This window comes from Phocoena phocoena, chromosome 6 (assembly GCF_963924675.1).
Source record: "Phocoena phocoena chromosome 6, mPhoPho1.1, whole genome shotgun sequence".
NCBI classification, from domain to species: domain Eukaryota; kingdom Metazoa; phylum Chordata; class Mammalia; order Artiodactyla; family Phocoenidae; genus Phocoena; species Phocoena phocoena.
This window is the reverse complement of record NC_089224.1, coordinates 1,813,434-1,935,329: the sequence shown is the minus strand read 5'-3', so window position 1 is coordinate 1,935,329 and position 121,896 is coordinate 1,813,434. Positions and strand designations below refer to the sequence as shown.

General features: G+C 40.3%; 1 protein-coding gene across 1 annotated transcript; it reads right to left on the bottom strand.

The window, feature by feature from the left end:
* Window positions 1-3,163: 3,163 nt before the first annotated feature.
* ANXA10 (annexin A10) lies at window positions 3,164-69,294 on the bottom strand. Its single transcript, XM_065879422.1, has 12 exons — window positions 69,119-69,294; window positions 41,706-41,787; window positions 35,369-35,463; window positions 19,326-19,439; window positions 17,610-17,700; window positions 16,276-16,355; window positions 9,384-9,437; window positions 9,203-9,296; window positions 8,262-8,357; window positions 7,689-7,747; window positions 5,473-5,595; window positions 3,164-3,504 (listed from the first exon to the last, which is right to left on the bottom strand). Exons 1-12 carry the CDS (start codon window positions 69,134-69,136, stop codon window positions 3,436-3,438), a joined length of 975 nt encoding a protein of 324 aa, XP_065735494.1. The 5' UTR covers window positions 69,137-69,294; the 3' UTR covers window positions 3,164-3,435.
* Window positions 69,295-121,896: the final 52,602 nt, after the last annotated feature.

Sequence of the window (121,896 nt, the reverse complement as noted above, 5' to 3'; positions counted from 1 at the left end):
GAGCTCTCTGAAACGCTGTCTCCCGGGCTCTAGTCCTCATTTTGCCCCAGATAAAACTTAACTCACAACTCTCACGCTGTGCATTTTTTTCAGTCGACGGTCTCGACTGTCGTCTTTCACCCTCGGCAGCTGCCTCGCTATCTCCCTCCCTGACTGAGCTCTGAGCTCGGCCAAACAAAGACAAGCCCCTCACCTCAGTCCTTCCTGCAGCTCCCAGACAGGTTAGGACAGACAGATGAACAAGGCCGGCCCTGCTCCCTGGGGAATCGGGGAGTGGGAAACAAGGCTGATGCTAAGCTGGAAGGAGGGTGGGGAAAGGGTGAATAAAAATGTCTCGGCGCTTTCCTACTTTTCTAACCTGTTCTTGACTCTGAGTTAAACCTGGGCTTATTTTCCACCCTTCTGGCAGCTTTTGCTTGAGTTTTTGATGTTTCTGTGCAGGGATGGGCCCTCCTTCTGCCTGCTCTGCCGTCTTTGGTGACATCACTCACATTTGGCACTGTTTTAACATGTAAAATAACAACTTTGGTCATAATAATGGGCTACTCTGTAAGAGCACTAAAAGTCATGCTTCTTTAGCCAAACGATTAGCCTCTTTACTAGTTTGGTCACTTTAGGGCTACACGGAACAGAGTAAGGCTCTGGATGCAAAGCACAGGGGTATGTCCTGAGGTATCTCCACGTCTGGCTTTATTTTGTCTCTGGAAGGGCCAGCAATTCAGTGGTAATTTATCTTTTCCTTGGCTGTAGATTGAGAACCCATCAAAACAAAATGTATTCCTGTAATGTTACTCTCTTTTTTTCTATAGGTTAAACATGGGCAGTGCGTTTAAGTTAATCACAGATTTTGTGCCTGTCGCTCAGACCATCAGGTAGAGTAAACGCCCCTGCGTGTGAGTTTCCTATAAGCGGCTGAACATCTTTAAGTACGGAGACCATGATAATAACTGAAACGCTTCATCTCGTACAGGATCTCACTAAGTGAATTATGCGATGACAAAGATGACAACGTTGTGTTGGCATTTAAACAGCTAAGTGAAGCATTCGACAGAAAACTTGGGGGAAAAGTACGACCCTGACCGTGTCCAATTTTCCTGAGTCCTGTGCGCCTAGGAGACAGAGATAGCCAGAATGCCACCCTTTGTGTTTCAGGACATGGGTCACTTGCCCCTTCCTGCATGACTAAGAGGAGGCTTGCAAACAACCCCTTGTTCCCTGTGACCATCCTCAACACACCCTCCAAATTCTCATGCTTTGTCTCATAAAGGATTAGCTGAACTGCTTTCTCCTGCTGACCAACTGGGCAAAATACCTGCTGACTTGACCACATATTAGTCAGGCTTCTCCCGTCTGCCCCACAAGTCCCTGAACTTTAATCCACCCTTAGGCTCCTCCTGAAAGCTGCCCGGAGGGGTCCCCAGATCACCTGTCCCTGCCCCAACCCCAGGTCACTGTGAGGTCAACTGTGCAATCACACCACACACACCCCCATTCCCCCCTCACCTGATCATTTCCAGCCTTGTTTACTAATCCCTATAAATTGAAGATCTTTTTCTGCTGACCTTTGAGACCCCTGCACGTCCCACAGTCACAGTGTTTTCCCTTTGCAGTAGGCTGTTCCACTTACTGCAATGGTCTTTTCCAATAATTCTCTTCTTACCTAAGTCCAGATTTGTTGTTTTTTTTTTTACATCTTTTTTTTTTTTTTTTTGCAGTACGCGGGCCTCTCACTGTTGTGGCCTCTCCCATTGCGGAGCACAGGCTCCGGACGCGCAGGCTCAGCGGCCATGGCTCACGGGCCCAGCCGCTTCGCGGCATGTGGGATCTTCCCGGAATAGGGCACGAACCCGTGTCCCCTGCACCGGCAGGCGGACTCTCAACCACTGTGCCACCAAGGAAGCCCCCAGATTTGTTTTTGATTCGATTTTCTCGCTGCGCTAAAGACGTAAAAGATATTGCTTAACTAAAGTATAGATTTCACAATTTATTCAACAGCGTATATAAAGATATCTTAGGGTGGAAAGTTTTTTGTTAGATTTCTAAGTTCTCATCAGGAATTCTAACATTTTTCTTCTTAGAGTTTTAGCTTGTGTAATAGCTATGCTAAATGTCTCAAACAATTACTACTTTGGCTTGAAATGCTAGTGATTTTTTTAAAGGCAGAAATAAAACCCCAGTTAAAATTATACAGCATCATACACTGTACTACTTTCAAGAGTACAGCAGTGAGCTGAACTCTTGAAAGTAGTTTCAGATATCTAATTATTACATGTTTCTAAATGTCCTGCACTCTTCCCCCAGGCAGACCCCAGGTTCTGAGCACATTTTCCATGTCCCTGGGACCAGTGGGGACACATCTACAGAGACTAGGCTGTGAGCCATTGAGAGCTCTCCACGTGGAATAAAGCACATCCGCCAGCGTCACCAGTACGTCTAGATTTATTGCCTGCGAGTCCACATTAGCCTTGCTCGCCTTCCTTAACCGCTGCTTTCTGTGACCTCATTTGTGTGTCCCCCCTGCGTATCCTGGGAGCTTATCCCTTGGGCTCACCCATCTCTGTCCCTGCTTTTGCTCTTGGCTAGACTGTAGCGTCAAACTAGGTTCTCCTCCAAATCTGACTCGGTGAGTACTTTTTCTTTGCTGCTCCTAATTTAGCACATCTTCAGACACAGAAGGGAACAGCCTTGACTAATGGCACAAATCGTAGAGTTACTTCCCAGATAGGCTTTGATGCTGATGTTAAGGAGTGAAGACAGACAAGCAGCAAGGACTCTGCTGACGTTGCCTGGGCAAGTGGCTGGCTAGGCACTAACGCCAAGAACAGCAATAGCTAGAGATGTTGCCTTTACCTGAGTGGCTGTCAAATACACAGCACTCACGCACACGCGTGTGCACACACATGCCTATTTTTCCATCTAAGTCTCTTACACAGCTAAGCTTGACAAGTATATATCTGGCGGTATTCTGCTGTTTTATACCTTTATTTTCGTTTAAAGGGGACTGAGATGTTCACTTTGGCTTTACTGCGTTTGTCCAGAGTCTCGAGTGGGGAAGGGGATGGCCATGCACCCCGTCTCCCTCATCTCTCACAGCATGCTGGGACAGCTGTAAGCAGACCCACTCCTTGTAGGGAATTGACGGTTCACATGAAATAACATATGTCAATGCAATAATATCTTTTATTATTCTGTTACACGCAGTCTAACGAATCCCTGATTTAGATATGTGCAAATCCAATCTCATACACTTTTGTCAATAGGTTTTTCTTGAATAACCTGTTGATAATCATTATTCTTGGAATAATTTTAAAGAGGGAAAAGAAAATATGATTCTATCGTTTTGTAATAATGCTACTAACAATGCATATTAATCACAGAATCTAGATTTTGACGTGTCTCTGAAGATGAGTGCCTCCTCCAAATCCTTCTTTTCATTTAGTAATCGTCAGCATCACCGGCACAGATGGCAAGCAGAGCCTTCTCGTAATGCCCTGAAGCGAAATGCTGAAAGGAAGAAAATGTAATGTATTTGAAATACAATGTCATAGTATTTCTAAAAAGAAGCATAATTCCTCTGAACTATAGAATGAAAGACCATGGGCCGTTAGCATCACAAGAATTATTTATTTTTTTCATCTAAGTATTTAATATGCCCTGAGAACTGTTCCCTGGAAGTTACTGAAAAATAATACCGTGGGTGTAGTCAATAGAACGAAGTTTATATAAAGTTGATGGAACCCTAATGTGTTTTTATAAGAAGAATAACTTCCAGTAGAATCAAATCTTCTCCTCCGCTTGAAAGAGGTGTCCTCATTTATTGTTGTAAATCAGTGTAGAGTCTGGAGGGCAGATTGGGCAGTATGCCTCAGATGGCTTAAAAATGTTTATACTCATTAATGCAGAAATTCTACTTCAAGAAATCTGTCCTAAGGAAATAATGATCAATTATTGATGAGCCCAAGATTTATGCTCCAAAATATACACCGTAATATTATGTATAATAGTGAAAAAGTAAAAAGCAATAAATAATAATGTGGGGCAGTTTATGTACTTTAGAACTTTTACAGTGGGATCCATGATTTAATAAAAATATTACTTTAAGTAGTAAAACAGTTTTTAAAAGAAAACATGTACAAAAAAATTTTGTTATTGGTTATCTGTGGTGGAGAATTAGGGCCATTTTAATCCTTTTATCATGCTTCCGTAGTTTCTAAGTTTTCAAAAAAAAGATAGTAATAAATAAAAGGAATTATAAAACTTATCTTTGTTAAAAGTCAACTCTCACATCCATGTTCTCTTACACAAAGTTGTGTAATTATAATTCACTGCCTTAAATGCACATAGTAAAGTTGCATTAATCATATGTGAATATTAGTAGATTTTGAGGTGGCTGTCGTTAATTGCTGTCTAGGTATTAGAACTAGTTTATTCATTTAGAAAATGAGTTATGACACGCATTTCTCAATGAGAAATGTTTAGCACCACTAAAAGTTTAAGGTTTTGAAGGTGGCTGTAAGGAGAGTTTTATCAAAGACGAAGGAGGAAGATGTCTCCTAAATGCTCCCTTAACCCTTCCTCTTGGAAACCACTTCAGCTCCCTGAGGGCCTACAGGGTCTTCTGGGTTGTGTGATCTCTTCCTCCTTGGGTTGTCAAGTTTCTTCCGTATCTTTCAATAAACTAAAAAGCTATTTTATGCAATTGAAAATTTCAATGGAAACAACGTGGACAAGGTAACAGGACTTGCAAAATATACATTAAGATACATTCTAGGGCCCTGTGCTTGGGTTAATGCTCTGAGGGTGCCATCTTGAAGTTCTTTATACTTTTTTGAACAAGGGGTCAAATGTTTTCATTTTCCATGGGGTGCCCCAAATTCCGTAGATGGTCCTACATACTCTGATAATTCTTTGCTAGGTTTTATCAAAATGCAGGCTCAGGCTTAGGTGGGTGTATCAGAATGAAGAAACCACCGGCCTGTTGACTTCTGAGTCATCGCTTCTAGGCATGAGCTTCAAGGGCTCATGGGATGGCAGTGTGCAGAATTTTGCACCCGTGTGATGGGATCTGACTGGCTGCCCCCTCCTATGACGACACAGGAGAGCTGATCTCAGAAAGCTCTTCACAATTAATGGGCTCTTCTTGCGAAACGTTTTCTTGCTGGTGCTAATCATGCTTGGCCATTTAGCTTGTAGAGCCTCATCACGTGATCGTGGGATGAATAGTTTGCATGACAGACCAATGACTTTTGCTTAAAACACATCAAAGAGGAATAAGTTTTGTCACCGAGGTGAAGGGATTTTTCCTCACCTGTTGTGGTGCACTAAGGCTGCCTGACCTACTAATGTAGATGATCCCAGCCAGAAGAGTTAACTTTCTAGATTCCACCGTGAGGTTACTTAAATCACAGCCCTTGTTTCAGTTTCGAAAAGGATCGAATATGGCTGCAAATAAGTCACGCGGAGGAGACTTACTTTGATGTCATGGAAGAGGGACTTCCCGTATCTCTCTTTGTATCGTTTCCTTATGGTCATCAGGTCTATTTCACTTCTGGCAATAAGAATCCTGATCACGGTTTTATTATGGAAACCAAAGTCCTAAAAGACACAGCCAAGGGGAGAAAAACAATAAGGAAACAGCACCTTAAAGTCAGTCTCCCTAAAATCGACTCATCCTCTTTCCTGTGGCCGTGGGGTCCTGGTCCTGTGTCCCTCAAGCCCTGGCATCCCCACCCACGGGCATCGACTCAGACTCCGCCTCCCCTCTGTGACCCGCTCCCGCCTCCCCCGGCCCCCTCACACTGTACACACACAGTCAAGTGGTCCATCTACTCTGCTTCTTAAATGCCCTCTAATCTCTATTTTCAGGGTCACAGCCTTGATGCTGGCCCTCATCACTTCACCTGATTCTGCAGTAATCCCCCCTTTTATTTAAAAAACCATTTTTTTATTGGAGTGTAGTTGATTTACAATGTTGTGTTAGCTTTTGCTGTACAGCGAAGTGATTCAGTTATACATGTACATATATATATACATCCACTCTTTTAGATTCTTTTCCCATGTAGCCCGTTACAGAGTGTTGAATAGAGTCCCCTGAGCTATATAGTAGGGCCTTATTAGTTATCCATTTTACGTGTGTTTATGTGTGTACATGTCAGTCCCAATCTCCTAATTTATCCCTCTCCCGTTTCCCCCTGGGACCATAAGTTTGTTTTCTACTTCTGAGACTCTATAATTCTCCCTTTCAAACCTGGTCAACCTCCCCACTGTCTCCTGAACACCGCATCTGAAGATGCAAATCTGATCGTGTGCTCTTTCTAGGTAAAAATTCTTCCTGGGTTGGGAGGTGGGTCCCAACTCTGTTAGATGAACGTCAGCGTTTCTAAGACGGCAATTATGTTTTTATTTTATCGTCTGCTTATTGTGGAAAACTGTAAAAGTAAGAATTCCAGGTACTCAAAATATTTGCTGATTTAACCTCCAATACTGAACAATACACAGCCATCCCTTTCTGTGTACTAGGTCCGGAACGAATACCGCTTCACAAAGCAATTTCAACTTGTCTGTTCAAGTGGAGTACTGGTGACATCCAGTGGCCAGGAATCAGCAGCTAATTTTTGATGTCTGAATGTTTTGGGTATAGACCGACTAACAAACTTTTCCATAATTTGAAGTGATAAACATGAATGATCCAACCAACTGCCCATATTTAAGTTGTGTATCATTTGCTTAGAATACACAGGAGAAAAACAGAGATTTTCTTTGGTGAGAGCTGGTGAAAACAGCTTTTGAACAATACTTGGCACTGGCAGGAGGCCCTTGTATATGAACACTGATTACTGGAATATACACTCCTCTGCTGTACCTGCAAACCGTGCGTGAGTACACATACCTTCCTTTTTGCATTGACACACACAGCGAGGGTAGAGTTTTTATTTATTATTAGGATAATTGGCCCTCACTTTGGGCGTAATTGGAACCAGAGTAATGTGATTATTTTCCCAAGGTCATTCACAAGTGAAGCTTTACTCTTTTTGTTGGAGAAGGAAACGGTTGATGTCATCCGATATCCTTGCCCAATACACTTTTTTAAATATATAGTTAATCCACCTTTATTCTTGGAAATAGAATCAAAAGGAAGCAGAGGACTGTGAGCTCTGATCCTGATCCTGTGTTCTGAGGATGCGTGGGTTCTTTTACCTAATAAAAAATACTTGCACATCGATAAAAATAAATTAAAAAAATATTCTTGATGACTCACATATTATCCAAGCTTGCTGGCTACCTCTAAGAAGCTGGTCTATGACAATTGCTTGGAGGATAAAGCACTCCCGTGAAATTATTGTACCACTGAATTGTTTTTAATGATTTTCTTGGAGTTTTCAGGGCTGTGACATGTATAGTGATTTGTATGAGACCTTTTCATTTTCTCAATATTTTCGTGTGCATTGTGGATGAGATACGCATTGTCTCGTGCAGATAAGTGTTTGTTTCTTTGAAAATGAATGCACCAAAGATGTGCAGTTGTATAATATATTTCTTCACTGGAGCATATTTTCTTTCAAATTAATATATTTGCATACAAATTCAAATATGGGAATCAGTATTTAAATAATTGAAGTAAAACTCGTCCTTCGAGAAAGTAGACATGATTTCTGGAGAAATTTTAAAACTACGTGGCTCATACTTACATGGATCGCACTGTATAATCTGTAAGCGAAATAGCCTGGTTTGTCTCGAACACAGAGAACTAGGAAAAATCAGAGAGAAAAGAAGAAAGTTTGGGAGTGACAGTACATGTTCTCTTCAGAATTTGGGAAACGATGAGAATGCTTTTTTTTTTTTTCCAGTTACAGTCCTGGAAGACTGATACTTCGTGAGTTCTCTGTGGGATCCCTCATTGTACATTGTATTAAAATGTCAACATTTAGAATAGCGGTAAAACCATAACCTTCTTTACAAGGGAAAGGAAGTTAGTATGTACAAGATGAATTTAAAGGTGTGAGGTCCCAGTTACCTGAGAATTCAAGGTTTCCTAGTGTGAAAGTTGACAGCTGTTAGGAAGGGTGTGGGTTCGTGAAAGTTATCAGCTTGACAGTTTAGTGCATTGTATCGGTAGCCGATGCACGTTTCCTGTACAGAGTTAACATTCTGTCTAAATAATTAAATTCAGGGGAAAGTGGCTCAATCAACGGCTTGCTCACGCCTCTTTAATTCTATCAGAGCTAATCAGCATTCACTGTGCCAAACACATTATTACTCACCAATTGCAACTAGCAGCTCTTGAAAGGATCCATCATAACATCCGTTAATGGCGTCTACTATGTCTTGCCCAGAAATAGTTTGAAATTCCTGGAAAACTTCAACACACGATATAATTCAAAGGAGATTTTATGAATATTATAAATTTAAAATGCAAACAGTGAAGGTAAATAAAGTATAGGGGTGGGTGTTGGGTTGCAGTAGGCCATCTTTTAAAATTTTTTAATCGACTTTTGTGTGTTATATATAGTAGGAAAAAAACCAAAAAAGTATTTTAAAAAATAAGGGAGACAGGAAGGTACAGCAGTTTGGGGAAAGTTGAACAAAGTAGGACCAGTAAGGCAGCTTCACATAAATCACGACTTCAGTAATAATGGCCTTGGTTCATTACGGACTGTGTTCACCATCTTCTTTTTTTTTTTTGCGGTACGCGGGCCTCTCACTGCTGTGGCCTCTCCCGTCGCGGAGCACAGGCTCCGGACGCGCAGGCCCAGCGGCCATGGCTCACGGGCCCAGCCGCTCCGCGGCATGCGGGATCTTCCTGGACCGGGGCACGAAGCCGTATCCCCTGTATCGGCAGGCAGACTCCCACCCACTGCGCCACCAGGGAAGCCCTCACCATATTCTTTTTAAGACAACATATGATGCACCTAACAGGAGATAGGTAATATAGGTAAGTTCTCCATCAGAAATAGAGGTGGTTTTAAAAAGTTTAGTATTGAAAGGCTATGTGATTCAATTATTGGCAAAATAAAATTCTAGGGGAACTTCATCCTTAGCAATGTTATTAGATGAGGCACGTCTGTATAAACATAACCCCAAAGAGGTACCTTTGAGGTAACTGGCTTTCCTCTCTTTATATGTAACACCCCCCTTTCCCAATTACCTACTTGCTTTTTATTCTATAATCAGGGGATAGCTGTAAAGAACAGAGGGCAGTTACCCAGCCATAGCTGCTGGTAGCTCTTGTTACACAGGATCATTTGCAAAAGCGTTTTGTGCTCCCCTGTCCTCTTCTGGCAGGCCTCCCACAGCACCTGAAACATCACAGGCCTCCAGGTAGCACCGCGGCCCCAGGCTGGCGTGCCCAAGGTCCCGCGGTTGCCCCAGGGCTGGCCCGTTACCATGGCATCCTGGGCAGCCGTGGCAGGGTCCGTGTACCCTTCTTCCCTGGTTCCCTGTGAAGTAAGCACAGGTTTCCCTCTGTAAGTGCTCTGAATTGACAACTTAGTAGGGTTACCGGGACACAAATCTTTGAGCCACCAAATACAATGGAGACCCCTAAGAAAGTTCTATCATTAGTCGGAGTTAGTCTACGTTTCTTGGTTACTTTATGCAATGCAGGTCTTTTTAAAACTGTGGGCACTTTTCATTTTTTCTTTGTAGCCGAGGTAATCTTTCAAAGGAGTTGACAAGTTTTTTCGCTTTTCCAATTCCCTGAGCGGTATCTCCGCCGCCCACCCCTTCAAACAGCGCCCACTGCCTGGCCGGCTGGTAGAGACGGGATTTTAACATCGTCAGAAGGAAAAGGCAGAGAGAAAGCGTGAGTTAATGCTCGGTCTCTGACTTGTAACATCTCATGTTGGCAACAGTAAAATAACCATGAAATCCAGAATGTGTGCAGTGAGAGTATTTTGTAAATTTGTTTCACTCCAGCCTCTTTATCATATGAAGAAAGAACAGACACGGCCAAGCTGCCCTAAGAGAAGTCCTTTCAAACAGGAGGGAAGGAGAGCTCACTAATGCAGGACCCTCTGGTCCCTGAGGGTTATGAGGACCAGAGGGCAGAAAGAGGTAGAGACACGTGATGAGACAGTTTATTTAACCTTTCCTTTCCTTTGGGTCCAGATCTGGAGGAAATGCTTTTTTTGTCTTTTTTGACCTTGCTGGAAGAACACAGAGGTCACTGTCTTCTGCCTCTGTTGTCTTTTCAGACTCTGGAAATGAACTCGGTGACAGCAAGATAGGGCAGCCGAGGCCCTGAGGACACCTTCCTGAATTCATCTCAGTCCCGAAGCAGCACGAATGGGCCCCAGATCTCTCATCTGCTCCCGATGGAGGAACTTGCCTGCTGGCTGACGAGCCAGAAGCGGAGCCTGACAGGTGGAGTGGTTTATGGCCGCAGCAGGGCAGACCCTTCCAGCAGGCCAGGGCTGTGAGACAGACCGCGCTGGCTGGAGCCCTGTGGGGAACATAGCCGGGCACTAGTGGGAGTCTTAGGCTCCAGAGGGAGCAAGGGTGAGGCCAAACCATCATGAAGGTTACTTGGTTCTGATCAAACTGAGACAGAAAAAGCGACATAAGTTAACCAGCTTAACTGGTCAAGTCTCGTCTTCCCAGTGGGATTTGCCCTGACCAAGCTGTGCAACGTCATAACCTACCCGCCATCCCCTCCCCTGCCCTGCCATATCCTTCATCGCCTAACATGCTGTGAAATGCACCAATTGATTAGATTTCTCCTTAGCTGTCTGCATCCCCCGACTAGAATGCAAGCTTCTTAAGACTGGGGTCTTTGACTCTTTGGATAATTCCCAATTGTCCTTGGCACGTTGTAGGCTTTTGAGAAATATTCACTGAGTCAATACTAAACGAAGGAAGGGAAGTTAAAGAAATACCTTTTAGATGGCAGAATTTAAACACCAGTTAGTAGAAACGGGAAGATTTTCTGGATCATTGAAGTGTTTTTTGTGATTGCCAGTCAAACGATGTAACCTACGCATGCAACCTACGCATGCAAAGTTTGTGAGAAATATTTAAGAAATTTCTGCAGTTCTGAAATTTTTTGTGAGAGTTTTGATTTTTGGACATTTAACTTGAAATGGTGCCCATCTGTTTACTTCTTTGTGCAGTTAATTGCCAAAAGCCCTTTAAGCAGACTGGTAGATTAAAAAAAAGTGTATCAGTTTAATGTGTGATTTCGCTTTTCCCAGCACGTGGATTTTGTCGTATAAAAAGCCTAAGACAGTAGACTGGTAGGTGATGTAAATGCCAGAGAAATGGCATAAATGAGAATTGGGGTTAAGGGCAAAATAAAAATGTGAAAGGAAGAAATTAAAGGAATTAAAATCTGGCTGGAAGTATTTGGAGCAAAGTGGCTACAGATGATCCCCAGAGGCCTCAGGGCGTGAGTCTGAGGTAGCATCACCGGGAGACTCCTGACAGCCGAGATGAGGACAGTTTCCATTTTTTCTGTCTGTGGAAACATTTATCATCTGCAGGGTGATTTGCACACATGGATTAATTGATCTCTAAGTGACTAACTTTTCATTATTTGACAGATAATTAGATCTCCTGTAAATCTGGTTTAATAAAAGCACAGGAAGTGCTGAGTCAGTTCAGTGATTGGCATTAGTTTTCAAGAAGAACGTGTGCTGGTTGAGTGGTTTTCTTATTAGAAATAGCCCTGTTGGAAAATTCTTTATAGATTAAAAGCTCTTTTTTCCCCAGCAAATATGACCGTAATTTAAACACTTCACATTTCATGAATACCTTAAAGCTTCCAATTCCCTCAGTCCCTATTAATTCACAAAAAAAGATGTGTATCTGAATGTTCATGATGTCAAAAAGATGAAAGCCATGGGCGGTGTTCCCCTTGATTCTGGAAGTGAAGCTGCAGAGGGAGGGAGGAGGAAATGATTGTAATTGCTGAAGAATTTTAGAATATGGGTACTGGGAGGGAATGGAGCAGAATGGGTTCACTTCCTTTAATTTACAGGGTAAATATCTGGAATCTCAAGAAAGCAAAATGATAAACCCAAGGACACACAGCTGACTTAGAGCCAAGAGCAAAAGATACATAGATATATATACCTGGTTTTTTTACACAGAGTATCTGTCTGTTTATCTATTATCTATCCGTCATCTATCTACCTGTCTACCTATCTGCATCTCTATCTATCTGTCTATCTATGTATCTATATGTATCTGTCATCTCTCTATGTATATATGTATGTATGTATCTATCATCTACCATCTGTCAAACATCTATCTATAGAGAGAGATAGGGGCAGAGAGAATAAGGATCCCAACTAGAGGGTAGAAGGAACTTGGTCATGTGACAGTGCCAGTTATTTGGCTGGAACTCATCACCTCTTTTTGTAAGATGTCTAGACAGAGTCTCTGAAACGGTGTACACCGCAGATAGTGGTCAGAAGTGATGGACTTCTTCAGTTCTCTAGTTAACGTTACATCGTTTTCACTCTTGGAAATTTACTGATCCAAAGCCTAAACCAGGAGGTCCAAAATGAAGAGCCATTAATGTAGAAGTCAGAAGTCTGTGGTCAGACTTCAAAATATTTAAACATCTATGAGAAATTATACATTTTACTAAGCATTACATGGGACTCCTGATCTTGAAATATAAGTTTTTTACTTCCATTTTCTATTATGAGTTAAGTGTTTTCTTTGAAATATGTATTATCTTATACTTATGTATTATCTTATACTTAGAAATACATAATATTTAAGTAAACCTCATTAATTCCCCTTGGCTTCCTATAAAATCTAGGTATTGCTTCACCGTCAATTTTTATATTCTATGTTGAAAGGACAATTTTACTGCCCTGAAGAGCTGTTTCAAGATTAAACACACACACTTAAGTTCCGACTCTAGAAATTGAACTTAAGAAGTAATACTTTATCCTGTAAAGTCATAATCCAAATTAGGTGAAACCCAGTGATAAAATAAATTGTGTATTATTTTTAAATATGTGTGTCTATACAAATAATATTATATATACAAATACACATCCTCACATTTATACTCTATCAAAAATAAAGCATTATTGTTTAATTTCAGGAAAAAGGACCTGCAGTTGTGCATAAGATAGATAGCTCTATTACATCAAGGGAAAATATCGTTCACTGATTTTTTTTCCCCTGGTGATTTATTTTCTCTCAAGTTTAGTTTTCAGAACTGTGTGTTTTTCCCTGAAATATAAGAGCTTTCCTTTATAAAAACACACTGCGATCCTGATTCTTGGCTGTCAGTTCCTTTTAGGGGGTTTGTAGCATAACCTTTGACGAGGTGCAGAGATTCTCAGAGGTTATTTGAATACTTGACCATTGGAATTTTACCAGATGGAAATAGAACTGGAGTACAAATAGATGGGGTTGGAGGTGGGAGCAATCCCATTTAACAGTGGAGGTGGAGGTATGGTGTCTTGGGGCTGTTTTCATGTTAGTCTCTCACTCAGCAGACGTGAAACATCAGGTCAGCCACGGAGCCCATCTGAGTTCCCAGGGACGGGGTGCAGCCATTCGGCTCCCCTGGGGAGCTGACTCTGAGATGGAGACCAGCAGGTACCTTGTTATATTTTTTTGCCTTTTTAAAAAAACAATTATTGAAGTATAGTTGATTTACAATGTTGGGTTAGTTTCAGGTGTATAGCAAAGCGATTCAGTTGTACACGTACACATATTGAAAAGATACCTGCACCCCTGTGTTCATAGCAGCACTGTTTACAATAGCCAGGACATGGAAGCAACCTAAATGTCCATCAGCAGATGAATGGATAAAGATGTGGTCCATATATACAATGGAATACTCCTCAGCCATAAAAAAGAATGAAATAATGCCATTTGCAGCAACATGGGTGGACCTAGAGATGATCCTACTGGGTGAAGTAAGTCAGACAGAGAAAGACAAATACCATATAGCACTTATATGTAGAATCTAAAACATGATACAAATGATCTTATTTACGAAATGAAACAGATTCTTGTTATTATGGGATGTGCTGGGGATCAACCATGGATGGGAGAGAAAAGAAGCCAAATTTGGAAGGAGAGGCTGGGCTGTGATACAGGCCTAGTGGAATGCAACATAGTCCTAATGAAATATATTTTTTGTCTTCCTAGAAAGCTTATATATTTCTTTAATAAATTGACATAAATTTCTTTTCGGATACTAAGAAAATAAAAACGTGTTTGCTATTAAGATGCAACTCATGGATTTATAATAGGGCTTCTGGTTTTATTAGGGGCAGTACCAATGCCAACACAAATTTCCGACTGGAAACTGTTGTTTTAATTTACATTACGGAGCATCAGTCCTAGAAAACCAAAAGATGAAGACCCTTCTAAATTGAGAGAATGTTTTAATTAATCTTACGACGTTGAAAAGTTAGAAAATATTCAACTGACGTTGCCAAGTGAGATTATTTTTAATATTAATAATGATTATTAAAAACTTTTTTCCTATAATGACTCAACTTCTGTCACAAATTTAAATAAGCTTATTTCTACAACACCTTACACAGAAGTCTCAAGTTGGACGATATCTGTTCTCTATTGATGTTCTCATCCCAGAGATTAGAATCTTCAGAATAGGACTTGAGGAATTGATACAGGCGGTTTTATGAACTCTGTGGCCATGCCATGCACGTGCAAATTAAACCACAGCAAACCAAATTAAACAAGAAAGCAAATTCTTGATTTTGTTTCTACAAATAGAATTTTTACTTTAATTGAAAGGTCAATAGATTTGCTCAGTACTATGCCATTTTTTTCAGTTGAACAATTTTGAAGAAATCCAACCAGCCCTAGTCACCAATCTCTCCTCCGTCTGGGGCAGCTAATACTTGCTTCCTCTGGAATCTTTCCTTTTGGATTTCTTTATTCCTAATTCAGAACTGACAATAACTTGGGCTCAAAAAAAAAGAGTAAAAAAAATTTTTAATCCTTGTTGCCTGGCAATGAATGGAATTGTTAGTTTGTGTTCTAATCTGGCTGATATATTTATTCATTCTTAAATTATAGAGACTATTGTACAGTATAAAGTTTTTAATCACAATAAACACACATTAAAGAAACCACACCTCCTGTGTTTTATTGGATGTGTTAATCCACCCCGAAGGAGGAAGATAGCAAAACTGCCCAATCAGAAAAGAAGGAAAATGAAATAGTCACTTAAATTTGCACACTGCCATTGATATTTTAAAGGAAAAAAAATCATTATCAATAGTCATTTTCTCATTTTAACTATCTTCTGTATATAGAGTAGTTCTAGACAGGGTAGAAAGAATTCTTAATTTTTATCTTTCTTGTGTAAAGTAATACAATACTTTAACTTGAGAAATAAAGTTGTTCATTTTTGTAAAAAAAACTTTGTAGCGTTAAAAAAAAAGAACTCTCTCTAGGTAAAAGTTTGAACCTGCAATTTCAGAAAGAAAAATTAGCATATGGCTGTGGGTCTATTTTCTGGAGTGGTTGGGAGCTTTTCTGTATTTTTTTCCTGATGTGATGTTCCCTTGTTTTCTTTCATTCTGTAGGTTCTATAACCTGCCCTGGAACATTGAGTTCCATCCACTGCTCTCCCTGCTAGAAGATGGCTAGTCAACAATCTGAGTGATAACACAGAGGAACCGAAATAGCTTTTCTTGCCTAAATCCAAGCCCCTTGTTTCCTGCTGAATCCTCTCCCGTTTCCTGCATCACTTCATCAGGTACTGAGGGTGTGTCTGATTGATTTGGTCAACACAAGCTGAAGGAGAAGATGGAATTACAGAAATAAAGAGATGGTAAGAAGGGAAAACTAGTTTTTATTTTCAGTAATCCAGATTCTCCTCATTTAAAGTCATGCGTGAGGCTCCTGGATCCCTATGTATATTGTACTCGCATCTGGTGATTCTAACTATTCACCTATTGGTGCGGTCCTGGGTCCCTGGGGCCTTAGGCAATGTTCTCATTCTGCTGATTGTAACCGTAGAATTTTAAATCTCTTAACACCCTTGTAATATATAATTATTGATGCATTTATTGATAATTATAATCATTTTACTTACAGCAGATTGTTTTGAGAACAGAGATGGTGTCTTCTTCATATTTGTTTGTTTCTAGATCCAACCCAAGTTTCTATCACAGTGCCTTGAATTTAGCTGGCATTCAGTAGTTGTTATTGTACAGAATTCACTGTTAGACTGGGGTAAACTGGAGTTTTCTGTCCTATTTTTTTGAAAACGAAACATACCTGTTTTTTTAAATAGTGCAAAATGGTGTGAATTTTGGAGTTTCATACCTGGACCAAGTTCACCAGCGTATCTCTGAAGTGTCCCGAGGTCTCTGAGTAAATGTCCTCCTGCAGGTCGCGGCTGTATTCTGGGTACGAGAACGCCCGTGTTGGAGGGTTGGTTTATGACAGAACCACGTATCGCTGTGCTTGCCTAGGTCAGCGCTACCTCCCCCGTATGAGTGGAAAGTGAGGAGACATCTAATCTGCTGACATTTCTTTGTCTTTTACCACATTCTACTCACATGAAGCCAATAAACAGTCCACCCAAGTAATTTGACAGCAATGGTAACATAGGCCCAGGTCGGTTTTCTTAAAAAAAAAAAAAAAAGTACTATGTCTATTCCAAAACTGAGAAACAACATTGAGAATCATTTTTGCATTCTGCAGTCTTTTTTTTTTTTTTTTTTTTTTTTTTTTTTGCGATACGCGGGCCTCTCATTGCCTGGGTCCCTCCCGTTGCAGAGCACAGGCTCCGGATGCGCAGGCTCAGCGGCCATGGCTCACGGGCCCAGCCGCTCCGCGGCACGTGGGATCCTCCCGGACCGGGTCACGAACCCGTGTCCCCTGCATCGGCAGGCGGACTCTCAACCACTGCGCCACCAGGGTAGCCCACATTCTACAATCTTTAAAGTTCAGAATCCTGCCTTCTCTTTCCTCAGCCCACTGCCCAGCCCAGCTCTCCCCAAGTCTTTGTCCTGTCTTAATATTTTCAGTGAAGGGTCTTACTTCACTCCCCTTGGGAAAGTCTTGTTTTTGTTTGAATGCAATAGAGCTGATTGTCTGGAACATTTTCTTGACAGTTCAATGTCACATAATACATGATGCAATGGAACTTAAGGCATTAAGCCTTTTTAAAAATGAAAAGAGTTAACCTTTCCACTTTTAACATGCGTAAAAACCTGATTCTGAGGTGGATCGCAGTGATTATGAGGTTTATGTAAATTGAAGTAGTTGCCCATATTTGTAGAATTCGCTGAGAGATCATCGCGCTTTGCTTTGTTCTGTCTTTGTACCTGGTCCCTCCTAGGTAAGAGATACGACGCTCCCTGAGCCACCGTGCCAAGTACTTGCTGTCCTAATGTAAACACCCACCTCATAGAAACTAGTAATTATTTTCCTGGAAAGTCCACTTAACTTGATTGTCTAGGGAATTGTTTCATTTTTAGTACCCTAATCATCGATCCTACCTAGTGAATTAATTAGTCTTGAGTGAGTGGTATTTCACACGAGTGTCTTAGAAAATTCTTTAAAATACATAAACTGGAATATTTTACATGTTATTTGCAAAATATAAAGTTTATATGAGGATAAAACATATGTACAAATGGGTATTTCCTTACGCAAATAGTAGGCTTCTCGCATCTGGAAAATTTCTCCGTTTGTTCTTGAAGCTAATATATCAATGAGGCAATTCTCATCAGTGCCTGCTCCCTAGAAGGACAGAGCGAGAGAAATATAAAGGCATCTGTGCTGGAAATAACAGTGCACTCTGCAGTAAAGGGATACAGCCTCCCTGGTGTTCTGAGAGGTGGCAGAGGGCAAGGAAGTATTTTTGGGTTAAAGACAGGCCCAGTTCAGTCTGCCTCTGCTACTTACTAGCTGTTTGGTCCCAAGAAGATAATATTATCTGAAACTCTGTTCCTTCATAGAGTAAAACAGCATGGGCATTTCTGAATAATGTGGGAAAATATGTTTAAACAATGCTCAGGACACTGATTTTTTTCCTGCTAGAATATCAATTCTTGGGCAAGCTCGAATTTGATCCTGGGTCTCTAATTTTGCACAGATGTTTTAGAGACGTCTCCCTGCCTCTCCCAGGATGTGGACTTCTGCACCGTTTGCCTAAACATTTGGACTGGCTACTTTCTGTAGTCTCTTTCAGCCATAGGCATAAACTCTTCTCTGATGGTGATTTTAAAGACAACACATCTTTTTCAGAAAGCTTCAGAAATCCTTTCCATCCTGTGAGACATTGATACAATGTAACAGTGTCATCTAAACAGTAACATAGGACTTACTTCACATCATTTTGCAAGAGGTAGGGATTGACATTATGCAACACTCAATACTCTGTAATAGGCTATATGGGAAACGAGTCTAAAAAAACGAATAAAAGTGGAGTGGATGTATGCACACGTATAACTGGTTCACTTTGCTGTACGCCTGAAACTAACACAACAGTTTAAATCAACTATACTCCAATAAAATTTTTTTAAATAGTAAAAACAAAAATCAGTACTTTTGAGATTCATATCTACTCACTGAATTTTAACTGAGTAAATTCCACATATGGAATTGTAAAAAAAAATTAGTTGAAATTCATATTTTACATAAGGCTTATTCTGATCTACAAATATGATGGCCAAGATCCAGATTCCTTAATATTTTTTCCGTTTCCCTTTTGGAGTCACACATTGTTCCCAGACCAGGGTAATCAGGTCATTGGCAGGCATTGTATTGGAATGATTGCAGCAGCTCTGCAGGTGTTTCATATCAGCATTTGGAAAGATGTGAAAAGCCGTTTGGCCTCCATCCCTAGCCAGCAAACCTCTAACAAATCTATAGTTAATTTCTTTCCTGTAAGAAAGAATTGTTCTAATCCTTCAGAAGTAACATTTTGCTACATTTGAGCAATAGTTTTTGTAAAGGATTATTTTAGGGTCACAAAAATAAAGATGTCATCTACATTTTGTCTCTGACTCAGTATTACTGCTGACTCATTACTTGATGAGCCCAGTTTATACCACAGTGTAAAGAGATTCACATGAATTATAATATTTCCTCTTAATGTATGAAGATACACTTCCAAACAGCCCCGGAAGCTTTCCTTTCGGCAGATTGGCACAGAGCGGCGTTGGTGGGTCTGGGTTTGCACAGCAGGAGAATCGACTGATCCCGCCGCTGGGCTCTGGAGGTCCCCCCTTTCCTGACAACCCCCCCCCAGCATTTCTTTTGTTTCTTCTTTGTGCAGAAGTTCCCTCCCCTCCCTGATCACACATAGCAGCATCATAGGGCAGGTCCCGCACTATGGAAATATTTTCTCATCCGACCTCTACCTTCATGGCGTGCCAGAGCTCGTGGGCATCGTAGGAGGGCGGTGGGTACATGAGGCCCACCATGACTTCCTTGAAGTGATTGGAAAGCTTCTCCTTCAGGTCACTGACCAGGTCCTGTGGAGGGAAAAACAAATACCTTCATTATATCGCTTACCAATTTTATGAGAGAAATGGGATAATTGCAGAAAGTCTTCTAGTACGATTTCCTTTTCCACGTCACTTCACATAATAACTAGTCTGGTTTTAGTTCACACGTGTGTACGTGGATTACACGAGATCGTGGACTTGAGGGTTTGAAAATGACTGATGTGAAGACATCTCTGCATGAAACATCATCTGTATGGATGTTCTAGTCACGTAAACACAGAGGGATACTCCTTTCCAATTCCCAACCCGACCCCTCTTCTCATCTCATTATGAAAATAAATGAAATTTGAAACCTGAAAGCATGTTACTTGGGAGTGCTTAGTTTTCTTGTGTGGAGTTAATGAAAGAAAGTCCTTAAAGAATATATGTATTTTATTTTATCATTATAGCAATGTCTTTTAGCAAAGAGTTTCTGGTTATACTATTGCCAAAAAGCTTGTATAAATGAATTAAGTAGTCTTAGAACTTTCTTCAAAGAGTCACATGAATATACTTACTGAAAATATTGAAAATTAAATGCTTAAAAGGAAAAATAAGTGTGCTGGATTTTTGGCCTTGATATACAGGTACAAGAGCACGAAATTGATCGTTTTAATGTGACTTTCCTTTTACTCATGTAGAATGGATTGTTTAAAAGCCTGTATGTTCAATTTATTTTTTGTAGGGTTACAAAGATATCTGAAAGATATTTAAAATTTACCATTTCTTGCTAAAATGTATAGTGTATATTCAGTTTTATGTTGAAATACACAATATTTTAGTTCTGACTTGGTTCAGTAATGATTCAATAAGGCATAATAAGCTTTGTTACAATAAAAACGAAATAGTCATAATTTTCATTTTATTTAGTATAATCTGGAAGCACGTTTCCTATACTGTGGGTTTTCTTTTTTAACAAATAAAAGCATCAGCCACAAGGTGGTAATTGGTAACAGAGAGAATCTATTGAATTTGCGCCCAGGTCAGTGCAATTTGTTTAATGAGCAGTTAATAGGGGTCTGGAGTTGTGGCAGTTGCTTGGAGTAGATAGATATAAGACTTACAAGATCGCTTCCTCATGGAGCTGGTAGTCTAGTTAATTCCCTCGTTGTTCACCATCGACTGTTTCTAATCCCTTTACCAAATAGTCCTATAGTGCTATTAGGAGACAGGTGATAGCAATGTATAAAGCTGACGTGAACATCTGAGCTCGTGAAGGCTTTGTTCTCATGCTTCCATGAGCTCAATACATCTTTTTTGAAGGAAAGATGGCAGTGTATTCAATGAGTGTTTATTTCTACTCTTTCCCAGACATGGTGGTAGGAGCTGGAGAAAAATAACACAGGGTCTCTGTTTTCAAGAGGACCAACATCCCATAAACCCAGACATAGCGTAAGTAAAAATGTGAGCTAATGCTTTTGAAGACTCTGATCTTCATTTTTCACTTTATAAGATCCTAAAGCAGTAGTTCAAGAGAGTTCTAAGAATTCAGATAAGATATCAGAATGGCCTTACAGGATCGGAGGACACAAGACACAGTTACACAAGGAAGGACAAGTGGCATGGAGATAGGAGTTCAGATGCCATTTGTGATGGTTAATTTTATGTCAGCTTGGATGGGCCACAGCATCCGGATATTTGGTCAAACGTTCTTCTAGATGTTTCTGTGAAGGTATTTCAAAAAACTGTTTTTTAAAATTAAAGTATAGCTGATTTACAATGTTGTGTTTGTTACTGCAGTACAGCAAAAGTGACTCAGTTATACATGTATATGCATTCTTTTTTCCTATTTTTTTCCATTATGGTTTATCCCAGGATATTGAATATAGTTCCCTGTGCTCTACAGTAGGACCTTGTTGTTTATCCATCATATATATAATAGTTTGCATCTGCTAACCCCAAACTGCCAACCCATGCCTCCCCCACCCCCCTCCCACTTGGCAACCACAAGTCTGTTCTCTATGCCTGTGAGTCTGTTTCTGTTTAATAGATAATGTCATTTGTGTTGTATTTTAGATTCCACATATAAATGATATCATATGGTGTTTGTCTTTCTGACTTACTTCACTTAGTATGACAATCTCTATCATATCATGTTGCTGCAAATGGCATGATTTTCATTCTTTTTTTACGGCTGAGCGGTATTCCATCGTATATATGGACCACATCCTGTGAAGGTATTTTTTAGATGATTAACATTTACATCAGTGGACTTTGAGTAAAGCAGATTACTCTCCACAATGTGGGTGGGTCTCATTCAGTCAGTTGAAGACTTTATAAGAAAAGATTGATTTTCCTTCAAGAATTCTACCAGCAGACGGCCTTTGGAACTGAGCGGCTACCCTCTCTGAGGCTCTAGCCTACCATAGTCTCTGCTGGCCTGCTGTGTGTATTTGGGCTTGCAGGCCTCTGTAATCACGTGAGCTAATTCCTCGAAATCTCTCTCTCTCTACACATCTGTTGACATCGTTCCCAACAGTGAGGACCTTGCATAGTTGGAACAGCGTGTGGTGGAGATGTTTCCTTCAATATGGCGCATAATGTGCCTCTCACAGGTGTTTATCCTCCCACTACAACAAAATTAACTTCAAACTAACAATAAAAATATAGCTGGAGAATCTCAAATGTTTGGAAAATTTTAAATGCACTTTCGTGTGATCCAAATCTCAAAGAATATATCACAAGGGAGTTAGAAAATACTTTTAATTTAATGAAGGTGAAAATGCAACATGTCAGAATTTGTGAGATGTGGTGAAGATAGTAATTGAAGATACACTTTTAGCTTTAAATATTTATGTTAGAAGAGAAACATACAGTCAATGAGCTAATCTTCCACCTCAAAAGATCTAGAAAAAGGAAGAGTAAATTAAGTCCAGGATAAGAAGGAAGGAAATAAGAATAAGATCAGCAATCAATGAAACTGAAAATTAATAAATACTAGAAACTGTGAATGAAATCAAAATGTAATTTTCTGAAAAGATGAGTAATGTTAATAAAATTCTAAATAGACAAGAAAAAAGAACAGAAATATTGGCAAAGTAAGAGTGACATGTACAAATACTACAGACATTAAAGGAAAAAAGCAAGTTATGAACTTATTTATAACACTATATATGTAAGTGAAATATAGCTGATTTACAATGTTGTGTTAATTTCAAGTGTATAGCAAAGTGATTCAGTTATACATACATATATATTTTAATTTTTTCCAGATTCTTTTCCCATATAGGTTATTACAAAATATTGAGTAGCGTTCCCTCTGCTATACAGTAGGTCCTTATTGTTTATCTATTCTATATATAGTAGTGTGTGTCTGTTAATCCCATACTCCTAATTTATCCCTCCCTCTCCAACCTTGGCAATCACAAGTCTCTTCTCTGTGCTGTCAGTCTGTTTCTGTTTTGTAAATAAGTTCATTTGTGTCATATTTTAGATTCCACATATAAGTGATATCATATGATATTTGTCTTTCTGTTTTACTTCAGTTAGTGTAATTATTTCTAGGTCCATCCATGTCACTGCAAATGGCATTATTTCATTCGTTTTCATGGCTGAGTAATATTCCATTGTATATATGTACCACATCTTCTTTATCCATTCATCTGTCGATGGATGTTTAGGTTACTTCCATGTTTTGGCTATTGTAAATAGTGCTGCAGTGAACATTGGGGTGCATGTATCCTTTTGAATTATGCCATCATCAAAAAGTCTACAAATAATAACTGCTGGAGAGGCTGCTCACCACCTATAGGTTATGTCTATTGCCTTGCTGGTGCATCCCTAGAAGCTGCCTGTGGCTGCATCACAGAAACAGCCAAGCAGAAGCTAAGGCTTGACTTGCTGGAGAGGGTGTGGAGAAAAGGGAACCCTCCTACACTGTCGGTGGGAATGTAAACTGGTGCAGCCACTATGGAGAACAGTATGGAGGTTCCTTAAAAAACAAAAATAGAGTTACCGTATGACCCAGCAAACCAATTCCTCAGCATATATCTGCAGAAAACCATAATTCAAAGATACACCACTATATTTTAAAATTTAGTTGAAATGGTTCGATTCCTTGACAGACACAAATTACCAGAATAAACTCAAGGAGAGTTTGAAACTCAGTCGAAATTTCCTTATATTTATTTTGAAAAACTGGATTCACAATTAACCCACACTCTTCATCTCTAGACCCAGGTGAAATCACTTGATACAATCTATGAAACATTTAAGGTGGAAGTAAAATCAACTCTACACAAAATCTTGTAGAAAGCAGCAGATGAAAGAATACTTCTCAATTTATTTTATGTGACTAGTGCTGTCCTAATACCAAAAAAAAACCCCAAAACAAAAAATTAAATCCAGCGCAGTGCCTTAAAGGTTTAAATGCAAACAGACCAATGGAATAGACTTTTATGTAGAGAGTAAAGGGTCCTGGCAGCTGATGGAAAGATAGAAACGTTAGAATTATCATCACTTTTGCGAGCCTTCCTCTGACCCTCGGGGAAGCTGGTTATTTCTTTGCCACCGCTGCTCCACCCTCGCACTTATTACACTAGATTTAATGACCATATTATATGCATTTATGTCCCCCCAACGTCTATCAGACACGGACTTTCTCACAAATGTCCCCAAATCCATCATCTCGCTCTGGCACAGTGCTGAGTACTCAGATGTGCAGAGTACGTGGTATATAATGCATAAATGAACATGTGAACGAGTGCGAGAATAAAGGAATAAATGTGGGAGGAGAAAGCCCTGAATTTACTGATTAAATGTAAAAGATAAAGGCAATGGCCTGGGCACTGCAAAATCTTCCATTTGATCTTCAGTCACTTTTTGGGTCCGTATCCCTCCCAAACATTCATAACAGCATCTTCCCTTACTTCACCTGTGATCGCCTTGGGCGCTGACCCTGAACACCGGTGCGGTTTCCACTGCTGATAGGGATCAGCGCGGCCGCTAGATGGCGCGGGGGAGCTTTGCTTTGGAGCGTAGGTGTGCGTGCGTGCGTCTGTGCGTGCGCGTATGCGTGTGCGTGCGTGCGTGTGTACATGGCTCTAGCCAACTGATTTCATAAGGTAGCTCGAGGAAGTCTGAGAATTTGGGTGGAACAGGCAGTGCCAGGCGTCTTCCCAACCCGTCGCGCCCAGGCCTGGGGGTGGCGTGTGGTTCCGGTCCTGGCGAGCATCAGCTGTGAGGTGACAGGTAGGTGCCCTTACTTCTGTGTCTGCTTCCCGTCTGTACAGTGAGAATTCTAACAGCGCCCACCTCATAGCATTGGCCTTAACAGAATATATTTAACTCAGGTGGAATTCTTAAATTATTTTCTGGGAGGTATGAGGCACTCAAAATATCTCCCCCCCGTCCCCAAATATTAGGTAATTTGCTGCAGATTAAAAATGGCTGATACTAGCTGTTTCCTCTCTCCTCTCTTTCTGTCTCTCTGCACCCCAGAAGTTTGCGTGTTACACTGCATTTCTCACACGTTACCAACATCCATTGTCAGTAAATTCTATGGTCTCTAACTTACAACCAGAAACTGACGATTTTGTCCCACTTTTACCGCCATAACCCTGGCTTCGGCACCGTCGTGGCTCCTTACGTCATTGCAGCAGCCTCCGAGTGAGTCCCCTTCTGCCCTTACACCTGTCCTCCCCAAACACACCTGACAGGTGCTCCTGGAAAAATGCCGATCAGTTAGTCACTCCTCTGCAGAAACACCCTTTGCCACTCCCAACTCCAGGATGAGTTACAGCTACTTTTGTGCGGCTGAGCTCGGGATAAGCAAACATGCAGGTGTTTTATGCGATGGTCACCAAGGCACACGATGTCCCCTTGGCCAATCTGTGCCCTCACCTCCTGCCCGTCCTCTCCCTGCTCCCGACCCCCCTCCACCCCCTGGGCTTCCGGAGGCTCCTGGCACAGCAGACCTGCTCCCTCAGGGCCATTGCTTTCTCCTCCCTGTAGCTTGAATGTTCCTTCTCTAGGCCAGCACGTGGCTCGCCCCTTGGACTTCTTCACAGAGCCTGCCGTCGTCAGGCTATTTACAATTACAGTAAGTCCTCTACATACGAACGTTCACGGCGTGAACTTTCAGAGATGCGAATGTGCACAGAGAAAGGACAAAGAGAGAGAAGAAGAAGTAACTGAAGAACCGAAGAGAATTCACGACGCAGGAAACGGCAAGGGGATTTTCTCTATCTGAGGAGGCACTGTTAGTTTCTGAGGCACAGAACCCGAACGTAGAACGGTACACGAAGGTTGCAGCAGCCGTTCAGAATGCAATCCAGTGCTACCGTGTCATCTATGACGAGAAAAAAAGAGCTACTACCCAGACATCACTGGATCGTTCTTTCAAGAGAGTAGATAGAAGTGAATCCAGCAAGGAACCGGAACCTGTGCCATCAGCGTCAGGCGTGAGTGAAACTGCAGCTTGCCCTCCGTCCCCTATTTCTGACGATCCATCAGCTCTGCCATCTCCCACCGCCTCTCCCTCCTCCAGTCAGTAACTCTTCTTGCCTGTTCCCTCGATACCAGCCCCTGGATGCCAGCTGTTGTACTGGACTACTGTACTTTACGAGGGACTGTACTGTAAGATTAAAAAGCTTTTCTCTATTTTTTGTGTTTCTTTGTTTTTTATGTATTCTTTGTGTGAAGAGTATTATAAACCTATGACAGTACATACTATACAGCCGACTGTGTCAGTGGGGTTCCTAGGCTAACTTTGCTGGACTTACGAACAAATCGGACTTGCGAATGCGCTCTGGGAACGGAACTCGTTCGCACGTGGGGGACTTTTACTGGCCACTTGGTCCGCCCGCACTCCCTGTCCTTCTCACCAGGCTTCATCTTTTCTCCAGAGCACTAGTCCCTTCTAACAGGACCCGTTTCACTAATTTTTATCTCTCTCACCAGGTAAAGACCCTGGCAGGGCTTTTGGTCTGTTTTATTCATGGCAGTTTCCCCAAGCCATAGCACGGTGCCAGCTACACAGCATTGGTATAAAATAATGAACGAACGGGTCCACTCGTATTTCCTCAGTTGTTTGTTTGGAGGCATTGGCTGCTCAAGGGAAAACAAGCAATGGTCCCCATCTGCACGCACTTTGATTTCATGGAGGGGCTGGAACTCAGGAATTACAGTGACCTTGCACTGCAAATGGGCAAAGAGTGCTACAGTGTTTTTTCAGGGCATCACAAGAACATATCACTTTCATTTGCGAAGATACATATTGAATAATATGTTGAAGTAGCTTAACTTTGCAAGTTCAAAGAGGAGCCTTCAAACCCATTCTCTAGTTAGAGTCTTAAATTCTCTCCGGGAGGGATAGAAATAGCTTTGCCAATGCAACCTTTGGGGTGTGCCTTTCCTCAGGCCGACTGCCTCTGCTTTCTTGTTTGCCCTAAAGGGACGCTATGGACCTCACAGCTTGGCCCTGCGTTAGGCTAATGAGTACATGCTGTTCAAGCTGGGCTGCTCTGAGCTCCTGGGGGCTGCAGGTGGGCCACCCACAGCAATTACGACAGCTCCATTTAAACAAAGTAACATGGCGGTTCCTTTTCCTTTCTTCTTTTTACCTTTATCTAATTGTGTGCACTCAGGGGCAAGACATAGAAGGATGGCTAGCACTCTGTTTGTCTGAATATGCTCAGGGGAATCGTTTTATATGCTTTTAACTTGTATGCCTTTTCTGTTATCATAAAAAAAATACTTGTTGTTGAAACACTCTGTGATGTAGGTCTGTACAAAGTGTAACTTAGAAGTTGTCTTCATTCTACCCCCACTGCTATTCATTGTGTAAATACTTGGGCAATTTTATATTATAAAAACGCTTGTGCAAGCTGCTTTGTCACTGTGCGGTGATAAGTAAATTTTTTAAAAATTTATTTATTTATATTGAAGTATAGTTGATTTATTATATTGTGTTAGTTTCAAGTATACAGCAAAGTGATTCAGTTATAGGTTACTACAGGATGTTGAATATAGTTCCCTGTGCTATACAGTAAACCCTTGTTGTTTATTTTATATATTCAGCGTGTATCTGTTAATCCCAAACTCCTAATTTATCCCTTTCCCCCACTCCCTTTCCCCTTTGGTAACCATAAGTTTGTTTTCTATTCTGTGAGTCTGTTTCTGTTTTTTATATAGATTCATTTGTATTATTTTTTAGATTCCACATGTAAGTGATATCATGTGACATTTGTCTTTCTCTGTCTGACTTAACTTCACTTAGTATGGTCACCTCTAGGTCCATCCATGTTGCTGCAAATGACATTATTTCATTTTTTTTTATGGCTGAGTAATATTCCATTGTATATATGTACCACATCTTCTTTATCCATTCCCCGGTTATTGGAAATTTAGGTTATTTCCATGTCCTGGCTATTGTAAACAGTGCTGCAGTGAACATTGGGGTGCATGTATCTTTTCAAATTAAAGTTTTCATGTTTTCCAGATATATGCCCAGGAATGGGATTGCAGGATTATATGGTAACTCTATTTTTAGTTTTTTGAGGAACCTCCATACTGTTTTCCATACTGGCTGCAACAATTTACATTCCCTTTTCTCCACACTCTCTCCAACATTTGTTATTTGTAAATTTTTATTGATGGCTATTCTGACTGGTGTGCGGTGATACCTCATTGTGGTTTTTATTTGCATTTCTCTAATAATTAGTGATGTTGAACATCTTTTCATATACATAGCAGCCATTTGTATGTCTTCTTTTGAGAAATGTTTATTTAGGTATTCTGTCTATTTTCTGATTGGGTTGGTTTTTTTGGTTTTTTTTTTTTTGATATTGAGCTCTATGAGCTGTTTGTATATTTTGGAAATTAAACCCTTGTCTGTTGCATCATTTGCAAATATCTTCTCCCAGTCCATAGGTTGTCTTTTTGTTTTCTTTGTGATTTCCTTTGCTGCTCAAAAGCTTTTAAGTTTGATTAGGTCCCATTTGTTTATTTTTGCTTTTATTTCTTTGCCTTGGGAGATTGATCTAAGAAAATATTGCTAGGATTTATGTCAGAGAATATTGTGCCTATGTTCTCTTCTAGGAGTTTTATGGTACCATGTCTTATATATAAGCTTTACGCCATTTGGAGTTTATTTTTATGTATGGTGTGAGGGAGGGTTCTAACTTCATTGATTTACATGTGGCTGTCCAGCTTTCCCAGCACCACTTGTTAAAGAGACTGTCTTTTCTCCACTGTGTATTCTTGCCTCCTTTGTTGAAGATTAATTGACTGTATGTGTGTGGATTTATATTGGGGCTCTCTCTTCTGTTCCATTGATTCATATATCTGTTTATGTGCCAATATCACACTGTCTTGATTACTGTAGCTTTGTAGTATTGTCCAAAGTCTGGGAGGCTTATGCCTCCAGTTTTTTTCTTTTTTCTCAGGATTGCTTTGGCAATTCTGGGTCTTCCGTGGTTCCATATAAATTTTAAGATTATTTGTTCTAATTCTGTGGAAAATGTCGTGGGTAATTTGATAGGGATCACATTAAATGATAGGGGAGTATGGCCATTTTTTTTTTTTTTTTTTTTTTTTGCGGTAGTCGGGTCTCTCACTGCTGCAGCCTCTCCCGTTGCGGAGCACAGGCTCCAGACGCACAAGCTCAGCGGCCATGGCTCACAGGCCCAGCTGCTCCGCGGCATGTGGGATCCTCCCGGACCGGGGCACGAACCCACGTCCCCTGCATTGGCAGGCAGACCCCCAACCACTGCGCCACCAGGGAAGCCCGAGTATGGCCATTTTAACAATATAAATTCTTCCAAGATCATGGGTTATCTTTCCATTTCTTTGAATCATCTTCAGTTTTCTTTATCAACATTTTATAGTTCTCAACATACAGGTCTTTCACCTCCTTGGTTAGGTTTATGCCTAGGTGTCTTCTTTATTTTGAAGCAATTTTAAATGGGATTGATTTTTTAATTTTCTCTTTCTGATATTTCATTGTTAGTGTAAAGAAATACAGCAGATTTCTGTACATTAATTTTGTATCCTGCCACTTTGCTGAATAGTTTTTGTGCGGGGTCTTTACAGTTTTCTGTATATAGTATCATGTCATGTGCATATAATGACAATTTTACCTCTTCCCTTTGAATTTGGATACTTTTTATTTCTTTTTCTTGTCTGATTGCTGTGGCTAGGACTTCCAATATTATGTTGAATAGAAGTGGTGAGAGTGGGCAGCTTTGTCTTGCTTCAGAATTTAGTGGGAAGGGTTTCAGCTTTTCACCACTGATTATTATGTTGGTTGTGGGTTTGTCATAAATGGCTTTTATCATCTTGAGACATGTTCCCTCTATACCCATTTTGGTGAGATGAGAGTTTTTATCACAAATGGATGTTTAATTTTATCAAATGCTTTTTCTGTGTCTATTGAGACTTTGTCCTTTCTTTTCTTAACATAGTGCATCACATTGATAGATTTGTATGTGTAGAACCATTGTTGTGACCTTGGAATAAGTCCTACTTGTAATATGCTGTTGGATCCAGTTTGCTGATATTTTTGAGGAATTTTTCATCTATATTCATCAAAGATATTGGCCTGTAATTCTATTTTTTTGTAGTGACTTTGTCTGGTTTTGGTATCAGGGTGATGGTGGCTTCATAGAATGACTTTGGGAGTGTTCCCTCCTCTTCAGTCTTTTGGAAGAGTTTGAGAAGGATGGGTATAAGTTCTTTGTATGTTTGGTAGAATTCCCCAGAGAAGCCATCCAGTCCTGGACTTTTGTTTGCAGGGAGTTTTGTTTTGTTTGTTTGTTTTTAATTGCAGGTTCTATTTCACTTCTAGTATCAGTCTGTTCAAATTATCTGGTTTTTATTGGCTCAATTTTGGCAGGTTGTATATTTTTAGAAACTTGCCTATTTCTTCTAGATTGTCCAATGTGCTGGTATATAACTGTCAAAGTATTTTCTTACAATTTTTTTTTGGTATTTCTGCGGTATCAGTTGATGTTTTTCCTCTTTCATTTCTTTCTTTTTTTTTTTTTTTGGTGGTACGCAGGCCTCTCACTGTTGTGGCCTCTCCCGTTGCAGAGCACAGGCTCCAGACGCACAGGCTCGGTGGCCATGGCTCATGGGCCTAGTCGCTCCACGGCATGTGGGATCTTCCCAGACCGGGGCACGAACCCATGTTCCCTGCGTCAGCAGGCGGACTCTCAACAACTGCGCCACCAGGGAAGCCCTCTCCTCTTTCATTTCTTATTTTGTTTATTTGGGTTCTCTCTCTTTTCTTCTTGGTGAGCCTGACTAGAGGTTTGTTGATTTTTTTTTTATCCTTTCATAAAACCAGTTCTTGGTTTTACTGATTTTTTTCTATTGATTATCTCTATTTATTTCCTCTCTGATCTTTAATATTTCATTCCTTTTGCTAACTTTGGGTTTTGTTTTTTCTTCTTTTTCTAGTTCTTTTAGGTGGTAGGTTAAGTTGTTAATTTAAGATTTTTCTTGTTTCTTGAGGAAGGCCTATATCACTGTGAACTTCTCTCTTGTAACTGCCTTTGCTGCATCCCATAGGTTTTGTAAGGCTGTGTTTTCATTGCCATTTGTCTCGAGGTATTTTCTGATTTCCTCTTTGATTTCATCATTGACCCATTGGTTTTTCAGTAGTATGTTGTTTCGTCTCCATGTGATAATTTCCCCATTCTTTCTGTGGTTGATTTCTAGTTTTATGCCGTTGTGGTCAGAAAAGAGGCTTGAAATAATTTCTCTCCTCTTAAATTTCTTGAGGCTTGTTTTGTTCCTAGTATGTGATGTATACTAGAGAATGTGTATTCTGGCATTTTTTTGGATGTAGTGTCCTGTAGATGTCAATTAAGTTAAACTGTTCCATTGTGTCATTTAGGGTCTCTGTTGCTTTACTGATTTTCTGTCTGGAAGATCTGTCCATTGATGTCAGTGGAGTGTTAAAGTCTCCTACTATATTGTATTTTTGTCAGTTTCTCCCTTCATATCTGTTAGCATTTGTTTTATGTATTTAGGTTCTCCTATATTGGGTGCATATATGTTAATGAGTGGAATATCCTTTTGTATTGATTCTCTTATCGTTATATAGTGTCCTTCGTTGTCTTTCTTTATGGCCTTTGTTTTGAAGTGTATTTTGTCTGACGTGAGTATAGCTACCGCTGCTTTCTTGTCATTTCCATTTGCATGAAATATCTTTTCCGTCCCCTCACTTGTAATCTGTGTGACTTGTGCCCTAAAGTGAGTCCTTGTAGGCAGCATATTGTAGGTTCTTGTTTTTATCCAATCTGCTACTCTGTGTCTTTTTAACAGAGCATTTAGTCTATAGACATTTAAAGTAATTTTTGATAAGTATGTATTTATTGCCATTTCAAACCTTGTTTTCCAGTTGATTTTGTATTTCTCTTTTGTTCCTTTCTTCTTTTTGTTTTTTCTTTTGCGATTTGATGATTTTCTTTTGTATTATGCTTGAGCTCCTTTTTTGTGTGTGAATCTCTTGTATGTTTTTTATTTGTAATTACCCTGATTTTCAAGTACGTTAACCCTTAACCATCTAATTGCTTTAGACCGATAGTCATATAAGCTCAAACACATTCTAAAAGGTCTACATTTTCTTACTCGCCTTCCCACATTTTGTAATTTTGACATCCTATTTTTATCTTCATGTTTATTCTTTTGCTGTTAATTGTAGTTACAATCACTTGTACAAAAATTTTTGATTGTTTTTAATCTATGTATTGGCCAACTCAAGTGATTTTCAGTCCTTTTATATATTTGCCTTTCCTGTTATGTTTTTCCTTTTCTTATAGATTGTTGTTTCTTTTCTCTTTTGAGAAAACCTTGCAATATTTCTTTTAGGATAGATTGAACATTGCTATATTCTTGTAGCTTTTTCTTGTCTGAGAAATTCTTTATCTCTCTTTCTGTTCTAAATGATAATGATGCTGGGTAGAGTATCCAAGTTTGCAGATTTTTCCCTTTCAGGACTTCGAATATATATTGCCACTCCCTCTGGCCTGCAAAGTTTCTGCAGAGAAATCAGCTGATAGCCTTATGGGAGTTCCCTTTGTTTTTCTTTTGCTGCCTTTAGAATCCTCTCTTTGTCTTTCCCTTTTGCCATTTCAATTATGATATTCCTTGGTGTGAGTCTTTTTGCATTCATCTTGTTTGGGACCCTCTGTGCTTCCTGTTCCTGGATAGCTATTTCCTTCTTTAGGTTTGGGAAGTTTTTAGCCATAATTTCTTCAAATACATTTTCAATCCCCTTTCTTCTTTTTTCTCCTTCTGGGATCCCTATTTAGCATAGGTTGGTACACTTTATATTTTCCCATAGGTCTCGTATGTTGCTTTTTTTTTAATTTGTCTTTTTGTCTGCCATTCTGATTGGGTGATCTCCATTATTCTATCTTCCAGATCACTTATTTGTTCTTCTGCATTATTTAGTCCGCTATTTTTTTGCTCAGTTTTTGTCTCAGCAACTGAGCTGTCTAATTTTGACTGGCTCCCCTGTATAGTTTCTAGTTGCTCGTTACAGTGATCTGCGTTTCTATCGAAATTTTTCTTAATTCCTTTAGCATTTGTATTACCTCCTTTTTGAACTTGGGAGCTGTTAGACAGGAGTCAAGTATATAATAATAGGTATTTATGGAACATGCCTAGAATTGTACCTTACTCAGTAGCTAAGAAAATAATTCCCTCTAATCTTGATTATTCACATTAATAAAAATATAAGAATATCAATGATTAACATACAAGAAATCTATAAACTCTCCTGCAGAAAGGGAAAGCTAGCAGAAGACACACCTTGTCCAGGTGGAAGAAATCAATCTGAACGTGAGCCCTGGGGGAGGTCAAGGAGCCCTCACCAAGGTCAGGCAGGGTGACCCGGGGCAGCCAGAGCGGGGAATGAGGGAGAAGGGAAATGTAGGCAATTTGTGAATGTTCTTTTTAGCTATTGGATTCTAAAGTGATGTTTTTCTTTTTCTCCTTTGTTTTTAGAGGCAGAGTGGAATTCTATAAATGCAGTGCCTGTTCTGTGTCAGACCCAGGCAGGACTCTGGAGGGAAGGATGGCGGCCAGTAACCCGGTCCCTGATTTCCAGGAGGTGATGGTCGAGGGGTCAGGAGGTAAGTAAACCCGAACCCCTGGCGGGGAGGAGGACAGCATGACCACCTGACCTGGGCGCCTGCAGGAGAGGATGGGGCAGCAGCTGGAGAGATGTGGTGCAATGGTGTCAGGTGTCAGGGATGCGTGTCTAGGGTGGCCTGGCTGTGCAGGTCTGGGCCCTGGAGTACACGGAGGACCAGGCGGGCCGGGCAGCCCACTGTCAGTTCGCAGACCGCAGGGCCTGCCTTTAATGCGGTGGATGAAGCAGGAGGTGGTGAGCCGGCCTGAGGTGCGGAGCAGAGAGGGGCTGGGGGACTCGGTGAGCCTGTGGGCAGGTGGGTTGAATTCGGTGCCCAGATGGGTATTTGTGAGGGGAATTGAGATTAACGCTCAGGGATTAAAGCAAGAAAGTGGAGTTTTAGATTTGGACTCTTTCTGGCTTCAATTTGGGGAGTACGCAGGGGAAGGGCTGGGGGGCAGCAGCTCTGGGGGTGAGGGGCATTTCCACATCCATCTGGGTACCACATGGTGAGGGCCCAGATCAGGACAGTGTGAGCCAGGGACACGGGACAGGAAAAGTGACTCTGAGACCCGGTAACTGATGTCTGACGGGGCATTTCAGAGCAGAGAGGCCCCTATCCGCTCGTCTAAGGGTCCCTAAGTTCCCCGATGCCCAGGGACCTCAGCACAGGGGATCTGACCACTCTGAGACCTTGGGCGTGTGGTGAGTGCTTTACCCTGGAGGATCCGTTGTTTGATGAGTTGTAAGCACCTCATTTCTGAATTATTTTAATCTGTTTTAGGGTAATTTTGTAGAGAGTGATAAAGTAATGCTGTTCCCTAAGTTAACCTGATCTATGAAAAGCACAGATGTATGCAAAGTTTTGGGTTAACTATTTACTGCAAGATGACCTCTCTTATGGCGGTGTGCATATTAAAACAATATTGGATTACTAATGCTGCAACTTGTATAGCTTTTACGTTCTCTTTCGAAAGAGAACTAGCCCTGGGGTCATAGGAACATAAGAAAAGTAACAATTCTACCTGGAAAAAAGCAAAACTGGTTTCCCACTACGGCTTAATTCAGCCAATTTCATGAGTAGTGGTGGCTTTTTGGACTCGTCGTCCATTCTAAAGCAGAGGTATACCTTTGTTTTGCGTACTGTAGTTGTTGAGGCTGAGGTTTGGGGATTAAGTTTTTAAGGACTAACGTTACAGAGAAAGATTTATGATGGTGTTTCTTCGCTCATGCTCAGTTGACAAAGGAATTGCTATTCCAGGTCCTTTTGGCCTGGAGAGTTTTTGTTCTGAATCTGTAGTTGAAATGCATAACAAAAGAAAGCTTTAATGGCACTTGCTTTGAAATTGGGTGTGATGACTTTAAAGCCCTGTGGGTAGTTTTATTGCCTGAAACTAGTTTTAAGCGCAACTGCAGCCGTGGGAAGAGAAGCTGGTGGGGGAATTTGCTTGGGTTGAGAGGTGGGTGAGGACCTCTGGAGAAATGCAGGAAAAGATCTCATGTGGGGGCCTTGGATTATCAGCCCCTTGTGCACCTTCCCTAGAGCTTGACGCAGGGGTGTTTTTAGCCTGCCTGGACCAAGCGGGGGTGTCGGGCTATCAGAACTTTTACTTTAGGAAGCTGAACAATTTCTGAGAAAGGGCTGGTGGGATCACAGGCACGTTCGATGTGTCTCTTTCCGACATTCTGTGCAACACATTTGGGGCAGAAGAACTGGTTCTGATGTTTGGTGAAGTCGGAAGCCTTTGTAATCAGAGGCTGAAAAGGGTAACGGTACGCGTTCTGAGGCTTCTCAGGAATTTCCTTGGAAAGGGGTGGGGAGGGAGTGACTCACCCGGCCAAAGGTGCTCAGGTAGGCCTCCGCGATCACCAGCCTCTGTGCGTTGCAGCGCTGGGTCAGGATGTCGATCAGCAAGTCCTTGTCACAGCCTGGAAAAGGGGCGTATGTGGAGAGCCATGAGACTGCTACCCTGTAGGTAGGAAGAACTCAGTGTCCAGGGATCAAAGCCAGCATGCGAGCTTGTCCCCGTGATGCTTCCAGCAGGCAGGGAACAATTCCAACTCAAATGGAAGTCACAGGGCAGCCCCTGACATGGCGAGGTACCTCCTGTCTCTCCTCTTGATGCTACAACTACAGATTTTTCTTCAAAAGGATTCAATAAAAATACAGAGGAGTGAAGAATGTGGTCTTTCTTCCACCACCCCTCCTACCCCGCCAACAAAAGGCTTTCCTGGACGCCAAGCTGATTCCTGTTTGAATTGGCCACGTGTCTTTCTTACTGTACGGTTTGATATGACTTACAACAAATGTACATTAAGAGAAAAGTAACTGCTGTGGTGCTGATGTCAGCAGGTGAGAGGATCCCGGTCATTGTCTCCTTTGGAGAAAGAATCCCACAAAGAGACATTGTAAAGCAGGCACAGAGTTTATTGGAAGCACAGTATGTGCAAAGAGAAAAAAGAAGTGGTTTATTTAGAGCAGAAGCAAAGCACAGATACACACCCAGAGAAGAGTGCAGGAGTCCTGAATGAGGAGAGTGGATTTAAATCACTTATATGGGACAGTTCTTCCAGGTCTCTGTTCTCCTCTGGCCAATTATCTCCCTTCTTCTCCCACATCTGACCTGTCTCAGGGCCCTCCCGGTATGTGTGCACATCTTTTTGCCGAGATGGATTCCAGCGCTGAGGCTGACGGGAGGTCTGACAACACATATTATGGGGTAGTGCCCCCTCCCTTTTTGACCCCCTGAGGAGCCTCTCTGTGCATGTGCGCTTGGAGAGGTTTCCCTGACCTCAGGAGATGTGATAGTCATGGTCATCTCACCTCTTCAGCAGAGCTCAGCTCCTGCCATTAACTTTGTCCTTGGAGTGTCAGGGGAAAACAGAGCTCCAGTTGAGTCCACTTGACAAACCCTAGCTGCTCAGCCCAGGGGTGCATCTGGCTCATAGCTCAGTCCAGACCCCAACAGAAGGAAGAGTCCTGGGGAAGGGGCTGTGAGGGGGGGACCATGCCCCTGCCCAGGGGTGGGCGGCCCCTCCCCTTAACAGAGGCTCTGCTCCTGGGCTCTGAGGCCCCACTTCCTCCTGCACCAACCCATGAACCTGAAAAAACGCCTGAATGCACAGCTGCTTCAGGGAAATTTAGCTGCAACGTTAGTGGTGGTAGAGTAACCAAGGAGGTGTTAGCATCCCCTCAGCTTGACCAAAATTCAGACAAACTTCTCCTGATTAGAAGCCTTTAACCTCTTTCCTTCCTCCTTTCTTTCTTTTTCTTTCTTTCCTTCCTTCCTTCCTTCTTTCTTTTCTTTCTTCTTTCCTTCCTTCCTTCCTTCTTTCTTCTTTTCTGAGAGCATTTACTTCAGAAAACTTGCAGTTGTAAATTCTTTCTTTTCCCCTCAAGACATAAATCTTGTCCCAACCACGTGCCAGTTTCAATGCCCAGAAATGCCTTTCTCAAGGACTTGGGATGCATCCCTTTGAAATACAATCGCCAGGAAAGATAGAGCCACCGTCTCCCAGCCTCTGTGGCAGGCAGGACCCTGAGTACCAATGAGCAGCCTCAGAAGTCCTCATTGTGTTGACCAAGGCCCCCGCCCCTGTGACCTCTAGAACATCCCAGGGCTCAGACCTCGCCTGCCTTTTGTTTCAGAGGAGCTGAGTTCAGTCTCTCTCCTCTTTCATAAAAGGCTTCCTTGCCTGTTGAATTCTGGGTGGTATACTTTCCCTTTGACAAATGATGGAGGTGAGGAGAAGAATGAGTTGAAGTGCTAGGATGTCAAGCAGATCATCTTTTTGGAAGTTAAAGCCATCCTGGATGTGTTCGGATCATGGGAGAGTGATGAGCTGCGTGTGAAGACGTCCAGTGAGTGAGGGCGCGGGACTGGATATACACAGACGACCGTGCCTGGGAGAACCCAAAGGGGGAGCGAGGTATTTATGCAGGTGAGAGAAATGGTCCGGTAGCTGCAGAATGGAGGGAGGGAGGCAGAGGATCAGCTCCAGAGCCTGGGATTTCGGGTTTGGGAGCAAAGGCAGCCTGTAGAGAAAGGCACAGAGCATCAGGTGCCCGGGTCCCCAGGTTCAGCGCTGGAGCGAAGGGACATGAGGTGGTTCGGAAGGGATCTGCTGACTGCGTGATGGGTGGTCCAGATGAACATATTTTTAATAATAAATAGAAGGTTTTTCAATTGGATCCATTGTTGATTTTGCTATCGTCACACTTCTGTAATTTTTGTAGCCTTCTGGTTTTCGTTGTTGTTCTGTTGGGATTATCCACAACCTACCTCTCTGAATTACTCGCCATTTTTCAAAGTTCATAGCAACTCTGGCTCATTTATCCTTCTAGAGATATTTCAGAGTAATATCATATGGATCTCAAAAATATTATTAAAATTTCAGTTAAAATAACTGTAAACTAAAAATAAACTGTAAAAATAAACTGTAAAAATAACTGTAAACTGTAAATTTAGAGAAATTATATTTCTGTCACTAACGTGATGAATCTGTTGGATTAATTATGTGTTTTTCTTTTCTAAAAGACTTAGTAAAGATTTGTAGAGTTTTTACAAATAACAAGAAACTTGACTTCATTGAAATTATTCGTATTTGCATTTCTATTGATATTTCAAGCTGTATTATTTTTGCTTTGTTTCTTCACACATAATTGCTTAATGAAGTAAATGATGTCACATTTTATGTTGACTTTGTATCCAGAAAAATTATTGAACTCTCATAATTTTTAATAATGCTTTTGCTTGATTACCTTGGATTTTGAGATATATTAATAATGTCCTCTGCAATTTCAGAGGATTTTGATTTGTTTTTTAGAATCATCGTATCTATTTCTCTTTCTTGTCCTATTATATTAGGGGCAGGAATTTCTAGATAATTCCTATCCGACGGTTTAACAGAAAAATCTGACATGATGAACCATAGCAGTCTTATAGGTTTTTATGATGTACAGTTGATTCTTGTTATTAGTGAAAGCTTTCTACAAAGTCACCGTGAGCGTGAATTAGTAAATGCTGAACGACTGCTTCTAGGGGAAATATAGGAAAACTCAGCCGCTAGGAATAGAGGGAAACTCCCTCCACTTCTGTAAAGAAGGTCTACACACACCCTACAGCTCACATCATATTGGTGGTCAGTAAGGCCTGGGGCAGGTGAGGACATCTAGTCTAAATAGCACCCAGTGTTTCACAAAGATTCATTTTGTCCTGTATGCAGCTTTACCATGAGTTAGGCATATAGGTTAAAAATAGTTCCCCTTGCCCAGGATCTCATAGGCATGATCTGGAAATTATATATGTTAACTGAGACAAAATAAACACAGTTGTTCTAAGAGTGTGTGGGTAGGGAAGTAGCTTATCGCAGTTAAGACTTGGCAAGTGGACTGCACTGTTAGACGTTGTTACCTGAGAGGTACTGCTTCTCCTTGGTGAACTGTTATACAACTTAAGACAATTTTTGTTAAAACTACTCATTTCCATTTGCGTCAGAGAATATCTTTGCTTTCTGATTTTTCTATGTAAAACACAGTAGCCAAGTCAAAAACCAACAAGTGAGACTACATTAAACTCAAAAGCTTCTGCAGAGCAAGAGAAACAGTCAACAAAGTGAAAAGGCAACCTACAGAATGGGAGAAAATATTTGCAAATCATATACCTGATAAGGAGTTGATAGCTGCAATGTATCAGGAGCTCATACAACTCAATGGTAAAAAATAATAATAATAACCTGATTGAAAAACATGGGCAAAGGACCTGAATAGACATTTTCCCCAAGAAGGTGTACAAATGGCCAAGAAGTACACGAAAAGCTGCTCAACATCACTAATCATCAGGGAAATGCAAATCAAAACCACAGTGAGGTGCCACCTCACACCTGTCAGAACGGCCATCATCTGAAAGACAAGAGATAAAAAGTGTTGGCAGGGATGTGGAGAAAGGGGAACCCTCTTGCACTGTTGGTGGGCATGTAGATTGGTGCAACCACTATGGAAAACATTATGGAGGTTCCTCAAAAAATTAAAACTAGAGCTACCATATGATCCAGTAGTTCCACTCCTGGGTATTTATCCACGGGAAATGAAATTGCTATCTTGCAGAGTTATCTCCACCCCCATGCTCATTACAGCATTATTCACAATCGCTGAGACATGGAAACCACTTAGGTGTCCCATCGCCAAAGGAGTGAATAAAGAAAATATGATACACACACCATGGAATATTACTCAGCCACAAAAAGAAGGAAATCCCGCCATTTGTGACCACATGGATGAATCTTGAAGGCTTCCGCTAAGTGAAATAAGACAGAGAAATGCAGATACTGTATGATCTCACATACATGGAATCCACAATAGCTGAATTCATAGAAACAGCCAGGGGCTGGGGGATGGAGGAAAGGGGGAGATGACAGTCAAAGCGTACAGACTTAGTTATAAGAGGAGTAAGTTCTGGGGATCTAACATCCGTCATGGTGACTACAGTTAACAATACTGTATTGCATACTCGAAAGTGGCTAAGAGAATAGAGGGTACATGTTCTCACCATAACAATAATGACAAAAATGGTAATTCTGTGAGAAGAAGGATGTGTAAACTAACCTTATTGTGTTGACCATTTAGCAAAATATACGTCTTTGAAATCATCACATGCTACACTTTAAACTTACACAATGTTATAGGTCATCTGTATCTCTCATCTGTATTTGCTGTATTTCCAGCAAAGCTGGAAAAAACCCACAGTAGCCGAGGAAAACATTTGCAATTGTCGTTTTCGATTGCCCTCTGCCGGGGCATCAGGATGGATAGACTTTCACAGCATCTTGAGCTGTGTCCTTGCTCTGTCGCACTAGAGCAGAGGTGTGCCGTCAAACCCCAAACCTCCTGAAATTCTTCAGCTGAAACACTGATGAGCAAAAACCTACAAGGGTCAAAATGAATCCAAATTCTGACCCTAAAATTGCGATGACAGGAAAATTGAAACTGGCACAAAGAAAAATTTTCAGTGAATAGATTGCTCTGATTTATAGTTTTAAAGCAAAAATTATTCTCCTGAAGAAACAGTTAATCCATAACTGTTCGTTGCCCTGTCTCCAGATTTTTCTAGCGATGATTAATATTTTTAAAGGCATAAGCATTGCAGACTCTTAATGTTGCCTTTAGAGCACATTCAAAGTCCTTTATTGTTTTCCTCCAGGGTCCTGCTAGTGGACACACACACACACAGTATAGCTCGTGTGAAGATGACCTTGTCTTCAAAGCTGAGAGCTTGCTTTCTCATGAAAGGCTTTTTATGTTTCATGCAAACGTTTCCTTTCTGTTGTCAGAGTTCATCTCCGTGCTCACCAGAAGTCTCCTTAGGACAGGTTGGATGTTTAACAGCTCCATGTCATATCTTAAAGATTAAATCTTTTTTAAAAGAACTCAACAGTTTCCCACTTCTCTCTACATTTCTTTCCTAAACTCTAGTTCATTCACTGGACATGCACTTACAAGCACCTGACCCAGCCTCCCGCCCTGGGAGCTCAGAGGCCAGTCAGCAGGTGACGGGGGGTGGGGTGGGGGGAGGGGACAGGCCTGGTGGAGGTGGGGTCAGAGGCAGGACCTTGCAGAAGCAGGTGCTGGGCTTGGGACGACTGATGAGTTTGGAGGGCAAAGAAGGGTTCAAAGAGGAAGGCTCGATTGAAGGGATTCCTGACGGAAGAGAATTTGAATTCCAAGTAGGTGGGAGAAGAATATAGCCTTCCAGGCAGGGGGATTACTGGGCCAATTTGCTGGGATGTGGAAAAGCAGATCCCCTGGGGGAGCAGCAGGAAGTCTGATTTGGCTGGATGTGGAAGTCTCAAAGGAAACAGGCTAGAAAACAAACAAGGGCGAAAAAAGGATGTTTATCCCAGATTACTTCTTTGGTTTGGAATTTCATTTAGTTGTTAGGCATTTAAGCTTCTAAGGCAAAAACATGTCAAGGTCAGATCTGCAATTGCAAGAGGCAATTCTGTTGATCTTTTCTATTATTTTTCTTGTTCTACTTTTTTGACCAGCTTTTTGTTTGCATCTGTGTTTGCTTTCTGTTAGACATCAGCTGTTTACACCCATGTTACAGTCTTAAGACAAGGTAAAGCACAGGAAAAAAATGACCAAGAAAGGTGCTAGAAATCGCCAGGCTTACCAAATCCCTGGAGTGCTTCCCCCAGCATTTGGGCGTCCATCATGGGGTTGAAACTGGGAGCTGGGAAGATGGTTCCTTGCACCTGGTGGGGAGAGTCAGAGAGAAAGGGATTGCGGTAATGCACACCAAAGGTTTCAACATTTTTTTAGATAAATAAAAACAAAAGTACATTCTATGTGTTTGAATTACTCAAAGACATACACACGGGTCCATTAAACAAATGTGTTAATTGTATGTCAATTGCAGAGACTTAATTGTGTTCTTTATAGTCTATTGGCTTCTCCTGCACTGGCATTGTTCATCTAGGAAACGGAGAAACTAGAACTAATAGTAGAAGAGTGTAAGAATCAAATAAATACATGTCTTCTTAGTAAACAGTAAGCATTTTCTTAGGAATTGGAGACTATTTTATAGAAACTGAAAAGAGATGAATTGTGGGGATTCATCCCATTTAAATGAGTTATAAGTGGCAGTTAACCACCACAGCTTTTTTATTTTTAACAATTCAGGGGCCCTGAAATCATATTAGAGGAAATTGAAACATTTGAATTTGGATTAGGGATTCATGATGAAGACGGGGCAGAGATTTTTGGCAAAGCCTCTGCAGCTACAGAGGAAGACGTGAACTCCTGATAATTCTGTTTAAGTTCTCCCTCGTGCTAATAATAAAATGGCAGAAGACATAGGTGAGGCTTTGAGTCACTTATTTGAGACAGAGCCAGCAGGACTGGACCCTGTAGGATGACACTCAGACCACCAAAGTGTATTAAGAAGGGGAGCTCTCCCCTGTTTGTCGTGAGTTTGCCCAGAAACATTTGGAAAAATGTCTTCCTGTAGAAAACAGGTCTCCAGGCCTTCAGCGGGCAGGTTCACCGAGCTCTTTTGCAGAAGGTGAAGTTTTCCAGGGCCCATCGTCTAACAGCAGAAAATTAATTAATTGATGAGCAAAAGACCGGACCAAACTTCTAGTCCAAGAAATATGCATATACCGATGCCAAAATATTTATGAAAGGATTTTTGGGGGATTAAGAAAACTGTTCACTTGAGTTAAAACTAAGAATTCAATTCCATTTGTATTCCACTTGACTGATGTTAATAAACAGGAAGCTGCCTGTTTGAAGTAGACTGGAAACCATAGAGTAGTTGTAATATGGACATATTTTCGTACGTAGAAGTACAACCAAGTTAGTGAAACATTCTTCTTAAATCCTAGACGGACAGACATATGTAATTAAAATATGAACACAGTGTGCATCTTCTGATGCCCCTGCCTGAGTTTACGAACCAATGTCCAATTTGCTTCTAATATTTCAAGCTTCTTGGCAATGATCCAGAAACTAAGTTCTCTTGAGTCAACCCGTGATTCTAGAAGCTATTTATTAGGAGACATCATGAATTTTATCTCCCTTATTCACTAGCCAGTCCCATTGGCTGAGATTCTATTAGGAAAACAGACTATGATTCTTCTTATATTTACTAAATTAGGTTCAGAGATCAGATTCTAAAATAAATTTCCTGATTGAGTTCTCCTCACCTCAGTCATTTTGTTTTGAATCTTATAACCCTAGGGAAATTTAAGATTTAAACTTTTGAAAGAAGAGCCATGCCTTTAAATGTAAAATTTCTTTTCTGCTCTTTGTCACTGCCTTTTACTAAATCCTTTTTGTCTGTGTAGCTTTTTCTGTTTTTTTTTTTTTCATTGGAAATATTAAAGGTTTTTTGAGGCATGGGAAAGAGATACTTTAGTTCCCTGTTTCAGGAGTTAGAAGGCTTGTTTGGACAAGTCTGGAGGGGCAGTACCATTCAATACCTGGTGACCTTAGTCTTGCTGTGTGCTCTCAACCAAAGGACTGTTGTAAAGTATAAAAGAGAAAATGTATTTGAAAACAATGGGATATATTGTTCAATAAGTGTAAGTTACCTAGGCAATTTCAGCACTGAGTGTGGAAATGTCCATCACAAAACAGAACATTTCATTCCTGGCCGGGCTAGGGTCCCCCAGTTTTCTACTGGAGTATGTGCTACAAAATGAAACTATTTATCTTTTGCACAAAATAAACAAATAAAAGGTAGAAAAAAGAAAAAAAAGCTCTGAAAGTTATACTTAAAGTGAGAACTGTCTATAGTGATTTATCAGACACAATTTGTATGTGAAATAAGAGTCCACAGTTTTTTTCTTCACAGTTTTTTAAATCCTTATACAGAGTACTAGTACAATGTATTTTTACAGTGTAGTGCAAACATTATTATTCATTTATTTCTTTACTACAGTTCCAATATCCTTTGTCACTTAAAATTATCTCCTTATCAATTGGCCTTAAACGAATACACTAAAACTTTTTTTTTAAGAAAGCATCGTGAATGTTTAGTAATTCAGGAAATAGTTTTGTAGTACTTATCATTCATGCCCATTTATATAGCGTATTAAATCATTGTATTCATTTTATGTCAATTATCCTTCAGTTAAGCTCAAGTGAGCAGCATTATTCCGTGTAAGACACGTACTTAGTGTTCCTTTTACTTATTTTCTCATTGGGATGCTGACTTTGTCTTTTAATGGTCATATTTTTCCAGTTTCATTGGGGTATAATTGACATGGAACATTTAAGGTGCACAATGTGACCTGATCCACGTGTACACTGTGAAGTGATCCCCACGGTAAGGTGAGTTAACACATGCCTCACCTTGCACGTCCCTTTTTTCTGATGAGGACGTTTGAGACCTACGCTCCTAGCAGCTTTCCTATATACAAGACAGTGTTGAAAACTGGATGTGATGAATTGGGAGATTGGGATTGACATATATACACTAATATGTATAAAATGGATACCTAATGAGAACGTGCTGTATCAAAACATAAATTAAATTAAATTTAAAAAAAAAAAAAAAGAAAACTGGAGTCACCGTGCTGTACGTGACATCCCAGGACTTGTTCACCTCACAACCGGGAGTTTGTACCTCTGACCAACATCGTCCCTGACAATCACCATCCGTCAGGGGCCATTTTGACTGAACTGACCAGTTAAGCTATGGAAACAGTTCAGTTACCAGTTTTAACTTTGTCCCCTGAATTAAACAATTATTTGAAAAAATTAATTGATTGATTAATTGCTTTGGCCAATAAAACTTTTTTCAAGTGATTACAATATACCTGTAGGTATGTATTCCTCTATTTTCTTTGGACCGTTTTCCAATATTTGTGCTCGGCCACATTCTATGCATCCTTACACCCAACACCAGGCTCCCTGATGACGTCAGTCTACACTGAGAGCTTCTTAAACTTCCCTGCCACTCACTGACCTTTTATTTTTCATTAGTATCGTACATTTTTCTATTTGATACAGGTCTTCTTTTTTTGTTTTTCGCGGTACGTGGGCCTCTCACTGTTGTGGCCTCTCCCGCTGCGGAGCACAGGTTCCAGACAAGCAGGCCCAGCGGCCATGGCTCACGGGCCCAGCCGCTCCGCGGCATGTGGGATCCTCCCGGACCGGGACACGAACCCGTGTCCCCCGCATCGGCAGGTGGACCCCCAACCACTGCGCCACCAGGGAAGCCCCTCTTTTTTTTTTTTTTAATTATTGAAATACCATTGATTTACAATGTTGTGTTGATTTCTGCTGTACAGCAAAGTGACTCAGTTATACATATATATGCATTCTTTTTTATATCCTTTTCCATTATGATTCATCTCAGGATATTGAATAGAGTTCCCTGTGCTCTACAGTAGGACCTTGTTGTTTATCCATCCTGTATGTACTAGCTTGCGTCTGCTAATCCCAAACCCCGAGTCCATCCCTCCCCCACCTTGCCTCCCCCTCGGCAACCACATTGTGTCTGTTCTCTGTGTCTGTGAGTCGGGTTTTATTTCGCAGATAAGTTCATTTGTTGATGCAGTTCTTAAAGTTGGGGCTTTGCCTATGTCAAGTACAGTATTGTTTTATGATTTGCTGCCGTACAAGTAGTTGTTCTGTGGCTTCATTCCTTATCCTTCTAGTTGTATTTTATGTCCCTTGTCTGCAGAGGGTACCTCAAAACTATGCGTGATTTTCTACGCAGTGAGACATCTTTTTAAAATGTTCTCATTCACTGGTGATGTCACTGAAGTTAACTGATTGCTTTAAAAAGAATTCATTAATGAGATTTTTGGCCAAATTACCTGGCTTTATATATAATTACTATGATAAACTTTCTTTTTGTTTGTTTTTTTTACAAATACAGAATGTACATGAATTAAGCAGATTCTTGAAGTCATTATACTGATCATATTTATTGTTTGTATCGGGAAAACTGAAGAGAGACAAACAGATCAGACAAATGAGAATTGTCCTGGAGAAGAGGGTGTGGGGTGGGAGACGGGCCTGGTTCATGGGGCACGTCTGGCTTGACAGTGACTCGGGTGGGAAGCAAAGATAGAGGTGAGCTGTCACGTGATTACCAAGGGACATCGAGTGTTTTTTTAAGCAAGAGAGTGAAATAATCTGATTGGAGTTCCACTCTACAGCCACGTAAAGAAAGAAACCAAAAGAAGTGATAGAGGTTGTAGGCATGGCTAATTCAGAACCTCTAGCAGGTATAGTGCACACCTGAACTGAAGCAGACTGTGTTTTCTTGATGAATGCAGTTTTGCTTGTTGACGGAGTGTAATTTAACCTACTAATTTTTGAGGTGTATTTTAAGTTAACCCAGTCACGTTAGTCTAACCTTCTGAAAGAGTAAGAGACTGTCGTGTCAGGTATTTCTCAGCGTGTATACCTTTTAAAGCAAAGTCCTTTTTAATGTACGTGTTCCTAATTTGTTCACATCTTAGAGCAGAATGGAAATTTTGAAAAAGTGGACACTTTCCAACGTGACATGAAAATAATGTGTATATGGTAAAATTATTTTCTTACCTTGAAAATGATCAGATTTAGAAATAGTATCACTTGTCGCAGGGAAAGTAAGTTCCAGTGCCTGTCATTTCCATTTGAACTCTCACCACAAGGTGATCAAAATATAATCTTGGCTTCTAGTCATTTGCGAATTAAGGTTTTGACAGAGGCATGAAAAACACTCCCTTTTTGACAGAGGCATAAAAAACACTCCCGTTTTAAATGACAGAATAAACTGCGTCATGAACTCACTGTGCAGGAGATCATGAGTGATTTGAAGATTTAAACTTGGTTCCAGAATCTACCCCCTGAGCAAATAATGAACGGAGTTCTTTAACTGACAGAAGAATTTCACAGTTATTGTCTGGAACTGAATACAGACTGGAAAAGGCACTTATAGACAGCTCATGAAGTTGATAAAAACATGTTCATCATCTCATATCCGTAGGTACATGGAGAATGCGTATTTCACTCATTCATAGGGACCCAGGGGCCCGGCGTCCATAACCCATGTTGCTTCTTATTCAACACCTACATTGTAGTCCTTTCTCTCATCTGGCTTTTAAGTCACCCTCATCCCGACCACCTGAGAACCTAAAGAGTTTGGACTTTGAAATATCAGCTGGACTGACTGGGCACCTGCGAGCATGTGGGTTTCAGCGAATAATTCAGCTTTGTTTCGGTGTAACGGAGATTCTTAGATTTCTAGTGAACTGAGGGTTTTTGGAGCCCTGTGAGGAAATCCTACAGAAGTCCTGGGCCTCCGTTTCCATAGAGCACATACTCACCTTTGGGGCACTGGCCCCTGGATCTGCAAACGCCCTGAACCTCACTCTCCTTTGACTTCTGTCTGACAAGAGCTTCCTGAATGGTTTCAGTGGCTTCAGCATGACCAGCCCTAGGGGTTGAGTAACCAGTGTGTTAACCCACCCTCTCTCATCTTCCACGAGTCTGTCCTTCAGTCCAGTCCCGTCCGTCCTCTCCCCACAATACCTTCCACAGGGCCCCCTTGTCTTAACCTCTGCTACTGCCCCCTTTACCCCTTCCCTCGGCGCACCCAATGAGCTGTTCCCTCAGCCAGAATGGTCCTTCCCAAGATCAGACACGTCCTGTGTCCTTCTCTACCTAAGTCCTTCCTGCCCAGAGCAGTGCTTCTCTGTTTTCTGCTCTGGCCCACGGGGTGTTTGATTTCCACATGAAAGAAACATCCCCGGGAGCACCTAGGTTTACAAACACATCCCAGTGTGCTAGCCTTGAGGACACTGCAGTGTCGTCCACTCAACAGAGTATATGGTCATAGGTCGGGGTGAGGATATCATATATTGGGCAAAACGTGAGTGTATAGAATAGAAAAAGATGTTCGAGCTTTGGCTCGTTGGTCTTGATGGGAGTATTTTCAGTGTTTGCGGCAACTCGTTCCCATGACTGAGAACAGATGACCGTGGGGCTCAATCGGATACTTTAACAGTGTGGACAGTGCTCTTCAGGACTGGTCCCTGACCGTCTGCATGGGTTCGTGTCTTACTTTCTCGCCCTGAACCTCTTGGCTCCTATACACGACACACAACCCACACCCCAGCCCTCAGTGCCTCTGGCCTTGTCCTTCTGTTTGGATTCTTCTCCACCCGTGCCCATCTCCACACACACTCGCATCCTCCGACTCCACCGTGAACATCTGTTCAGGATTTAACTGATGGCTCCAGGGCCCTCTGTGCAGGGAGTCCTTCCTGACACCACCCCCACCACCTGCCGCCCCAGGAATTGTCTACCCTCTTCCTGGTGCCAGAGCTGCAGGACATCCTACTCGAGTGCCAGGAGCACGGCAGAAAATATCCATTCCTAGTTCTACCAGGTTTCCAAGAGTAGTAACTCTCATTAACTGGGCGTCCTTTGTTTTGTGGAAAACGGACCTGAATGGGAGTGGTTGTGCAAATTTAGAGATTGGACTGTTCTCGTGAATAAAGGAAGAATATTTGGATTTCCAGGAAACAGTTTGGGAAGAGGTATGGTATGACAAGTAACACGAATGGATAGTGAGGCAGAATTACTCTCATTCCAGCCAAACTCTGGACTCAACTCAAATTCCACCTGTTATGTGGGGTCTTCCCAGGTTTTATCGAGTATTACCTATGGTTTACTTTGCACCTCTGTTGACCACGGCCTTGCATTTTTTGCATTTGCCTTTTCCTCTAAATTTTCAATTTCTGAAGGGCAGGGACACTTCTTCTCTTGCTTTCCAAAGCATTTAGGGCAGCACCTTAGGTAGAAAGTGGGCTCTAAGAATGTTTATAAAATACTAAATAGAAAAATACGTGGACTCAGAGACATCTGCTGTCATCCAGCAGCTTAAAAATTCATTATTCACACAAGCAGGCTGTGCTCTGGGCATTTTCACCTGCATTTCCTGGGTAATCACCTCAGCGGTCTTGTGAAGCTGGTGATACTCAGCTCATTTCACAGATGAGGAGATTCTGAGGCTAAGTTGTCTGAAGCCATGCGGGTCGTGTGTCGTGAAGCTGACACTCAAATCCAGATCTAACACCCTGGCTGGAGCCTTTTCCCTTAGAGCTGAAACTGATGTAAAGTAACATGTACGATTGAGGCCCTTTATTCATCTTTGCAACTGAAAAATACCTCTATTTGCAAAGGATCTTGTGGGTAAAACCAAAACTCTAAAAGCATAAGTTCTTCTTCTTATACCACTTCTAAGAGAAAAAGAAAGGGGCGTGTGTGTGTGTGTGTGTGTGTGTGTGTGTGTGTGTGTGTGTGTGAAGGAGGGATTGAGGAAATTAGAGAAAGACAGCCAAAAATAGATTCCCATTAGCTGGGTCACCAAAGTGCATTTAAGAACAGAATGTCTAATATTTAACTTCAGTAGAACCCCAGTATAGATCCCCCCTGTTATCATGAACCCCCGTTGTTTTCTGTCTCTTTTGGTGAACGCTATGGACGAGAACGGCGCCAGGCAGAGTAGACACCCTGGCCCGGCACCTGGCAGGGCAGTTGGCACGTGCAGCTCCAGCCCCAGATCCAGGACACCCAGACCGTGTCCTCGAGCGGGCAGGAGGCCAGCTGTCCAGCTCGTGTGTCCCTGGCCAGTCCCTCTGAGTGTCTGAACTGCTGCCTGCACATCCCCACCCCTCCCTCGTGGTGGGGCTTTTGGGCACACAGAGTGGCAGCCCCCGGGGTTCTGCCAGCCTGCTGCCGGCCACGGGGAGTGCGGCTGGCATGGGACGTGGCAGGGGGCCAGGCACGGTGTTGGTGGGGATGGCTTTCTCTTGATGGTATTTTGCGGGAGGGAAGGAATTAGGGTTGTCCTGTGATGGGTCCCCAGCCACTGAGAAGGGACAGCATACATGAACAAAAAGAAATGGAAACATCGCTTACAGTGAGTGAGAGAACCATTGATCTTTATTCCCTGTGTTCCTCTGGCCTCAGATAAGAATCTTTAGGGAGGAAGAGTAACCGGGAGGAGAAGTTTTGTGAACTTAATTTGAGTCGTAAAGGACAGGATGACTGCAGCTTACACCTGGGTTACACTTGCAAAGTAAATATGTATCTATCATATAATCAAAATAAAGCTTAATGATCTGATGTCTGCCACAGCTACTGATATTAAGATAGGCTGAGTCATATTTTCAGGTTGATGCAGAAGCGTTTATGACTACGGACCAATTACTAAATTAGTTGCTGTAAAATCTTTACAGCTTAGTAGATGGATGTCAAGGAGTTTAAGAAAAGCATGGAGGAACCTGGATTCACCCACACAGCCTCTTATGATTACCATCCAAGAGCATCTTCACTCACGTGACTGTATGTTTTGAGGAAACAGTTGTGTAGGAAGATGAAATTGATGATAACTTTATCTTAATAACAGGTACTGTAAACTTTATCTTAGTAATATGTAGTAGAAGACTACGAAACTTAACCTCATTAGAGTAAAATCGATGGCATCAAATGACTGCTTACTCTCGAAGGCTCAAGACATTCGAATCCTAAACCCTGGAATCTGCGAATGTTACCTCACCTGCCAAAGGGGACTTTGCAGGTGTGATTAAGTGAAGGATTTTGAGATGGAGAGATTATCCTGGATTAACCTGGGAGGCTGTAAATATAATCCCACCTGCCCTTATGAGAGGTGGGCAGAGGGAGATTTGACTACAGGACAAGAAGGTGACAGGAAGCCGAAAGCAAGATGTCACAGTACTGGCTGTGAAGATAAAGGAAGGACACATGGTCCAGGGACGTGGGCGACTGCTGGCAGCTCGAAAAGCTGAAGAGGCCATCCTTCCCACAGCCTCCAGGGGGAGCCAGCCCTGCTGACAGCCCCACTTCCGCCTGGTAAAACTGTTTTCAGATTCCTGACCTCCAGAACTCTAAGAGAGTACATTTGTTTTAAGCCACTACCTTGTGGTAATTTGTTATAGCAGCAACAGAAAATTAACAGTCACCATGGAATCCTTGTTTCCACGTGTCCTCCCATCCTAAACGGTTACGTCACAAACTTGGTCATTCCCAGTCAGGCCCACACCCCCTCATCAAAAGATACACTTAAACCAAACCCCCCAACCCTCATAAATATCCTGCCGTTCCCCCTCGACTCTGAGATGCTGTTAAGATCATCAAGGTGTGCTTCATCCTCGGAGGGTTTTTGGTGCTGTTTTGGGGAAGTTAGCATTTGATAAGATATAATGAGGAAATTTGAAGTAACATTCTGTCTGGATAAATAAAAGGCAATGGGTTATTACTGTTCTATAAGTAAATCAAGAAAGTCACTGAAGTTACCAGAAAGAATATGTTTCATAGTGTAAAAGATCATAGAAGAATTTCATGTGACTGATGCCACCTAAGGAGGATTGTAAGGAAATTATTGCTACTTGATAATTCTGTCCAGGGTCTTTCAGAATAAATGGAAAAAAGACTTGGCGATAAATTATGGAAGAAACAATAAAATATGGAGACATAATTTAGGACATTACATTTAATGCGTATACAGCTGGGAGAGAGGAGAACAATGGAAGAAAAACAATAACAAAAGAAAAAGTAGAAAAAATTCAGGCAGTGAAAGAATCACATTCTTGTGATGTGATGAAAAGGGACCATCCGTATTGGGGAATATTAATGAAAAAATCAACACTTAAGAGACAACGTATTCAAGTTTGCTTACAAGGGAAATAATCAAACTGGGATCAGAATCCTTTTCCACAAAATTCAATGTTAGAAGGCATTTGATCAGTCTTTCCAGAATTCAGAGGAAACAATTTAGGATTCGAAAGTTTTAAACCCAGCAAACTGTAATTTAAAGGAAAGGGCAAAAGAAAAAGATACCTCCTACATACCCTTTTCAGATCACGATAAGAATGGTTCAGCCCAGTGAAGCTGAATCAGTGCAAGGAAGTCAAGTAAAGAACAGAAGTAGTTCAATACTATTAGTACCTCAATCCACTAGTCAGCACCCATTGAGTTTCCAGTATGTCCCCCAAATCGTGTTAATTTATACTACTGAACTCCAAGGAATTAAACAATCAAAAATACACACAAGCCAGGTTGGTACTATTGCTACGAGGTTTAGAGAGGTCAATTTCTGTTCGTAGATCACATACTTAGTGAGCGATGGTGCCCAGATTCAGACCCAGCCCGGTCTGATTCCAGTCCCCGTGTTCTTTTTTTTAATTTAATTTTTTAGTTTATATTGGAGTATAGTTGATATACAATGTTGTGTTACTTTCAGGTGTACAGCAAAGTGAGTCAGTTATACATATACATGTATCCATTCTTTTTTAGATTCTTTCCCCATGTAGATTATTACAGAATATTGAGTATAGTTCCCTGTGCTATACAGTACATGCTTGTTGATTATCTTTTTTTTTTTTTTTTTTTTTTTTGCGGTATGCGGGCCTCTCACTGTTGTGTCCTCTCCCATTGCGGAGCACAGGCTCAGCGGCCACGGCTCACGGGCCCAGCCGCTCCACGGCACGTGGGATCTTCCCGGACCGGGGCACGAACCCGTGTCCCCTGCATCGGCAGGCGGACCCTCAACCACTGCGCCACCAGGGAAGCCCTGATTATCCATTTTATATATATTAGTGTGTATCTGTTAATCCCAAACTCCTAATTTATCCCTCCCCCCAATGTTTCCCTTTTGGTAGCCATAAGTTTGTTTTTGAAGGTGTGGTACATATATACAGTGGAATATTACTCAGCCAATAAAAGAATGAAATAATGCCATTTGCAGCAACATGGACAGTCCTAGAGATTACCATACGAAGTGAAGTAAGCCAGACAGAGAGAGAGAGACAAATATCACATGACATCACTTACATGCTGAATCTAAAAAAAAAAAAAAAAAAAAGTTACAAATGAACTTATTTATAAAACAGAAACAGACTCACAGGCTTCAAAAACCAACCCCTGTGTTCCTAACTGCTAGACTCCCTTCTTGAACATTGAAGGAATTCAAGTGGGAAGTTTTTATCATTAAATAATAAACCTACACTCAATATAATCGAGTTAGCCAATAAGAACATCTCTGACAAAAAGTTAAAACATCATTTATGATCTCATTGCCTACAAATTATTGTTAAATATTTAATGTCTATAACAAAATGAAATATCTCCCACGCCCTCTTCTTGTGCTTTTCCTATCTTTACATATAATTGTAGTTTTCCAAATGGAATCATGTGTTACGTATTTGGTAGTCTGTCTTTCCCTGGTGTACCACTCTATAGGAGATACCTTAAAGTCTCTTCTGCTCTTTTCTTATCTTTGAAGATAAAAAGATTGTGCAGCAGGTCTAAAAATACTGCTCAACCTTACGTACAAATAGTCTAACTAATACTGTGTCCTAACACTCTGTTAATTTTCATCCATAATATACTATTTAAGAGACCTGAAATCACATTTAAATCTAGTAAACATATCCACGTGCCCACTAAGACAGTGTGTAAGGGTTTTTTGCAAACCTGGTTTTCTGAGGTGAGGGAGGCTCTATACTTCTTGCTTGCCGTATAGCTCCTTTGCAGTTTAAACAGCACCTTTGCGTTCTTTGTTTAATTTGAAGTTATCAACAAGGCTGTATCAGGCAAGGCAAGTGTTCTTATTTGTACATTACATATAAGAACTGATGACTCAATATTTATATAACACCATTGGCTTAATGATTGGCAGACCAGAATAAAAATGTTCTGACTTTAGACCCAGTGCTTTCCCTGTATATCCCACCTCTCATTCTTCTTCTTTTTTACTCTTTGTTGATTATTATTCTTATATTTCAAAAACCTAATGCTGCTTTCATATTTGTTTATGTCCCTTATAAAAAGATTAAAATACCTTAATGCCCGTAACATAGTCTAGAGGCATAGAGCATATCCTAACTTCAACTTTTTAAAGGTTAACTAGGAAGCACATTCAGTATAGGATCTATAGCTCAAACGCAAGGAACACATGTAGTCCTGAATTTCACTTTTAAGATAGAGATTATGTTGACATTTAATGTGTGAAGAATTGCATCTCATGGGTTTATGAGAACAATTTCTACAAAATGAGGTTGCAGCTCTTAGATGAATGGTGATTTCAGCCACTCTCCTCTAATTTGATATTTTTAGAGGTTAGTAACCAGCACTCTCCCAGCCCAATAATCTGTTTCACAGATAGAAACAGCCTCCTGGTGATAAGAATTCTTTAGCTTTCCTTAACAGAAATCAGTGATAATGTTATCTAGTGAACTGCATGTCCTTGCGATGTTAATGAGAAAAAGAATGGCTTCTTTGGCCTACCATTTACTTCCTTTTAAAACGCTGAAAGGCTACTGTGAAAAAAATCATGATCTTTTCCCAACAGATTATACCTTTATAATAATGCTTGGTTCTAGCTGGTTATGACAATTTTTCTTTTCTCTGAGTTAATATAAACTAAAGCAAGAGAATATGTTTTTCTTTTCTTTAATCTCCAAACAAGCTTTATTTACGTTTACTTTTAATAAGAGCTATAAAACAAGTATCAACAAGCAGAAATTTAATTACATCCATGCATTTGATCTGATGAACATACCGTTCACAGTCAAGCTTTACCTGTGAATATATGTTGAAAGTACAAATTAAGCATCCATGTTAAGCAGTGTGGCCTGTTTTCTAGATACCGTAAATTTTGTTCTGGAATTATCTGTATAGTCTCAGGAAGGGCCTATGTTTTTATATATTTTTTTAACATCTTTATTGGAGTATAATTGCTTTACAGTGGTGTGTTAGTTTCTGCCTTATAACAAAGTGAATCAGCTATACATATACATATATCCCCATGTCTCTTCCCTCTTGCGTCTCCCTCTCACCCTCCCTATCCCACACCTCTTGGTGGTCACAAGGCACCGAGCTGATCTCCCTGTGCTAGGCATGGACTTATAAATACTACCAAATGTAAAATAGCTAGCTAGTGGGAAGCAGCCGCATAGCACAGAGAATATGGTTTTTTTAAAAAAACAATTCTCAGCTAAATAAAGTTTTGGCTGGATAATCCGTAAATTAAGTTGTTTAGCTATAAAACGAAGAAATTTTATATTTCTCTATTGAGGGAAATTTAACCCAAACAAAAGTTTTAGAATTTTGCAATTAATTTTGATAGACATATGACTAATATATTTTACAGAGTTAGACTAATGGCCAGTTGGTTTAGGGCAATTTTTGCTTTGAACTGTTTTAAATAAGTATGCTGCAAAGCATTTCTATTTCATTCAGTGAGTGAAGATGTATAAATCTAAAACTAAGCAAAACCAAACACCAAAACCCAAAAACACACACAAAAAACAAAGACAAAGAATTATACTGAAGAAAAAATATGGTGTCACAATAAACATGGAAAAAATATGGAATCATAATAAAGGTGAAAATATGGAATCACATTCATTACTAGAAGATTTCTTTATAGACATTAGCTGTGCCTCAGGCCATCATTTGCTCTGGGGATGAAGGAGGCAGAGGACCACCTTGTACCTTGACTGGTTTTACATCAGTTGGTTCACAGCTTTCTACTTCCTTAATGAAGTACATTGATGGCGTCATAGTAAGGACTCCAAGATCAGGGAGACATTAATTAACTTTACTAATAGATAAAATGCTCTTAAATTGTTTAAAGTATTTAAAGGTAGTTTTTAATTTCTCAAGAGTACCTGGGTTCTTGGATTTACATTTTGTTATGCTTTTACTTGTAAACGTTGGTGAAGGTTCTGATAAATAGCAATTAAGAAGTGACCCCATTGTGAAGACTAGATCTCAGAAGTCATCTAATGTTTAGGAAGGGAAAAATTCAGAAAATATTGAGGGCCATCTGATTATATGGTAAAGGTGTCCCCCTTTTTGTAATCTTCAAAGTAATCTGTCAGCTACTTGTCAAACCCCACAGTGATACCAGGATACATTCAGGAAACGATCATCACCTACTCAAGGGGGGAATCCAGTCCTTTTATTTTTTAAAGTAATTCTCAATTGGTTACTTTTACACATTGAAGCATCGGTAATGCACCTGTAATTTTCCTACTATGCACTTAAGTACAGTGCCATAGTCTGCTTTAAATTGCATTTGACATGCTTTTATGTTACTTTTCTTCATTGAAGAAATGTAATAGCTACAGAAATGTCAGCGTAAGAGGTAAAGCAGTACTAGTATTCAGATACTTTACAAAACCTGAGAACACGTGCTGAGGAGACCAAGATCCATCAACATTCATATGGTGCCTTATATTAAAGGGAAAATTTCTACCAAATAAAATATGGGTGTGTTAGATGCGAATCAGTTATGGGTTGCACCACATGAGACATATATTAATCTTCTTTCTGGAAAGTGAAGATTGGTAGAGAGATTCATTTGATAGACAAACAACAGGGAAAAAGTGGCAAACAGTCAAGATGTTTATATAACACTGTAGTAGGATTTTAACTTTGGTCCCTTCAGAGTTCCATTTCCCTGAGGCTCTAATTTTCTGGCAAAACAGTGGCTGCCAACGGCGTCCACACTCCAAAGTGAAGGGTGGACCACCTGGGCGGAGGTTGCAAAGAAGGTTCTAGAAACCAGTTTTGTAAATCTTAGCCACTCAGCCACCTGGAGGAGGTGAAGTGGCTCTGAAATTATAGGTGGGAGTATTTGGGTCGAGGGGATGGTGTTCTGAGACCTTCGTGTGCTGCCATGGGAACCGGGGTGGAGGGTACAGGGCGGGGCTGTCTTCAACAAGGGGGCTGCCTGGAGAACTTGAATATGTCCACAGAGTTCTGGGGACCCAGGGACACACACTGCAAATGAGGCTAAGGCCGAGACTCTGGCTAAGCAGCTGCCCAGTGTGAGGAGGACGGCTTTACTGGGGATGCCTCAACTCCAAGTGTTTATTCCATCCCAGAGCTAGTGGGGATGTAGGGCGTGTGCGTGTTTACTGGGGACCCAGTGAGAGCCCCAAAGTAGGACACGTTCGTCACAAGTCATTTTGAAGGGATCTGGCTCCAAATCTTTCTTCAGGGGGACTGATAGGAACTCTGAGAACAGACGGATAAATAAACCTCAGGAGAAGATTCCTGCCAGTGAGAGGTGTCCTGTAAACCCGCAGTGGTCCCAAAGAGACATCTTCTACGGCCACAGAGCATCAGTGACTAAAATACCTGTTAAGTAAGACCCAAGACGTTCCTGGACTTTTCCCCCACGTACACACTCTTCCCCAATCCTCGGGGTGTTGGGTGCCTCAGTCAGGGGACTCACAGGTGGAGGGGGCCACCCACAGAAGGATAAAGAACTCAGTCTCACCCTCTTTACTAATGCAGGGTTTTGACCTGAAGCTGGCAGGAGTAGGTGAGGGAGAGATGCTTTAATTAAGAAGAAATGTTGCTTTTATATATAGAATGGATAAACAAGGTCCTACTGTAGAGCACAGGGAACTATATTCAATATCCTATGATAAACCATAATGGAAAAGAATATAAAACAAAGAATTTGTATATATATGTATAACTGAATCACTTTGCTGTACAGCAGTAATCAGCACAACATTGTAAATCAACTATACTTCAATAAAAAAGTAAATAAATTTAAAAAAGAAATGTTCAAAATTTTCACCTTGCACAGATCTAGATATTTTTAATTTCTATACATTAAAGATATAGTGAAAGTGATTTATGAATATTTAAGTACCAAAGAGCAAAAGCCAAGTCATGAGATCTCTTATGTGCAGAATGTTTGTGTCCCCCAAATTCATACGATGAAGCCCTAGTCCCCAGTGTGAAGGTGTTTGAAGGAGCCTTTGGGAGGTGACTAGATCTGGATGAGGTCATGAGGGTGGGGGGCCCCATGATGGGATTCATATCCTGATAAGAAGAGGAGGCCAGAGCTGAGTGTCTCTGTCGCATGAGGACACAGTGGGAGAGAGGTCTGTGAGCTGGGAAGATGGTCCTCAGCAGACCCAGAATCTGCTGGCACCTTGATCTTGGAATTGTAGGCCTTCGAACTCTGAGAAACAAATGTCGGTTTAGCTACCCCAGCCTATGAAATTTTCTTACAGCAGCCGGAGCTGACTGAGACAGGACCCAGGGGAAACTAGCCCTGTAGAGTTTAAACGGACAAAGTAGGAATCAAGTAAACGCATATATTGTTTTCTCTCTGATAAGTAGTCCAAGTTTAATTTAACTACCTGAAAAAAATTGTGTTTTTTCCCCCAAAGTACCTGTTAAATAAAGTATAAATAATAGTGCATTCATTTATCTAATCAGAAAAGTTAAATTAACAATGTGTCAGATTCACTTAAAAAAAACCTCTTAGGACTTGCTCCCCACCTTTCACTGAAAGTCTTCGTTCTGCTTTGCTCTGTTACCCGCTTTGTCGATTTTCTCAATCCGTATTTATTTCATTCCCAAAGAACTATCTAACCATGGAAACTGCAACGAACTATGAGCCATTTTGACTGCAAATTATAAGGGTTTGTCTTTATATTTTTTTTATTAAAAAAAGAAGCCCAATCTAAGAAATTCCAATGCAGCAACATATAAAAAGAATAAGTAGCATGACCAAGTGAGGTTTATTCCAAGAATGCAAGGCTGATTTGACATTCAAAAATCAGTCAATTTATTTCATCATACTGAAAGTCAAAGGAATTAGAACAGCTGAAACAGATTTGAAAAAGAAAAATTAAAGGAATAATGCTAATTGATTTTAAGAATTATTATGAAGTCACAGTAATAATGAGATTGTGATATTGGCTAATGTTATAGAAAATAAGATCAGTGGAACAGAATAGAGAATCTAGCAATAGATCCATATAAAAACATAATTTTTTTTTTTTTTTTTTTTGCGGTACGCGGGCCTCTCACTGTTGTGGCCTCTCCCGTTGCGGAGCACAGGCTCCGGATGCGCAGGCTCAGCGGTCACGGCTCACGGGCCCAGCCGCTCTGCGGCATGTGGGATCTTCCCGGACCGGGGCACGCACCCGTGTCCCCTGCGTCGGCAGGCGGACTCTCAACCACTGCGCCACCAGGGAAGCCCAATACATAATTTTTGACAAAGTTGTAAAAGCAATTCAATGGAGAAAGAAAGTTTTTCCAAGAAATGGTGCTATAAAAACTGAACATCCATATGAAAACAAAAATTAAGCTTGACCTATACCTCACACCTTATACAAAAATTAACCCCAAATTGATCGTAGACCTAAATAGAAATGTTAACTGTGTGAAATATCTGGAAGAAAATGTAGGAGACAATCTGCGTGACTTTGGGTTAGTCAAAAATTTTTAGACATGACAACAAAAATACAATCTATAAAGAAAAAAAGATAAATTGAACTTCACCACAATTGAAAACTTTGGCTCTATGAAATATGTTGTTAGAAAATGGAAAGATAAGTCACAGAATGGGAGAAAATATTTGTAAATCGCATTTTTTATGAAGCCCTTTTATCTAAAATATATAAAGGCCAATAAAAAATAAGCAAACAAACAAAAAACCAACTTAGAAAATAGGTAAGCATTATAAACAGACACATTTCCAATGGAGGTATAATAAATAAGCATATGAAAAACTACGGATATCATTTACATTAAAACATGCAAAGTAAAACTACAGTAAGACACTGCTACATACACTGCTGGTCGGAATGCAAAATTGTGGGTCACTTTGGAATAACAATTGGACAATTTCTTATAAAGTTTAAACACAGTCTTAGCATATAACCTGGCAATCCGACCCCTAGATATTTATCTAAAGCAATGGGAACTTTACTCAAAAACCTTAACTTGAGTGTTCTTAGAAGATTTGCTTGTAATTATCAAAAGTTGGAAACAAGCCATTTGTCCTTCAAGCTGAATGGATATACAGACGGCGGTATACTCATTCAAGACTGCTTTTCAGCCATAAAAAGACAGTTAGTGATTCATGCAGCAACTTGGATAACTGTTAAATGCACCCCACCAAGTGAAAGAAGCCATTTCCAGATGGGTTTATAGTCTGTGATTCCATTTATATGACAATCTGGAAAAGGTAGAACTAGAGAAAAGGTAAACAGATCAGTTTGCCAGGTTTGAGGGCTGGGGTGTTGGTTGACTACAAACCGGGAGTGTGGAGGATGTTTGGGGTGATGGAAGTCTCTATAAGGAAATGGATCGGATACATGACTCAAAACTCTTACGAGTGTATATACCACAAAGAACACATTTTACCACACATAAATTTAAATGTAACAAAATCAGCTATGAAGTAAGGGAACCCGACAGGGAATGCAGATTGTAGCAAACAAATCTGTCTAAAGTACACACGAACCTTGTAGCCACAGTTAAGTGGGCTGGGCGAAGGGACGTGCCCTAAGTAACTTCACAAAATAGTGTTTGTCGGGAGACTGTAAAGCTAAGGATGGAAAGAACCCAAACAACGTCCTCTCCTTTCTGACAGGGCTATGGCTTAGCACACTCTAAACTACATGTACATGTATGATGGAGTTAAACAAATGAGCACATGTATTTTAGATATTGATAGTTACCGTTTTTATTGTGTGAGAAAGAACTTGTAACTAATGGTGACGGTTAAAATGTGGGGCTGAATTAGATTGGATATATCACCATGAAGGTAGATGATAGGTAGCTAGAGAGAGAGGGAGAGACAGAGAACCAACACCGTAGGTAACTTTAATATGAACCAGGTGTGTCGACAGGGAGGGACCTGCAAAGTCTGTTAAAATCCCTTCTGTGCCCCTTGTCTCTGCTGGCCCCGTAGACACGTGTTTATCAAACGTGTGCTTTTCCGTCTCCATGTGAATTGCCTTCCTCCCCTTTGAGGTCCCAACCCCTACCCCGCGACATTCTCTTTTATCTTTGAAGATGTTGTATAAGCTGAGGGTTTCAGCCATTTTGGCAAGTGACTCAGTTTTCCTGGGTCTCTCCCATGTATATACATGCTTTTCAACTTTTGTGTGATTTTCTCCTGTTCATCTGTCTCATGTCCATTTAATTCTTAGACCAGCCAGAAGAACCTAGATGGATAGAGGAAAATTTCTTCCCCCCCGACAGGCTTACTATTTGTACTTATTTCCCTCTGCTAAATAACTAAAGTAACATTTTCCAAAACCATTTCCATCTTTGAAGCATTCAAATTACTCCAAATCAGTATTATTATACATAAGAAAAAGACCGGGCTTCCCTGGTGGCGCAGTGGTTGAGAGTCTGCCTCCCGATGCAGGGGACACAGGTTCGTGCCCCGGACCGGGAAGATCCCACATGCCGCGAAGCGGCTGGGCCTGTGAGCCATGGCCGCTGAGCCTGCGCGTCCGGAGCCTGTGCTCCGCAAGGGGAGAGGCCACAACAGTGAGAGGCCCGCGTACCGCAAAAAAAAAAAAGACCAAGTCCACTAAATCAAGAAATCAGCTCCTTGCAGGAAGACTTGGCATATCTGTACATGGTCACCCTATCAGGCAGTGTCTGGAATAACACAGAATAAGGGCTGCAGGGGCCTGAGATCTCCAGGAGCTTCTACTGGCAATTAAGTTGCTGTATGTTCAGTTGTGACCACGGTTGCACCAAAAATTCCCATTTCAAAACCAGTAATTGACATGTCATTGAGGGTTCACAAATCTGACCCTTTTTTGCTTCGAAAGGACTACCGTACTCACTATGAATATTTGCTTTTTTTTATGAGTTACACGCTTGATTAAACACACAGTAGTCGGTAAACAGGTGATGAAAGGTACACAGAAGGTGTGTGGCCCCAGGTACCTGTGTCTCTATCTTTCAGCACCCTTGTCTTTTTTTTTAATTTACCCTTTAAAACAATATCTTGAGACTGGCAACTAAATGAAAACTTAGCAGAATGTGTACATATATTCAGTATCTCTAAAGAACAGAACAATAACTCAAGCACATTAATACGGTAGTGATGACAGGAACACAAGAGTCATCTACCTATAAAATACAGTAGGATTCATATATTCTTTAAACCATTACTAATACACATTTCTAAGAACAATGTGTCTGCTGGGGTTAAAGTGCTTTTTGTTCGTAACTTGAAAAACTATTTCTGCCCTGGTATCAATTCTCACTCACTTAAAAATAAAATAGTACAAACATTGCAATTGAGAGATAGGATGGTAAAATACATTGATATTCAGTTGCTTTATTACAGACTGCCACAAAATAAAGATGAAAAGACAGTCCAAAGTAGCCTGTGAGTGAAATCGATTCCCACTTTCTCCATAACAGGACAATGTAAAACACGGTATCTTGTGCACAGATAACCTAGAATTACATTTGTGTTTCGTACATGATACATGTCACGGTCTGTTAACATTTTATTTTCCTGGTTCCTTTGAGCGTAATTACCAGAATGTCTGAAGGATATACATCAAAGTATAATTGAGAAAGAATATAGTCACAACTACGTGTTGTGATAAGATGGGATGCTGGAGAAGAAGATGGGTCTTAAGAAGCAGTCTTTTCTCCTCCCTGGATGAGAAAGGCATGTCCGCAAACTAAGCAGAGTTTTAGGAATTCCTGGAGGCAATTCGAAAGAGGCTGAGGCAGGGAGATTGACAGCGTGAACTCTGAAAGACTTAAAAATATTCCCATGATCCTTTCTTTTTTGGTGAATGATTACAAGGAATTTGTGCTGATAGCAGAAATCTGTGGTAGATAGAGGGCTGGGTGTTGGTCTAGAGGTGGTGCTCCAGCAAGGAAAAATCAGCAAGTAACGCCCTCTAAATGGTGTCTCTCTATCTGCTTTCCCCGGTTCCCTTCGACCCAGGAGGACGTGACTCATGAAAATCACTCTGAGCCTCACTGCTCCAACATCATTTCTTCAGTCTTTAACCTCGTGACTTTACAAAAGAAGTACAGTTTTTGAAAGTGATTTGTGATACTCCAGTGACATTCTTCTTGTACTGTGGAAGTGGGTGGATTAATTCGAAAAAGTTAAAATATCATCAACCATATTTTTTCTGTTCCTTGGGTTTTACAGCCCCCAGCGCCGTTGGCATTTGCAGCGGGTTCTGGCTTTGCCATAATGCTTACTGAAATGAGCACAATGTATTAATGTGACGTTAATACATTGTATAACGTCAAAATCTGGAAGCCTCTAGCATTTAAGAGAAGTCAGCATATCCAGAGAGGTATGTTAGAAAGGTGTCTTGTCTTCCATAGAACCTGTGGTCCGTATACTGCAAGCACTTCGGAAAATGGAAATGACCCTACACATTGAAAACTCATTATTCTTCTTCCTATCATGGTAAATACTCTAAGAACTGGTAAACCAGGAACAAAACCTTGTTCACAAGCTCCTCTTTAATGTTTTTACCTCCTACTCTGTAACTCACTCCAGGGTGATGATGGCTCCTACACCATCATCAACGTGTCAATAGAATGCGTGTTTTTGACAGTCATTCTCACCGTTGTGTCCCCAAGACATAGAAGCTAGAGCAAAGATAGAAGCAGGGGACCAGGTAGGAGGCTACTGCATGGAGTTGGCAAATGATGACGTTGCTGGCGTGGACCAGGGCAGTTGGAGAGGGAGTGATGAGAGGTGGTCATGTAATGAATACTGTGAATGTGTAGACCCGAAAGGTTTTGCTGATGGATTGTTTGTAAGGTATGAGAGAGACAGAGGAATCAGGGATAACTCCGATTTTTAGGTTTTTACTTTTTTTTCCCCCCTTTGACCTAAAAGGAGGATAGAGTTTTCACTTCCTGTGTAGATACCTGGTTTTACGAATCTGGGGTTTGGGCATAGATGCTGGGTTGAGGTACATATTCAAAGAAGACTCTGTGTGTACGTTGTAATTAAAACCATCAGATTGGGCACAATGACCAAAAGAGTGGCTATAAGTTGGAAAGAGAAGAGTCCCCAGAATTCAGCCCCGGGGCTTTGCTGGCAAAAGGAGACTGTGTCAGACCACACTCATATCTAGCAAGAAAAGGCATGAGAGTCGGGTATGGGGTCAGGAACATGGAGGTCGCTGCTTACCTCTGTCGGACGCTTCAGGCGGAGGAGCTTTGGGTGAAAGCCCAGTTAGGATGGAGTCAGAGATTTGGAGGAAAGGAATTGGATACAAAGGAATTGGATGCAATTCCTACAATGAGGCCTTTTGCCATAAAAAATAGAATTTGGCAATAACTGATGCGGGAAGTAGGATTGTGAAATTTTTTAGCATGGTAGAAACTATTTAGAAGTAAATGTTACGCTGAGTTTAAGAGAGTATATTTCCACCCATGAAACTTCTGATGTTATTAAAATTTATGCATAAATGTTATGAATAATCACACACATATATGAATATACATATATATGTAGCTATGAATATGTGTAATGGGTGCAAACTCAAGCTCCCTTCCAGAAGCCGTGTACCGGGCTGTCGAAAGCCAGGGCTTTTGCATTAGTTGGGTTCAGGCTTTGGCACAACTACTTAATTAAAGCTGTTAAGAAAGTTCACCTTTCCAGGTGCTATTTATGCTCCTGGTCTTCTTGGTGTTTTGCCTGCCACTTAATTCTCAACAGACTCTTCTAATACATGTGCTATGATAACACCCATTTTACAGGTAGGAAAGTTGAGATGCAGAAAGATTAAGTACATTGTCCTCAGTCATGGATCCTCAGGGTAAAGCTGGCCTGAGTGCTTGTTCAATTAGTATTCTACAGTCATGTTTGCCCAGCCCTTACCACAAAAGCAATCTATAGCTGTTAAAAGGGAGTTTTAAAATTTTAACCGACATGCTTGCATATCACAACTAGGAAAAAAGTGACTGCATTTAATTTTCCAATCTAACACGTATTAGTTCAACAGAAGCTTCAGTTAAAGTGGAGGCCCTAACCAGTATGATTCATAACTTTTGTTGGATCCTAGTGTGTAAAGTTCAGACAATGCAGTCTTGTGATAGTAAAAAGCAATCTACAGTATGAATAACCTTTTATTAATATTTGTTCAGTGAGTCGTACTGCAGATAAGCCATCAAAATCAGATTTCTTGGTTGGAATGTTTCTCCCAGGAATCCCTTTCAATAGGAGAAACCTGCTTTAAAAATGATCTTGCTTTTAAATCAGCTATACTCCAATAAAAATTTAAAAAGTAAAGATCTTGCCCCTCAGCAGCTTCTGCCCCCACGGGAGGCCTGCTCGGCCCGCGGCCCCTCCTGGATTGAAAGCCCCGGAATTTGCTTCTGATTTCCTGAGTGTCTGCCTTCACCACCTGCCATTCACACCTGAGCCACAGCGCGTTTACTTCATGTTAGTTGCGCTAACACGCAGGATGTCTCGCTGCCCATGCTGGACGTTGCCTCAGTTGCTGACGTTCGACTGTTGTTGAGTCATTCTGGGAGCACATTTATGAGTGAGAGCATCTTTGTGAAGATACCGGTGCTCATTTTCTCTCTTAATTGGGCTCACAAAGGATCTGCTCTTTCCTTCACAGCATAAAGTCTATATTATGTAGGATAATCACGCTTAGGCGTGTTTGACCTCCTTCTGCTGGGAAAATTATTTAACCTCTCTAAGCCTCAGTATATTCATATGGAAAATGGGGCTGATAATACTTTCCTTGAAGATCGTGAAGCCTAAAAATAATACACGTAAAACCACTGAGCGGAGTATCTGGAGCCTCCAAGAAGAATGGCAAAACCCTTGCATGTTCAATGGTATTTTTGTAAAAAGATTTTCTGTGACTATTAAATTAGACAAGGCACACAAAGCTCCTGAAGTTTAGTAGAGACTCAGGAAGTTTTAATAGTTTCTCTCTACGTAATAGAGAATGTTCATTCACGTTCTGAATATGCATTCCATATGTTATACTGCTTGTGACACACCTCTGTGTAACTTTTTTCTGTTAATAAATACGGTAGAAATAGGAAAGCTGTCAAAAGAAAAGGAAAAGGAATAGGACTAAAGTCTCCTTAGAGGCATAAAGGAAGGGTGTAACCCAATAAAGAAATCTATAGTAAATATAATGCTTCTGTACAAAAAAAGGGGGGGATCAGTTGATGACAAAACAGGACAACGGCAGCCAGCAGTTTCTCTAGAAGAATCAGGGCAATATATTTGGAAGAGGCAGTATATTTTAGTGGACAAGAAGAGCTTGAGTTACAATGACAGAGTGATACCTGGTTTAGATCCTGGCTTGGGCAAGTTTTTTTTTAACACTGCAGTGAAATTTCCTCCGCTCCAAGAAGTAAATTATAATAACATCGTCCTGAAGGGGGATTCATATCTGGCTAATAAAGAAATCAAAACAATTCCAGGGCTTCCCTGGTGGCGCAGTGGTTGAGAATCTGCCTGCCAATGGAGGGGACACGGGTTCGAGCCCTGGTCTGGGAGGATCCCACATGCCGCGGAGCAACTGGGCCCGTGAGCCACAACTACTGAGCCTGCGCGTCTGGAGCCTGTGCTCCTCAACGAGAGAGGCCGCGATAGTGAGAGGCCCGCGCACCGCAATGAAGGGTGGCCGCCGCTCGCCACAACTAGAGAAAGCCCTCGCACGGAAACGAAGACCCAACACGGCAAAAATAAATGAATTAATTAATAAACTCCTACCCCCAACATCTTCTTAAAAAAAAAATTCCAGGCTTGCCAAAATCCTTTAATTAAGTCTTGCTTTCAATAGACAGTTTTACAGCTAAGCACATAGTAAAATACTTGCGTGCGTCAAGGGTAAATTTACCATCCCAGTGTAACTAACTCAAATTACCTTAATCATCGAGGATCATCTAACTCCATAATTCTAGAAAGTAATTTTAAAGGAGTGCATATGCTTATTTCTTATAGAAATATAACTACCTTTCTATAATTCTTGCCTCTTGCTTGATTTATATTTAAATTTTCTGTATTTTGTAACTGACATAACACATCACTTTGGTGTTCTCAAAAATAGTCATGCATTTATACGAAGGGGGTAAATTCAGACGTCATGTATACTGAATTAGAACTGCAGAGCAGAGGGGCTGGGAGTCTGCTTTTAAGAAGCCACCCAGTCAATAATTATCTGCACTGTGGTATGAGGACTTCTGCTTTCCTGCCCATGGAAGAGCTTATCTTTTGCTTAAGGACGCCAGACCCAGAATGCAGATTAAACAGACGAACTTAACCTCAAATATTGGTCTCTTTAATACCAAATTTTTACGAATTGGACCATATATCTTAAGAATATAAATCATTGCTCTAAAATATAATAATATTGATGATGTAAAACAATTTTATCATCAAAACTTGCTGAGATAATACATAAAACCTAACATCTGGCCCTGAAATAGCTGATCAAAATACTTAAAGTGAGGGCTTCCCTGCTGGTGCAGTGGTTGAAAGTCTGCCTGCCGATGCAGGGGACACGGGTTCGTGCCCCGGTCCCGGAGGATCCCACATGCCGCAAAGCGGCTGGGCCCGTGAGCCATGGCCGCTGAGCCTGCGCGTCCGGAGCCTGTGCTCCGCGACGGGAGAGGCCACAACAGTGAGAAGCCCACGTACCGCAAAAAAAAAAAAAAAAAAACTTAAAGTGAATTTTCAGGTTTGCTCCAATCCAGCTTTTTAATCTCTGATTTTTTTTCTTTTTTAATCTCCGGTATTCTTTATCTGTTCCAGAAGCATGGCAAATTATTGCATTTCTTTGTTTTGTTTTGTTTTGTTTTGCGTTATGCGGGCCTCTCACTGTTGTGGCCTCTCCCATTGCGGAGCACAGGCTCCGGACGCGCAGGCTCAGTGGCCATGGCTCACGGGCCTAGCCGCTCCGCGGCATGTGGGGTCTTCCTGGACCGGGGCACGAACCCGTGTTCCCTGCATCGGCAGGCGGACTCTCAACCACTGCGCCACCAGGGAAGCCCCAAATTATTGCATTTCTTTAAAAGCTTGTTATCATTGGTAACTTTTAATAATCCCTGAAATATAATTTAAATATTCTATAAATGTTTATTTTGATAATTGGCATATGAATGTTAATATAAAAACCACACAGAATATAGTATTAATTACTTCCAAATAATTGTACTAGAATGAATAGAAAGGGAGAAAATTTCTATTCATTCAAGTACAATTATTTGGAAGTAATAGTTGGGAGAAAGCAACCTGATTTTTACAAACTAAATCATTTACTGTACTGGCCTAAATTACCTAATGACTTTTATTTCTGTGGTGAAATGTAACTGCCTCACAATTAATAAGACAAAAAAGTAAGTTTCAACTGCAAATGAGATCCTGAAATCTCAAGATAAAATTAAGATTCTTGAGCCAACAGTGATGGAAAGTGGCCGTATTTTAGGTACTCCTTCAATATTTGAGAAACAATATAAGTAAATAAAATTTTCTAGGAATTAATACTTCGTAAATGAGTAAATAACATTATTTTTGTGCCAAAGTTTAACCAAATAGTTATGCTGTATTTTTTGCATAAAATTTTTGCATTAAAAATGAAAGGCTTCCTGAAAGCATTATTTCATAATACAGATTTCTAAAACATCATCATCAACACACAACACATTTATGTGTAATTTCCAAGAGCACGTGAAATGGATATCTTTTCAAACAGTGTATATTTAGATAACTCAGTGTCTATGTAGGCTCTTCCAAAGTTCGTGGACCATTAGAACAATTGGGTCAAAATGATTCGGACAAGGAAGAAAAATAAAATGACTAAACTGAGTTTTGCATTTGCTTAAATTCAGCAGATAATTAGTCAAAAATGAACTGTACTTTCTGAAGATATCATGGATTTAAAATAAAAATTAACAATCACGTTTATTTTTAGTTCGTTATAGAAAATAAATATGGAGACAAAAACATCTTGTTATAACTTCAGTTAGAATTCTGAGTCAGGTTACTTAAGAAAGTAGGCATCACTAAATTGCCTCTAGAGAACAATACATTACTTCAAAATTAGCACGAATTTGACATTTAATAGTATTAACTTTGTTTAATGGTTACACTGAGCATCTACTAATTAAAACTTTAATGAAGATAAATTAGAACACCAATATTTCCTGTTGAAAATGTCAAGTCCTGCAAGTGAAATTTTATAGACAAGGTTCAAATCTCAAAGGACTGGAAAGTTTTACAGAAATAGCCATTATACTTACATAGTCTCCACAGAACATTTTGCTGTTAGTGGTTAAGTTCAGAGCAGTTCAGAAGGTCTTTGGTGTGTGGTCAGATGAAGAGACTTGTTTCACTGTGTCGCTAGAACAAAGTGAAGTTCACTGTTCAATCCAATTTAAATATGTTCACTGTCCACCTCAGTTTCTCAGGCAAGAAAGTGAAGGGTCAGTTCTGGACACAGCAGGTCTCAAGACACAGCATTTATACTTAGCTAACAGTCACAGGTGAGTAGGCAGAATCTGTGTACAAAACAAATAGAACCAGTAGCCTAGCCCCTGGCCCCATGTTGATATAAGAAACGTAAATTAGCGAACCAATGAAAGAAGTGTAATCTTTTGAGAAGGCTGATGACTCATGGAAAGTAGGTTGATTAACCACGAAGTTAATGATTTATTTTCTGCTTTGTCGTTTTTTAACACCCAGACTCTTTCAGGTACTCAAGCCCCTAGCTTCATGCTTGAAGTTGGTGGATTTTATGTGCATCTATACCATTCTCTAAATTCTCTAAATGTTTTGAACTATTATGTATCCCGTCATATGGTAAAAAATAATTGATTTAGGACAGAATTGATTACCCAGCAGGAAAAGTCTTTGGAGAAGTCATATATGCACCATGATTTTCACACTTTCATATATATATTATTTTAATATTTAACTTTATTACTTTTTTTTTTTTTTTTTTTGCTGTATGCGGGCCTCTCACTGTTGCAGCCCCTCCCGTTGCGGAGCACAGGCTCCGGACGCGCAGGCCCAGTGGCCATGGCTCACGGGCCCAGCCGCTCCGCGGCATGTGGGATCTTCCCGGACCGGGGCACGAACCCGCGTCCCCTGCATCGGCAGGCGGACTCTCAACCACTGCGCCACCAGGGAAGCCCTCACTTTATTACTTTTTAAGGAAACAAAATTTTAAAATACCTTCAACACCCATATATTGTTAGGAAATAGCTATAATCATAAGTTTCATACATTATTCCAAAAATCACACAATAAATGTGTATTATATCATTTTACTGCTACTTGCCATTTAGGGAACAATACAATGTTCATTTAGTCTGTAAAATTTTTAAAGATTTTGAAGACAAATTAGCGATAAATAATTCTTGGTTGAAAGAACAGAGAATTTTAAGTATTAGCTGATCATGCATAACTCTAGGACCACTTTCCCCCAAGTAAATCTGATGTTAAACTATGAAAAAATCATTAAGCAGGATGTTTTCATTTAATATATATATTATGAACAGAAAAATGTTTGATTTCTGCAGAGTTCAATTTATAATAGAATATGATTAACTTAATAATATACTTAGTACTATGAAATATGTAAAGAAGCACGCCTGCTTTCAAGGAAGTTAAAATCTAGTAAGTCATACTACGTACATGTATGTGTGTGTACACACATCTGTATTTGTGTTAGGATTTGGTTCTTGTGTTTTTTCTGTGTAGATTTAGAGAGCATATGGTAATTACTAAATGATAGTTAGATGTATAGGATTCAGAATTTTAAAACAAATTTATGATTATTTTCAAAGGTTGTGTGATTTATGGCTTTAATTATATAGACTCAGTGTGACAATGTGAAATAAAAATTGTCAAAAAATTTGAAGCAAACATATGTTCTTCAAATATCAGATAATTGAGAGAAAAGAGATTTGATAATATTCCCTAATTTCCTGCCAAACAATTATTACTTACTGTTTATTTTTATTCATCATTATTTTATGATTTAGCTTTTTTTTAAAAAAAATATATGCAGTTTATAATGTCTGGGATTTGTTTTATAATAGTTCCTGCAAATAAAGGTTTGGGAGATATTAATCCAGTATGGAAAAATCTTGAAAACTGTTCAGAAGATAGAAGTCCATTAGATAATTCTATTTTTTATGCATTTGAACATTTTCATAGTAAAATTTTAAACATTTTGCATTTATTTACTCATATTTAACTATGCTTTGAGTATCTGCTGTATGAAAAGTAATAAATGCTAACAATACTTGAGCTTTCACTCTCTATGAGACACTGTTTCACTTGAATTTACTTGTATAAATAAATTTCTCACAACAACTCTACGGGCTAGGTACTATTATCACCCGTGTTTTAATGGGGAGAACACTGAGGTACTGTGTAGTCACAAAATGTGCCGAAGATCACACTCTAAAAAAAGAGTAGAAATTTCAGCCTTGACAGTCCAGTGTCAGGACTTATAACCTCAGTCTCTATGCTGTTCGGGTACTCTGTGAACCTCAGTCTCTGTGCTGTGTAGGTACTCTGAGAATAAAGCAAGACAACTGTTAAAAAGAAAAAAATTTAAAAAGCACATTTCTTGATTCAAAGGATTTATATTTTGATAGGTGGATAAAATTAATAGAATACAAGATGAGAAGCAGAAAGTGCCGTGAGCAAGTTACATAAGACGTTATGGACAATTCCATGAGAGGCAAGTTCTCTTAGGCTGTAAGTAAATCCAGAAGCCTTCCCAGATGAAGTAGCATTTGAAATGTAGCTTAGAGATGGAAGAAGAGCCTTCCAGGTAGGGAAACCCAGAAACTAGCGCTCACACGGATAGGGTAGGGAGGCGGAGGTCATGAAATGTGTACTGTAATTGTTATCAGTTCTAAATCTGACCCTGAATAGTTAGTTATATATGGCCAACAATAAAATGCATTTTTTTCTGCTTCATTTTTTGGAGTTAAAATTCAATGTGATAGATTCAAAGGAGAAGTATTAGCAGCATCCAATGTCTTCGAGTGAATATGTCCCCTGGTCATAAATCAATACATCCTGGATTAGAGAGGATCACATCTTCTTAGCCAAATCAGTCTAAAAATACAAAATGACTTGTAGGCCAAGAAGACATGATCCTAACCTATCAAAGTTAATAATTTGTTTAAAAAAATAATGTGGATGGGGCTTCCCTGTTGGCGCAGTGGTTGAGAGTCCGCCTGCCGATGCAGGGGACACGGGTTCGTGCCCCGGTCCGGGAAGATCCCACATGCTGCGGAGCGGCTGGGCCCGTGAGCCATGGCCACTGAGCCTGCGCACCCGGAGCCTGTGCTCCGCAACGGGAGAGGCCACAGCGGTGAGAGGCCCGCATACTGAAAAAAAAAAAAAGAAATGTGGATGAATTCAAAGGCAGGTGGGTCAGTCAGTAAAGCATAGACAAGTGGGGTAAGGATTGGTGGCACCCACGTAAGAATTACATACTTAGATGGCACATCGGCCCAAGTACCAGGCATGTGGGGTCTTTTGCTAAGTGCAAATGCACTTATGCTTGTGGTAGATTGTATTATTGTTCACAACGATTCACTCGCTTCACTTCTGTTATATGGTGTGTATTACTTTTACACCCCTTCGATTTGGGGTTTGGTCATGTGCCCTGCTTCAGCCAGTGGAATATGAGTAGGCAATTTTATAGACATCTGAGCACAAACTTCTAGACACATTGTAACTTTCTGTCCCTCTTTGCAAAAACAGTGTGTGCCAGAATAGAAGAAGCTTAAATGAGAGGCCAGGGGAGCAGCCTCTTAGATCTGCCTTAGCTAACTAACGCAGTCTCAGTTTTGGCAATAGTCGCCCTGGTCTCAACATTAACTTTACGATTTTTATCTTCTGATAACTATACAGCAACGATCTTCTAGCTAAAATGTGAATGCCTGTGTAGTGCGCCATACCAAACAAGCATTTAATCCCCCTGAGTGTGTAATTTCGTATTATTCATTCAGTTTATTAGCAAATATTCATTAGGCAGCTAACATGTGCCTGGAGATGCACTGGGTGCTTGGGGTACTTCATTGAACAAGACAAAGATCCCTGCCTTGTGGCGCTTTTATTTGTTAATGAATAATTTGGAATTTTTATTTTATATGTGATTCAAAAAAGTGTAATTAATGTATGTTGTTCGGTGCAGGCTTATGCATACTCATGTGTAATGAGACTCCCCCTTGAGAGGCAGCTCTGAATAGCACAGATTTCCTTCCCGTTAGGCAGTGGTCTTCAAACCATTTGGCGTCGGTGAATTTGGAAAAACTATGTACCTCTTTATCCTTTTAAAAATGTGGCATATAAACACTTTAATTCAAGATGAGATAGTTGCAGTTTGGTTTTTAGTCTTCCAGAAGCATTCAGTGAGATCCAAAACCCAGAGCAATTCAACACCCACAATCATTCACATGAAAATGTGCGACAAGGCCGTGTTTAACAGTTGAATGTTTAGCCTCTCCCCTCTCTCTCTGAACCCCTACTTCCATTTTGTTTCCCTTATGTTTATCATGAGGTGATTTATGTTTGAATATCTTTTGAATATCTTTTGAGGTCACCTTATCATTTATTTACAAATTATGTATATACATTTTTTTCTCTGCTCTTGCCTGTAATGATTTCTATTTTTATTTACATCTGGAAGCCACTGGCTCTTTTCCACGAATCTTTGCTAATTTTCATAAGTAACTTTAATATAAATTATCTGCAAGTGACTGTATCCGTTTAAAGTGTATAATTTGGTGGGTTTTGAAGGTGTACGCATCTGTGAAGCTAAATCCACAATCAAGGTTCAGGTCATTTCCACCAGCCATGATGTTTTCCCACCTCCCTCCTGTAGTTTCTCCCCCCATCCAGGAAACCTCTTGCCCCAGGAAACCACTTGTCTGTCTTCTGCCGCTATAGATTAGTTTGCTTTACCTAGAATTTCGTATAAATCGAATTATATGATATGTACTCATTTTTCCAGCATAATATTTTTGAGATTCATTTATACTGTGTATATATCAAGAGCTCCTTTCTATTTATTTACTGCTGAGTAATATTCCATTGTATGGATATACTACATATTATCTACCCACTTACCTGATAATTATCTGCTGCTATAAATAAAAATGCCTTCATGCCAACACTTGACATTATCATCTTTTAAAATTTTAGTCATCTAATTGTGTAGTCGTATCACGTTGTGATTCTAATGTGCAAATTCTTTTTGACTAAGAATGTAGAATATCTTTTCATATGCTAAATGGCCATTTTTACATCTTCTTATATAAATTGCTCAGATCTTGTATCCATTTTCCAACTGAGTTGATGGTTTTAGTGTTGAGTTTCAAGAGATCTTTGTACATTCTAAATACACGTTCCTTATCAGCTGTGATTTACAAATTCTTGCTCTCGGTGTATGCCTTGTCTTTTCATTTGTGAAATGGTGTCTTAACGATAGAAAAGACTTCTTTATTTTTAATAATTGTAAAAAGTCCAATTAATAATTTTTAACTCATATTTTTTTTTACTCTAAAAGATTTTTGCCTACTCCAATGTCACAGTGTTTCTTTTAGAAGCTTATAGTTATATCTCGTACGATATAAATGATCAGTACTCAAATTTGTATGGTATAAAGTAGAAGTCATGTCTCATCTTTCTCCCCATAGGGAAACTCAGTTGTTACAGCACCATTTGTTTAAAAGATTTTCTTTTCTCCATTGATTTATCCTGGCACTTTGGTCAAACATTATTTTACCACATATGTGTGGGTCTAGTACGGACTCTATATTATGTTCCATTGCTCTAAATCAGTGATCTTTCACCTGTACCACACCGTCTTAATGAATAACTATACTCTATAGTAAGTGTGGAAATCAAGTAATGCGAGTTCTCCAATTTTACTGGTGTCCCCCTCCACCACCCCTTCCTCGTCCTCTTCGTCCTCCTTTAATTGCTTTGGCTTCTGTAAGTTATTTCCATTGTTTTATGAGTTTTAAAACAGCTTGTCAGTTTCCTCAAAAAAGCCTGCTGGAAGCTTGATTGAGATTTCATTGAACTTATATTGGGTGGGCCAAAAGGTTTTTTCCAGTAGAATGGCTCTAGTAGCAGTTAGTTGTCTTTAACTTCATTTGAAACAATTTCATTAGATTGTATGTGACAGCTGTCACATCAGCGTGCATTTCAAAAAAAAGACTTATCAAAATTGGTGAATTTTTGTGTAGCCATTTTAATATTGAAGATGGAAGAAAAAAAGCAACATTTTCGGCATATTGTGCTTGATTATTTCAAGAAAGGTGAAAACGCAACTGAAACACACACAAAAAAGATTTATGCAGTGTAGGGAGAAGGTGCTGTGATGGATCGAACATGTCAGAAGTGGTTTGTGAAGTTTTGTGCTGGAGATTTCTCTCTGGACAGTGCTCCACGGTTGGGTAGACCAGCTGAAGTTGATAGAGATCAAATCAAGACATTAACTGAGAACAGTCAATCGTATACCACGTGGGAGAGAGCCGACATACTCAAAATATCCAAATCAACCGTTGAAAATCATGTGCACCAGCTTGGTTATGTGAATCGCTTTGATGTCTGGGTTCCACATAAGTTCAGTGAAAAAAATCTTGACAGTATTTCCGCACGATATTCTCTACTTAAATGTAATGAAAACATTCTGATGTAAAAAAAAATTGTGACGGGCAATGAAAAGTGGATACCGTACAACGCTGTGGAATGGAAGAGATTGTGGGGCAAGCGAAATGAATCACCACCAGCCACACCAAAGGCTGGTCTTCATCCAAAGGAGGTGATGTTGTGTATATGGTGGGATTGGAAGGGACTCATCTATTATGAGCTCCTTCTGGAAAACCAAACGATTAATTCCCACAAGTACTGCTCCCAGTTAGACCAACTGAAAGCAGCACTAGATGAAAAGCGTCCAGAATCAGTCAAGAGAAAATGCATAATCTTCCATCAGCTTAACGCAAGACCCCTTGGTTCTTTGATGACCAGGCAAAAGCTGTTACAGCTTGGCTGAGAAGTTCTGATTCATCTGCAGTATTCACCAGACATTGCACCTTCAGATTTTCATTGATTTTGGTCTTTACAAAATTCTCTTTTTGTTTTTAGTTTATTTTTACTTATTTAATTTTTGAATTTTATTTTATTCACTTTTTTATACAGCAGCTTCTTATTAGTCATCAGTTTTATACACATCAGTGCATATATGTCAGTCCCAATCTCCCAATTCAGCACACCACCATCCCCACCCCCCTGCGGCTTTCCCCCTTGGTGTCTATACATTTGTTCTCTACATCTGTGTCTCAACTTCTGCCCTGCAAACTGGTTCATCTGTACTATTTTTCTAGGTTCCACATACATGCGTTAATATACGATATTTGTTTTTCGCTTTCTGACTTCCTTCACTCTGTATGACAGTCTCTAGATCCATCCACGTCTCAACAAATGACTCAATTTCATTCCTTTTTATGGCCGAGTAATATTCCATTGTATATATGTACCACATCTTCTTTATCCATTCGTACGTCGATGGGCATTTAGGTTGCTTCCATGACCTGGCTATTGTAAATAGTGCTGCAGTGAACATTGGGGTGCATGTGTCTTTTTGAATTATGGTTTTCTCAGGGTATATGCCCAGTAGTGGGATTGCTGGGTCATATGGTAATTCTACTTTTAGTTTTTTTAAGGAACCTCCGTACTGTTCTCCACAGTGGCTGTATCAATTTACATTCCCACCAACAGTGCAAGAGGGTTCCCTTTTCTCCACACCCTCTCCAGCATTTGTTGTTTGTAGATTTTCTAATGATGCCCATTCTAACTGGTGTGAGGTGATACTTCATTGTAGCTTTGAGTTGTATTTCTCTAATAATTAGTGATGTTGAACAGCTTTTCATGTTCTTCTTGGCCATCTGTATGTCTTCTTTGGAGAAATGTCTCTTTAGGTCTTCTGCCCATTTTTGGATTGGGTTGTTTGTTTCTTTAATATTGAGCTGCATGAGCTGTTTATATATTTTGGAGATGAATCCTTTGTCCATTGATTCATTTGCAAATAGTTTCTCCCATTCTGAGGGTTTTCTTTTTGTCTTGTTTATGGTTTCCTTCGCTGTGCAAAAGCTTTGAAGTTTCATTAGGTCCCATTTGTTTATTTTTATCTCCATTACTCTAGGAGGTGTATCAAAAAAGATCTTGCTGTGATTTATGTCAAAGAGTGTTCTTCCTATGTTTTCCTCTAAGAGTTTTATCGTGTCCGAGCTTACATTTAGGTCTTGAATCCATTTTCAGTTTATTTTTGTGTATGGTGTTAGGGAGTGTTCTAATTTCAGTCTTTTCCATGTAGCTGTCCAGTTTTCCCAGCACCACTTATTGAAGAGGCTGTCTTTTCTCCATTGTATGTCCTTGCCTCATTTGTCATAGATTAGGTGACCATGGGTGTGTGGGTTTATCTCTGGGCTTTCTATCTCGTTCCATTGATCTATATTTCTGTTTTTGTGCCAGTACCATATTGTCTTGATCACTGTAGCTTTGTAGTGTAGTCTGAAGTCAGGGAGCCTGATTCCTCCAGCTCCATTTTTTTCCCTCAAGACTGCTTTGGCTATTCAGGGTCTTTTGTGTCTCCATAGAAATTTTAAGATTTTTTTGTTCTAGTTTCGTAAAATGCCATTGGTAATTTGATAGGAATTGCTTTGAATCTGTAGAATGCTTTAGGTAGTATAGTCATTTTCACAATATAGATTCTTCCAATCCAAGAACATGGTATATCTCTCCATCTGTTGGTATCTTCTTTAATTTCTTTCATCAGTGTCCTATATTTTTCTGCATACAGGTCTTTTGTCTCCCTAGGTAGGTTTATTCCTAGGTATTTTATTCTTTTTGTTGCCGTGCTAAATGGGAGTGTTTCCTTAATTTCTCTTTCGGAATTTTCATCATTAGTGTATAGGAATGCCAGAGATTTCTGTGCATTAATTTTGTATGCTGCAACTTTACCAAATTCATTGATTAGCTGTAGTAGTTTTCTGGTGGCATCTTTAGGATTCTCTGTGTATGGTATCATGTCATCTGCAAACAGCGACAGCTTTACTACTCCTTTTCCAATTTGTATTCCTTTTATTTCTTTTTCTTCTCTGATTGTTGTGGCTAGGACTTCCAAAACTATGTTGAATCATAGTGGTGAGAGTGGACATCCTTGTGTTGTTCCTGATCTTAGAGGAAATGCTTTCAGTTTTTCGCCATTGAGAATGATGTTGGCTGTGGGTTGTCATATACGGCCTTTATTATGTTGAGATAGGTTCCCTCAGTACCCACTTTCTGGAGAGTTTTTATCATAAGTGGGTGTTGAATTTTGTCAAAAGCTTTTTCGGCATCTATTGAGATGATCATATGGTTTTTATTCTTCAGTTTGTTAATATAGTGTATCACATTGATTGATTTGCATATATTGAAGAATCCTTGCATCCCTGGGATAAATCCCACTTGATCATGGTGTATGAACCTTTTAATGTGTTGTTGGATTCTGTGTGCTAGTATTTTGTTGAGGATTTTTGCATCTATATTCGTCAGTGATACTGGTCTGTAGTTTTCTTTTATTGTAGTATCTTTGTCTGGTTTTGGTATCAGGGTGATGGTAGCCTTGTAGAGTGAGTTTGGGAGTGTTCCTTCCTCTGCAATATTTTGTAATAGTTTGAGCAGGATGGGTATTAGCTCTTCTCTAAATGTTTGATAGAATTCACCTGTGAAGCCATCTGGTCCTGGACTTTTGTTTGTTGGAAGATTTTTAATCAATTTCATTACTTGTGATTGGTCTGTTCATATTTTCTATTTCTTCCTGGTTCAGTCTTGGAAGGTTATACCTTTCTAAGCATTTGTCCATTTCTTCCCGGTTATCCATTTTATTGGCATAGAGTTGCTTGTAGTAGTCTCTTAGGATGCTTTGTATTTCTGCTGTGTCTGTTTCATCTGATGTGAGTATTGCTACTCCAGCTTTCTTTTGATTTCTATTTGCATGGAATATTTTTTTCCATCCCCTCACTTTCAGTCTGTATGTGTCCCTAGGTCTGAAGTTGGTCTCTTGTAGACAGCATATAGATGGGTCTTGTTTTTGTAGCCATTCAGCGAGCCTGTGTCTTTTGATTGGAGCATTTAATCCATTCACGTTTAAGGTAATTATCGATATGTATGTTCCTATGACCATTTTCTAATTGTTTTGGGGTTTTTTTGTAGGTCTTTTTCTTCTCTTGTGTTTCCCACTTAGAGAAGTTCCTTTAGCATTTGTTGTAGAGCTGCTTTGATGGTGCTGAATTCTCTTAGCTTTTGCTTATCTGTAAAGCTTTTGATTTCTCCATCGAATCTGAATGAGATCCTTGCCAGGTAGAGTAACCTTGGTTGTAGGTTCTTCCCTTTCATCACTTTAAGTATATCATGCCACTCCCTTCTGGCTTGTAGAGTTTCTGCTGAGAAATCAGCTGTTAACCTTATGGGAGTTCCCTTGTATGTTATTTGTCGTTTTTCCCTAGCTGCTTTCAATAATTTTTCTTTGTCTTTATTTTTTGCCAATTTGATTACTATGTGTCTCGGCATGTTTCTCCTTGGGTTTATCCTGCCTGGGACTCTCTGCGCTTCCTGGACTTGGGTGACTATTTCCTTTCCCATGTTAAGGAAGTTTTCGAGTATAATCTCTTTAAATATTTTCTTGGGTCCTTTCTCTCTCTCTTCTCCTTCTGGGACCCCTATAATGCGAATGCTGTTGCATTTAATGTTGTCCCAGAGGTCTCTTAGGCTGCCTTCATTTCTTTTCATTCTTTTTTCTTTCTTCTGTTCTGCAGCAGTGAATTCCACCATCCTGTCTTCCAGGTCACTTATCCGTTCTTCTGCCTCAGTTATTCTGCTATTGGTTCCTTCTAGTGTAGTTTTCATTTCAGTTATTGTATTGTTCATCTCTGTTTGTTTGTTCTTTAATTCTTCTAGGTCTTTGTTAAACATTTCTTGCATCTTCTCGATCTTTGCCTCCATTCTTTTTCCGAGGTCCTGCATCATCTTCACTATCATTATTCTGAATTCGTTCTCTGGAAGGTTGCCTATCTCCACTTCATTTAGTTGTTTTTCTGGGGTTTTATCTTGTTCCTTCATCTGGTACATAGCCCTCTGCCTTTTCATCTTGTCTATCTTTCTGTGAATGGTGTTTGTTCCACAGGCTGCAGAATTGTAGCTCTTCTTGCTTCTGCTGTCTGCCCTCTGTACAAACTTTTCTTAATGGAAAAAATTTCAATTCCCTGGAAGACTGTAAAAGGCATCTGGAACAGTTCTTTGCTCAAAAGAATAAAACGTTTGGGGAATATGGAATTATGAAGTTTCCTGAAAAATGGCAGAAAGTAGTGGAACAGAAGCGTGAATATGATGTTCAGTAAAGTTCTTGATGAAAATGAAAAATGTGTCTTTTATTTTTACTTAAAAACCGAAGGCACTTTTTGGCCAACACAGTAGATTCATTTGGAGGAAAAATAATTTCTCTAAAAATATGTAATATTCTGATTCATGAATGTAGTGTATTTTTCAATTCATTAAACTCTACTTTCTTTCGTGAATGTTTATTTTTTTCTCTGCATTTATTTTAAATTTATCTGAAATAACACATTTTCTAATTCCATGAAAATCATATTGTATTTATTTAAATTTACAGTTATTTAGTAATAATAATTGGGTATACTACTTATTTGTGATGTTTACGTTTAACTCTGTGACTTTGCTAAGCTGACTTGTTAGTTTTTGCAGCTCTTTTGTACATTTTTTATGGTATTCTACAAATACAATCAGGCCAATTTGAAAGAAAAAATAGTTTCACCGCTTCCTCTCCAATCTGTGTGTGTCTTTTAAAAAATTTGTTTTTGTTATTTTATTGGCTAGGAATTTAGTATAATGTGGAATAAATGAGAGAGCTGACATCCTAACTGTTCGTGAATCTTAGAGGGAAGCACTCCGTTTTTCTTCATTAAATACATTATTAGTTTATTTGTCTTCAATAGATTTCTTTTTAATTTAAGGACGTCTCTTTCTAGTCATAGTTTAGTAGCAGATTCTTTTTTTCAGCATGAATGATTAGTGGATTTTTAAAATTTCTTTTTCTGAAACTATTAAGATAATGAAATGGATTGTATTTTTTTTTAATTGCAATATAGTTGATTTACAATGTTGTGCCTATCTGCTGTACAGCAAAGTGACTAAGTTATACACATATATACATTCTTTTTTAAGTATTCTTTTCCATTATGGTTTATTGCAGGAGATTGCATACAGTTCCCTGTGATGTACAATAGGACTTTGTTGTTTATCCATTCTATATGCGATAGTTTGCATCTGCTAATCCCAAACTCCCAGTCCATTTCTCCCCTCCCCCTTGGCAACCACAAGTCTGATCTCTATGTCTGTGAGTCTGTTTCATAGATAGGTTCATTTTTGTCGTATTTTAGATTCCACATATAAGTGATATCATACGGTATTTGTCTTTCTCTGTCTGACCTACTTCACTTAGCATGATAATCTCTAGTTGCACTCATGTTGCTGAAAATGGCATTATTTCATTCTTTTATTTACGGTTGAGTAGTAATATTCCATTGTATATACGTTCCACATCTTCTTTACCCATTCATCTGTTGATGGACATTTATGTTGTTTCCATGTTTTGGCTATTGTGAATACTGCTGCTATGAACATTGGGGTGCATGTATATTTTTGAATTACAGTTTTGTCCAGATATATGCCCAGGAGTGGGATAGCTGGATCATATGGTAGCTCTATTTTTAGTTTTCTGAGGAACCTCCGTACTATTCTCCGTAGTGGCTGCACCAACTTACATACCCACCAACAGTGTAGGCGGGTTCCCTTTCTTTTTTTTTTAACATCTTTATTGAAGTATAATTGCTTTACAATGGTGTGTTAATTTCTGCTTTATAACAAAGTGAATCAGCTATACGTATACCTATATCCCCATATCTCCTCCCTCTTGCGTCTCCCTGCCACCCTCCCTATCCCACCCCTCTAGGTGATCACAAAAGCACTGAGCTGATCTCCCTGTGCTATGTGGCTGCTTCCCAGTAGCTATCTATTTTACATTTGGTAGTGTATATATGTCCATGCCACTCTCTCACTTTGTCCCAGCTTACCCCTCCCTCTCCCCGTGTCCTCAAGTCCATTCTCTACATCTGTGTCTTTTTTCCTGTCCTGCCCCTAAGTTCTTCAGAACCTATTTTTTTAGATTCCATATATATGTGTTAACATACGGTATTTGTTTTTCTCTGACTTACTTCACTCTGTATGACAGACACTGGGTCCATCCACCTCACTACAAATAACTCAATTTCGTTTCTTTTTATGGCTAATATTCCATTGTATATATGTGCCACACCTTCTTCATCCATTCATCTGTCGATGGACACGTAGGTTGCTTCCATGTCCTGGCTATTGTAAATAGTGCTGCAGTGAACACTGTGGTACGTGACTCTTTTTTGAATTATGGTTTTCTCGGGGTATATGCCCAGTAGTGGGATTGCTGGGTCGTATGGTAGTTCTATTTTTAGTTTTTTAAGGAACCTCCATACTGTTCTCCATAGTGTCTGTATCAATTTACATTCCCACCAACAGTGCAAGAGTGTTCCCTTTTCTCCACACCCTTTCCAGCATTTATTGTTTGTAGATGTTTTGATGATGGCCATTCTGACTGGTGTGAAGTGATACCTCGTTGTAGTTTTGATTTGCATTTCTCTAATGATGAGTGATGTTGAGCATCCTTTCATGTGTTTATTGGCAATCTGTATGTCTTCTTTGGAGAAATGTCTGTTTAGGTTTTCTGCCCATTTTTGGATTGCGTTGTTTGTTTTTTTGATATTGAGCTGCATGAGCTGCTTGTAAATTTTGAAGGTTAATCCTTTGTCAGTTGCTTCATTTGCAAATATTTTTTCCCATTCTGAGGGTTGTCTTTTCATCTTCTTTATGTTTTCCTTTGTGGTGCAAAAGCTTTTAAGTTTCATTAGATCCCATTTGTTTATTTTTGTTTTATTTCCATTTCTCTAGGAGGTGGGTTAGAAAGGATCTTGCTGTGACTTTTGTCACAGAGTTTTCTGCCTATGTTTTCCTCTAAGAGTTTGATAGTGTCTGGGCTTACATTTAGGTCTTGAATCAATTTTGAGTTTATTTTTGTGTCTGGTGTTAAGGAGTGTTCTAATTTCATTCTTTTCCATGTAGCTGTCCAGTTTTCCCAGCACCACTTATTGAAGAGGCTGTCTTTTCTCCATTGTATATTCTTTCCTCCTTTATCAAAAATAAGGTGACCATATGTGCATTGGTTTATCTCTGGGCTTTCTATCCTGTTCCATTGATCTATATTTCTGTTTTTGTGCCAGTACCATACTGTCTTGATTACTGTAGCTTTGTAATAGAGTCTGAAGTCAGGGAGCCTGATTCCTCCAGCTCCATTTTTCTTTCTCAAGATTGCTTTGGGTGTTCAGGGTCTTTTGTGTTTCCATACAAATTGTGAAATTTTTTGTTCTAGTTCTGTGAAAACTTCCATTGGTAGTTTGATAGGGATTGCATGGAATCTGTAGATTGCTTTGGGTAGTATAGTCATTTTCACAATGTTGATTCTTCCAATCCAAGAACATGGTATATCTCTCCAACTGTTTGTATCATCTTTAATTTCTTTCCTCAGTGTCTTATAGTTTTCTGCAAACAGGTCTTTTGTCTCCTTAGGTAGGTTTATTCCTAGATATTTTATTCTTTTTGTTGCAATGGTAAATGGGAGTGTTTCCTTAACTTCTCTTTCAGATTTTTCATCATTAGTGTATAGGAATGCCAGAGATTTCTGTGCATTAATTTTGTATCCTGGGGCTTCCCTGGTGGCGCAGTGGTTGAGAGTCCGCCTGCCGATGCAGGGGATGCGGGTTCGTGCCCTGGTCTGGGAGGATCCCACATGCCGCAGAGCGGCTGGGCCCGTGAACCATGACCGCTGAGCCTGCGTGTCTGGAGCCTGTGCTCTGCAAATGGGAGAGGCCACAGCAGTGAGAGGTCCGTGTACCGCAGAAAAAAAAAAAAGATTAAAATGGTAAAAAAAAAAAAAAAAAAAATTTGTATCCTGCTACTTTACCGAATTCATTGATTATCTCTAGTAGTTTTCTGGTAGCGTCTTTAGGATTCTTTATGTATAGTATCATGTCATCTGCAAAGAGTGACAGCTTTACTTCTTCTTTTCCGATTTGGATTCCTTTTTCTTCTCTGATTGCTGTGGCTAAAACTTCCAATACTATGTTGAATAATAGTGATGAGAGTGGACAACCTTGTCTTGTTCCTGATCTTAGAGGAAATGGTTTCAGCTTTTCATCATTGAGAACATAACATTTGTTATTTGTAGACTTTTTAATGATGCCCATCTGACTGGTGGGTGGTACCTTATTGTAGTTTTGATTTGCATGTCTCTAATAGTTAGTGATGTTGAGCATCTTTTCATGTGCCTACTGGCCATGTGTATGTCTTCTTTGGAGAAATGTCTATTTAGGTCTTCTGCCCAGTTTTCAATTGGGTTGTTTGTTTTATTGTTGTTGAGTTATATGAGCTGTTTGTATATTTTGGAGATAAGCCCTTTTCAGTCACATCATTTCCAAGTACTTTCTCCCATTCCGTAGGTTGTCTTTTAGGTTTTTTGTTTATTTGTTTGTTTTATGGTTTCCTTTGCTGTACAAAAGCTTGTAAATTTGATTAGATCCCATTTGTTTATTTTTGTTTTTATTTCTGTTGCCTTGGCAGACTGACCTAAGAAAACATTGGTACATTTTATGTCAGAGAATGTGTTGCCTACCCTCTGTTTTGGGAGTTTTATGGATAGTTTCTTTTATCTTATTAGTTTGGTGAGTTATATTAATTTATTTTGAATGCTAAATTAACATGTATTCCTGGAAAAACCTCTGCTTGGCCATTATACATTATTTTTTTAATATACTGTTGAATTTAATTTGCTAATAATTTCTTTAAAAAATTATATCTAATATTCATAAAGGGTATGATATTTGTATCTTTTTTTTAATAATGCCTTGTCTAGCTTTGTTATCAGGGTAATAGTGGCCTCATAAAATGTGATGGGAAGGATTTCTTTTTCATCTATTTTCAACAGAATTTTAATACCATTGTGTAATATTAACAATATTTCTTTAATATTTGATTGATTTCATCTGTGAAGCCCAACTTGTCTGGAATTCTTGGTAAAGTTTATATTTTTATAGATATAATGTTAATAGCCATTCAAATTTCTATTTCTTCTTATGTTCAAATGTTTATAATAGGGGATTTAGAGTGTTTTTCCCTAAATTCATGTGTGGGCCCACTTAGAATCAGTTTCTATCGACTCTCTTCCTGGATTTGTGTCATACTTTGCTGTTTCTTGGAATGGCTAAAAATTTTTTTAAAATTTCCAGCTGCTATTACAATCCTAAACTCTCATTTCTGGTACTTTGCCCATGTAAAACTATATTTTGTTTGTTTGTTTTTGTTTTTTTTGAGCTATAGTTGATTTACAGTGTTGTGTTAGTTCCATGTATGCAGTACAGTGATTCGGTTGTGTGTGTGTGTGTGTGTGTGTGTGTGTAGTCTTTTTCATATTCTTTTCCATTATGGTTTATTACAGGCTACTGAAATAGTTCCCTGTGCCATACAGTAGGTCCTTGTTGTTAATCTATTTTATATGTAGTTGGGTGTATCTGTTAATCTCAAACTCTTAATTTACCCCTTCCCCACCCCCTTTCCCCTTTGGTAACCATAAATTTGTTTTCTATGTCTGTGAGTCTGTTTCTATTTTGTAAATAAGTTCATTTGTATCATATTTTAGATTCCACATATAAGTGATATCATAATTTTCTTCTGCTGATTTACATCATTGAAGGGGGTTTGAGAAGATCTGTGATCCAAAAGCCACAAATTCAGGACTGAAAGCATCAAAGTCACACATTTCTTACTATTTGAAGAGCTGTTTTTTCACAGCAAAATTTCCTGCAGCCTCTGTCTGATTTTGGATAATTTCTACTGCCTTTACATAGTTGAATTTTTATTTCATCTGGTTCTGTAATTGTTATCTATTATAATTTTTATCTAACGTGCTTGAGTCTACACAACCCTTTTACAGGGACACCATCCCTGGAAGTTCTCTCTTTATGCATTGAAATTTAATTATTAAAAATCCTATGAATGTAATCCTCTAAGTATTAAAATTGTTTCTCCTTTAAGGAGATTTCCTTAGAGTAATAGCGCACAATTTGTCAAAAACATAAATATTTTCAGGTATATTGTACTGTAATGAGATAAATTATCTTCTCAAGTCTCCATGGGTAAATGTTACTGGTGGCTGGAATGAGAGAGTGATAGCATACATTCTGGTTTTTTAAAAATAGGTGTAAGCTTTGCAAAGCATATTCAGTTAAGTATGTTGGTAGGAATGGGAGAAGTTTTTTTTACAAGAATATAATTCAATTCTGTGAAGCTCTGATTAGTATGAACATTGTGATGTAGCATCAAAATATTTATCAGTTTATTAGTTGACAGATTTGGTTCAGAAGGATTTGCTCTTCAATTATCATAATCATTCATCTCAATTTCTAGTAAATACACCAAAAAGCAAGACCTCTCTAATGACTATTAATTTTTCTGTTAGTACTTTCTTAGATATATCTTGTTGTCAGAGTTAGAATTAAACATAACTGGGGAAAGGCAACTCAATAAACAGGAAAATTTTTAGTCAAATTGTTTCTGTCACCTGGTATCAAAGACCTATATTTTTATACCAATGTTCAATTTTCTTGGTTATCTTTAAGTCCCTTGAGAAGACTGGACAAATTGACAGAAGTCAGACACCGTAGAAGTATTAGATGTATTAGTCGCTAAATATCATGTTTGAAAATAATTAAGTTTATAATTTAGACTTCCACAGAATTAGAACAGCAGTGAACATCTGCAAGAAAGTAATTAATCTTAAGCTGATGAAGCTGGCTTTCCAAATTCCTAGGCATTAGTCCCAGACTGCAATGAGGAATATTTTGCCCTATATCTGTACGTAAGTTGATATTCTTAAAATGAAGGTCTCTGTACTTTGCAGACATTGATAATAAGGATGTGAGTAACTATTGGGTCATTAAAAGGTTCAGGGCTTACAAGTCATGGTAATAATTATTGCTAAGTGAATTTGTTTCCTCTAAAATTCACGTTTCTGTTATGTTGATCTAAACCTAGTAAGTACGTGGTTGAAACTTGTATGTGAAGAGTCACAATGGATAAGGAGACATACACAGGATAGAAGCACTCTATTGATGGGGTAAAACACAAACGTGCGACAGGGAACCTCAGGGGTGTGGGGACCAGCTCTGAAAAGCCACTCTTTTTAAGGCCTATTTCATATCTTCATTCCATCCAGCCCCTGCCCTACACTCTCCACCCTTCTTCCAGTTTTAGCTGGAACTGCTCTTGTTGTTTCATTGAGGAAACACCCATTAATGCAAATAGATAAGAACTTTTCCACCCATTCGCCATGTGCTACCCTGCCCTGTGTCTTCCTCACCCCCTTAGCGATGCTCGCAGCTCCTAACCTAGGACCTTTCCACATCTGTGTCCAAGCACTGGACTTGTGCCTTCTTTCTCACTTACACGAGGTCTTTCATCTGGAAATTATCCCGTTTCTGCTCAGCGTCATCATTTTATTCTCTTAATATTTCCATCAACTCCAAAACACGTTATAGCAACTCTCATTTCAGAAAGCAAGCGACCCACCAAATAGAAAACAGCTTCCCTTGACTCCCCGTTCCCCTCCAGCCACATCTCTGTTTTCCTTCCCCCAAAGTTGGGAAGCTCCTTCACAGGGTCCTCCGTCCCCCTCTTTCCTCTTTCCTCTCATTTCAGTCAGCCCCTCCCCACAACACTGAAGCTGCTCTTGTCGTGAACAGTGGTCCTCTTTGCAAACCTAGTGGCCTGGTCTCTGTTCTCATCTATTGGGAATGGTTGCCTTACCCCCTTTTGGACGCCTGTTCTTCTCTTTCACTTGGAGGGCCACCGTCTCCTGGTTTTACTCTGTCTCTGCACTGGTTGCACTTTCTCAGTCTCCTGTTCTGGAAATTCCTCCTCTTCCCAACTTCTGTATTTAGAAATGTTCCCAGGGTTAGTCTTTGTTCCTTTTCTGTTTCTATGTAAACACTTGTTCTAAATGATCACATTTAATCCCTGAGCTTGAAAGCCATCCCTCCACTTAGGAATCCCGATTTTACATCTTGTTCCTGAGCTCCAAAATGTTTATTCAGCACCCTCATTTGATCATCTAAAATGTACCAAATTGGACCGTACCTTTTCTTCACATCACTGCAGACCTGCCCTTCCACGTGGGTCAGGGCCACCACGATCCACCCACAACCCACAGAGCTGCTCAAGCCGAGAATCTCCGTCTCACCCTTCAAAGCCTTTGTCTACCTGGAGTCACCCGCAGGTCCCGGTGGCTCTGCCTTTACGATGCATGCTGAATGCATCACTGTATCCTCATCCCCCATGGCCACCTAATCCCAGCTAGACTTCTGCACACACCGCCTCCCAGAGCTGCTTTGATGATGTGCTTTACTGTACAGGGTCCATTCTCCACACAGGACCCAGAGTGAGTCAGATCCATCGCTCATCCCTTCCAAATCCTTCACTGAATTCTGACATTTCAAATAAAACCCGGACTTCTTCCCCAGTCGTGCAAGGCTGTACGTGGCCTGGCCCTGACTGCCTTTCTGCCCTTTTGTCCACCTCTTCTCCCACAGTTCATTCTTCCCAGACTAAAGGCCATCTCCCTGAGGTCTTGCAGACACCAAGCTCACCACTTACTCAAAACCTTCACACAGGACATTTAAACTTGCTCTTCATTTATGTAGACCCTTCCCTGTCTGCATGTTTTGACCAGGGTGGCTCTTTCTTCTTATCTAGAACTCTGCTTAAATATTGCTTCCTTAGAAATATCTTACCTGGCCAACCTGTCTTTAAAAAAAAAATTTTTTTTTTATTGAAGTATAGTTGATTTGCAGTGTTGTGTTAAATACTGCTGTACAGCAGAGTTATTCAGGTGTGTATATATATATATATATATATATATATATATATATATATATACACATTCTTTTTTAAAATATTCTTTTTTATTATGGTTTATCACAGGATATTGGATATAGTTCCCTGTGCTCTACAGTAGGACCTTCTTGTTTATGCATTCTATATATAATAGTTTGCATCTGCTAACCCCAAACGCCCACTCCATCCCTCCCCCACCCTCTCCCCTTTAGGCCAACCTGTTTTTAATAGACCCTTCCTCTTGCTTCACTATGTCTACCTTTATTCTGTTTTCTTCTTCACATCTTCTGTAGCGGGAATGATAGTTTTTCCTTTATTTTTTAAAATGTGTCTCTACCTCTAAAATAAACTCTGTGAGGCTAGAACATTTCTTGGTCTTGTTCACACCATACTCACAGAACGTGACATAGTGTATAAAATATATACAGCATCCAAAATCATTTTTGAATGAATGCATTTGATTTTCTAAGAATTTGGAGCTGAGAGCAAGGGCTGTCAGTCATGTCGGTGGGGCCGTGGCAGTGCTCTCACCCTGAAACATACATACAGATTATCTGCTAATTTAAAGACCAAAGTTATACATCATCCGAATTCATCTACTTTTCACAAATACTCTTTTCCACGACCTTAGAAATGTTATTATTGGTCATCCTAGCTAGGAATCTCCGTAACCGCTCTCTTTGTAAATCTCAAGATTCTTTCCAAAGCAAAATAGGAAAGGTAACCTTTCCTGAATTGTGTGGCTTATCAATTACAACAATAAATTTTTATAGCATATACCACACTCGTCCTGCTCAAAGTGCCATTGTCAATTTCATACATTGACGAAGAGAATTGCTGTTGAAATCTAAAGCAGTTTTTCCTGTAAATTCACATAGAACACGCAATAGGTATCCATGTCATGTATAAATGAACAAAAACGTGATTGTAAAAATTCTCTTTATCTCTGCACTTTGGACGTGGGCTGATATTTGAAAGCCCATTTAAGGCTCACTCTAACTGGAAATTTGCACTGACCCTTTCCATTTCCTAGGAATAGAATTCACGAATAACAATAACCCATTTTAAATTATTTTTCAAATCAGATCTTCAAATCCTTACAGGAAGAAACTTAATTAAAAGTCAAAGAAAAAAGTAACATACTATAAAATTATTTTCATCGCTTTGAAAATGAGTTTCTAGCACATTAGTTATGTATATTAGTTTGAAACAAAGTTCACATTTCTGGTATAATAATTTTCATATATTTCACAGAGCTTAGGAGTCAGAGAATCATTATCATTAAAGAAGAAGAAATATTTATGATGCTAAATTGGCCTCATCTGAAATTCATACTAAAAGCAAGGCATATTAAAAAGTGGTATCACATGTTTCTGGATCATATTTACCTTTTAGTTTATCAATACCTCTTCTTTTGTTTTGAAATGAAAACACATGGTGCTCCTTATTCCTGTATGACATGTTTAACCTGGTCATATGGAGGAGCGTGAGCTCTCGTGGAGCAAATGTGGCCAAAGTAGAGCCATAAACGTGATTTAACTTCTCTTGAAATCAGTAAATAAATATCATACCGTCGGATGAAAATACTCTGTTTTTAACATACATATGCTAATCTTATCCATTGAAGTAAGAAATATATTTTTGGTAAAATAGGAGATTTCATTTTGATGTGTGACTATGAAGTATTTAAAAAATAGACATGCTAGAATGTATATATCCAAGTGTGTATGGTCCTTGACCTTGGGAGATTTTTTTTTTTTTTTAGATGGTAGGTTTATTTATTTTATTTTATTTTTTAATTTTTTATAATTGCTTTGCAGCGGTGTGTTAGTTTCTGCTTTATAACAAAGTGAATCAGTTATACATATACATATGTTCCCATATCTCTTCCCTCTTGCGTCTCCCTCCCTCCCAGCCTCCCTATCCCACTCCTGCGGCTGCTTCCCACGAGCTATCTACCTTACGTTTGTTAGTGTATATATGTCCATGCCTCTCTCTCGCTTTGTCACAGCTCACCCTTCCCCCGCCCCATAGCCTCAAGTCCGTTCTCCAGTAGGTCTGTGTCTTTATTCCTGTCTTACCGCTAGATTCTTCATGACATTTTTTTCCCTTAAATTCCATATATATGTGTTAGCATACGGTATTTGTCTTTCTCTTTCTGACTTACTTCACTCTAGGTCTATCCACCACATTACAAATAGCTCAATTTCGTTTCTTTTTATGGCTGAGTAATATTCCATTGTATATATCTGCCACATCTTCTTTATCCGTTCATCCAATGATGGACACTTAGGTTGTTTCCATCTCCGGGCTATTGTAAATAGAGCTGCAATGAACATTTTGGTACATGACTCTTTGAATTATGGTTTTCTCAGGGTATATGCCCAGTAGTGGGATTGCTGGGTCATATGGTAGTTCTATTTGTAGTTTTTTAAGGAACCTCCATACTGTTCTCCATAGTGGTGGTACCAGTTCACATTCCCACTGGCAGTGCAAGAGTGTTCCCTTTTCTCCACACCCTCTCCAGCATTTATTGTTTCTAGATTTTTTGATGATGGCCATTCTGACTGGTGTGAGATGATATCTCGTAGTTTTGATTTGCATTTCTCTAATGATTAATGATGTTGAGCATCCTTTCATGTGTTTGTTGGCCATCTGTATATCTTCTTTGGAGAAATGTCTATTTAGGTTTTCTGCCCATTTTTGGATTGGGTTGTTTGTTTTTTTGTTATTGAGCTGCATGAGCTCCTTGTAAATTTTGGAGATTAATCCTTTGTCAGTTGCTTCATTTGCACATATTTTCTCCCCTTCTGAGGGTTGTCTTTTGGTCTTGTTTATGGTTTCCTTTGCTGTGCAAAAGCTTTGAAGTTTCATTAGGTCCCATTTGTTTATATTTGTTTTTATTTCCATTTGTCTAGGAGGTGGGTAAAAAGGATCTTGCTGTGATTTATGTGGTAGAGTGTTCTGCCTATGTTTTCCTCTAAGAGTTTGATAGTTTCTGGCCTTACATTTAGGTCTTTAATCCATTCTGAGCTTATATTTTGGGAGTTTGTATGTATACGATGGCAGTGATGCCATTGTTTCAGTGATAAAAGAGAATACTTTTGAGCACCTGATGTGCCAGCTTTCTTCTAAACTCTTCAAATAGTTTAATTTACTCCTAAAAACAGTGCTATGAAGTAGGCATTGTTATTAGTCCATAATATAGTTGGGGTTGAATAGACTGAAAACTAGATTCAGATAATCGACTCACAAGAGTGCACAGAGCACCCTCGTGTAAGGCTTTTAGTGAAGAGAAGGGCCTAGAGTGGCAGGGGAGAGGGTTCAGGGAAGCAACAGGCCTGCTCATCAAGGGCCTCCTCCTTTGCGAGGATGTGGCATCTCCAGGTGGAACCATTGTTCGTGCAATGTATCTTGCTTTGGGAGATTTTGCTGAAAGTTCCTGGTGAGATCTGCATGTCTCTCTGGTTATGTAGCGAAGCCAGGCTGACTAACCAGTACCAGCAGTTCTGGGGTTATTGTGGGAGTTATTTGAGGGTTATTTTGGACATGCTGCATTTTGATACCCACCCACGATTCTGAAAGGAATACAGCGCTTTGCATTGGGGTTCTTTACCTTCCAGGCACGTCAAGCCTGTTTTCTGGACTGTATCACAACCTCGTTGGCTAGTACCCAAGAACTGGCAAAAGTCGCTTTTGCTGTTGTCCGTGTCCCCTGATGTTGTGAGGAGCACCACTTAATTCTGCCCACTGGGAAGGTTTTTCTTTTACCTCTTGAGTTAATGTAACATCATCAGTGCGTCAACAGAGCCCCTGTTCTCTAGATGGAAGATAGCTTGGTCATCTAGATCGTTGATGAGCATCTACAATCCATGCTGCTTGGACCCTTTGATAATGTGTTACGGGGGGGGGATCACTCTGTCACATCCTCCCATAAGTCCACAGGGAGTTGTAGGACCCAAAGGGATGCCAGCCTCCTGTCCATACACGTGCTGAGGACCCCAGTGGTACCCCCATTGGATTTTCTTGAATGCACTATTTCTTTTAAAGATAGCGAATTTCATTAAATTCTTCCCTTCATTTACCTCCGTGTAGTTTGATGATATGACATAACCAACAATGATAGGTATCTCAAGTCTCAAATTTGTGTCCTTTATAATGGGAACAGTTTCGATTAAGTCCCCAGTAACAGTAACAGGCCCAGTCGTTTTCACATGGTGTCCGGGAACTTGCATCAGGTTACTTTCCAGTCTGAATACCAGCGGGTGCCACTGGGTGGCAGCAACAGGCTTTTGCCAAATGTTCCAGCCAGCTTCTAAGGGACAGTGGGAGAGTGGGGTACAAAGGCTTGATTGTGCTATGGTTCTTTCTTATTTATCTATTTACTTTTGGCTGCGTTGGGTCTTCGTTGCTGCACGCGGGCTTTCTCTAGTTGCGGCGAGCGGGGGCTACTCTTCGTTGCGGTGCGTGGGCTTCTCATTGCGGTGGCTTCTCTTGTTGTGGAGCATGGGCTCTAGGTGCCCGGGCTTCAGTAGTTGTGGCTGTCAGGCTCTAGAGCGCAGGTTCAGTAGTCGTGGCTCACGGGCTTAGCTGCTCTGCGGCATGTGGGATCTTCCCGGACCAGGGCTCGAACCCGTGTCCTCTGCATTGGCAGGCAGATTATCAACCACTGCTCCACCAGGGAAGTCCCTGTGCTATGGTTCTTTGAGGGCCTGGAAAAGGACAAAACTGCTGTTTCTCAAAGCTCTACTCAAATTTAGAATTTTTTTCCTTGGTAATTTTATGAGTAGGGGCTAATAAATTTCTCAGATGTTACATGTGGTTTCTCTACAAACCAACCAACCTACCTAATCAATTTTAGTGCTCCCTGCTTTGATTTTGGAAATGGCAGGACCAATAACTCAGTTTTGGTTGTCTGAAGGATGCCCTAGTCACCCCTGTCCAAGAGATGTCAGGGCATTTCACGGTTTTTGCTGAACCCTGAAATTTAGTTGCTTTAATCAGTGTCTTCTGGTGTCACATGGCTAACAAGTATCAATCCTTCTAATTCAGTTTTAGCTTAGGGACCAGATTGAGAAATACACTTAACAAAAATGTAATAAATAACTGTGCTTTCCAACTGAATCTTTATCTCTAATGGCAAAAATATGTAAAGAACTCATACAACTCAGTAGAACAAAAAAGCAAACAAGATGATTAAACAATGGAAAGAGGAACTGAATAGACATTTCACCAAAGACTTAATTATACAGATGGCCAAGAGGTACATGAAAAAGTGTTCAACATCACTAATCATCAGGGAAATGCACATCAAAATCACAGTGAGATATCACCTCACACTTGTCAGAATGGCCATCAAAAAGTCTACAAACAATAAATGCTGCAGAGGGTGTGGAGAAAAGGGAACCCTCCTACACTGTTGGTGGGAATGTAAATTGGTGCAGCCACCATGGAGAACAGAATGGAGGCTCCTTAAAAAACTAAGAGTTGCCATATGATCCAGCAATTCCCCTCCTGGGTGTGTATAGAGAGGAAATAAAAATGGGATATTGAAGAGGTATCTTCTCCCCCATGTTCACTGCAGCATTATTCACAATAGTCAGAGTGTGGAAACAACCTGAGTGCCTGTCAGTGGATGAATGGATAAAGAAGATGTGATATGGAATAGTATTATTCAGCCACAAGAAAGAAGGAAACCCTGTCATTTTTGGCAATGTGGATGGACCTTGAGGGCATTATGCTAAGTGAAGTATGACAGAGAAAGTCAAATGCTGCATGATCTCATGTGTGGAATCTAAAACAGCTGAGCTTATTGAAACAGAGAGTAGGATGGGGACTACCAGGGCTGCGGGTGGGGAGATGGGGAGATGTTGGTCAGAGACACAGACTTCAGACTTCCAGCTGTAAGGTGAATAATTTCTGGCAAAAGCAGGGAAATTTAAATATCTTCATGAAAATACAGTAAAAGTGTATTTTTCCATCCATCTCACATGAATGCAAATTGGCTTTGAATTTCTTCTTAAGTAGAAATGGAGGGAAAGCATTAGACACATTGATCCCAGACCTGTGGTCTCCCTTAGCTTGTCCCCCTGTCTGAATATTTAATGTCACACCATGCACTACTTGTGGCCTGGAGGCCATTGTTTTTTAAGATTTTCCTCATCTCCAGCCAGTCTCCAGGATTCTTCAGCTTTTCTCACAGACCATTAAACAGGAATTTGTGGGTATTGATGCACTGCTTGTGGCCTGGGGGCCATTGTTTTTTAAGATTTTTATCATCTCCAGCGAGTCTCCAGGATCCTTCAGCTTTTCTCACAGGCCATTAAACAAGGAATTTGTGGGTATTGATGTCCCTGCCTCTAAAAGAACTTTAATCAAAATTTCTTTTTGCACCTCAGGTGTCCAACCCCCGGTCTCTCCTAATTGTTTTAAATTAGCCACTTGAGTGGGCTTAGATAATTGTCAAAGTTCTCATTACCATGCTCCATTAAAAGAGAACAAAGAACAGATTTGCAGGACAGCCTCTTCCCCAATGATTGGGGTGAGATAAGACCTTCCATTCGCATCAAGTCCATCCCAATTACAGTCTGGTGGGGTGAGACAGCACACAGACACACACACACCTTTTGTTCATAAATCCCTACATTTTAAGCCACGCTTTTACCTGTATCTGAAACCAAGCAGGACCCTGTGGGGCTCCTGGGCATGGAAGCCTTTCTGTCCCCTGTTTCTTGTTTGTAGGGAACAGACCCCAGCTTCCATGACCTTCCCCGAGTTCCAAAGGGCAGGTTCAAACAGTTGCTGATCAGGGAAGGGAGGGGATGCAGAGACAAGGGAGAAGCAGTCAAGAAGCAATAGTGCAGCCTTGGGGCAGGGTCCTGGTTCCCCCTCAAGGGATACACAGAACCATATCTTTGGGCTCTTCTGCAGAACTAAAGCCCCCATCAAATGGAAGATGTTAGAATTCTTCATTCCAGAGAGGGTCACAGTTTGATAACCTTGAGAAGCTCATCAGGAGACCACCTGAGGCCAGATTACAAGAACGCTGGCCCTGCCCACACCCTGATCCTTTACTGGGAACCCTGCCCTTGACATTGCTAGAAAACTCCTCCTCAAATCCCCCCAGGTTGGGGCACACGGTGTTTCAGGGCAGGAGACTGCTGTGGCCCACTTTGCCTCGCAAAGTCATAAAGCTCTTCTTTTCTACTTCACCCAGAACTCTGTCTCTGAGATTTGATTTGGCACTGGTGCACAGAGGCCGAGTTTTCAGCATCAAATTCTTTGCACTGGCTCACCATCTTTCCTGATGTAATTATAGTGCTTGCGAACTTTTCATCAGTTTCCAGTGTGGCTCGTGTCGGGCACCGTGTCTGGCCATCTAACCAAAGCCTCTTTGTGTCCTCAGGCTGCTCTACCCACATCACTGTCCACAGCCTCGGGCCCCTCACTGGTGGCTGAGCCTAGTGACCTTGGCCCTTCTGTCATTCAGATTCTTTCTTTACCTTTTTTCCACACAATTCTAATTGGCCTTTACTCCAGGAATTATAAATTCCTTTTTGTATTATAATCAGATTTTAGAAAATTCATGAAGGCTAGGGTAACGTGAGCAAATCTGTCCCAGTTTTCTCAGAGCTTGAAGAGTTGGTGATGCAATAAGATCATCTCATCATTAAAATGAGATGTATAGCGACTCATTAAAAATTTAGTACTTACACCACGTATTGTGTCCTTTTAATGCTATTTTAAAATTTTGAAATTAATTAAAATTAGTTTTTAATTAAAGTATAGTTGGGGCTTCCCTGGTGGCGCAGTGGTTGAGCGTCCGCCTGCCGATGCTGGGGACGCAGGTTCGTGCCCCGGTCCGGGAAGATCCCACATGCCGTGGAGCGGCTGGGCCCGTGAGCCATGGCCGCTGAGCCTGCGCGTCCGGAGCCTGTGCTCCGCAACAGGAGAGGCCACAGCAGTGAGAGGCCCGCGTAGCGCAAACAAACAAACAAAGAAAGAAACAAAAATATATATATGTAGTTGATTTACAATGTTGTGTTAGTTTCCGGTATATATATATATATATATATATATATATATATATATATATATATATATATATGTATATACATATATTTATTTATGTATATATATTTTTTCTTTTTTAGATTCTTTACCCATATAGGTTATTACAAGATACTGAGTAGAGTTCCCTGTGCTCTACAGTAGGTCCTTGTTGGTTATCTATTTTACATATGGTAGTTTGTATCTGCTAATCCCAAACTTCTAATTTATCCCTCCCCCACTTGCCCCTAACCGTAAATTTGTTTTCTGTGCCTGTGATCAACCTACTGAATACTTAAGATTCAGTTTAAATGTTCTGAGGTACTTTTTACCCCTTTTCTCCTTATTTCCTTTCTTTAGAATAACCCTAATCTTCTCTCATCATTAGCCCCCCACCCCCCTTGCAGTAACTGGGCAAACAGCCTCCCAGTTTCCCACACCCGAGCTCATCCCTGCAGCAGTAAAGCCTTGCACGGAGCCGGAGCAGCAGGGACTTCTTACAGCACAACACTGCCGATGTCTTGATCAGAAGTATGGAGTTAGGAGAAAGTTTAGGACTATTAAAACTAATCAAAGTGACTTGTATTCAGCACACTTCAGTGGCCTCAGAAAGAAGTATTCCACTGAATATCTGAGGGTGGGTTTGGACAATTCTCCTTTCTGGTTTGTGTTATTTACCTCTCCCCTTGCACAGGTTAACAGATCGGGGGTTGGCCCCTGTATCTATGTTATGGCCAAAGCTGCCGGAAGTGAGGGTCCTGAGTACAAACTAACACGCTTGTCCGTTTGACAGTACCCCAAGCAGGGGAAGCGGCTCTTTGATTTCCACGCAAAACCTTTGATCTCAGTAGAGGTTCAGAAGTGAGTTTGTGACTATCTCCAGTGTGGCTTTACCTGTGTAGCTGAATAGCCTAGTGTTTCTGTAGTCTCTTGATCCCCTCCCCCGTTGTAAACAGTTCGTGACTTTTGTTCATACAGGGGACATATTTTGACAAAACAGTTATCTCCCCAGTCCCCTTGGGCGTTACAGGCTGAGCCACGTGCCACGGTCTATGGCCTTGGAACCCACCCGCTGCTTCTCTTCGCTGTCATTTTCTCCCCGAGAGACAGAGGCAGCCAAGGTGCAGAGCTTGGGTCGACTCCCAAGTTCGTTTAGCTGTTTGCCCCCGGGGTTGGGATCTTCCTCTCGCACATCACTGACAGGCAGGCACCCTCCCACGATGGGGGCAGCATTTGTGCGAGTTCCTGCCAGGGATGGGGGGAGGCATCGTGTTCCTGAACCCCCCAATCCTTCTTCGTTGCTTATTCTCCCAAACAGAGGCGTCGCCATCATTTAAATTATACAGTCTGCCACCTGCACGGATTGCAACAAGTTATGTAATTGAAAGGACTCGCAAGAGTGCCTGGAACACACACCCAAAAGGTTATTTTATTTTATTTATTTATTTTATTTTTTGATTGAAGTACAGCCGATTCACAATGCTGTGTTAATTACTGCTGTACAGCAAAGTGATTCAGTTATACATATATATATATAATATATTCTATTTTTAATATTCTTTTTCATTATAGTTTATCAGAGGATTTTGAATATGGTTCCCTGTGCTATACAGTAGGACCTTGTTGTTTATCCATTCCATATGTAAAAGCTTCCATCTGCTGACCCTAAGCTCCCAGTTCATCCCTCCCCCACCCCCTTCCCCCTTGGCAACCACCGGTCTGTTCTCTCTGTCTGTGAGTCTGTTTCTGTTTGTGAAACCATCTATGAAGCAGAAAGAAAAGGTTTTATTCAAGGCACGAGCAGCGCAGTGGAGAGCGTACGGGGAAGTGTGAGGTCCTGGTCCAGGTGCAGCCTCGCAAAGCCTTCTCGTTTGCCCAGGACACACTTCATCGGCAGGTTGAACCCTCACGATTGTGTGATGTACTTTAGTTTGGGAAGACGTCCCTAAGGTCTCCAGCGGGATGTTTTACACCCTGATCACATAATCAACAAGGCTGTGTAACGGGAAATACCAGGCGTAAGCCAGAAACAGCTTGAACAGTTTGTCGCCACCAGGGAAGTTTTCACCTTTAAATAGCACATTACAAAGTATTAGTTATAACACCGCCTCCCCTTACCTTGATCAACAGTCAGTTCCAGACTTCCTTCCAGGTGACCCCGAGATAAGCATAGAGGGGGGTAAGCCTAAAATAACTCGATTTTACACAGGCAGCCTGAGCATGGACGGTCTGGCCACAGTACAGGCAGACCTCAGAGAATTAAACGGTCATGGAAGGTCCTCATGAACAAATATTTTGTTTATTTTTGTTTACTTGTAGATTTTAAAGGAAAAAAATAGCATTTATTCATTATCTTTCTTCCTAATCAAATCATAATATATTTGGGCCCTGTTTTGTTCTTGTTAAATATATATTATTCTGTATGTATAGTGGTAATTAGTGAAAAGTTTATATTTTTACTTAACATATGACACACACTTTTCATGCTCCAAAGGAAGTTTTATATTTATTATTTTAATGGCTGAATAATATTCTATCAAATGACTGTACGTTAATTTAATGCCTAGACTATTGTCTTTTTCCCAGTTTGCTTTCTATTATAAATATTATTTTAATAAACTAAATTTATTTCCTTTTATATTACTTTTAATAAACTTTATTTCCTTTTATATTAGTTCCTTGGGTTAAATTCTTAGAAGTATGATATTAAGTCAAAGAGTACATTTTTTTTTTTTTTTTTTTTTTTGCGGTATGCGGGCCTCTCACTGTTGTGGCCTCTCCCGTCGCGGGGCACAGGCTCCGGACGCGCAGGCCCAGCGGCCATGGCTCACGGGCCCAGCCGCTCCGCGGCACGTGGGATCTTCCCGGTCCGGGGCACGAACCCGCGCCCCCTGCATCGGCAGGCGGACTCCCAACCACTGCGCCACCAGGGAAGCCCAGAGTACACTTTTTATTTGTATAAGAAAAAACATTTTTATTTTATTTTTGAAGTTTTTGCCATCTTATGACTAATAAACTGAATCTATGTTCTTTCAAGACACTCTTGCTAGCATGGATTAGTTTCTTTCTAATTAAATATGCATTGAACTGTATCTCATTACACTTTTAATTTGCATTTTGAAATTATATTGTGCATGTCAATTTTCCACTTTCACATTAATTGATTTTTACCCTTGTATGAATAGTTCATATGCTTAGCCCATTTTTCTTCACATATTTCTTGCAAATCTGAAGGGGTTCTTTATGTAATACACACCAATAGTGTAATTTATGCCACTGCGCCGAATACATCTGTTGTAAGAGAGTTGCTAGTGAATAAGATGCTCTTTTTTGCCATTAGGTCACCCAGCACGCGTTTGAGCTCTTTCTTCTCCTTCCATTCTGCAGAGGTGGGTTTGGGATTGTGGGCAGGAGAGAGTCCTGTTTAGAATATTTGTAATCATCTTATTTAACTCTATTAGATGGCAAGGAAAGCCTCTCTTTTCCATTTATGACAACAAATGCAACACCTTGGTGGTATTTTCCATTGATCCACACATGGATTTGAGATCATGAAAAGGTGTATTAAATCATGATTAAAATATGATGACACTGACTGGAGGAGGTTAAAGACCAGTTATCCTAACCGGGCTCTGGGGAGAGGAGGGAAGGTGAGGGAAGAGAAGGGGAGGGGGGAGGGGAGGGGCAGAAAGGGGGAAGGGGGAGGGGAAGGAATGGGGGAGGGGAGGGGGGAGGGGAGGGGAGAGGGGGAGGGAGGGGAGGGGAGGAGTTCTTGGCTCCCACCGAGTCAGTCACAGTGTTTTCAAGATTTAACTATTCTGCTAATCTTCATGCAACCCAATGAGATGGGTATGATTATTTCTTCCATTTCACAGAGGAGGAAACTAAGGCACCAAGGAATTGATCAAAGTCAAGAGGTTTATTAATGATGGTACTGGAATATGTCTGGGCAAGTTATTTCAGTCTGTTCACTAAACCACTACACTGACCTTCTCTAACGGAATTATTATTATCTATTATAATGCATGGAACAAAGTTATTGAAAATAATATTGATAACATATTGAATTGTTCTATACGACTATCAAATTATTACAGGTGTACTAGTGAGCTTTAGTATCTTACGTTTGTGGTTGTAACTCTTATTCTTTAGTGACAATAAAATATTTGTGATGACAAGTTAATGATATGCAGCTTCTATACTTTGCAAACTGAAAGTGAGATTCTTGCTGTTCTGTTGATCACTGACTATTCTGAAATAAATAGAAAATGGACAACTAATGAAGGGAGAAATTTTCTTCTACCTAATTTGTACTTAATTTTTTCTTATAGATATATAGACTGCTAGATTTTTTTCACTTTTTTTCTAAACTGCTGTAGGTCTGAAATATTTAAATATATGTAGTAAATGTTACACATGGCAATATGTTTTTATATAATACACATATCACTGACACAACAATTTGATTATGATGCCTTAATGTTTTCTTCGGATTTATTTTGCTTGGAGTTTGTTGAGCTTTTCGAATCTGTGGGTGTACAGTTTTTGTTTATTTGGTAAAACTTGGCCACTTTAAATATGTTTTCTAGATCTTGGCTTCTCTCTTCTCTTTTCTGGAACTCCAACTATATATCTGTTAAACAGGGTGATATAATCCCATAAATGACTCAGACTCTATTTGTTAGCTGCCGTTTTTTCTTCCTGTGTTTCAGTTTGTATAGTTGATATTATTTTGTCCTCAAGTGCACTGGTCTTTCTTCCTATACTGTTTAATTTGCTTTTAATCTCAACCAGCACATCTTTTCATTTCATATTATACTTTTCAAGTTCATTTGTCTGCCTAGTAATGTCTATATGTCTGTATATTTTTCCTCTTTATTTCCTATCTTTTTCCTCTTTATTTTCATTATTGCTTTCAATTTCCTGAGTATTTTTGCAATACCTGTTTTAAGGAACTTGCTGCTCCTTTCAAGATTTCTACCATTTTTTGTCTGTTTTTATTAACTAATTTTTATCCAGTTTACAGATCAGATTTTGTTTGTATTTTTTTTTTGGATGGGGGTTTACAGGACTATTTTTCATCAGATGCTGGTATTGCATTTATTATATTGTTGAATATCTGTATTTTCTTGTCTTTCTCTATAGAATTTTGGGCTTTGATTCGGCAGGTTGTTAAATTGCCTGTTTCTGGCTTGTTCTTAAGCTTTTGTAGGATGGCTTTGAAGAGATGGCATATTAAAATTTAGAAAGTCCAATTACATTTGTAATTCAGATAAACAACAAGGCATTTATTTCAGGAAAAGTATGTCCTGTGCAACACTAAAAATAGAAAATGGGACATTAAAGTGAAACTTCAATCGCAATATTTGAGACATAAAAAATGTTATTTATCTAAAATTTATCTAACATTCAAGTAGACTATCCTGTATTTTTATTTGCCTGATTTGTCAGTCCTAGTAGTTGTCATTTCGGAGTCTCTACCAAATGGCCCAGGTATTCACCCAGAGCTCTCTGCTTTGGCGGGTTGGATGGGCATCCATCCCCTGCCATCCCTCTCTGACCTCTAGGAATTTCTCAGCTTACAACTTGCTGGCAGTTCTCCTTTGCCCACCCTTGGGCATTTTCATCCCGTGCTTGTGCGGATCAGTCTTCAGACAAGGACTTTAGGAGGATCCTAGGTACATTTCTTGGACTCTGTTTAGTTTCCTACGGCTGTAACAAATCACTACACACTTAATGGCTGTAGACAATAGAAATGTCTTCTCTCACAGTTCTGGGGGCCAGGAGTCTAAAATCAGCACAGGCAACTATACTCAATATTTTGTAACAACTTGTATGGGAAAGGAATCTGGGTAAGAATACATATATATGTGTAACTGAATCACTTTGCTGTATACCTGAAACTAACACAACTTTGTAAATGAACTATATGGAAAGAAAGGAAGGAAGGAAGGGAGGTAGGGAGGGAGGAAGGAAGGAAGGAAGGAAGAGAAAGAGAAAGAAAGAAGAAAGAAAGAGAAAAGAAAGAAAAGAAGAAAAGAAAGGAAGGAGGAAAAGAAAGCAAAAGAAAGAAAGAAAAAATCAGTACCCCTGGACTGAGGTCACACCCCCGGGTAGTTATATTACATCCATCTAAATTGGGCAGGTTCCTACCACATGTGTCACAGTGCTGTCCGATCTCAAAGCACACACAGGCTCTCCCCTTTTTGCCACCGCCTGTGTGCATCCCATCTCGTATGCTAGAAAGGACCTTCCTTCCATTGTTCCCCATACAGCTTCCCCACTAGCCCCGCTCTCTTCTGGGAAACTCTAACTCTCTTAGGTAACTAGCACATCCTCACCCTGGGCCTACCTGTTGTATTCTTCCTCTTTTGTAAATGCCACTCAAATTACTTTATTCCTTTTACATCATAGTGAAGTCAGAACATCGGCCAGGAGACCACTCTGACTGGATAATCTGCCGGGACCGGAGTTCCTGGAAAGCTGTTCCACTCCCAGTTAAGGCTGATTAGAGCTAAAGGCACAAACTGAAACCAGCCGAGGGGAAAGCTGCACGGGGCGGAGTACAGCGAGGGCCACACCTGGAGCGTCCACCTGTCGGGTCTCCGTGGCGTCAGGACGGCCTCACTCCTCTCCTGCTGGCTGTGACAGCACACACGGAGTGTCGCCAGCAGAGACACTCACCTGCGCCTTGCTGTCTGGAGGCTTCGCTAGAGTCTGTTGACGGCATCACCGATCTGTGGTCTCAGCCCGTCCAGAGGTCGAGCAGGTACCATGGGATGTGAAGCTCCAGCCACCGATCATCCTGGCAGACCGTCCCATGGCTGCTGCAGGTGAACAAGGACACCCGCACCGGGCAGGACCCTCCGAGGGCAGAGTCCCTACCAGCAGCTGCGCAAGGTCCAGACCCATCTTTCGGTGAGTTTATGTCTTTGTTATAATTTTTGCTTACTACATTTTCACCTGTTTTATCCTTCCTGTTGGCGTTCCGTGGATATTTTCATATGAATGAATACATATTTTCAAATGAGTGAATATTTTAACACGATGTATGTTAATTTAATTTTCAGCGTGTGAGCTCTTTTCTCAGCACGTGTTACTATTTTAGGGTAAAAGAGCAAGAGTGATAAATCAGAGTCTAAGCGGTGAATTCATGTATGAATTACGTGCGCATGTCCGAGAATCGACATAATGCTCATTTGGAGCAAAGCTCACTCCTCGTGGTGGATGAGAGAGAAAGTCCAGGATGAAGCTGAGGGAGCAGGGCTGAGAGATGAGGCTAGGCCAAGGGCGCAGAGTCTGAAGGCCCTTTAAAAATCCTTATTTGCATGACTAAATTCTGGCTTACGCCCATTCTGAGGAAGGCAGTGGAATGTCTAAGGGGTCCTAACCAGCATCTTTATAATGGCCTGCAAACAAGAGAGGATTCAGGCTGCTTCTCATATAATTCGTGCACTTTCTTCACGAAGGCTAAGGGTCTCTCTCTGGCTGCTGTGAACGCACGTCTGTTGTTTTAAGGAGAAACGTGTGAAAGTTACAGGCAAATCTTCCTCAGGGTTGTGATGGGCTGAGTTGTGTCTTCCTCACGTTCCCGTGTGGAAGTCCTGACCCCCGGGACCTCAGAACGTGACTGTATTTGGAGACAGGGTCTTTACACAGATGGTTGAATTAAAATGAGGCCGGTAGGTGGGCCCCAACCTGACAGCATGGTGCCGTTAGAGGGAGAGGAGGTTAGGACCCCCAGAGACACCGCGGGCATGTGCGCAGGGGAAGAGGTAGGACACAGTGAGGAGGTGGCCGCCTGAGGCTTCATCAGGAGTGACGCCTGCCCGCGCCTCGGTCTTGAGCTCCTAGCTTCCAGACTGAGAGAATTCATTCCTGCTGTTTAAGTTACCCAGTCCGAGGGCTTTGGTGACGGCGGCCCGAGCAAACTAATACCAGGATCCTTCTGCAGACTCCACAGGGATCTCTTTGTTATGCTTCCAAGACCAGTCCATGAAGAATCAGTTGAAACATGAGCGCATCTTAAAGCTCTAAATCCTGACATCTGCCGGAAGTGTTCATCCTGTATACCTGACACTCCTCATAGATTAAAGTGGTGGTGGTCCGTGCGGGCGAGACTTCAAGGGTTCTCACTCACAGATACCTGCCCAGCTGATGCCCTTTGAGACTCTGTGGAGGATTACACATGGGGGTATACTTCCATCTCAGAGATCAACCTCTTTACGTTAGAATAAAACGGGAAGCCCCATAGCAAGAATCACCGCAACGCAGTGGTGATTAAGAGCAGTTAGGGATGAGTGATGCCCCGGTGCGTACAGGAAGGATCATTGAAAAGATACATTTTTCTGTGTGTCTAGACTTAGTGCAATGTTACAGGAGCTCCTGAGGAAGGAAGGAAGGAGGGAGGGAAGGAAGAGAGAGACAGAGGCGGGAAAAATGGTGAGTGTGTATTGTATGTAGCGTATATTGTATGTAGCATATTCAAAGCAAGCAGTAGACACGTTGTCATCGACCAACCCTTACTGGAAACAAACTAACATGATGTTCGTGTATAAGAGGTCAATGCCTTGAAAGGATTGTAAATGAATTTTGCATAGGATGAGGAATTCTGATAGTGTTACTAAAAATATTCTATTGCTGGCACAATAGGAAGTACAGAGGACTCTTAAGCCTTTGAGTCCAGCTGCACAAAGACGTCCCCTTCCTCGCTCTTTCTAAGGCAAATCGTTGCAGAATTTTCTTTGGCAAAAACATCTTGGTAATTTATTCAGTAGTTAATTCGAGTGTTCTCTACTTCCTAGGTGCCACGCACTGTTTTGGGTGCCAAACTTAACAGCTGTGAATGAACAAAGCAGACAGAAATCACCACTGTCACAAAGGTTAAATTCTGGAAGAGGAAGACTGACAAAAGTTAAAAGTTAAAATGTAAAGAATGTTAGATGGTGTACGTGCCATAGAGAGAAACACAGCAGGAAAGAGGAACAGGGAGTGCATGGTTGAGGAAGGTTCCATACAGCAGAAACTAACACATCATTGTAAAGCAAGTATACTCCAATAAAGATGTTAAGATAGGGCTTCCCTGGTGGCGCAGCGGTTGAGAGTCTGCCTGCCGATGCAGGGGACGCGGGTTCGTTCCCCCGTCCAGGAAGATCCCACGTGCCGCGGAGCGGCTGGGTCCGTGAGCCATGGCCACTGAGCCTGCGCGTCCGGAGCCTGTGCTCCGCAACGGGAGAGGCCACAACAGTGAGAGGCCCGCGTACCGCAAAAAAAAAAAAAAAAAAAAAGATGTTAAGATAGATAGATAGATAAATAAATAGGGTGGGATTCTGAGAAAGTGGCAGAAACTGACTTCTGGGCAAAGCCTTACGCGAGGTGAGGAAGCATGGCTTGAAGGTATTCGGGAGAAATGTGTTCCAGGCGCAGGGCGGGCTGAGGCCGAAGCCTCCGAATGTAAAGTGTTGCAGGTGTGTTTGACAACATGCGGGCTGGCATGTGAGAGGCAGGGAGATGTAGGGTGGGGGTGGGGAGGCAGGGGGCAGACCCCGCCCCCCCGCCCCCCCACGGACTCGCAGGCAGGAGGGAGCCTTTGACTCTTGTCCTCGGAGGAAAGGGAAGACAATGCAGGTTTTGTCCAGAGCAGTGACACGATCTGGCCTACGTTCTGACTCATGACTCTGACTGTGGGGCTGATGAAAGGCCAGAGGGGAGGGGGAGCGAGCACGTGGAGTGCTTGGGAGGCTAAAATTAAAACCTAGTCATGACATAAACCAGGGGCACAGTAGTGAATGTGCTGAGAGACAGCCTTTGTAAGGAGAGCCAACTTGATTTCCTACACCTCAGGTGAAACTGTACGCTTGCTGCTAAGGGTGAGAAAAAAGGCACTTCCTGTGAACTGTATGGTCTTTATACCACAGTGGGAGGAGAGGGGGCCGCGTGTGAAGGAGGGCTCACTGCGGTGTGAAGGGAAGGTGGGAGCCGGGGTATGCGGGGTGTCCACGCAGTGGTACTGCATCCCCCCACCAGTCCACCAGTCTCATTTTCCGGCACGGCCCTGCCTGGTCCGTGAGGACTTGCTAACCCGTCACCCTTCCTTCTGTCGCTCACTCTATACATTATTCATCCCTTCTGCTTCTTTGGGTTTCTAGAACCTGTCAAATGATCTGCCTGTAAATTTGGTCCTGCCATCTGTGGTCCTAGAGAGCCCAGTGATACAGTGGCGCTGGGTTCAGGGTGCAGAGGTCGGGGGTTCTGTCCAGCTCTGCATGGAATTGCTGTGTGATGTAGAGCAGCCCCTTCATCACACTGGTTCAGTTCTGCATCTGTGAATAAAAACACTTGACAGTGACTGTACTTTATTCACCAGAAACCCAATAGCTGCCCCTCCCTCCGACAGAAAAGAAATCTTAAGAATGAATACAGAGTTCCTGATTTTTAATTTTGCTACAAAGGGACCTTAAACAGAGACTTGCTGTCACCATTGTTTTAATAAAGAGAATGCATTTTTTTTTTTTTTTTTGCAGTACGCGGGCCTCTCACTGCCGTGGCCTCTCCCATTGTGGAGCACAGGCTCCGGACATGCAGGCTCAGCGGCCATGGCTCACGGGCCCAGCCGCTCCGCGGCACGTGGGATCTTCCCGGACTGGGGCATGAACCCGCGTCCCCTGCATCGGCAGGCGGACTCTCAACCACTGTGCCACCGGGGAAGCCCGAGAATGCATTCTTATAACCAGAAAATTCCAATCAGATATCATCTTAAAGTTTAATATTTTCTAAGGAATTGCTCCTGGCTGTAATTCTTTTCTGTGATGCTAGCTGGTATGATTTGTCCACGAATCAGTGTTACTCGGTGGACAGGTGTCTGGAAGCACTAGTCTAGTTCACTAGTTCTGACACTTAAACACACCTCAGCATGACCAGAGGACTAGGTCAAAGGCTTTGCTGGGTCCCACCAACACAAGGTCTGATGCCAAAGTTCTGGACGGGGGCCTGATGTTTGCATTCTGACATGTTACCTGGTGATGCGACTTGCCCAGGGACCACTCTTAGACAACCACCCTACATAATTTCTAATATCCATACTCTACAAACTTGTATATTGTCCTGATTCTTTGATAACTAATCCTGAGCACATCATAGAGACATAGCCAACATTGTTATGAATAAATATGATATATTTTCTACCTACTAAAGATTTTCAAATATCAAGATTTTAAAAGCCAATTTATATAATGTATTCAACTTGTATAGTTAATATAAGAAAATCTGAGCCTAAATGTTGGTAAAGAAGTGCTACAAAGTGTGCCGTATTTACACAACTAAAATTTAAGATTCTAACGGTACAGATAACTGGTTTGCAGGGCAGAAATAGAGACACAGATGTAGAGAACAAACGTATGGACACCAAGCGGGGAAAGCGGCGGGAGTGGTGGTGGTGGTGTGATGAATTAGGCGATTGGGATTGACATGTATACAGTGATGTGTAGAAAATGCATGGCTAATAAGAACCTGCTGTATAAAAAAAAAAAAGAAAAAATTATTCAAGTCAAAAAAAAAAAAAAAAAGAACCAGAAGTACTTTTTTCATAGCATGAAAATGTCAGTGTATTCCAGACTTTAAGTTTACACAAAATGGCTCCATCTTCATCAGTGTGACTCTTTACCTGTATGTTCAGGAAGCGCTATGTACAGGCGGACATCTAATAATTACCAGTTAGTGATAATGAGAGCTAAGGCTGGCCAGAGAGGAATCTAGAATGTCAGTTAGTTGAGAAAGAAGCTGTCAGCTCTAGTATGCAGAATTGGAGTTGATTAGGCTCACATTTAAATTTTCGTTCCACATCTTCCCAACTGCACGACTGGGGTCATATTACTTTATCTGAGTCTCAGTTTTTCCAGTTGAAAAATGGAGATAATAACTCAAGCCTTGTAGTTTTGTTACGAGTATCAGGATAATACCTGTGAAGTACCAAGCCTAGTGTCTGGGGCACAGTAAATACTTTCTCCTTCCCTTTAAGAAAAAGAAAATAAATAAAAATAAAATTTAAGATTCTACAGATGAGATAACACCAAAGAAAAGTAGGTTACACAAAAATTCTTCTGTAAATGTATTTTTAAAGTTTAGAAAATCATAAATCAGAAAACGCACCAGAAAGTGGTTCTTTTTAGGTCTTATATATAACATTAGCGTTGACTTTTTAAATTTTATATGTGATTTATAGGGAAGTGAAATGGACGTAGAAAACTTTGCAAATTTTTAAACAAAGTGACTTCTTTTGAAAGGAGGAGAAGTCTTGCGATATTGGAAAGCATACTTTTCTAACTACCAGTATAGGAATGTTTCAAAATATAAATGCTATGTAATCATTTGCTTTAAAAACTAGACAAGGAGGCAATCGAGCATAATTAATACTGTTGCAGTATAACTGTAGTGGTGGTGTGTAAATGCCAAAGGAAGCATAACTGACCTCAGCCTTGTAACCTCAAAGACGTTTGACTTTGTACCCTGTGCCCCAATCCAGGAAGCATATTGTAGAAGCCAAAGGAACAAAATACCCTCCATTTACTATTCAGCTGTTACCTTGACAACTGGTAATTGGTATTAACTGTTGTTTTCATTTGTAAGTGAGCTGATTTTTTTTAAACAGGCACTTTTATTAACAGCAGTTAGTTTAAATATATAGCTCAGTGCTGTTGGCATCGTACGTGCAGATGGCTGAAAATGTCACCGTAATTGCCTTTTATGATTTTAACTACAATATCCATTTATCAAGCAAATGTATTACACTTGGCTTTCTGAGGGTTATGGGTGAGAAAATAATTTCCTTATTTGCCATGTTTCTCTTTTCCCTCTCTCTCTCTCTATATATATATATAATATATATAATTATATATATATTTGTATTTGGCACTTCAATCTTTCTTTTAAAATTATTTGTTTCTACAGATTATATTGGATTTTAGGAAAATGGTATGAGCATACATTCAAATGAACAAATTAAAGAAACTTATCTTGCAATAAGGTTATTTACAGTTACGAATCTGACGTTAATATATACCTGATAACTTTCCTGTGGATCTGAGAGTTTGGATGAAAAGCCTTAAATTTTGTGCCACAGTTGCAGGAAGTAACTAAAGAGAGGATAAGTTCTTAATGCAAAAAAGGTCAGAATTGGGCTTCCCTGGTGGCGCAGTGGTTGAAAGTCCGCCTGCCAATGCAGGGGACACGGGTTCGTGCCCCGGTCCGGGAAGATCCCACATGCCGCGGAGCGGCTGAGCCCGTGAGCCATGGCCGTTGAGCCTGCGCGTCCGGAGCCTGCGCTCCGCAACGGGAGAGGCCACAACAGTGAGACGCCCGCGTACCACAAAAAAAAAAAAAAAAAAAAAAAAAAAGGTCAGAATTAACCTTAGGGACAGCTTTTACATTACCAAGGGATAAGGTGAAAAAGGGTAAATAACAATAGGGTACCTGCTATTACTCTTTTTTTTTTTTTAACATCTTTATTGGACTATAATTGCTTTACAATCGTGTGTTAGTTTCTGCTGTATAACAAAGTGAATCAGTTATACATATACACATGTTCCCATATCTCTTCCCTCTTGCGTCTCCCTCCCTCCCAGCCTCCCTATCCCACCCCTCTAGGTGGTCACAAAGCACCGAGCTGATCTCCCTGTGCTATGCGGCTGCTTCCCACTAGCTATCTATTTTACGTTTGGTAGTGTATATATGTCCATGCCACTGTCTCACTTTGTCCCAGCTTACCCTTCCCCCTCCCCATATCCTCACGTGCATTCTCTAGTAGATCTGTGTCTTTATTCCTGTCTTACCCCTAAATTCTTCATGACATTTTTTTCCCTTAAATTCCATATATGTGTTATTATACGGTATTTGTCTTTCTCTTTCTGACTTACTTCACTCTTTATGACAGACTCTAGGTCTATCCACCTCATTACAAATAGCTCAATTTCGTTTCTTTTTATGGCTGAGTAATATTCCATTGTATATATCTGCCACATCTTCTTTATCCATTCATCCGATGATGGACGCTTAGGTTGTTCCCATCTCCTGGCTATTGTAAATAGAGCTGCAATGAACATTGTGGTACATGACTCTTTGAATTATGGTTTTCTCAGGGTATATGCCCAGTAGTGGGAGTGCTGGGTCATATGGTAGTTCTATTTGTAGTTTTTTAAGGAACCTCCATACTGTTCTCCATAGTGGCTGTACCAATTCACATTCCCACCGGCAGTGCAAGAGAGTCCCTTTTCTCCACACCCTCTCCAGCATTTATTGCTCCTAGATTTTTTGATGATGGCCATTCTGACTGGTGTGAGATGATATCTCATTGTAGTTTTGACTTGCATTTCCTGAATGATTAATGATGTTGAGCGTTCTTTCATGTGTTTGTTGGCAATCTGTATATCTTCTTTGGAGAAATGTCTATTTAGGTTTTCTGCCCATTTTTGGATTGGGTTGTTTGTTTTTTTGTTATTGAGCTGCATGAGCTGCTTGTAAATCTTGGAGATTAATCCTTTGTCAGTTGCTTCATTTGCACATATTTTCTCCCCTTCTGAGGGTTGTCTTTTGGTCTTGTTTATGGTTTCCTTTGCTGTGCAAAAGCTTTGAAGTTTTATTAGATCCCATTTGTTTATTTTTGGTTTTATTTCCATTCCTCTAGGAGGTGGCTCAAAAAGGATCTTGCTGTGATTTATGTCATAGAGTGTTCTGCCTATGTTTTCCTCTAAGAGTTTGATAGTTTCTGGCCTTACATTTAGGTCTTTAATCCATTTTGAGCTTATTTTTGTGTATGGTGTTAGGGAGTGATCTAATCTCATACTTTTACATGTACCTGTCCAGTTTTCCCAGCACCAGTTATCGAAGAGGCTGTCCTTTCTCCACTGTACATTCCTGCCTCCTTTATCAAAGATAAGGTGACCATATGTGTGTGGGTTTATCTCTGGGCTTTCTATCCTGTTCCATTGATCTATCTTTCTGTTTTTGTGCCAGTACCATACTGTCTTGATTACTGTAGCTTTGTAGTAGTTTGAAGTCAGGGAGCCTGATTCCTCCAGCTCCGTTTTTCATTCTCAAGATTGCTTTGGCTATTCGGGGTCTTTGGTGTTTCCATACAAATTGTGAAATTTTTAATTTTAGTTCTTTGAAAAATACCAGTGGTAGTTTGATAGGGATTGCATTGAATCTGTAGATTGCTTTGGGTAGTAGAGTCATTTTCACAATGTTGATTCTTCCAATCCAAGAACATGGTATATCTCTCCATCTGTTTGTATCATCTTTAATTTCTTTCCTCAGTGTCTTATAATTTTCTGCATGCAGGTCTTTTGTCTCCTTAGGTAGGTTTATTCCTAGATATTTTATTCTTTTTGTTGCAATGGTAAATGGGAGTGTTTTCTTGATTTCACTTTCAGATTTTTCATCATTAGTGTATAGGAATGCCAGAGATTTCTGTGCATTAACTTTGTATCCTGCTACTTTACCAAATTCATTGATTAGCTCTAGTAGTTTTCTGATAGCATCTTTAGGATTCTCTATGTATAGTATCATGTCATCTGCAAAGAGTGACAGCTTTACTTCTTCTTTTCCGATTTGGATTCCTTTTATTTCCTTTTCATCTCTGATTGCTGTGGCTAAAACTTCCAAAACTATGTTGAATAAGAGTGGTGAGAGTGGGCAACCTTGTCTTGTTCCTGATCTTAGTGGAAATGCTTTCAGTTTTTCACCATTGAGGATGATGTTGGCTGTGGGTTTGGCATATATAGCCTTTATTATGTTGAGGAAAGTTCCCTCTATGCCTACTTTCTGCAGGGTTTTTATCATAAATGGGTGTTGAATTTTGTCGAAAGCTTTCTCTGCATCTATTGAGATGATCATATGGCTTTTCTCCTTCAATTTGTTAATATGGTGTATCACATTGATTGATTTGTTTATATTGAAGAATCCTTGCATTCCTGGAATAAACCCCACTTGATCATGGTGTATGATCCTTTTAATGTGCTGTTGGATTCTGTTTGCTAGTATTTTGTTGAGGATTTTTGAATCTATGTTCATCAGTGATATTGGCCTGTAGTTTTCTTTCTTTGTGACATCCTTGTCTGGTTTCGGTAGCAGGGTGATGGTGGCCTCATAGAATGAGTTTGGGAGTGTTCCTCCCTCTGCTATATTTTGGAAGAGTTTGAGAAGGATGGGTGTTAGCTCTTCTCTAAATGTTTGATAGAATTCGCCTGTGAAGCCATCTGGTTCTGGGCTTTGTTTGTTGGATGATTTCAAATCACAGTTTCAATTTCAGTGCTTGTGATTGGTCTGCTCATATTTTCTATTTCTTCCTGATTCAGTCTTTGCAGGTTGTGCTTTTCTAAGAATTTGTCCATCTCTTCCAGCTTGTCCATTTTATTGGCATAGAGTTGCTTGTAGTAATCTCTCATGATCTTTTGTATTTCTGCAGTGTCAGTTGTTACTTCTCCTTTTTCATTTCTAATTCTATTGATTTGAGTCTTCTCCCTTTTTTTCTTGATGAGTCTGGCTAATGGTTTATCAATTTTGTTTATCTTCCCAAAGAACCAGCTTTTAGTTTTATTGATCTCTGCTATCGTTTCCTTCATTTCTTTTTCATTTATTTCTGATCTAATCTTTATGATTTCTTTCCTTCCGCTAACTTTGGGGTTTTTTTTGTTCTTCTTTCTCTAATTGCTTTAGGTGCAAGATTATGTTGTTTATTTGAGATGTTTCCTGTTTCTTAAGGTAGGATTGTATTGCTATAAACTTCCCTCTTAGAACTGCTTTTGCTGCATCCCACAGGTTTTGGATCTTCGTGTCTCCATTGTCATTTGTTTCTAGGTATTTTTTAATTTCCTCTTTCATTTCTTCAGTGATCACTTCGTTATTAAGCAGTGTATTGTTTTTTTTTTTTTTTTTTTTTTGTGGGGGTACGTGGGCCTCTCACCGCTGCGGCCTCTCCCATTGCGGAGCACAGGCTCCGGACGCGCAGGCCCAGCGGCCACGGCTCACGGGCCCAGCCGCTCCGCGGCACATGGGATCCTCCCGGACCAGGGCACGAACCCGCGTCCCCTGCATCGGCAGGCGGACTCTCAACCACTGCGCCACCAGGGAAGCCCAAGCAGTGTATTGTTTAGCCTCCATGTGTTTGTATTTTTTACAGATCTTTTCCTGTAATTGATATCTAGTCTCATAGCGTTGTGGTCAGAAATGATACTTGATACGATTTCAATATTCTTAAATTTACCAAGGCTTGATTTGTGACCCAAGATATGATATGTCCTGGAGAATGTTCCATGAGCACTTGAGAAAAATGTGTATTCTGTTGTTTTTGGATGGAATGTCCTATAAATATCAATTAAGTCCATCTTGTTTAATGTATCATTTAAAGCTTGTGTTTCCTTATTTATTTTCATTTTGGATGATCTGTCCATTGGTGAAAGTGGGGTGTTAAAGTCCCCTACTATGAATGTGTCACTGTCGATTTCCCCTTTTATGGCTGTTAGTATTTGCCTTATGTATTGAGGTGCTCCTATGTTGGATGCATAAATATTTACAATTGTTATATCTTCTTCTTGGATCAATCCCTTGATCATTATGTAGTGTCCTTCTTTGTCTCTTCTAATAGTCTTTGTTTTGTCTGATATGAGAATTGCTACTTCAGCTTTCTTTTGGTTTCCATTTGCATGGAATATCTTTTTCCATCCCCTCACTTTCAGTCTGTATATGTCTCTAGGTCTGAAGTGGGTGTCTTGTAGACAGCATATATATGGGTCTTGTTTTTGTATCCATTCAGCCAGTCTGTGTCCTTTGGTGGGAGCATTTAGTCCATTTACATTTAAGGTAATTATTGAGATGTATGTTCCTATTCCCATTTTCTTAAATGTTTTGGGTTCATTATTGTAGATCATTTCATTCTCTTGTGTTTCTTGCCTAGAGAAGATCCTTTAGCATTTGCTGTAAAGCTGGTTTGGTGTTGCTGAACTCTCTCAGCTTTTGCTTGTCTGTAAAGGTTTTAATTTCTCCATCAAATCTGAATGAGATCCTTGCTGGGTAGAGTAATCTTGGTTGTAGGTTTTTCTCCTTCATCACTTTAAATATGTCCTGCCAGTCCCTTCTGGCTTGCAGAGTTTCTGCTGAAAGATCAGCTGTTAACCTTATGGGGGTTCCCTTATGTGTTATTTGTTGTTTATCCCTTGCTGTTTTTAATATGTTTTCTTTGTATTTAATTTTTGTCAGTTTGATTAATATGTGTCTTGGTGTGTATTTCCTTGGATTTATCCTGTATAGGACTCTCTGTGCTTCCTGGACTTGATTAACTATTTCCTTTCCCATATTAGGGAAGTTTTCAACTATAATCTCTTCAAATATTTTCTCAGTCCCTTTCTTTTTCTTTTCTTCTTCTGGAACCCCTATAATTCGAATGTTGCTGCGTTTAATGTTGTTCCAGAGGTCTCTGAGTGTGTCTTCAGTTCTTTTCATTCTTTTTTCTTTATTCTGCTCTGCAGTAGTCATTTCCACTATTTTATCTTCCAGGTCACTTATCCGTTCTTCTGCCTCAGTTATTCTGCTATTGATCCCATCTAGAGTATTTTTAATTTCATTTATTGTGTTGTTCATCATTGCTTGTTTCATCTTTAGTTCTTTTAGGTCCTTGTTAAATGTTTCTTGCATTTTCTCTATTCTATTTCCAAGATTTTGGATCATCTTTACTATCGTTATTCTGAATTCTTTTTCAGATAGACTGCCTATTTCCTCTTCATTTGTTAGGTCTGGTGGGTTTTTATGTTGCTCCTTCATCTGCTGTGTGTTATTCTGTCTTCTCATTTTGCTTATCTTACTGTGTTTGGGGTCTCCTTTTTGCAGGCTGCGGGTTCGTAGTTCCCGTTGTTTTTGGTGTCTGTCCCCAGTGGCTAAAGTTGGTTCAGTGGGTTGTGTAGGCTTCCTGGTGGAGGGGACCAGTGCCTGTGTTCTGGTGGATGAGGCTGGATCTTGTCTTTCTGGTGGGCAGGTCCTCATCTGGTGGTGTGTTTTGGGGTGTCTGTGGCCTTATTATGATTTTAGGCAGCGTCTCTGCTAATGGATGGGGCTGTGTTCCTGTCTTGCTAGTTGTTTGGCATAGGGTGTGTAGCACTGTAGCTTGCTGGTCATTGAGTGAAGCTGGGTGTTGGTGTTGAGATGGAGATCTCTGGGAGATTTTCACCGTTTGATATTACGTGGAGCTGGGAGGTCTCTTGTGGACCAGTGTCCTGAAGTTGGCTCTCCCACCTCAGAGGCCCAGCACTGACTCCTGGCTGCAGCACCAAGAGCCTTTCATCCACACAGCTCAGAATAAAAGGGAGAAAAAGTAGAAAGAAAGAAAGAAAGAGGATAAAAGATAATAAAGTCAGGTAAAATAAAATAAAGTTATTAAAATAAAATAATAATTATTAAAAAAAAATTGTTTTTAAGTAAAACAAACAACAACAAGAAAAAAAACGGACAGATAGAACCCTAGGACAAATAGTGAAAGCAAAGCTATACAGACAAAATCTCACACAGAAGCATACACATACAGACTCACAAAAACAGGAAAAGGGGAAAAAGTAATAAATCTTGCTCTCAAAGTCCACCTCCTCAATTTGGGATGATTTGTTGTCTATTCAGGTATTCCACACATGCAGGGTACATCAAGTTTATTGTGGAGGTTTAATCTGCTGCTTCTGAGGCTGCTGGGAGAGATTTCCCTTTCTCTTTGTTCACACAGCTCCTGGGGTTCAGCTTTGGATTTGGCCCCGCCTCTGCGTGTAGGTCGCCGGAGGGCGTCTGTTCTTCGCTCAGACAGGACGGGGTTAAAGGAGCCGCTGATTCGGGGGCTCTGGCTCACTCAGGCTGGGGCCGGAGGGGCACAGAGTGTGGAGCGGGCCTGCGGTGACAGAGGCCAGCGTGACGTTGCACCAGCCTGAGGCGCGCCGTGCGTTCTCCCGTGGAAGTTGTCCCTGGATCCCGGGACCCTGGCAGTGGCGGGCTGCGTAAGGCTCCCCGGAAGCGGGGTGTGGATAGTGACCTGTGCTCGAACACAGGCTTCTTGGTGGCGGCAGCAGCAGCCTTAGCATCTCACGCCCGTTTCTGGGGTCCGCGCTTTTAGCTGTGGCTCGCGCCCGTCTCTGGAGCTCCTTTAAGCAGCGCTCTTAATCCCCTCTCCTTGCGCACCAGGCAACAAAGAGGGAAGAAAAAGTCTGTTGCCTCTTCGGCAGGTCCAGACTTTTCCCCAGACTTCCTCCCAGCCAGCCGTGGCGCACTAGCCCCTTCAGGCTGTGTTCACACCGCCAACCCCAGTCCTCTCCCTGAGCTCCAACCGAAGCCCGAGCCTCAGCTCCCAGCCCTGCTCGCCCCGGTGGGTGAGCAGACAAGCCTCTCGGGCTGGTGAGTGCCGGTCAGCACCAATCCTCTGGGCAGGAATCTCCCCACTTTGCCCTCCGCACCCCTGTTGCTGTGCTCTTCTTCACGGCTCCGAAGCTCCCCCTTCCACCACCCACAGTCTCTGCCCGCGAAGGGGTTTCTAGTGTGTGGAAACCTTTCCTCCTTCACGGCTCCCTCCCACTGATGCAGGTCCCATCCCTATTCTTTTGTCTCTGTTTATTCTTTTTCCTTTTGCCCTACCCAGGTACGTGGGGAGTTTCTTGCCTTTTGGGAGGTATGAGGACTTCTGCCAGCGTCCAGTACGTGTTCTGTAGGAGTTGTTCCACGTGTAGATGTATTTCTGATGCATCTGATGTATCTGTGGGGAGGAAGATGATCTCCGCGTCTTACTCTTCCGCCATCTTCCCCTAGATCTCTTGCTATTACTCTTTTTGAGTATGACATTGGGGGCTGTAAAAGTCAGGTTGCTTTGGAGGACAATGCCTTTCTGTTGATTCAAGATTTCATCTAGAAATTAAGGGAAATTCTAGTTATGTCCTCTAATATTCCAAATGATGCCTCCCCGCTAAAACACGTATTGAAAGTGGTCCAAAAACAGGAACAAATAAAGCAGTTGAGGGAATAGTTTAATCCAAATGAGAAATAATGACTGTGCCAGAGGAGAGAAATAGAAGAAAAGTTCAAGAGATATTTTGGAAGTAGTGTGTCTCAGTGGTGTGCTCACTGACTATGTGGTGGTGTGTAAGTCTATGCTTCTGTGTACAAATAGGTGGCTTTTATTCCATTAACAAAGGGCAGTTGGGTATTTGAATTGCCAGTGAACATTTAGATGCAAATAACCTGTAGGCAGTTGGAAAGAGAAGTAGAGAACCTGAGAGCAAAATTTGAATTGGAGAAACAGATTTGGAAGTCCTCAGCCTACAAATTGCAAGCTGATAAAATGGGTGTGGGTAAGATTATTGAAGGAGGGCATATAAAACAGTTGGAGAACAGAACTGGAGCAAATCCCTGGGGAACAGCAATATTTGAGAAGAATTAAAAAAGAAGCACAAAACAGAGGGAGAAATCACTCTCAACTTATTTTATGAGGCCAGTAATTCCAAAGCCAGACAAAGGTATCATAAGAGAACTATGGACCAACATCATTCATGAATATAGATGAAAAATTTCTTAACCAAGTATTAGCAAACCAAATTCAGCAACGTATAAAAAAGATTATATACCATGACCAAGCAGGATTTATTTTGGAAATTCAAGATTGGTTTATCATCAGAACATCACTTAATGTAATATATCATATTAGTAGAATAACGTACAAAACTACAGGGTCACGTCAGTAGAAATGGAAAAATAATTTGACAATATTCAACATCTGTTCGTGATAAAGAACTGTTAACAAACTGGGGATACAGAGGACCCTTCTCAACCTGATAATAGGCATCTATGGAAAAACTACAATTAAAATAATATTCAGTGGTGAAAGAATTAATGTTTCCCCTTAAGATTGGGAACAAGGGAGAGATACTCACTCTTATCACTCCTATTCAGCATTGAAATTGGGGTTCTACTTGAACAACAATGGGAGAAAAAGAGACCAAAGGCATCTAGACTGGAAAGGAAATAGTAAAATTGTCTTTACTTGCAGATGACATGACTGTATATGTAGAAAGTCCTAAGGAATCCACAAAAGCACTTGTAGAGCTAATAAACATATTCTGCAAGGTCCCAGTATGTACAAATATCAGTTACGTTTCCATGCTATCAGTGAGCAATACTGAAATAACACCAAGAATTCCATTCACATTAGCATCAAAAGAGTAAATTGCATAGGAATAAATATCAGAAAAAGTTGCAAGACTTGTACACTGAAAACTATAAAACACTGTTAAGAGAAATTGGAGATCTAAGTAAATTGAGACATATTCCATGTTCATGAATTGGAAGATTCAGTATTGTTAAGAATGTCCATCTCCATAAAAATTCCAGCAGGCATTTTGCAGAAGTTGATGTGCTAATCCTAAAATCTATGTGTAAACGAAAAATATTCAGAAAGCCACAACAAAATTGTGGTTTCAAAATTTATTATAAAGCTACAGTAACAGAAACAGTGTGGTACTACCGTCAACATAAACATTTAGATCTATGGAATAGAATTGTATAGAAAAATTTTTATCCTTATGGCCAATTGATTGCCAACCAAGGAACCAACGGAATTCAATACAAAAGATAGTGCTTTCCACAAATAGTGCTGGGACAATCAGATATCCACACGCACAAAGTTGAATTTAGACCTAATTCCATAAAATACACACTCACCTAAAAGTAATTCACGGTGGATTCCTGGCCTAAAGGTAAGAGGTAAAATTATTAAATTTTAGGAAAAATGTAAGAGAAAATCTTTAAAACCGGAGTTCGAAGATCGGACACTAAAACCATAAACAAAAAGTGGGAAAATGATGACGGAAGCTTCATCAAAATTACGAACTCTTGACCTTAATATGATCATCTCAATTGATGCAGAAAAAGCATTTGACAAAATTCAACATTTCTTTATGATAAAAACTCTCAACAAAGCTGGAATAGAGGGAACGTACCTCAACATAATAAAGCAAATAATGACAAGGCCACAGCTAACATCTTACTCAATGGTGAAGAGCTAAGATCAGGAAGGAGGCAAGGATGCCCACTCTCCCCACCTTTATTGAACATAGTATTTGAAGTTCTAGCCAGAGAAATTAGTCAAGAAAAATAAATAAAAGGCATCCAGATCGGAAAAGAAGTAAAGCTGTCGCTACTTGCAGATAACATGGTAGTATATACAGAAAACTTTAAATACTTCATCAAAAAACCATTAGAACGAATAAATGAATTCAGTGAAGTTGCAGGATACAAAGTCAAACAAAAATCTGTTGCATTTCTACATACTACTAAAGAGCTATCAGGAAGAGAATTTAAGAAAAGAATCCCATTTACAATTGCACAGCCATGTTAGAATGGCTATTATCAAAAAGAGAAGAAATAACAAGCGTTGGCCAGGATGTGGAGCAAAGGGAACACTTCTACACTGCTGGTGGGCATGTAAATTGGTGGGGCCACTATGGAGAACAGTACGGAGGTTCCTCAAGAAATTAAAAATAGGACTACCATATGATCCAGCAATCTTACTTTGGGTGTTTATCCAAGGCAAATGGAAACACTAACTAGAAGAGATACATACACCCCCATTGTTCATAGCAGCATTACTTATAGTAGCCAAGATGTGGAAGCCACCTAAGTGTCCATCCATACATGAATGGATAAAGAAGATGTGGTGTTATATATATATATATATATGTATATATATATAATGAAATATTAGTCATAAAAAATGAAATATTGCCATTTGCGACACCATGGATGGACCTAGAGGGTATTAAGCTAAATAAAATAAGTCAGACCGAGAAAAACAAGTACCGTACGGTATCTCTTATATGTGTATCAAAAAAAACCGAGAAACAAATAAACAAAAACCCAAGCTCACAGACACAGAGAACAGTTTGGTGATTGCCAAAAGCAGGGAGTGAGGGTGGGAGAAACGGGTGAACGTTTTAAAAATATTTCTAGTTTAAATAAATTTAATAAGTTATAATAAAAATACATTCACATAGTTTCTTTCCATAATAATTATACAATGTAAGTTGATGCTGAGTTTCTGACATAAAAAATAAATTTGAAATAAAAAATTCACAAAGCTATAGGGTTGAAATCATGTTGTGGTTTAGCCTCCAAATTTGTGGACACAAAAAATCATCTCCTATTGTAATGATTAGAAACATCATGAAGTACAAAAAGGCATACATAGAAGGATAGTTAAGCCACATGTAACACATTTTAAGCATGGCTTTATGCTTATTGCCAATCACGATGAAGTGCTGAAAACACATTTAGGGAGCGCTCACATCTTCCAAAGAAAGAATAGCAAATTCCATCTAAAATGTATGAAGGAAAGTTTCATTCTCAGCAGGACCATTACAAAGAATGACTGCATGTTAATGAATGTTAATGACATTAGCTCTACTGTCCTAAGACTACTTAGAGAGATACAGTGTAATAAAAGATACACGCTCATTCACTGATGTGCATATGTATCCAAAGAAGAAAAACTGTTAATTATGAACCTTTATAGAATGGAGATTGTAAAGTATTTCAGGTAATTCAGATTTACCAATGATTATCTCCAAAAGAACATTTTACATCCAAAATAACATGACTAATGCAAGTATAATGAATACGAGATTAATTAGTAATATCTGGCAATTTATCTCAAATTGATATTACAGGTTTTAATGATGCATTAATTATCATTAATCAAAAAAATCATTGAAGAACACCTGACAGTCTTGTACCAATTTATTTCATTAGGATAATACTTGTTGGGTAAAGCAGAAAATTA

Bases quoted from the DNA above. Each gene is read 5' to 3' on its own strand.
- ANXA10 (XM_065879422.1), bottom strand. The intron at 35,464-41,705 runs GTAAGCCTGGCG...CCCCTTTTCCAG, and splicing joins GGAAGCACTCCAGGGATTTG to GCTGTGACAAGGACTTGCTG. The intron at 7,748-8,261 runs GTGAGTAATAAT...GATTTTTCCTAG, and splicing joins AGAGCTGCTAGTTGCAATTG to TTCTCTGTGTTCGAGACAAA.